General features: G+C 48.6%; 2 protein-coding genes across 14 annotated transcripts; one reads left to right on the top strand and one right to left on the bottom strand.

Annotated features, from left to right (window-relative positions):
• The first annotated feature begins 16,189 nt into the window (after nucleotides 1-16,189).
• On the top strand, nucleotides 16,190-61,233 carry BRD7 (bromodomain containing 7). Of its 4 annotated transcripts, none has more exons than XM_086350602.1 (17): nucleotides 16,190-16,483; nucleotides 16,926-17,134; nucleotides 34,361-34,490; nucleotides 34,805-34,862; nucleotides 38,523-38,667; nucleotides 42,511-42,621; nucleotides 49,229-49,413; nucleotides 50,427-50,550; nucleotides 51,188-51,263; nucleotides 53,999-54,106; nucleotides 54,490-54,625; nucleotides 56,223-56,334; nucleotides 57,660-57,716; nucleotides 59,643-59,754; nucleotides 60,047-60,190; nucleotides 60,549-60,692; nucleotides 61,000-61,233. In XM_086350602.1, exons 1-17 carry the CDS (start codon nucleotides 16,435-16,437, stop codon nucleotides 61,053-61,055), a joined length of 1,956 nt encoding a protein of 651 aa, XP_086206728.1. In that variant the 5' UTR covers nucleotides 16,190-16,434; the 3' UTR covers nucleotides 61,056-61,233. The 4 variants fall into 4 exon arrangements, with proteins under 4 accessions (XP_086206728.1, XP_086206727.1, XP_086206730.1 ...); XM_086350601.1 differs by having other exon boundaries at nucleotides 59,640-59,754; XM_086350604.1 differs by having other exon boundaries at nucleotides 16,427-16,781.
• A 1,270-nt stretch (nucleotides 61,234-62,503) lies between these two features.
• ADCY7 (adenylate cyclase 7) lies at nucleotides 62,504-125,768 on the bottom strand. Of its 10 annotated transcripts, none has more exons than XM_086350590.1 (27): nucleotides 125,540-125,768; nucleotides 105,071-105,145; nucleotides 91,292-91,723; nucleotides 89,039-89,248; nucleotides 87,789-87,941; nucleotides 86,916-87,065; nucleotides 86,502-86,650; nucleotides 85,025-85,136; nucleotides 81,232-81,359; nucleotides 79,701-79,859; nucleotides 79,350-79,482; nucleotides 76,009-76,200; nucleotides 75,615-75,649; nucleotides 75,060-75,143; nucleotides 74,783-74,855; nucleotides 73,303-73,400; nucleotides 72,313-72,397; nucleotides 71,815-71,940; nucleotides 70,889-70,987; nucleotides 69,785-69,978; nucleotides 68,852-68,942; nucleotides 68,357-68,512; nucleotides 67,523-67,669; nucleotides 66,620-66,724; nucleotides 66,118-66,232; nucleotides 65,211-65,335; nucleotides 62,504-65,029 (listed from the first exon to the last, which is right to left on the bottom strand). In XM_086350590.1, the coding sequence occupies exons 3-27, from the start codon at nucleotides 91,517-91,519 to the stop codon at nucleotides 64,883-64,885; spliced, it is 3,294 nt and encodes a 1,097-aa protein (XP_086206716.1). In that variant the 5' UTR covers nucleotides 91,520-91,723; nucleotides 105,071-105,145; nucleotides 125,540-125,768; the 3' UTR covers nucleotides 62,504-64,882. The 10 variants fall into 10 exon arrangements, with proteins under 10 accessions (XP_086206716.1, XP_086206722.1, XP_086206724.1 ...); XM_086350596.1 differs by having other exon boundaries at nucleotides 68,852-68,939; XM_086350598.1 differs by lacking the exon at nucleotides 125,540-125,768 and adding an exon at nucleotides 125,003-125,117 and having other exon boundaries at nucleotides 68,852-68,939.
• Nucleotides 125,769-129,699: the final 3,931 nt, after the last annotated feature.

Here is a 129,699-nt window from a genome sequence, read left to right as displayed (position 1 = left end):
GGCAAACTTCTTTGACTCCTGGCTCTTCTTTTTATCAAATGTGGAGTGCTCCCACCTCTGGTTCCTTCCTGGTCAAAACTGACAGGAAGCCCAACCAGCAGCACATCACCCACCCACATACCCACACTTGAGATATTTCCATTTCCAGAACCCTTATGCCTTAGAATATCTTCAATTAGAAGTGCTTGGTAATGGTTTATTTGATAATTTCCTCACACATATGCCTAAATGGTCTCAGGTTGAAAACCAGGGTTGGCTTCATGAGCAAGTGGTCCCAGGACAGATGGTCATTCTGCAGGATTGCCACCAGAGGGCAGCTCTGCCTGGCGACAATGGTAAACAGGAGGTTAACCTTAGAGGGCTGCACATGTCTCCCATCCCCGTCTGAGAACAACAAATAATACTTACTGCCAACCCTTACTAAGCCCAGTTTTGTCCTAAGCACTTTCCATGCATCAACACACTGAATTATCACCTATGAGGTCGCTACATTTATTACCCCATCCTACAGATGAGAAAACTGAGGTTTTGCAGAAGTTAAGTAATGGGGTCAAGGTCATACAACTAGAAAGTGGTAAGCCATGTATCTGTTCTATGAAACCTCAAGCCTCCTGATGTCAGGGGCTGTGTCTTATTCTTGTCTGAGGCCCCCACAGACTCCAACACAATCACTATTTGCTGAATGAAAATCTGTTGAAGTGAGAGTCTTGGGGCTCAGGGGCTGTCACTGCATTCCCCACCCCACCCCCCCTCACTAGTCCCTGCCCCTGGAGGAGATCTCTAGGCTCAGTTCAGGCAATACCTCATCTAGGTATGCTGCTTCTTCGATGGCGATTCTTAGCGCTTGTCCAGGCTCTGTTGTGCCAGAATCTCAGGGACCACAAATCACCAGCATAAGAGAGAGTTTTAGATTTGTCAGTGGCTTGGCAGCTCTGAAGTCTCATCCCATAGGTTGCAATCTCTGCCACTTGAACGAGTGGCTGGCTATGCAGTTGAGGGGGCAGGGTTGGAGAGCACATGTAATGTGAATTCCTTCAGCAACCATCACTGGGTGTCCACTGTGAACGAATACCAGGTAACTACCTTGAGGGAGATAGAGGCAAGGGTGACACAACCTCCTCACCCCTAATCCCCTCTTGGAAGAAGAAATCAATGACAGCAAGAAGAAAGAACACAGAAGGAAGTCCTGCCCACCTGCAGAAAGAGCCCCAACCCTCCAATCATTGGGGCAACGAAAATGTATTATGCACATGCTAAGTGCCAGCTGCAGGGGACATAGCAGTAAACAAAACCCCTCTTGGCCTCATGAAGCTCTCAGTCTAATGGGGAGACGTAATACATAAATATGTCATTGCAAACGTGATGTATTTAAAGGAAACAGGAAATGCACAGAGTGCTACGAAAGAAACTAAAAGGGACTCGTGTCAGCGGGGTTTAGGGGGTTACCTTTCTGAGAAAGATAAAAAAGAACTGACTGCATGAAAAATGTGGGAACAGCTTTCCAGAATAAGGGAAAAGCAAGTATGAAGGTCATGAATATAGAAGAATGTGACATGTTCAAGACTAAACTTAGGGATATTGGGTGGGAGGTAGGAGGGAGCTTCAAGACGTAGGGGACATATATATATACCTATGGCTGATTCATGTTGATGTATGGCAGAAAGCAGCACAGTATTGCAAAGCAATTATCCTTCAATTACAAATAAATACATTGTTTTAAAAAGAAAAAAACATTAGGGATATTATGTCTGGAGTGTAATGAGTCAAAATGGATTGTGGCAGAAGACTGGGTCAGAGAGGAGGGCCCAGGGAAAACACTTAGGTTTTATTTTTTTTTTTTCCTATTATTTTTGGGCTGCACTGAGCAGCATGTGAAACCTTAGTTCCCTGACCAGGGATCAAACTCATGCCCTCTGCAATAGAAGTGCAGAGTCTTAACCTTGGAGCACAAGGGAGTTCCCCACAAAGCTTAGGTTTTATCTGAGTGTGAGGGAAGGCCACCAAAGGGTTGTGAACAGAGGGGAGGTGCAGCCTAAGCTAATCCGTGCTGATCAGGTCACTCTGGCTGTCATGGGGAGAATGGATGGAGAGTGAGGCAGAGTCAAAGCTGGGAAACATGGCAGCTCTCATAAGTTAATGTCAAGGACATATAGATGAGTGGGCTGTTTCCTCCTAATAGGGGATCTGGGGGAAGGCTTTGAGGAGGGGATTTTATCCCAAGTGAAAGCTTAAGAGGCAAGAACAAAGGAAAAGGCTGCATTCCAAGTTTTTTCCTCCTGAGTAAAGGGAAAACTTGTTTTTCCTTTTTCTGCCTCAGAAACGAAAAAGAGATGGGTATTCATCAATCTGTACTTTCCAAATCACCTACACGGAGGTTTAAACAATTATAACAAACCATCAGCGGTTCCAAGTGAGAATAACATGTCAAATGACAATGTCAAATTTGGCACAAACAGATCTGGCTGAGCCTCACAAATTTTATCCTGGGGCTGACAGTGTCAGCAATTCCGAGTCTGATCCCCAGCTGCCTCTGAAAGACAAGATCACAGGAGAGAAAGGGGCAGAGAAAGCCTCCCTGGTTGCATTTCCCTGAGCAAACAGGCACGTTTGCCTCTGGGGTGAGCAGGGCAGTGTCGACCAAACCAATCAGAACATGATTAGCCAGAAAGAGTCTGTCAGCTCTTCATTGGTGACCAGTCTCATGAGGGCCAAGAGTTCACATTTTGTGAAACCTCTTGGTTTCACTAAACATCTTATGTTTCGGTTCAACTAGGTATTGCCTGCCAGCCGAGTCTGCACAGCAGCGTGCCTCCAGACCGCATCCCTCTCAGGACTGGCACCAGCCCTCCCTGACGTCCATGTCCGCCTCTCACTGGGCCCTCACAACGGCAGTCCCCTCAAGGCAGGTGCAGAAGCTGAGTTTAGAGACTATTTAATTTTTGCTTCTAATGAACGGCTTTGCCTATCCAGCACCCATTCTCTAATCCTGTGATAACAGCATCCTAATTTTTCTTGGGGACCTCAACTTAGGCCACGTGGATTAGGTGGTACAGGCCTCCCATCTAAATCCTAGGGGTGGACTTATGATCTAGATTTGACCACCACCATCAGGGCCACCTCCTGCCCCTTCATAGTGATTGGTTCAGAGTAGGCACGCGATGTAAATCTGTTCAATCAGAAAAACCCATGACTTTTTGCTGGACCCCTGGAGAAAGGAGCACTCTCTTTTCTCTGAATTGGGATCTATGAAGATGTCAGCCTGGAGCTGCTGGATGGAGGTCATTAGAGTCTGTCTGAGAACATGACCAGAGCAGAGGAAACAGCCCAAAGACAGAGAAAGCCTCTTACCTTGTGACATCATTTGAGCTTCTGAATGGAGCCATGCTTAAAGCTTAACCTTATTAGGGGTGGGTTTCTGACACCAATAAAGAGCATTCTGACTCTCAGGTGAAGGTTAAGGAATACAAGGATAAGGACTAGACCCTCTGATTTCTAGCCCAGGGGCTCTCACCCTGTATGATTTTCCAAGTAACTTTATCCAACCACATATCCAAACCTAACTAATCTGTATGGCTTTACAATTTACTAAAGATGGATATTTTTAAAACAAAAACATCTGATCACAGCATTGTTTAATCTAACTGGATCACAGAGCCATGGAAGGGCCCCTGGAGATCATATCATTGAGTGGTTTTCAAAGATTTTTTAGCAACTTCTTATTTCAAATGAAATATTAAGCAGGGCTCCTGTGTACAGGAAATAAAGCAGTATCTTGTTACTGCAAGTGTATTTTATCTTTTAAGTTAAAAGTGTTAACATTTAACATTTACTTTTTAATAATCAGTGACCTAAATTTCAATGTGTTTGTTTCTAAGATATAAAAATTGGTTAAATAGGAAATCAATAGAGAAAAATCAATGAAACAAAAAGCTCATTCTTTGAAAAGATCAGTAAAACCAATAAGCCTCTAGTCAGGCTAGTAAAAAGAGGAAAAACACAAATTACTAATATCAGAAATGAAAGCAGGGCATCATTACAGCTCCTACAGACATTAAAAGGATAATAAAGGGATACTATGAACAACTCTATGCCCACAAACTTGAAAGTCTAGATAAAATGCACCAATTCCTTAAAAGACACAATTTTGCCAAACTCACAAAAGAAGAAATAGATTATCTGAATAGGTCCATATCTATTAAAGACATTGAATCAATCATTAAAACCTTCCAAAAGAGAAAACATCAGGCCCAAATAGGTTCACTGGCCAAATCTACCAGACATTTAAAGGAAGAAATTACACAAATTCTCTGTAACCTCTTTTAGAGGATAGAACAGAGGGACGACCCCCTAACTCATTCTATAAGGCCAGCATTATTCTAATAACTAACACCAGTCAAAGACATTGCAAGAAAAGAAAACTACACACCAATCTCTCTCATGAACATAGATATAAAAATCCCAATAAAATATTAGTAAATATAATCCAATAATAAATAAAAAATTATACTCTACAACCAAGCAGGATTTATCCCAGGGACACAAGACTGATTCAATCTTCAAAAAGCACTTAACATAGGGGACTTCCTGGTGGGCCAATGGTTAAGACTTTGCCTTCCAATGCAAGGGGTGTGGGTTTGATCTCTGGTCAGTGAGCTAAGATCCCACATGCCTCTTAGCCAAAAAAAAAACAAAAACAAAACATAGAACAGAAGCAATACTGTAACAAAGTCAATAAAGACTTCAAAAATGGTCCACATAAAAAAATTTTTTCTTAAATCACTTAACATAATCCATCAAATCAACAGGCTAAAGAAGAAAAATAACATGATCACATCAACAGACAGAAAAAAAAGCATTTGACAAAATCCAACACCCATTCATGATTTTTAAAATCTCAGTAGGGATTCCCCAGTGGTCCAGCGGTTAAGGGGCTTCCCCTGTGGCTCAGTTGGTAAAGAGTCTAACTGCAGTGCTGGCGACCTCGGTTTGATCCGTGGGTTGGGAAGATCCCCTGGAGAAGGAAAAGGCTACCCACTCCAGTATTCTGGCCTGGAGAATTCCATGGACTGTATTGTCCATGGGGTCACAGAGTCGGACATGACTGAGCGACTTTCACTTTCACTTTCCAGTGGTTAAGAATCTACCTGTCAGTGCAGGGGACATGGGTTTGATCCCTGGTTGGAGAAGATCCCACGTGCCACAGAGCAACTAAGCCTGTACACCATAACTACTGAGCTCACAGGCCGCAACTACTCAAGCCTGCTCGCCTAGAGCCCGTGCTCTGCAGCAAGAGAAGCCACCATAATGAGGAGCCTGCGCACTGCAGCTAGAGAGCAGCCCCCACTTGCCACAGCTAGAGAAAGCCCACGCACAGCAATGAAGACTCAGTGCAGCCGAAAAATAATAATAAATCAGTAAATTCAAAAATAAATATGTAAAAATTTTAAACTCTCAGTAAACTAGGAACAAAGGGGAACTTCCTCATCTTGATAAAAACTATCTACCAAAAAATCTACCAAAAAAATCTATGCTAATAGCATACCTAATGGTGAGACACTCGGAGCTTTCCCTCTAAGAACAGGTACAAAGCAAGATGTCTCTTCTCAACACTCCTTTTCAACATTGTATTGGAAGTTATAACCAATGCAATAAGACAAGACAAGAAAATACAGATTTGGAAGAAAGAAACTGTCTTTATTTACAGATTACATGATCATCTGGGTAGAAAATCTGAAAGGACTGAAAAAAAAGCTGGAACTAATAAATGATCATAGCAAGGTTGCAGGAAGCAAGGTCAATATACAAAAGTCAATCCTTTTCCTATACACTAGTAATGAACAAGTAGAATCTGAAATTAAAAACACGAGACCATTTATAGTAGCATTTCCCCCAAATGAACTACTTACACATAAATCTAAAAATATATGTACAATATCTATACAAGGAAAACTAAAAAACTCTGATGAAAGGAATCAAAAAAGAACTAAATAAATGGAAATATATTTCATATTCACAGATAGGAAGATTCACTATTGTCAAGATGTCAGTTGTTCCCAAAATTGATGTATAGATTCAATGCAATTCCAATCAAAATTGCAACAAATTATTTTATGGATATTGACAAGCTGATTCTAGAGCTTATATGAAGAGGCAAAAAACCCAAAGTAGTCAACACAATGCTAAAGAAGAACAAAATTGGAAGACTGAACAACTCAACTTCAAGACTTACCATAAAGCTACAGTAATCAAGACAGTGGGCTTCCCAGTGGCTCAGCAGTAAAGAATCCACCTGCAATGCAGGAGACACAAGATGATCCCCTGGAGGAGGGCATGGCAACCCCCTGCAGCATTCTTGCCAGGAAAATCCCACGGACAGAGAAGACTAGCAGGCTACAGTCCATAGGGTCACAAATAGTCAGACAGGACTGAAGCCACTGAACATGCATGCATGCAGTCAAATCAGTGTGATGTTGATGAAAGTACAGACAAATAGATCAATGGAACTGATAACACAGAAATAGATCCACATAGATATAATCACTGACAGGAGGAAAGGCAGTAAAACGGAGAAAATGGTCCTTGGACTTCCCTGGCGGTCCAGTGGTTAAGATGCTGTGCTTCCTATGCAGGCAGAACCAATCCCTGGTCAGGGAACTAAGATCCCACATGCCACTCAGCACGCCCCCTCCCCCCCAAAAAAGCCCTAGAACAATTGAACAATCACATGTTTGTTCGGTGAAAAAAAAGAATCAGGACACAGACTTTACACCCTTTGCAAAAATTGACTTTGTGTTTTCTATTTGATCAAGGGTTCTGGGTTTGTCATGGCAGAAGTGTTAGTCACTGAGTCGTGGGCCATTCAGTCTCATTGTTTGAAACCCCATGGACTGTAGCTGACCAGGCTCCTCTGTCCATGAATTCTCCAGGCAGGAATACTGGAAAGGGTTGCTGTTCCCTTCTCCAGGGGATCTTCCCAACCCAGGGCTCAAAACCATGTCTCCCACATTGTAGGCGGATTCTTTACCATCTGAGCCATGAGGGAAGCCCTGTCATGGCAGAATCTGAGTCCAAATGACTTTGGGGTTGTCAGCAATGGGCACCATGGCTTGGACTCATGGCACTCGAGCAGCTCTGGAGCCACGAGGACAGAGGCAGCCCAGGCTCTCTGCAGGGACAGATGCCACCTGCCACCTCTCCTTTGTTCACTCAGAGGCGGGTGCCTGGGGCAACTCCCTGTGACCGTGAACAACTCTGGGAGTTGCACTGTCAACAGCCTGCCACAGCGAATCACTTCAGGCCACTGCATCCCCAAAGATCTGCCCACCGACCCCGCCTCGGCCCCCTCTGGGCCTCTCCCAGCAGCATGAACAAGCTGATGCCAGGTAAGCCTGTCCCTGCTGCCAAACAGGAGCATCTGCTGCAGCTCCTGGGGCTCTGGGCTTGGGAAATGCCACCTCCCTCCCCTTCCTACAGGGACAGAGTACAGGGCACGCTCAGAGCATCCAGGAGAGCGGGCCCTTTCCCACCCCTGACACTGTGCAAGAAGCTTTTTCACACCTCACTTACCCTGACCCTCCTGCCCACCACACAGACAGCGCAGGCCTGTTTCTACCCATTCCTCAGAGGAGAAAACTGAGGTTGAGACAAATGAAGAGAAGGGAAGTGTAGCCCAAGGACTACTGGTTGTGGGAGTTCCTTGCCCTACCTCACTGCTGCATGAGGGGGGCTTTGGGAAGCACACTAGGGCAGAGGTGGGGGTCATGGGAGCCCCCGATGTTCAGGGCTTTCAGTGTAACTTGGACCAGGGGGTCGGCTCGCAGGAAGCCCTTTTCATCTGTCAGCTGTAAGGGAATTCCTATAAAGGGTCAGCATTGGCTCTCCCAGAACTGCCCCAACCAGGGGAGGCCACACTACCCCAGGGTGTCAGCTGTCCTACCTCAGGTATCCAGGATGTCAGCTGTGTCCCTCTCCACAGGAGTGCCAAGCCTGGAAGGCCCCGCTGTGGTGGGAGCCTGGCGCACCTCAGGGTGATGAGTCTGCTCAGGGCCTGGCCTGCCCCGGCCTCCCCACCGCAGAGAGGCCACGGCCTGAGAGAGCGGGCAGAGGCCGGTTCCTGGGAATGCCACACCCCCCAGTGGCCAGCCTTCCCCGGTGCTCTCTCCTCCTCCTCCAAGACTCTCCCAGAGGGGGCCACCCGTTACCTCCAGTCCTAAACCAAAGGAGACCCTCAAGGGAGGAGCGGGGAAGAGAATCATCATCAAAAACATTCCTTCATCCCAAACACTATTGCTTCAGGGCCCGCGCTTAGCCCGCCCCGCACTGTGTGAGGTGCGGGGGACAGAGTGCAAGGCAGACAGGCCCAGGCCCTACCCTCAAGGAGCTGGGAGTCCCGTGAGGAGAGCGAGGGAATGTGCACACATGTGGGTAACAGATACGTGACTGCACAGAGAGAAGCCTAGCCAGGTGCGGCCGAGAAGTCAGAGGTGCCACTGTGGGTCTCCTTCCAGAAGCTTCTCTGAGGCAGTCACGCTGGAAACCAGGCCGACATAAGGGCAGGAGCCAGGTCAGGAGCTGAGGGGAGAGTGTGCTAGGCACAGGGAAGGGCAGAGGCTATGGTCCTAGGCAGAAGGAAGCCAGGCATGTCAGAACCAGGGAGGAGGCTGGTGTGGCAGGACCATGGCAATGTTGGGCGGGGAGCGGGGGTTAGGGAATGGAGCTGGAAAGAGAGCAAGGCCAGGTCAGACCCTGAAAGCCAAGGTAAGGGTGTGGCTCTGACTCTGAGGGAGGTGGAGAGACATGAGACAGTTTTGAACAGGGGAGTGACATTATCTGAATCTCATTTTTAAAGGATCATCAATTCAGTTCACTTCAGTTCAATTGCTCAGTCATGTCCAACTCTTGTGACCCCATGGACTGCAGCACACTAGGCTTCCCTGTCCATCACCAATTCCCGGACCTTATTCAAACTTATGTCCATTGAGCCGGTGATATCATCCAACCATCTCATCCTCTGTCGTCCCCTTCTCCTTCTGCCTTGAATCTTTCCCAGCATCAGGGTCTTTTCCAATGAGTCAGTTCTTTGCATTAGGTGGCCAAAGTATTGGTGTTTCAGCTTCAGCATCAGTCCTTCTGATGAACATTCAGGATTGATTTCCTTTAGGATGGACTGGTTTGATCTCCTTGCTGTCCAAGGGACTCTCAAAAGTCTTCTCCAACACCCAGTTCAAAAACATCAGTTCTTTGGCACTCAGCTTTCTTTATGGTCCAACTCTCACATCCATACACGACTACTGGAAAAACCATAGCTTTGACTAGATGGACCTTTGTTGGCAAAGTAATGTCTCTGCTTTTTAATATGCTAAGTTGGTCATAACTTTTCTTTCAAGGAGCAAGCGTCTTTAAATTTCATGGCTGCAGTCACCATCTTCAGCGATTTTGGAGCCCCCCAAAATAAAGTCTGTCACTGTTTTCATTGTTTCCCCATCTATTTGCCATGAAATAATGGGACTGGATGCCATGATCTTAGTTTTCTGGGATATTTTATACTCAGTCATAAAAAGGAACAAAATTGTGACATTTACAGAAACCAAGAGGCTGTCATACAGAGTGAAGTGAGTCAGAAAAACAAATATCACATATAAACATATATATATATATGAAAATGGTATAAAATGGTTTAGATGATCTTATTTGCAACTAAGAAATAAAGACACAGATGTATAGGAAAAAACATATGGACACCAAGATGGGAAAGGGAAGATGGGATGAATTGGGAGATTAGGATTTACATATATGCACCATTGATACTATGTATAAAATAGATAACTATAGCTACTGTATAGCTCAGGAAACTCTACTCAATGCTCTGTGGTGAACTAAACGGGAAGGAAAGCCAAAAGAGAGGGGCCATAAATAAACATATAGCTCATTCACTTTGCTGTACAACAGAAACTAACACAATATTGTAAAGCAGCTGGACTCCAACAAAAATTAATAAATAAATAAAGGATCATAGAACATTTTAAAGTTAATACTAGCAGCTGACATGTATTGAGCACTTACTCTATTCCAGGTCTTATTCTTGGTGTTTTTTCACCCCGACTCCCACCCAATAGCTATGGGACATAGGTGCCTCCTGTCTGGTTCTGATGCTGCTCCTGTAAGACACACACACTATATCCTCGTCTGGGTGTTGCAGGGAAGACACTGAGGAAGGATCTGGATGGGTGATGGGTGCACAGCCCATGCTCAACAAGTGTCACAGCCATTATTCATGCCCAAAGCATCAAGGGCTGTGTGTTCTCAGGATCTGGTGAAGTGTATCAGGCAGATCCACCGTGGAAAGAGAAGCCACCCATCCTGCCTCCATGATGGAGCTGCAGCAAACCAGGCTGCAAGCGAGGTGACAGAGGCCCACAGATGTAGTAAGGTACTGTGTGGGACTAAGCAAGGTACAGAGACAGCCTTGTCCTCTCCCAAGATCGTCCACCTCCTCTGCCACCAAGAAGGATGCACAAGAGAGAAGCTCCCTGTCCTTATAAGGGACAACTGGCGACTGCCAAGAGGCCTCCCCTTAGGTCAGAACCACGATGCTACACAAATCCCGACATTCGGCCAAGAGAGAGCTGGGCCATTAAGCTGAGCAGTCATTTTTTACTGGTCCAGTTCCCCTGGCTCCATAAACAGTAAAACTATTTCCTTTCTTTAACTTGCCTTCTGGGGCTTCCCTGGAGCTCCAGTGGTTAGGAATCCAGCTGTCAGTACAGGGGACACAGGTTCGATCCCTGGTCTGGGAGGATCTCGCATGCTGCTGGACAACCAACTAGAGCTGGAAGTCGAGAGCCTGCAAGCTGCAACTACTGGAGCCCATGAGCCTAGAGCCTGTGCTCTGTAACAAGAGTAGCCCCCCAGTGAGGACCACAGCTCGAGTGCAGCCCCCACTCACGGCAACTAGAGAAAGCCCACACCCAGCAATGAAGACCCAGCATGGCCAAACAATAAATAAATCAATGACTTACTTTCTGACCCTCTTCAAGGCACAAACATCCATTTCTACACGTTTATGTGAGCACATAGATCCTCTTCTGGAATTTGCTTTTATCTAACGCTATTCCAAACAGGAAGGAAGGGACTTCGGAAATTATCTGACCCCCTTTATGAAGAGCACTGTGACCTGATGGTTAGAATGTGGGGTTTGGAGGTAGGCAGACAAAGATTCAGATCCCAGGCAGGCAAGCTGTGTAATCATAGATAAACCACTTGACTTCTCCACGCCTCAGTTTCCTCACCTGTGGGACAGAGATAAGAGTGTTCCTCTTGGGACTTCCCTGACAGTCTAGTGGCTAAGGCTCCATGCTTCTAATGCTGGGGGTGCAGGTTCAATCCCTGGTCAGGGAACTAAGATTCCACACGTCCCATGGCACTGTCAAAAAATAAAAAATCAATATTTAAAAAAAAGACCTGTCTCAATAAAATTAAATAGAGTGCTCCTCTCACCTGGCTAGAAGAGGATAAAAGGGGATAGGCAGCGTAGGGAACATTCCAGCCAAGTCCTATTTCCAGGCAATTGCTCAATTTCTGTCATTTTGTTCCTTTTGATTGAGATATGTAGTAGGCTCAGAAAGTTTCCCTGTTTGGGATGATATTTGTATGAGCTTTTTATTGCTATACACCAAGCTGCCCTAAAATTTGGTGGTTCATGTAAACATACATTAATTACCTCACAGTTTCTGTGGGTCAGGAGTCTAAGCACAGCTTCCCTGGGTCTTCTGCCTTGGAGTCTCTCCAAGGCTGAGTCAGGGAGTGAGCCAGGGCTGAGGTCTCATCTGAATGTTCTGCTGAGGAAGGATTCACTCTGGAGCTCAGCAACTTGTTGGCAGGACCGATGCCTCATGGGCTGCAGGACTGATGGCCCCAGTGCTTGCTGGGTGTTGGCTGGAGGTTTCCCTTCATTCCTTGCATGTAGCCTCTTCAACTGTGCAGCTTGCTTCACCAAAGCATGCAAGCCAAGAAGACAACAGAGTTGGCTAATAAGATAAAAGACCCAATCTTCTGGGACTGAATCACAGAGGTGACATCTTATCACTTTGCCCGCATTCTACAGTCAGAAGTCAGTCTCTGGGCCAGTCCACACTCACTTGGAGCATGTGACGACCAGGAGGCAGTCTTTAGCTCAGACAGACTGTAAAATGGTTTAGTTCAACTAGAATTTTCTGGTGACTTTTCTGTGCCAGGTACTGTCCTTGAGCTGGGAATAAAAAAGTAGATGAGCTGGGGTTTCTGTCTCCCAGGAATCTTTCTCTTCGAGGTATTTTCTGCTTTGAGTTCTTACCCATTTTTCCCTGCTGTGAAGACTTTTGGACCTAGGTAAGATCTCTGTTGAGGGAAGGAAGGAAATTACAAGCTCCCTAATGAAGATGAGGTAACCAGACCTATTTCCTCCATCAAAGGGTGCTCAGAGGGAAGACACATGAAGCAAGGGTGAGCTGGTTCTGAGGGGCATTTGCAGAGTAGTGGTCACTGTGTCGGGTTCTGTGGACAAAGGTGCTGTGCTCCCCTGGGCCAAACCCTGCCTAGTGGAGCACACTGGGTGATGGGGAGAAGGCAGGTAAGCTCACAGGTTCAGCCTGGAGGGATCCCAGATCCACTCCACAGTGAAGGCCAGATCCATAGGTGGAGTTGGCATAGCAGTCCTCCTTAAAACAAAAAGAGTTACAGCTTTGAAAAGGTTGAAAAGCTGCCTCAAAGCTTTGCATCCAGTCCCATCACTTCATGGCAAATAAATGGGGAAACAGTGGAAACAGTGACAGACTTTATTTTCTTGGGCTCCAAAATCACTGCCAGTGGTGACTGCAGTCATGAAATTAAAGATGCTTGCTCCTTGGAAGAAAAGCTATAACAAATCTAGACAACATATTAGAAAGCAGAGACATTACTTTGCCGACAAAGGTCTGTCGAGTCAAAGCTATGGTTTTTCCAGTAGTTGTGTATGGATGTGATCATAAGAATTGATGCTTTTGAACTATGGTGCTGGAGAAGACTCTTGAGAGTCCCTTGGACTGCAAGGAGATCAAATCAGGCAATCCTAAAGGAAATCAGTCTGGAATATTCATTGGAAGGACTGATGCCAAAGCTGAAGCTCCAATACTTTGGCCACCTGATGCAAAGAACTGACTCATTTGAAAAGACCCTGATGCTGGGAAAGATTGAGGGCAGGAAGAGATGGGGACAACAGAGAATGAGATGGTTGGATGGCATCACCAACTCAATAGACATGAGTTCAAGCGGGCTCCAGGGATTGGTGATGGTCAGGGAAGCGTGCTGCAGTCCATAGGGTTGCAAAGAGTCGAATATGACTGAGTGACTGAGCTGAACTGAATTGAAGCTTTACTCTACACCAGGGGGCATTGGTGGCTTGATTTCAGAGCAGCAGAGGTTCCTTTCTTCAACACAACCCCTTTCCTCCACTCTGAACTCTGCCTCAGAGATGCCAGAGTGGATTGTTACAAGGAGGTAAAAGATACAAACCTTTATCCTTTGTAAAAAATCAGTTCCCCTCCTCTAAAGCAACTTCAGCTTCCCTGGCTAACCACTGGACTCTGTTGGGGACAGCCAGTCACAGACTCTAACTCCTCTTGGCCATAGGGATGCACTTGGCATCCAAGCTGGATCCATCTCCCAATCCTTTGCCTATAAAACATGTGAACCAAGCCAAGCCAATCAGAGACCTTCTCTGGAATTTTTTCCTGGATGATGCTGACAGGGAAGAGACCTTTTTCCCAATCGGTCAGGATACAGCTGCTGGAAACTATGTATTCAGTCATGTAAGAAAAGAAAATGGAGCCCAACACAGAAGGATGAGACAAAGAAAGAGAGTATCAAATCCCTGGCTCCTGTCTTTCTTCGGGGAAGCTTTACTCCTCCCTTCCTGGACATGTGACCCACTAATCTTTTTATTCACCTGAAAAAATTCAAACTGGGTTTCTATCATTCTCTGACCACAGGACCCTAAATTACAAGTCTACCACTTAACCGTTGCAGTTCAAGTAAAAGCTACACATCTTCCTGGGAGAAGTGATCCAGAGGTCCAAACTCTTAAGTATAAATGACTGATGTCAGTTCCTTTCTTGTGAGTATAGGTTTATCTGGAGACACACAGTGCACTGTAAGCCTAAACGTAGAGACAGTCAAGACCACTTTCATCATATTCACGAGTAAAAAGAGCTTATGATTCAGATTCAGAAAACCTGGATTTGAAGCCTGGCCCTACCAGTAAGTGGCAACTTACTTCATTTCTCTGGGCATCCATTTCCTCATCTATAAAATGGGAATATATTTCTCCCTTTCTACCTTACAAGGTTATCATGTCAAAAAATATCAACATTATTTTGTCTCTCTTCAGCCATCATCCCTGGGTGTGGTCTCTTAAACACATCTTAACATTCAGGTAAGTGCCAATGAGCAAAACTGTGAATAACTCCTCACCAGTAGGGTTCAGCATCTAAGGATAAAGTCAAGGAGAAGCAGGGCTTAAAGGAGGAAAGAGGAGTGGACCTCCATTAACAGAGCAGTAGTGTTAGTCTGGACCTCTGCTTCGTGGGGATCCAGATTATTTTCATCATTTTTTCAATCTGATTTCTAAATTTTATTTCTTTTCATTTCAAAAAATAATAAATATACAAGTGAGAAATTTTTCAAAAAAATAGAGAAGCATAAAACTAAACCAATCAACTCCACTCTCAGTCCTAGTCTCCTGAGATAACCACTATTAACAGTTCTTGTGTATCTGTCACAGCCTTTTTATCCAGATCAGATCAGATCAGTCGCTTAGTCGTGTCCGACTCTTTGCGACCCCATGAATCACAGCACGCCAGGCCTCCCTGTCTATCACCAACTCCCGGAGTTCACTCAGACTCACGTCCATCGAGTCAGTGATGCCATCCAGCCATCTCATCCTCTGTTGTCCGCTTCTCCTCTTGCCCCCAATCCCTCCCAGCATCAGAGTCTTTTCCAATGAGTCAACTCTTTGCATGAGGTGGCCAAAGTACTGGAGTTTCAGCTTTAGCATCATTCCTTCCAAAGAAATCCCAGGGCTGATTTCCTTCAGAATGGACTGTTTGGATATCCTTACAGTCCATGGGACTCTCAAGAGTCTTCTCCAACACCACAGTTCAAAGGCATCAATTCTTCGGCGCTCAGCTTTCTTCACAGTCCAACTCTCACATCCATACATGACCACTGGAAAAACCATAGCCTTGACTAGACGGATCTTTGTTGGCAAAGTAATGTCTCTGCTTTTGAATATGCTATCTAGGTTGGTCATAACTTTCCTTCCAAGGAGTAAGCATCTTTTAATTTCATGGCTGCAGTCACCATCTACAGTGATTTTGGAGCCCAGAAAAATAAAGTCTAACACTGTTTCCACTGTTTCCCCATCTATTTCCCAGGAAGTGATGGGACCGGATGCCATGATCTTTGTTTTCTGAATGTTGAGCTTTAAGCCAACTTTTTCACTCTCCACTTTCACTTTCATCAAGAGGCTTTTGAGTTCGTCTTCACTTTCTGCCATAAGGGTGGTGTCATCTGCATATCTGAGGTTATTGATATTTCTCCCGGCAATCTTGATTCCAGCTTGTGTTTCTTCCAGTCCAGCGTTTCTCATGATGTACTCTGCATATAAGTTAAATAAGCAGGGTGACAATATACAGCCTTGACGTACCCCTTTTCCTATTTGGAACCAGTCTGTTGTTCCATGTCCAGTTCTAATTGTTGCTTCCTGACCTGCATACAGATTTCTCAAGAGGCAGATCAGGTGGTCTGGTATTCCCGTCTCCTTCAGAATTTTCCACAGTTTATTGTGATCCACACAGTCAAAGGCTCTGGCATAGTCAATAAAGCAGAAATAGATGCTTTTCTGGAATTCTCTTGCTTTTTCCATGATCCAGCGGATGTTGGCAATTTGATCTCTGGTTCTTCTGCCTTTTCTAAAACCAGCTTGAATATCAGGAAGGGAGGCAGACAGAAAAACGGAAATCTCAGAATGTGGACCCCGCCCTTGCCCCACCCACGAGCCGGACTCCGCCCCCCGAGACTCCGCCCCCAGGCCTCAGGCTGCAGTGCCACCTCCAGCCGCGAGGGGCCGCCACTCCCAGCCGACCACTCTCTGCGCGCGCGGCAGGCCCTCTCTCCCGCTTCCGCGCCGGCCGCTCGCCAACCTGCCGCCGCTCTCCGGCTCCGGCTGGGTCTCGCGCGCTCGGGCGCGGCTGGGTGTATTCGTAAGGGGCCTCGCGCCGCTGGGCGCACGCCGTCCCCCTGCCTCGCGGCGCGGGGTCTCGCGGGCCCCGCTCCCGCCCTCCGCTCGCCTGGCCCGGACCGGAAGCGGCGCCGCACGGCCTGGGCCTGGCGCGGGGGGCGGGCACCGGGGCCCGATCGGACATGGGCAAGAAGCACAAGAAGCACAAGTCGGACAAACACCTCTACGAGGGTGAGGAGTGGGCCACGGTGGGGGGCGGCGAGCCCACGGCCGCTCGGTGGAGTTTTCGTGCCTTCGAGACAACTCTCAAGCTTCCGAGGCGGGCCGGGGGTCGCACCTCCCGCGGGCAGGCCTGGACCCGCGAAGGGGGCGCGGCCCGCCTGAGCCGCGCCAGATCACCCAGGCGGCGGCGGCGTTCGAACTCGGGACCTCCGGCCGGGGCGGGTCTCCGGTTGGGAGGTGTGAGGCGGGCCCGAGAGGCCCGGGAGCGTTCCGGGCGTCCACTTGGCGAGTGTCCGTCATTCAACAGGTGCGCCGAGGGGCGCCCACTGCGTGCCATTGGCCACCTCTGCCTGTGCGCCTCAGACTGACTCTCCCTACCCAGTTTTACTCTGCGTTTTGGATACTACCCGGCGAGGCTCTCCTTTAATCGAGACTCTTTCTTTCGTTTAAGAGTATGTAGAGAAGCCCCTGAAGCTGGTCCTCAAAGTGGGAGGGAACGAAGTTACCGAGCTCTCCACGGGCAGCTCTGGGCACGACTCCAGCCTCTTTGAAGACAAAAACGATCATGACAAACACAAAGAGAGAAAGCGGAAAAAGAGAAAGAAAGGAGAGAAGCAGATTCCAGGGGAAGAAAAGGGGAGAAAACGGAGACGTGTAAAGGTAAAAGGTCGTTGCGTTGCTTCAGCTTTTAAGGTGGTACCACTTTTCTGAGCGTTGCCGCCTCCCCCTGCCAACCTCACTTTGTTTTTTCTTTGTATCAAATGAGACGCTGAAACGCCCATAAAATCGGGCTGACTTTGAGGAAGAGCAGGGCAGCATAGAAACATGAGTCATCTATGAGTTTCAACAACTCTTTAATTATGCTCTTAGTTGTACTCACACATCAGGTGAGTGAACAGCTAAGTCCTCATTTTCAGGAGCTGCTTCAAAGAGTCGTTTTTCCATCTAGGAAAGGTGAAAGTCGTGCTCTAGCAAAGCTCAGTGTTCGAGGTTTTGGGAAAACAGTCATTTCAAAAGTAAATGTGTTGTCACAGAGCACCAGATTTGAGCCCCCTGCGTCATACAGCAAATTCCCACTGGCTGTCCAGTTTTACATGTGATGTAAATGTTTCAGTGCTGCTGTCTTAATTCACCCCACCCTCTCCTTCCCCCTATGGGAGCTGGGAGGGAGGTTCAAGAGGGAAGGGATGTATGTATACCTGTGGCTGATTGGTGTTGATAAGGGGCAGAAACCAACAGAATATTGTAAAGCAATTAACCTCCAATTAAAAATAATTTTTTTTAAAAAAGTAAATGGGTCTATTGGGATTCAGATTTTGTTCTGAAATACTGTAATGCCAAATACATAATGAACGACTCTCATCTTTTAAGACAAAATCTGAGTCTTGAAGAGATAATTTGATCAGAAACCTTCAAGGGATATGACAGCAGTAACAAAAATAAGCATTTTCTTAACCATCTGCAGTTCCTAGAAAGGAAAAAAGAAAGCGGCTGCCATCTCTGTTTGTCATCTGGGTAAAATAGTAATAATAAACTTTCCTTCCAAGGATGATCACATATGTACCTGGAATTGTCCTAGACTACCTCTGCACTTCCCAGATTTAAACCTGTCACCAAGTGACTTATTGAATCATTTACTGGAACTTGAAGCTAAATTTCCATAGGCTCATTTTTATAATTTTTTTATATTTATATATACAACAGAAATGTTCTAGACCATGTGATTAAACACATTGGTAAGTCCCTAAATCTTAGTCTCTTTTTGGAGTTTCCTATATGTCTTTCTGCCCCAGTGTTTACTGCCTTTGTCTAGACTGACACTTGGAGAAGGCAATGGCACCCCACTCCAGTACTCTTGCCTGGAAAATCCCATGGACAGAGAAGCCTGGTGGGCTTCCGTCTGTGGGGTCACACAGAGTCGGACACGACTGAAGTGACTTAGCAGCAGCAACAGACTATGACAATACATAGAACTGTCAAATGTTTTTTCCCTAAATTGTAAAAGCCACATACGCATATGATTTTTTTTAATTCAAATAATATAGAAGTGAACAAGAAGGATGAGAGAAAAAGTTTTCCTTACTCAGGTATCTCATTTAGTCTTTCTCTCCAGAAATAACCAGTTTTGTTGTGGGGGGATTGTTTTTTAATTATTTATTATTACAGGATAAAGTAATTTATGAGCATAGTTTTAAAAAGTCAAGAGTACTATTAATACATTTAAACATAAAAGCAGACTCCTGTTCCATCCTTCCCAAACTTTTTAGTTTTTTCTTTGGATATTTATCTCCATTTCTAAATGTTGGTTTATTTTGCTGTTTACTGATTTCATTTGTACATCTTTTATTGACATCATGTTACAGAAGATGAGAATTTAAATTCATGTCCTTATGTAGCTCCATGCCCCCACTTTCCCTTCCTGCATTCTCCCACTGTAGATACATCTCAGTTCTTAGTAAATTCAGTGTTCAGTGTTCATTTCTAATTATTGTTTATTGGAGACAAGTGTAATATACAAATACAGGTCTGCTATTGACCAGTTGGCTAATTGCTTTCATTTGGTTGTTATGTACTAATTCTTCAAACTCTTAACAGATTTGTAAAAGCCACCTAGCTTCTGTTTTTCATGTGGGCAAACACGTCCCCCCCCTTTTTTTTTTTTTGAAACATCCGTCTTGCATCCATCCATCTCTGTCACTACCTGCTCTAATCTGGATTAGTTGATTAGACCTCCTGGGACTCCTTTGCCTGCTTTTGAATCCCATATCTTTCTCTTGATTTACGCCTTCGTTGTGGTGGACTCTTAACTCTACACACCCCCTAAGAAAGCATTCATAGGAGGTAGATTTTTGTTAAGTTCTTACGTGTTTGAAAAATCTTATTGTACTCTCATATACTCTCCTCATAGAGATTAATGGTTTGACTCAGCATGGAACTCCAAATTGGAAGTTATTTTCTGCCAGAATTTTGAAAGCATTGCTTGTTGTTTTCTTGCTTCCAGATTTGCTGCTGAGAAGTCTGTTTCCTTCTGATTCTTAGTCCTTTAAACATGGCTAGTATATGCTCTCTGGAAACGTTTAGAATCTTTCCATTGTCTTCAGTGCTCTGTTACTTTCAGTTCCGAGATGTTTGCTTGAAGTGTTTCTATGATAATTTCCTTTCCTCCATTCTCTCTTTGCTCTTTCCAGAGCCCCTGCTATTAGATGTTGGACCCTCAACTGGTTCTCTAATTTTCTTGTGTTTTTTTTTTTTTTTTCTCCTCTGCTTTTTTGTGTTCTTCTTTCAAAGAAAGTTCCTGAACTTTGTCCTCTGGCTCTGGTCTTGGATTTTATTTCAGATCTCGTATTTTGAGTTTCCGAGAACTTTTTCATATTCTGTAACCATCCTTGTTTTAATAGCATCCTGTTCTTTTTACATGTAGTATCTTTTTTCCTCTGAGATATAAATTGATGGGTTTTTTTTTTTTAATATTTTTCTTTTAAGTTTTCTTTTTCTCCTTGCATTGTCTCTATATTCCCCTCAAGTTTCTTCAGTTTATTTATTCCATCTTTTCTTTTAGCGTCAGAAGCATCATTTAATTATCTGTTAGGCCTTTGTAATAGATTTTTTATTTAAATGTGAAGCACAGAAAGGCGGATTATATGCTTTGTGCCTAGACAAAGTTTGTCAGCTGAGAGACTTCACTGTGGGCATGACTAACGGACCTGATCACTTCCATCAGGAACCACCCAACTTTTACCCTTTCCCAGGTTTCTGGGGTTAGAACTTTTCTCACAGGTGTCTCCTTCCTTGCAGGCAGGAGGTATCTTGTTTTCTCTGCTCTGGAGACTCCTCCACTTGCCTTTCATTTCCCAAATGTGTTGACATCTTTTATCCTCTGTGGTCTTCTCTGCTCTTTCTTCCCACCATCATCTCATTTAACTGGAAGTTGAGGTAACTCCTTTTAACCACTCCTGGTTTTAGTTCTGGCAGTTACTACTGTTACGCCAGCTACTATACTTTTCATTTCTTGTTTTATCAACTATCTCATCTTTGTATTAAATACACTGAATTTGATTATATTGCTGTACCATATTTTATTTTATATAACTTTTAAATGTTACAGGTAATGCTGCAGTGAATCTCACTGTTCACATCTCTTTATATCCTTTTATAAGGATATCTTCAAGATAGGTTCCTGCAAGTCTCTCCCTCTGCCCTTTCTTGACTGTGGCTTTGAGTGTCATCAGCCACCTATGTATTTTTATTTCATTGCAAACTAAGATGCTTTTGCTTCCACCATTCATTTGGACATAATACCCTGCACAGTAGGGCAGTAGGTTAATGATTTCCACTGTGAACGTGAAAGTCTCTCAGTCCTGTCCGACTCTTTGCAACCCCGTGGACTATACAGTCCATGGATTCTCCAGGCCAGAATACTGGAGTGGGCAGCTTTTCCCTTCTCCAGGGGATCTTTCCAACCCAAGGATTGAACCCAGGTCTCCCGCACTGCAGGCGGATTCTTTACCAGCTGAGCCATAAGGGAAGCCCAAGAATATTGGAGTGGTAGCCTATCCCTTCTCCAGGGGATCTTCCTGACCCAGGAATGGAGCCAGGGTCTCTTGCACTGCAGGCGGATGCTTTACCAACTGAGCTGTGAGGGAAGCACTGTGTAAAAGGTAAAGTGAAAACTCAAAGAAGTGAAGTGAATTTGCCCAGGTCCTGCTTTCCCAGGACTCAGGGAGAACCAGGAGACATTTCTGGGGTGTCACTGATTCTGTAGAGGCTTTTTGGGTTATCCCTTTTTTTCAAACTGGACTGGGGAAGGGGACGGGACACTTCAGAAGAACACCTCTCTCCAAGCTGTGCTCTGGATCTCCAGGGAGTTTTAGTAACAACAGCTACCCCTGGTCTTTTCTTGGGGAAGGTCAGCTTTGTGACCCCTGTGGGTCTGCAAGGGGCTAGAGTATATGTGGTTCTGAGGAACTGGTGGCTCTTCTGTCAGTTCCAGTAGCAGGAAGGAGGAAGGGCACAAGAAAAGAATAAAACATGCCCTTTTCTTTTCTTTTCTTTTTGAGGATAATTGTTTTATAATACTGTGTTCGTTTCTGCCATACATCAACAAGAATCAGCCACCTAGGTGCATGCGTGCTCAGTCGTTTCTGACTCTTTGTGAGCCCATGGACTGTAGCCTGCCAGACTCTTCTGTCCATGGGATTTCCCAGGCATGGATACTGGAGTGGGTTGCCATTTCCTTCTCCAGGGGATCTTCCCAACGCAGGGATCAAACCCACAGGTATACATACGTGCCCTCTCTTCTGAACCCCCTTCCGTCTCTCTCGCCATTCCACCCCTCTAGGTTGTCACAGAGCACTGAATTGAGCTTCCTGTGTCACACAGCAAATTTCTACTTGCTCTCTGTTTTACCTGTGGTAATGTAAATGTTTCCTTACTATTCTCCAGTTCGCCCCACCCTCTCCTTCCCTCACTGTCCTCGAGTCTGCTCCGTATGTCTGCCTCTCCATTGCTGTCCTGCAGGTGGGTTTATCAGTGCCATCTTTCTAGATTGCATTTGCGTTCATTAATATATGAAATTTGTCTTTTTCTGACTTCCTTCACTCTGTATAGTAGTCTCTAGGCTCATCCACCTCATTAGGACTGACTCAGATCCTTTTTTTTAATGGTTGAGTGATATTTCATTGTATATATATACACCACAATTTCTGTATTCATTCATCTGTTGATGGACATCTAAGCTGCTTCTATATCCTCGCTTTTGTAAAAAGTGCTGCAGTGAACATTGGGATACATGGGTCTCTTAATTATGATTTTCTCAGGGTGTATGCCCAGTAGTGGGATTGCTGAGTCACATGGTAGTTCCGTTCCTGGTTTTCTAAGGGAGTTTCCACACTGTTCTCCATAGTGGCTGTATCGATTTACATTCTCACCGACAGTGCAAGAAAGTTCCCTTTTCTCCATATCTTCTCTAGAATTTCTTGTTTGTAGATTTTTTAATGATGGCCAGTCTGACCAGTTCGTGGTGATACCTCACTGTAGTTTTTATTTGCATTTCTCTAAATATGCAAATGAGTGATGTTGAGCATCTTTTCATCTGTTCGTTGGCCATTTGTATGTCTTCTTTGGAGAAATGTCTGTTTATATTGTCTTCCCATTTTTTGATTGGATTGTCTGTTTTTCTGATATTGAGCTGCATGAGCTGCTTATATATTTTGGAGGTTAATCCTTTGTCAGTTTCATTTGCTGTTATTTTTCTTCCATTCTGAGGGTTGTCTTTTAATCTTGTTTATTGTTTCCTTTGCTGTGCAAAAGCTTTTAACTTTAATTAAGTCCCACTTGTTTACTTTCGTTTTTATTTCCATTACTCTAGGAGGTAGGTCAAAGAGGATCTTGCTGTGATGTATGTCAAAGAATGTACTGCCCAGGTTTTCCTCTAAGAGCTTTATAGTTTCTGGCCATACATTTAAATCTTTAATCCATTTTGAATTTTTTTTGTGTGTGGTTAAAGTGTTAAAGAGAGGTCAAGTTTTCCCAGCACCACTTATTAAAAAGGCTGTCTTTTCTCTGCTGTATCTCCTTGCCTTCTTCCAAGATAAGTGCCCATAGGTGTGTAGTTTATCTCTGGGCTTTCCATCTTGTTCCATTGGTCTATATTTCTATTTTTGTGCCAGTACCATACGGTTTTAATGTATCTTTGTAGTATAATCTGAAGTCAGGAAAGTTGATTCCTCCAGCTCCATTCTTCTTTTTCAAGATTCCTTTGGCTATTCAGGGTCTTTTTGATTCCCATACAGATTGTGATTTTTTTTTGTTCTAGTTCTGTGAAAAATACCATTGGTAGTTTTATAGGGATTGCGTTGAATCTGTTGTTTACTTTGGGTAGTATAGTCATTTTCACCATATTGATTCTTCTAATCCAGTAACATGGTATATCTCTCCATATGTTTGTGTCTTCTTTGATTCCTTTCATCAGTGTCTTATACTTTTCTGCATACAGGTCTTTTGTTTCTTTAGGTAAATTTATCCCTAGATATTTTATTCTTTTTGTTGCAGTGGTGAATGGGCTTGTTTCCTTAATTTCTCTTTCTGGTTTTTCATTTTTAGTGTATGGGAATGCAAGGGATGTGCCTTTTCCTTTTTAAAGTGTTTTTCTAAAAGGCATTCATAACTTCTGCTTGTATTTCATCATTTAGCCACTCTATCTGGTAAATGAAGGTGCAGGAAGGTTGGGAAATGTGTTTTAGTTAGGGGCATTATATCTTAATAAAAATCAAGACTCTTTTACTTAGAAAAATACGAAGATAAAGTTTTAGGGAAGCACAGATGTTTACAACACAAAACCCTGTAATTTTTCAAAGATGTCTTAAAATTTAGTAATGTCCTTTTGAGTAGGAAGGCACTGATTATAGTAGATAAAATGCCCAACAGATGGGATCAATAGTTTTCTTCCTATAAAGCAATAGTCTTTAATACCACCCACTGCGTTTGATTACTAAGAACTACATATACACTTTACAAATGATAACTGGTACTTTAAAAAGCAACTGTTACATTCTAGATTGTGTGCTTAGTGCTTTATGTATGTTTTCTCACTTTACTCTTCACCATAATCCTATAAGTCTGGTATTATCATCTCTCTCTTTGTTAAAGTTGTGGTAAAATACACACAGTATAAAATTTACCATCTTCTTCATTTTTAAGTGTCTGGTAGTGTTAAGAATACGCACATTGTTGTACCACCAATTTCTGGAACTTTTTCATACCCATGAAACAACTCCCCATTTCCGCCTCCTCCTCGCCCCTGGTAACCACCATTCTGCTTTATATCTCTCTGAATTTCACTGCTCTACACACCTCATATAAGTGGAATACAGTATACAGTAACACAATATTTGTCTTCTTGTGACTGACTTCTTTCACTTAAGGTTTATTCATGTTGTGGCATGTGTTAAGAGTTTCCTTCCTTTTTGAGGCTGAATAGTAACAATGGCACCCCACTCCAGTACTCTTGCCTGGAAAATCCCATGGACTGCAGCCTACCAGGCTCCTCCGTCCATGGGGTCGCTAAGAGTCAGACACGACTGAGTGACTTCACTTTCGCTTTTCACTTTCATTCATTGGAGAAGGAAATGGCCACTCACTCCATTGTTCTTGCCTGGTGAATCCTAGGGATGGGGGAGCCTGGTGGGCTGCAGTCTATGGGGTCGCACAGAGTTGGACACGACTGAAGCAACTTAGCAGCAGCAGCAGCAGTATTGTATTGTGTGGATATATTACATTTTGTTTATCCATTCATCCATCAATGGATATTTGGTTTGTGTCTACCTTTTAGCTATTATATATAATGTTGTTATGAACATGGGTATACATGTATCTCTTTGAGATCCTGCACTCTGTTCTTTTGGATGTATATCCAGAAGGAGAATTGCTGGATCAAATCATTGCCTCTTTTAAATAGATGAGAAAACTGAGGCTCAGAGAAGTTAAGTAACTGCTCAAGGACACAGGGCTAGCACAAGAACTCAAAATGCTGCTCTTAAAAGAGCTCTTTAGTCTAAAAGAGTTGTTGAAATGGACCCCAACCCTCAATCCCTTTATAGTATATGGAAACATAAATCAGTGCCCTGACAGAGGCAGAATTCTAGTTCTGAGAGTCCTAGATTCCTTGGCACTGAGGGGAATCACAGAAGACTGCTCAGAAAGTAGCATTTGAGCTTTTATTTAGAGATCAGAGTGTAGTCATGTTACACTACAGTCGATTTAGGGTCAGCTGTATATTCTGAGCTATTATGTAGTACAGTAGAAATATTCTTTTCATATCATACAATTAAGTATAAGGGATCGTATGTATAAAAAGCCATGAGTATTATACTTCATGGGCTTCTTCAGGTATTTTCAAAGATAATCTGACAACCCAGTTTTCATTTATATGCTGACTTGAGAAGCTGACCCCTGAACAGAATGTTGCATTACTGTGAAGGTAAGGAAGCTTACACACCCAGTAGAGAGTTAAGAACAGAAGCATGATAGTGGGCAAATGTGAGTGTGTCTATAAGGGACATAAGTAGTTCTTTTTTAAAGCACAGAATCCATGAAGAGAAGTATAGGATAAGATCCAAAAGATGGTTGAGATGTCAGAGTATGGAGTTTGAACTTGAATATGTAAGCAGTGGAGAGTCAAAAACTTACTGAGTGAAAGATAAAAAGTTGAGCCTTAGTAATGATAATCTGTTAACAATATCAGCAGATATTGAAGAGAATAGTGAGCGTAAGGAGACTTTTTCATTGAAATAGCTCAGGTGAGAAGTCTGTATTCTTTTATTGGAACTCAAACCTGTTCTTCAGAAAAGCGTAATCTAACCCAAATTCTATCTTGACTGCTTTGCAAGTCAGCGCCAGGTGTATATATTCAAAGAATTTAGGCTAGTCCTGTTATTAAGGATGTTATCAGAATAAAATGACAAGTGTTTTTCTTTAATTTTTTTAAAATTACGAGCATTAGCAAGGAGAGATAAGAAAGCCTTCCTCTGTAAACAATGCAAAGAAATAGAGGAAGACACTAGAATGAAAAAGACTAGAGATCTCTTTGAGGAAACTGTAGATACTAAGGGAACAATTCATGCAAAGATGGGCACAGTAAAGGGTAGGAACAGTATGGACCTAATAGAAACAGAAGATAGATACTAAGAAAAGGTAGCAAGAATACACAGAAGAACTATATAAAAAAGATGTTAATGACGCAGATAACCATGATGATGTGATCATTCACCTAGAGCCAGAAATCTTGGAGTGCAAAGTCAAGTGGGCCTTAGGAAGCATCACTACGAACAAAGCTAGTGGAGGTGATGGAATTCCAGCCGAACTATTTTCAAATCCTAAAAGATGATGCTGTTAAAGTGCTACACTTAATATGCCAACAAATTTGGAAAACTCTGCAGTGGCCACAGGACTGGGAAAGGTCAGTTTTCATTCCAATCCCAAAGAAGGGCAATGCCAAAGAATGTTCAAACTACCACACAGTTGCACTCATTTCACATGCTGGCAAAGTAGTGCTCAAAATTCTCCAAGCTAGTCTTCAACAGTACATGACCAAGAACTTCCAGATGTTCAAGCTGGATTTAGAAAAGGCAGAGGGACCAGAGATCAAATTGCCAACATCTGTTGGATCATAGAAAAAGCAAGATATTCTAGAAGAACATCTGCTTCATTGACTATGCTAAAGTCTTTGACTGTGTGGATCACAACAAACTGTGGAAAATTCTTCAAGAGATGGGAATACCGGATTACCTTACCTTCCTCCTGTGAAACCTGTATACACGTCAAGAAGCAACAATTAGAACCACACATGGAACAATGGACTGGTTCCAAATTGGGAAAGGAGTACATCGAGGTTGTGTATTGTTACCCTGCTTATTTAACTTATATTCGGAGCACATTATGTGAAATGCCAGACTGGATGAAACACAAGTTGGAATCAAGATTGCTGGGAGAAATACCAATAACCTCATATGTGAAGTTGATACCATCCTTATGGCAGAAAGCGAAGAACTAAAGAGCCTCTTGATGAAGGTGAAAGAGGAGAGTGAAAAAGTTGGCTTAAAACTCAACATTCAAAAAACTAAGATCATGGCATCTGTTCCCATCACTTCATGGCAAATAGATGGGGAAATAATGGAAACAGTGAGAGACTTTATTTTCTTGGGCTCCAAAATCACTGCGGATGGTGACTGAAGCCCTGAAATTAAAAGACACTTGCTCCTTGGAAGAAAAGCTGTGACAGCATATTAAAAAGCAGAGATTACTTTGCCGACAAAGGTCCATCTAGTCAAAAGCTATGTTTTTTCCAGTAGTCATGTATGGATGTGAGAATTGGACCGTAAAGAAGGCTGAGTGCAGAAGAATTGATGCTTTTGAACTGTGGTGTTGGAGAAGACTTGAGAGTCCCTTGGACTGCAGGGACATCAAAAAAGATCAAACAAGTCAATCCTAAAGGAAATCAATCCTGAATATTTATTGGAAGGACTGATGCTAAAGCTGAAGCTCCAGTATTTTGGCCACCTGATGTGTAGAGCCAACTCATTAGAAAAGACACTGATGCTGGGAAAGACTGAGGGCAGGAGGAGAAGAGGAGACAGGGGACAAGATGGTTAGATGGTATCACCAAGTCAATGGACATGAGCTTGAGCAAGCTTCAGGAGATGGTGAAGGACAGGGAAGCCTGGTGTGCTGTAGTCCATGGGGTCATGAAGAGTCAGAGCGACTGAACAACAAAAACAACAAGCGTTCATAGGACATTATTCACAAGCTAGAGTTAAGTAAAACTTATTTTTTATTGATGTAACAGTTTATAACACCAGTTTCATGGGTCCAGATACATGTATACCCATGTTCATAGCAACATTATTTATAATAGCCAAAAGGTAGACACAAACCAAATATCCATTGATGGATGAAAGGATAAACAAAATGTGATATATCTGCACAATGCAATGCTGCTGCTATATTTTGTCTTTTGTGTACACTATAGCACCACCAAAATTTACTTCCCATCCATCAGAATAATTGATTCATTTTATCCCTTTCACCCTCCTCCACATTCCCCTCTGGTGACCATTGCTGTATGCTTTGTGTCTGTGTGTTTGGGTTTTTTGGTTTGGTTTGTTCATTTATTTTGTTTTCTTTTTTGTTTTTTATGTTCTACATATGGGTGAAATCATAACAGTATTTGGCTTTCTCCGTCAGACTTATTTCACTTTAGCATAATGCCCTCAAGATGTATGGATATTGATGCATATAACAAGATTTCATCTTTCTTTTATGCCTGAGTAATATTTCATTTCAATGTGGTATTTTCTTTCCATTCATGCATTGATAAGCACTCAGTTTGTTTCCATATTTTGGCTATTATAAATAATGCTGCAGTGAACATAGGCTTATATACATCTTTTTGAATTAATGTAAGTAAAACTTAATGAAAATTTAAACTTATTCCTATACAGTAAATTTCCGTTCTGTTAAAGTCCTGTACTGGGTCCCAGGAGGCATACATATTCGTAAAAACTGACTTTTGAGTGTTTATGCTCAGCATTGTTCTGAGTTCTTTACTATTTAAATACTTCATAGCTTTATGGGGTAGGTACTGTTAGTATCTCATTTTGTTGCTGAATTAACTGTAAAGTAGCTTATTACTCAAGAGGAGAAATGAATGACGGTAATTGTTGAAGAAAGTGGAAATTCTGTCAAAACACAATTCATTGACTTCTTTTGTGTGAATCTGCCACACCCAGGATCTCAAGGCTTTTATAGCTTATTCCAGTCAGCAGAAAATCCTCCCCACTTTACCCCGCTTGGCTGTTCTCTCCTGAGGTGATCCTCTTAGTCACATAGGATCTACCAAGAGAAAAGGAGGACTCTTGACTTAGGACATAAGAGCAGTATTGGCCCTCTGATAGAAGGATTTTTTGTTTGTTTCTTCAGCAAATATCTGCAAAAAACCTGTTATGTATAATACTAGACTCAAATAATAAAGATAAAATACAGTTCCTACTCTATAGGACCTCAGAGTTAGGCTGGGGAATCAGACACAAAAAGATAAACTTCATGGCCTGGTAAATTCTAACAGAGGTGTGATTGAAGTGTTCTGGGAGTACAGAGGATGGTGTTCCTCGTTCTGCCTTGGGGACTAGGGAAAGCATCTAAGGGCTAAACTGTGGGACAGATGCTGTTTTCAGTGTAGGGCCGAAGATGAAGTATAGCTTCAAAGTGATTTTTTTCCGTTGAATTATAAGGTCAACTGTTAAAGCAAAGTTCTGAAATTGTTTTGCAGTTTGCACTGGAAGCAGTATTCGAATACAGGTTTCCCTGGTGGATCAGACAGTAAGGAATCTGTCTTCAATGCAGGAGGCCCAGGTTTGCTCCCTGGGTCAGGAAGATCCCCTGGAGAAGGGAATGGCTGCCTACTCCAGTCTTGCCTGGAGAATTCCATGGACAGAGGAGCCTGGTGGGCTGTAGTCCACGGGGTCAAAAAGAATCGGACACGACTGAGCGATTAACATCAATACCTATGTATGTTGTTGTTGTTGTGAAAGTCACTCAGTCATGTGTGACTCTTTGTGACCCCATGAACTGTTAACTCACCAGGCTCCCCTGTCCATGGAATTCTCCAGGCAGTAATACTGGAGTGGGTTGCCATTCTCTTCTCCAGGGGATCTTCCTGACCCAGGGATTGAACCTGAGTCTCCTGCGTTGCAGGCATATTGTTTATCATCTGAACCACCAAGAAAGCCCAGGTATCTATCTATACATCTTCTGAAAAGTAACCAATCTGAAGGATAATACCTAGAACTTCAGCTGGTGATTCTCATGCTTTCTTGTTCCTTCTTCATGCTATCTCTTAATGATTGATTAATTCTACAAATATTATGTATTCGGCATTATTGAGATTGGGGGTAGAGAGCTGAATAACACTTGAACCCCTCCCTCCTCACCAGGAACTCCAGTGAAACAGGCAAGCGTGTCTATCTGTAACATAGTATAATGAGCTAGTAGTAATAATATGAGCAAAGATTTACTTCATTCAATTAAAAAAAGTTTTACAAATTAATAAAATAATTTACCATTGAGTCATGGGTAAATAGGAATCCAGTTTGATATAAGTGCAGTGTGTTTGTAGTTACAGAAATAGCCGCTATTTCTCTATTCCGCCTCATACACACAGAATATTTACTCTCCCTGGAATTCTGTTTTCATCTCCACCCTGACTCCCACCCCCAACCTGGCTGAATCCTCTCCTTCAGGTCTCAGCTCAAATGCTACTTCCTCATAGAAGTCTTCCCACACTTCTCCAGTTCTAAATTAAACTCATCCAGCAGTTATTCTCTCCTTGAAATCTGTTTGTATTTTTTTTTTACCAAGTTGTTTAAAGTCTGCCTCATTTTACACTGTCAGCTTCCTAAGGGCAGGGCTGTGTTTGTTTATCCACCAGTGTGTGTCTGCAGAGTAAAATGCCATTTATTTATTGAATGCGTGAATAAATATTTACCATGTGCTAGGCACTGTGCTAAAAATTCACATATACTTATTAATCCTCAAAACAAGCTTCTAAGGTACATATTGTATATATTATTGTGTCTATTTTAAGAATGAGGAAATTAGGCCCCTGCTCTACCTTATGTAGTTACTCCATGACCTCATAGCTAATAAGTGTCAAAGCCAGAATTTGAACCCATTTTATAAACTGTAATTATAAACCCTCCTACCTGAAGTTAAATGGCTTTAGTATTTCTGTTAAGTTTTCTCTGTGTAATTAGCAAAATACTCTGTATTAACCAAAACTTCTGGTTTTACATATCTTACTCTCAGTAAGTGACGTTAACAATTGGATTCTGTAGTATTTTGGAATCATGAAAAAGAAAATTGGAAGGTAGGAATCATCAGAGTGTTAGGTGGAAAAAGAACTGTAGGGATCAAAGCCTCTTGTTTTATAGGTGAGACTGAGACTGAAACAGTAGAAGAACTTGTTCAAGTTTACATTCTAGTAAATTAGAAGCTAGATCTCCTAATTTCTAGTCTGGCAATAACATGTTACAATATCTCCTTTCACTTTAGGGTAGTTTCCAAGTGTATGTTATTTATATTCTTTTTCTCTTTTGGACTCTAGCCCAGAAGGCTATATTCTCTTGCCATACCAAATAGTAAAGTGCTTACTGTAGACCAGGCTAACTAGATGAAGTTACCAGATAGGGGCAGTTCAGAAACATAATACCTTCCTTTGGTACTTTTTCAGCTTTTCTGTTTCATGGTCATTTCACCATCTCATAAACTCTATAAGATAAATAAAAATCAACAGTTGAATCTCTATCTTGCAGCTGATAAAGAGGCCTAGTGAAAGTCAATGAGTGCCTAAGAAGGTCAGAGTGTGTTAAAGATGAAGCTAGAGCAAGAACTTGAGCCTCTAGACCATGTGTCAGCAAACTAGAGCCAACACCACTTGATTTTGTACATAAAGTTTTATTAGAGCACAGCCACACCCATTATGTTGTCTGTGGCTGCTTTCTTGCTGTACTGGCAAAGGTTAATATTAATAGTTGTCACTGACATTATGGACCACAGAGCCTAAATTTTATGTTACCTGGCTGTTCACCAAAAAAGTTTGCCAATCCCTACTCTAGACTTTTTGCACTATGGCCTTAGTTCTTTCTACCTAGGAGAGTGCTTAATTGCCTTTCAAGCTGTCCTTTATCCACTGTTTACATTTAACAGGAAGAGATCTTGTCTCTGAGGTCTTTTTCCATTGAACAGATGTTCAAAACCTGCCAATCTACAAAAGATTAATGCCAGTTTTTCTGGAGAAAATATACAAAACTTCCCTGAGTCAAAAATTACTGCCCCAGAATATGTCATAGGGCCATAAAAAAAGACACCAGTCAACTTAATGGAAACTGACCTCAAGTCCCCAGTAAGTACAATTTATAACATTGTTCTCTGGCGCTTCAGCCAGATATTTTCTGTATTAGATGCTTTGGACTATAGAACGTGGAGCTCTGTATCACTGGTGCTCCAAGTGTGATCCCTGCATGGGCAACACCCACATAGCCTAGAAACTTGTTAGTAATGCAGATTCACAGACTCTCCACTAGACCTACTGGATCAGTAATTCTGGGGACAGGACCCAATCACTAGTGTTCTAACAAGACTTTCAAATGATTCTGATGCACGCTGATGCTTGAGAACCTTCATGAGACCTTCAGAATTTGCATTTCTAGTAATTTCCCAGATAATGCTGATGTTGCTAGTCTGGGAACCATACTTTGAGAACCACCACTCTGCATCCTAGAATAAGGAATTAGGACGTAGACCAAGAAAATAAGATCCTATTGAGAATCTTGATTCTCAGGAGTGTAAAATAGATGGTTTGGGGCAATTTTACTCTAAAATTTAATTTTTAAGATGCAAAAAACAGGATTTTTTTTTAAACTATTACCTGGATGCCAACCATTCAGCTTTAGCAAAACATAACATTTTGCTTTTTGCTTGGTTTTATGTTTTTTTAAAGATATCAGAGTACAGACACCAATGAAGCTTTTTGTGTATCCTCCCAGAATCCATTCCTCTTTCTCATTCCCTAGAGAGAACCATGAATTTGGTGTGTATCGTGTAAACTTGTTTTATATTTTTACTACTTCTGTGTATATTTGTAAAGTACACTTTGAATATTTTCAAAACTTACATAGCTGATCTTGTAACAATTCTCAACTTTTTCCTCTAGAAATTGTTTCTAAACATAATACATGCTGATACAGTGTAACTTTAGCCTATTAATTTTACCTGCTGTGTAAATATGCCATAATTTATTAATGTATTTCCTTTTAGTAGCATTTTCCTTTTAGTAAGTTGTTCCTAATTTTTTACTATTTCAGAGTGCTGAAGTAAATATTCTTGTGCATGTCTTCATATACAGTTGTGAAAGGAAGTTTCTCCAGGGTACCTGCCCAGGAGTAGAATAACTGAGAAGTAGGGTAAAAGGTTGTTGTAGGTTTTCCCTGGTGGGTCGTTGGTAAAAAAATCCACCTGCCAGTGCAGGAGACGCAGGTTCAGTCCCAGCTTTGGGAAGATCCCCTGGAGAAGGAAATGGCAACCCACTCCAGTATTACTGCCTAGGAAATCCCCATGGACAGAGGAGCCTGGTGGGCTGCAGGCCATGGGGTTACACAGAGTCGGATACAACTAAAGCGATTTAGCACACACAAATGCACTGCAAGGTATGAGAGCCCTATTTCTCCACATTTTTTTCAAAACTTGAAATTTTCTGACATTTTAATTTTTACCACTCATAGAGATGTGAAGTACCTTCCAGTTTTTAAATTCATAATTCCCAGAGTTCCGGGGGTCTTGAAGCTAGTTTTCATGTTTCTTAACATTTCTAGGTGTTTTTTCTGGGGCTTACCTGTAATTTCCTTTACCCATTTTCTGTTGGGTTATTTGCCTTTTTACATGAATTTGTAGATGCTCTTTATGTAATCTTTGCTAATATTTTGATTTATTTGTGTTTCTCAGTCAGTAGCTAGTCTTTTAGTTTTATAGATAAAATCTTTCCCTATTCTTAAGTCATAAAGATTCTTTTACTTTATGTCAAGTTTTAAAATTAAGTCTTTAATGTATCTACAATTTATTTTTGCATGGGGTATAAGGTAGAGCTCTAATCTCATCGAGATAACCAGTTGTCCCAGCACTGCCCGTTTGTAGTTGATTTATCGCGCCGCTCTGATCTGTCAGGACTTGTCTGTGTGCACAGGTCTGTCTCTGGTCTCTGTTTCATAGATTTGTTTGTCCCTGTGTCAGACCTACATTGTCTTGTCACTTTATACAAACTGATAGCACACGTTTTATTGTGACCTTTTTCAAAACTGTTCTGATAATTCACTCTTCAAGATAAATTATGACTGGCTTGTCAAATTTCATGGAAAATCCTGTCTTACAATTTTGATAGGCTTTGCATTTTATTTATAGATTACTTTGGAGCGAACTGACTATCTTTCAGTTCATGAACATGGTATATCTCCTTTATTCAGGTCTTTCACAATGGCCTTTCAATAATGTTTCGTAATTTTTCCTAAAAGGTAATTGGTCATCTTTTATTAGATTTACTCCTGGTGTGTTATTTTGCTTTTATGAATAGTATTATTTTTCTGATTATTTAATTCTAGCATATAGAAGCACTTTCCCCCATTTATGAACATGGTGTTCTCTTATTTCCCAGTAGATGGCAGTAAAATTTCATTATTAATAATCTTCAGTGGCATCTTATTTTTTTCCACTGAAATTAAATGATTTATTTTAAAGGAATCAATTCTGAAATATTTGTAAATTATCTCCTTTTGTTCCATTTAGGAGGATAAAAGAAAACGAGATCGTGACCATGTGGATATTGAGGCAGAAAAAGACCTACAGTGTCAGGCCCCTGTACGATTAGACTTGCCTCCTGAGAAGCCTCTCGCAAGCTCTTTAGCCAAACAAGAAGGTTGGAATAACTCTGAATTAACTGTCCTGAATGAGGAAGCTGAAATTATTTTAAGGATGTTAGCCAGGGAAAGTTAAAAGTTTAAAAGCTGTTAAATTAAAATTTGTTTACATTTTCTTATATTACTGCTTAAGAACTTTAAGTTAATTTCTGTTTCAAACTTCTTGTTCTCACTTCAGCATATTTGAAAAATAAATGGAATTTCTGTATGAGATAATTTAATGATGGATATGAGATAAGTCATGTATAGAAAATAAGCTAAACAATACTGTCTAGATCTTCTCTCTTAAAACGCTCTTTTTTCTTTGCTTTAGAAGTAGAACAGACACCTCTTCAAGAAGCTTTGAATCAACTGATGCGACAACTGCAGAGGTGAGTTTTTTTTCTAGCATTTTTGTAACCTGGAAATTGAAATGGGAAATAGAGGATCCAAACCACTTCTTTTCATTATTATTTCAAGTCACATCTTGTGGCCTGTATCCAAACGTACTTGATTTTAAAGTGGATGATAAATATTTTGCCTGGCAATAGAAGTACTCCAAGAGGCTGACTTTTAGATGTTCTCATTTGGGTTGTTTTAACTGGCAGCTTGAAGAGTGTTACATAATCCTCTTAATGGCAGATTTTTCCTTAATCTAAAGTAACTTCTGATGTTACAGCTTTAAACCAGGATTAAACAATACAGGTATTTCCATTTGCTAATAGATCAAAACACTTTGTATATGTCTGTGCTGCTTATCACTGCTGTGAGTGTTCAGTAATTACCAAGTTTGGGAGAAGAAACAAAATACCATAAATAAGATTTGTACCCTCTCTTAAATGCAGAAATTTGTTCTAAAAATTATAGTATCTTGATAAAACCAATGTGAAGTTCTTAAAAGAGAAAAAAATAACTTGATCCTTGTTAAAATATTTTGATACCTCAGTTCACTCAGAATTTAAAGTTTTAGCCCAAAGACATCTACATTATTAGCAGAGGATTCATGGATATAGGGCATCCATTCATATCGTGAGATTTCTTCTGACTGTGTTGGACTTATATGTCAACCCCAGAACTTATCATAAATATTTTTTAAAATAAAGCTATCTGTATTCAACACCTATTCAGTGAAAATCAGAAATCAGTGACCTCTCTTCCTTTTTGGTGTTAAAGAACAGTTGAGAAATTTACATCTCAAGTCTTTACACTTGAATAAATCATTCATTGCTTGTCCCAAAGGAGTGAACAGGTTAAGTATTGAGCATTCCAACTCAATTAGAATTTTTGACTATAAAGTGTTCGGCTACCTTTTAATTTTGTTTCTTGCGATATAAGACCAGAATATAAGTTAATGGTGTCTCCGTAAGAGAAATCTACTTATCAGAGTCTCTCTCAGTCTGAGAATGTTCACATTGCTCAGAACATTATGGAAATTAGAACTTTAGAGCCATATTTTTTTTGAATAGCTGTAGTGATTCTTGATCCTTGAGGCTCAGCGCAAATACTGGAAAAGAATGTAATTGACCAGGTTTAGTAATAGCATCTTTGGTCAAACCAAGTCAGACTCTGTATTAAAATGACTAATTTTAGGAAGTCTAGATAATTTTCTCTGAAGAGGTCCACCAGAGATGCTTTGTGGTGTTATTCAAGTAACTTCTATGGACAGTATGCATTTGGATCTGTAAGTTCCAAAGTGGAACTTTTTGCTTATTCTCAATATTTTTTACTCTTACAGCTAGGTGTCCTGCTGGGAAGAACCAAGACAGATACACACACACCTGAGTTCAGATTCTAACTCTGTATTTTATGAGATTTATGACATAAAACAAATAATATGACCTCTGAGCCTCAGTATCCTCATCTCTTAAGTAAGAATACCAGCTCCCTGATGGCCTTTGTGAGCATTGCTACTGCTGCTGCTAAGTCACTTCAGTCGTGTCCGATTATGTGCAAACCCATAGACGGCAGCCCACCAGGCTCCCCCATCCCTGGGATTCTCCAGGCAAGAACACTGGAGTGGGCTGCCATTTCCTTCTCCAGTGCATGAAAGTAAAAAGTGAAAGTGCAGTCGTTCATTCGTGTCCGACTCAGCGACCCCATGGACTGCAGCCCACCAGGCTCCTCCGTCCATGGGATTTTCCAGGCAAGAGTACTGGAGTGGGGTGACATTGCCTTCTCCCTTTGTGAGCATTAGATATAAAAATACATCAATTCCCTACCACTGTGCCTGGCATGTGGTAAATTTATTTTTTAAATTGCTGCCATTATTATGGCTTTTTAAGCATTTTTAATGCTGTGGTTATTTGGAGTAAGAAAGCTTTGATATGCCAAATTTCCAGAGGAAAATAACAGTCTAATGAACTAATCATATAGAGCAGTGGTTTTCAACTCTGTCTGTCCTGTAAGTTTGTAAGTACCAAAATTCAAGCCTAGAAAAATCAGTGCCTGGACCACTCTTCCTCCCCCAAGAGATTCGCGTGTAGTGAGTCTAGGGTTAGCCTCCCACCGCACTGGAATTCTTTTTAAAGCTCCTCTCATGATTCTCATGCACAGCCAGAGTTAAGAACCTATGATAATACTCCATTGTGTATATGTACCACAGCTTTCTTATCCATTCATCTGCTGATGGGCATCTAGGTTGCTTCCATGTCCTGGCTATTATAAACAGTGCTGTGATGAACACTGGGGTACACGTGTCTCTTTCCCTTCTGGTTTCCTCAGTGTGTATGCCCAGCAGTGGGATTGCTGGATCATAAGGCAGTTCTATTTCCAGTTTTTTAAGGAATCTCCACACTGTTCTCCATAGTGGCTGTACTAGTTTGCATTCCCACCAACAGTGTAAGAGAGTTCCCTTTTCTCCACACCCTCTGAATCAGTTCTAATGAGATGGATGAAACTGGAACCTATTATACAGAGTAAAGTAAGCCAGAAAGAAAAACACCAGTACAGTATACTAATGCATATATATGGAATTTAGAGAGATGGTAACAATAACCCTGTGTACGAGACAGCAAAAGAGACACTGCTGTATAGATCAGTCTTATGGACTCTGGGAGAGGGAGAGGGTAGGGAGATTTGGGAGAATGGCATTGAAACATGTGTAGTATCATGTATGAGGCGAGTCGCCAGTCCAGGTTCGATGCACGGTACTGGATGCTTGGGGCTGGTGTACTGGGACGACCCAGAGGGAGGGTGTGGGGAGGGAGGAGGGAGGAGGGTTCAGGATGGGGAACACAGGTATACCTGTGGCGGATTCATTTCAACATTTGGCAAAACTAATACAATATTGTAAAGTTTAAAAAAAAAAAAGAACCTATGATAGAAAGCACTGGGTCTCAAGTTTGGAGGTATTATGATAACCTTTTTAATGTCCGTTTTTTGAGCAGTCCCCTACACACACGATAGAAGTTATACCCATTAATTTAAGAAAATGTATATGGTTGTCCTTTGGTATCCACAGGGGATTGATTCCAGGAGCCCCCGTGGGTACCAGAATCCAAGGATGCTCAAGTCCCTTACATAAAATGGCAGCAGTCCAGTGAACAGTCAGCTCTCATATCCACGTTTGGGAAGCTCACAGATACAGAGGGCCAGCTGTACTCATGAGTATGCAACAGCTCTGTGACCCACCAAGAGTCCAAGCCTAGCTAGAAACCAGTGTGGAAGACTGCAGATGTGTATTTTAGTTACTATTTCTGCTTTTTCTCTATGGTTAATAAAAAATACATAGTATTAATCTCCCAGAGTACAAGACATTTTTTAGTTAGTCTAGATTTCTTATTTTGTTTCATCTTTCCCTGTGTTGGAGATGTTGCAAATTAATTAAGCTGCATATTTTAAAAGATTCTGTCTTAAGGGTACAATTTATATGTAAAGCATCTGAACCTTATTAAATAGTTATTAGTCTTTAAAATCATTACTTCAGTTTTTAGTGAAAAACATATTAGCCTGCTACAAATTCTACATCTGAAGGATTTCCTCTGACTTAATACTCCTTGACCAGTAATTTTGTTTGTAGTAGAAATAAAATTGCTTTTTTCCTGTCTTCACAGAAAAGACCCAAGTGCTTTCTTTTCATTTCCTGTGACTGATTTTATTGCCCCCGGCTACTCCATGATCATTAAACACCCAATGGATTTTAGTACCATGAAAGAAAAGATCAAGAACAATGATTACCAGTCCATAGAAGAACTGAAGGTAACTTGTTATTTATGTTGTATTGGAGAATAGACTGAGCTATGCTACAGTATCTATTCAATTAAGAGCCAAACTTTTGGATCCTGGGTATGCGAAGTCTTTGTAGAAATCTGCATGTCTGGTATTCAGAATCATTCTCAAGTTTATTTTAATATCCAAAAATCTGTATTTTTTTTGTCTTAGAAAACATGTTTGAGCTTGGTGATAGAAAACCAGACAAAATAAGTCATCTGCTGTCTTTATTATTTTGTGGGTTTTGGTAAAATTTTGAAATTCATGTGTTCTATGAAATATTTTCTCATCCTTTAAAATGAAAATGTTTGATTTTAAATTTCAGATGAATACAGGTAAAATTGATAGTTTTTTAATTGAAGTATAGTTGATTTACAATGTTGTATTGGTTTCAGGTGTACCACAAAGTGATTTGGCTATATATTTTTTTCTTGATTATTTTCCATTATAGATTTTTACAAAATATTGAACAAAGTCAGTATTTTAATGGAATTTGATTTAGAGTAGTCTCTTTTTCTGTTTCTGGACATGTAAAATAGAGAATATATTGGCTTGTCGAGAAATACCAAGCAGAAGTTTAATTACATTTTCTAGTTTGATGAAAGTGAGTTGCTCCCTGAATTCACTTTGGCTATATTTTTTTTAGCATATTTTCTTCAACATTCAGCAATAAGAAATTTTAAACTTACAAGTAAAGAACCTACAAGCCATGAAGATGATACACATGCCTAGTGTTATAGTTGACGTTTTTCTGTCTTTAAATGGCAATGCACTCCAGTGTTCTTGCCTGGAGAATCCCAGGGACGGGGGAGCCTGGTGGGCTGCCGTCTATGGGGTCACACAGAGTCGGACACGACTGAAGTGACGCAGCAGCAGCAGCAGCAGATGCTGGTTTCAGAGTTAAGCTTTTCATTTTAATCATCCTAAGAAAAGGAGCCGTGTGTTTTCTGTTTTAATTTGCTCTGTACCAAACCACCAGAAACTAAAGTGTTTAAACAGTGTGTCTACTCTACCTTTGTTTTTTTTTTCTGAATGAATATTGTAGTGTTTTCATCTGACCCACGGACTAGACCCTAATCATTTATAGAAGGAAAATAAGACAGTAAATGTTATCTTTACTTGGTCTCTTTTTTTTTTTCCATGCACGTTGATTAGCTGAATTTTATGAATAATACTAGCATTTAGTTCTGTCTTTACTATCAGTTTGACTGTATATTTCACTCTGAAAAACCTGAATTATATTCTCTTGTACTCAGAGAAACAGAAATTTTTCTCAACTTTTCATCTGGTGAAAATTAAGCTAAAACTGTTTATTTCAGCATGTTTCTGATCTTATTATTGCTTAATGGAAAATTTTTCAGTTTTTTTTCCTTTCTGTGAATAACTTTCCTTTGATCTTTCCCTTACGATGACAAGAGAGAGTAGAAGTATGCCCACTGAGTGTTTTTGAGCAGATGGTCAAGATTTATCATAATTAAAATGAACAAGTATTTTTAACTTTGGAGTTTTCTGTAGAGCTATATTTTTTTCTCAGGAAAATTCAATAGCCCCATGTAAAGTTTAATTAGCTTATCCAGCTCATAAAACTGTTTGAGGTTGGCTGTTTTTTTTTTTTTAAATACTTGGAAGTATACAGAAAGGTCATTCAACTTTATGAAAGAACAATTGCCATTACACAAAAATCCAGTAAAGTCTGCTGAGTCACTTCAGTCGTGTCTGACTCTGTAGACGGCAGCCCAACAGGCTCCTCTGTCCCTGGGATTCTCCAGGCAAGAACACTGGAGTGGGTTGCCATTTCCTTCTCCAATGCATGAAAGAGAAAAGTGAAATCGAAGTCGCTCAGTCGTGTCTGACTCTTAGCGACCCCATGGACTGCAGCCCACCAGGCTCCTCCGTCCATGGATTTTCCAGGCAAGAGTACTGGAGTGGGTGCCATTGCCTTCTCCAACCTAGCACATGACAGTTAAGATTCATGGACTAATAGGGCTTCCTGGAGCTTCAGTGGTAAAGAACCTGCCTGCCAGTGGAAGAGTGAAAGTGAAAGTCACTCAGTCGTGTCTGACTCTCTGCGACTCCATGGACTATACAGTCCATGCAGTTCTGCAGGCCAGACTACTGGAGTGGGTAGCCTTTCCCTTTTCCAGAGGATCTTCCCAACCCAGGGATCAGATAGGAGATGCAGGTTCAATCCCTGACCCAGGAAGATCCCACATGGCATAGAGCATCTGAGCCTGTGCACCATAACTGTTGAGCCTGTGCTCTGTAAGGAGAAGCCACAACACTGGGAGGTCCACGTTTCACAACTAGAGGGTAGCCCATGCTCTCCGCACCTGGAGGAAAGCCCATGCAGCAACAAGGATCCAGCACAGCCAAAAATGGTACTAAAGAAATACGTAATTTTTAAAAGATTCATGAAGTAATGGGTCAGACCTGTAATCTGTAGAATGATCCAGTACTTTTTCCAGGTATAGGACCAGTGGTCATTTAGTGTGGTAGTCATCTAGTTTGTCTCCCCTCATTTGCCTCTCCTTCCCCAAATATATATTTAATAATTTTAATGGAATGGAAGCTTTTCAGAATATCTATACCAAAGGTTCTGAACCTGGGGTCCTTTGGGTAGCCATGGATGAGCCTTTAGAGGGATCAAGAATTTTATAAAATTACATACAGGGAAATTTTGTGTTCACCTTTGTATTACATGTGTGTGCTTGAGGAGTGGATCCATAGCTTTCCTCAGATTCCTAGAGATGAAGACCTAACAAAATCCTAACTGATTAGAGACTTGGCCAAGAACTGAGGATCCACATATACTTCGTCTGCTTTAAATTTAATACCAAATTTATTGTGACACTTGACTCAGTCTTCTCATGTACTTTTAAATAATATTCAGTCTACCTGTTTTCATTACATTAAATGTTCTAAGCTGTCATCACTAGTTATTAAATAGCGGGGCTTAAATGTTTTAAATTCAGAGGAGATTGAGGGTCAGGTTCTTTTTTGTTGAGTTTTTATCATTTTTGTTTAGTAAGGCCTTGGCATAATCACTCTCACATTTATACAATGTAAAAATTACTTAACCATGAAAATATGCAGTGGAATTGAGTTCCCTAGCACATGTGCATACTTTGAAATTTAAACCAAAAGTACAGTTTTGATAGTTTGCCTACTCTGGTTACATATTATAAGTCTTTGAAGTTGTATGGTTTATTTCAGGTTGGCATGACTTTGCAACATTCTGCAAATTATAATAGTATCCAAACACTTAAAAGAATATTAGTGTAAATGTTTTGCCATTTGCTCAGTTATTTTGACTCTGGTAGGAAATATTGTTAAGATAATTTACAATTGTCCCAGTTTTCAGTCAAGATCCAAAATAAAATATTTAATTCATCAATGGATAATTAAGATGTTTGTTTTTAAACTAAGGATTTTTTTAATTAAATGAAATACTCAGTAATTATTAAATGTAAGATAGAAGTATTTTCTAATTTTCTTTGTGTGCAATAATATTATACTGAAGAAACCCATTTTAAAATTTTATCCCCGAATCTAAAGTTTATGCAGTTACTGTAGAATGTTTAAGAATTTGTAAAGGAATGTAGTAGGATGTTTAAATTAATTTAGCAGTATTTGTTTTGTTAGTTTTAAAACTTAATAAATTGCTATTAATGTTGTTTAGTAAACAGAAAGATGGTGTTTTTTTACTGGTTTGTTTTTGTTTGTTTGATGGTTGTTGTTTTGAGTTTTTTGAGGACCTGCATAATTTTAGACCAGGACAGGAGGGTACTTTGTTTTGTCTTAATGCATTCCTCCCTAATATTTTCTCTGCAGGATAACTTCAAACTAATGTGTACTAACGCTATGATTTACAACAAACCAGAGACGATTTATTATAAAGCTGCGAAAAAGCTGTTGCACTCAGGGATGAAAATTCTTAGCCAGGTAAAGGAAATTCTTTGTCATAAATAATAATTATTATAAAATTTATATTCCTTTGATTTTGGTCATAGTGATACAGATCCAATACAGTTCAGGTTTTATTTTATAGACAGGTTATATTAAAGTAGGAAATATTAAATGAAAAAAAACTTTAACATAGAGAAGAAAATTACAGCAGGAAGATTCTCATTTGGAATTGATACAAATAAATATTGGCATTCACTTGTAATTATTTATTTGGAAGCTGTTGAGTTGGTATTCATCAGATAGACTTATATTGACTGTGAAACAGATATCATCTTGAATTCCAGGACAGGATAGATTACATGAGTTATGAAATCTTTTGGAAGGATAGTACCTTATTTCCCTTTGCAGGGGTGGAAGCTAATGTTCTGGTGAAGCACAGGATCTCCTTCAGGTAGAAAGAAAGGAAATAGACAAATGAGGAATCACTCCTCTAATTGTCTGAAAGCCACCTCCCCACAGGAGCAGATTCCCCCCACAGGAGCAGATTCTCCCAAGAACAAGAAGCGATACATAGTAAGGTGTGTGAAGTGGGAGAAATGTATGTAGAGGACACATCATTATCATCATCAAGCTTCATGAGGAAGCTTACACAATAACGTATTCAAAACAAAGATGCCGTAGATAGTGGCAAAGAGTGACAGGAGTCTCATTGCAGAGCCGTGGCTGATGAAATTGAGTGATCACTTGCATCTACTGGAAGAGGAAGAGAACTCACCAGATGAATCACGTCTTGTGAGGTTTTTCTCACAGCTCTGAATAGATGGAAAATTAACTAAGACAAACCGTATCTTGGCAGGAAGTCAGAAGACTGGGTTCCAGTTTTACCTCTTTTCCACTAACTTGTGGACCTTGGGCCTCTGTGTTCTTATCTGTAGAGAAGAAGGTCTCCAAGATAATTGCTAGCATTAATATGCTGATTTTAGATAAGAGCCAGAGTAGGGAGTATACCAAGAAGAACAAGATAGAATGATTTTGCAAAAAAGAAAAAGAAATGGGTATGAGGAAGAGAAAGAAATCAGAATCAAGAGCTCAGGCTGAAATTGAGGGGAGTTGGAGGATAGTAGGAACAAGTCGTGCGCAGGTGCACGTGGTTTTCCAGTTTTTGTGGTGGTCATCTGTGTCACAATTGCAGTCATCTCACACACTAGTAAAGTAATGCTCAAAATTCTCCAAGCCAGGCTTCAGCGATACGTGAACCATGAACTTCCAGATGTTCAAGCTGGTTTTAGAGAAGGCAGAGGAACCAGAGATCAAATTGCCAACATCTGCTGGATCATGGAAAAAGCAAGAGAGTTCCAGAAAAACATCTATTTCTGCTTTATTGACTATGCCAAAGCCTTTGACTGTGTGGATCACAATAAACTGTGGAAAATTGTGAAAGAGATGGGAATACCAGACCACCTGACCTGCCTCTTGAGAAATCTGTATGCAGGTCAGGAAGCAACAATTAGAACTGGACATGGAACAACAGACTGGTTCCAAATAGGAAAAGGAGTACGTCAAGGCTGTATATTGTCATCCTGTTTATTTAACTTATATGCAGAGTACATCATGAGAAACTCTGGACTGGAAGAAACACAAGCTGGAATCAAGATTGCTGGGAGAAATATCAATAACCTCAGATATGCCGATGACACCACCCTTATGGCAGAAAGTGAAGAGGAACTCAAAAGCCTCTTGATGAAAGTGAAAGTGGAGAGTGAAAAAGTTGGCTTAAAGCTCAGCATTCAGAAAACGAAGATCATGGCATCTGGTCCCATCACTTCATGGGAAATAGATGGGGAAACAGTGGCAGACTTCATTTTTCTGGGCTCCAAAATCACTGTAGATGGTGACTGCAGCCATGAAATTAAAAGACACTTACTCCTTGGAAGGAAAGTTATGACCAACCTAGATAGCATATTCAAAAGCAGAGACATTACTTTGCCAACAAAGGTCCGTCTAGTCAAGGCTATGGTTTTTCCTGTGGTCATGTATGGATGTGAGAGTTGGACTGTGAAGAAGGCTGAGCACTGAAGAATTGATGCTTTTGAACTGTGGTGTTGGAGAAGACTCTTGAGAGTCCCATGGACTGCAAGGAGATCCAACCAGTCCATTCTGAAGGAGATGAGCCCTGGGATTTCTTTGGAAGGAATGATGCTAAAGCTGAAACTCCAGTACTTTGGCCACCTCATGAGAAGAGTTGACTCATTGGAAAAGACTCTGATGCTGGGAGGGACTGGGGGCAAGAGAAGGGGACGACAGAGGATGAGATGGCTGGATGGCATCACTGACTCAATGGACTTGAGTCCGAGTGAACTCCGGGAGTTGGTGATGAACAGGGAGGCCTGGCGTGCTGCGATTCGTGGGGTCGCAAAGAGTCGGACACAACTGAGCGACTGATCTGATCTGATCTGATCTGTGTCACAGTTTTACGCTTAAAGAATTGCCTTGAGGTGCAGATGTCTTGGTGTCTGTGTGCTTGGCTCTGAAAGTTTCTTGGATCCACTTAACTGAGGAAAGAAAAACATTTAGATTGATGATCATTCTTGCGCTCCTAATATTTAGACAACATCAATTTCCACTCTTTCCTAAAGACTTGGGAAGCTGTAATGTAAGCCAGTTACCCATCTTTGGCAAAATATGCAGAGGAAAGGGGAATATAAAGTGTTTATCCCATCCTTTGCAGAAATACTCAGAATCCAAGACCAAGCCATATTCAAATTATTTTAACCTGCAGATATTTATTTTTGTATTTGAAGTAAAGGTACACCCCAAAAATGCCGTGTTTTCTCCAGAATCTGCACATTTAATTTTTAGAATAAGGTTTGATTTGCAAACATAATATATCCAGTAAATTTTTCAACTTTGATTTACCACTGTTTTCTCATCTTTAAATAATACAGTTAATACAAGATGCAAATGATTCCAGAAGCTCTTGCATTTTATTGAGGGTGGGGTGTCTGGAAGCACAAAAAAAAACCTCTGTCCACTTTCCCCTTTCTCTCTCTGTTGTCTTCCTTTCCTTCAGATCTCTTCCTGTTGAGGAGCCCTACCCATCCTGTGTTATAGCTTCCTGTTGACTATTCTGTCCACCCTAGATGGGAGAGATTCTTACAACAGTGATTTTTAAATGTTTAAATTTAGACCTTCTGAGTTACTCTTTTTAACAGCACATCTCCCAAGAGAGCCGAGCACACCCTTCCATGAATGGTGTCTTTTGAAAAATAACTGGTTTTTAATTCAGTGTAAAAGTTGTAGAGCAGTCATTCATCATTTTTTTCAGTTATACACAAATTGTGACTGTTAGTAGATGTGTTATTTTTATAAAGAGTGGACATATGAAGAATAACTGTTTTGACCTCCTAAATAAATACTAAATGCTGTATTATATTTATAGTGACCTTGGGTCAGACTAATCAGATTTCAAGTCCTGGCTGTGCTGTTGAGACACTTGTGTGACCTTAGGCAGGCCATGTGACCTTTCTCAACCGTTTTACCATCATATAAAATGGTGTAACAGTAGTACTTACCTCACAGAATTATACCCTATGAGTGACAGCTCAGTAGGTACAGGTTCGATACCTGTACTGATAGGTTATAGGTACACTGTTAGCCCCTTCTCCAGGCGATTTTCCCAACCCAGGAATCAAACGTATAGGTATAACACAGTATAGGTGTAGGTAGAACACGTACAGGTTTAGGCTAACACAATAGGTGTTAGCCATTAATAATACATGGCAAAGAATCAACCCTTTAGTCATTTGTAAAATGGAGAATTGATAAACAGTATGCTGATTTGGAGACTTTTGGGTTACCGAAAAAGAAAGACATTGCTTTTAAAGTTCAGTTCAGTTCAGTCCCTCAGTCATGTCCAACTCTTTGCGACCCCATGAACCACAGCACGCCAGGCCTCCCTGTCCATCACCAACTCCCAGAGTTCACCCAAACCCATGTCCATCGAGTCGGTGATGCCATCCAACCATCTCATCCTCTGTCGTCCCCTTCTTCTCCTGCCCCCAGTCCCTCCCAGCATCAGGGTCTCTTCAAATGAGTCAGCTCTTCGCATCAGGTGGCCAAAGTATTGGAGTTTCAGCTTCAACATTCAGCTTTTAAAGTAAAATTAATTAAACTCAACTTTTTTCCATGACTTGTGTTGAAATTTAGAAAATTCCTTTAATTGAATTATTTTAATTTGATGCATTGTTTTTTCTAAGTTTGAAAATATTCCTAATGTAGGTTCTGCTTTATAAAATTCTAGAATGGAAGTTAAAAGGTTACTGAGAACTTTGTGATCCAAGCCCATTCATTTAACCAACATATATTGAGTACCTTCTATATGCCAGCCTCTGTTTCAGGTACTAGAAGTAGATGAGTAAAAAATGACTTAAGTGACATACACAAGAGGAAACACAAATGGCCACTAAATGCATATAGAAATAATCAAACTAATATTTTTAAGTACATATTAAAATAAGACCTGTTTTTAAAAATCGGTTGTTGTTTTTTTTTTTGATCACACCCCTAAGTTCCAGGGATTGAACCTGAGCCACCTACGGTAGAAGTTCCAGGTCTTAACCACTAGACTGCCAGGAAAAGTCCAGTATTTTTTTTTTTTTAATGGTACTAATCAGTTTGCCAGGGAGTCAGAGAAAATGTCAAACACTGGTGGAATGTTCAAACACTAAAAATTGTTAAAACTTTTCTGGGAAGCAGTTTAACAGTAAACATCAAAAGCCTGAAAAAATATTCATTCCCTTTGACCTAGTATTTTTACTCACGTGTTGGTCACTCAGTCATGGCCAACTCTTTGCGACCCCATGGACTGTAGCCTATCTGGCTTATCTGTCCGTAGGATTCTCCAGGCAAGAATAGTGGAGTGGGTTGCCATTCCCTTCTCCAGGGGATTTTCCCAACCCAGGGATTGAACCCTGGTCTCTTGCCTTGTAGCAGATTGTTTACCACTGAGCCACCAGGAAAGCTGTTTTACTCCTCTGATTTATTCTAAAGAGATAGGGATTCCTAGAGATTTTTATTTTTAATAGCAGAAACTTGAAAATAAGTTAAATGTTCAGTAGGGGGTCATTAATTAAACCATGGGACACACAGGGGATAAAATACTATACAGTTACTTAAAATATTTTAGAGAATATTTAATGAAACAGAGGGGAGATATAGTTTATTAACTGAAAGAAAATTTGCTTATTCAGTATAATTCTGATTTGCTAATATGTGTAATGCTTAGAAAAATACTACAATGTTAAATCTGTTAACACTTTTCCTCTCTAGATAATAAATTAACAAGGTTCTTATTTTCTCCTTTACCCATGTCTTTGTCTACAATAAAATTTATTACTTAAATAGTTTTGACATTATTTTAAAAATTATGGTGGTTTAGTCACTAAGTTGTGACTGACTCTTGCAACCCCATGGACTGTAACCTGACAGGCTCCTCTGTCTATGGGATTCTGCAGGCAAGAATACTGGAGTGGGTTGCCATTTTCTTCTCCAGGGGATCTTCCCCACCCAGAAATCAAACCCAGGTCTCCTGCACTGCAGGCAGCTTCTTTACTGACTGAGCTATGAGGGAAGTGCACTCTCTCTCTGCAGCAGCATTTGTATGTTATATATGTATTTATATATATATCATATATGTTTTAATATAATTAAAAACTATAGTGCAGTAGAATTAGCAGGGTCCATTTCCTGAGGCTGTCACAATCTGCACTGCTAACACAGCAGAGTATGATGAGAAAAGGCCCCATCATGAGATCCAAGAGGCCTGCTCTTAGTCAGTGGTTCTGAGACCTTAGTTGAGTCATTTAGCATTTCTGGGCTACATTGTTCTTATCTGAATGACCTCTGGTCCTTTCCAGTTCTAGTTTCTGTTACTCTGTAGAAGTCTTCCCTACTGTTGCTATGTAGGAGACTACACTCCATATTTTGTCTATTGACAACACAGAATTAAAAGGCAGAGTAGTTGCTAGGAACAAGTCTGCTTCTTTAACATTTGTCCAGAAACCACAGACCGTAAGGGATGCAATGGAAAATTCACATGTTTCACAGAATAGAAACAATACTTCTTTGGTTAGAACATTATGCGTTCTTAAAAAGAAACTCTGCTAGCAGCCTTTTCTCTTTGAGGCGTGTTTTCACACAGAAAAATGCCAGTCCTCAGTGACCATCCCAGGATGCCAAAATGTAAGAGATCTTCCCATATTCACATGCTCGTTTTAAATATCTAATAATTCATAAATCTCAGAAGATGAACTGTTTTATTAAATATGAAATTTTCACACACTATTCTACTAAACTTCATATTTACTACTGCTAAGAAGGTTTAGTCTTTATTCACACATTCTCTCCTGTGAACTTTTTGACGATGCAGTAAAGTTGCAAAGCATTCTCTTATGTTGGAAATTATCTGAATTAAGGAATAGACTTTATTGTCCTGGTTCCTAACTATTCTGCTCGGTAGGATTACATTTAATTGTTTTTCTTCCCTAATTAATGACAGGATAAGTGTAAACTCTTATGGGGGAAAATGCGTTACTTTACAAATGAATGGCAAATATACAATAAGAATACTGCTGAATATTTTTAGGAGAGAATTCAGAGCCTGAAGCAGAGCATAGACTTCATGGCAGACTTGCAGAAAAGTCGGAAGCAGAGAGACAGGACAGACACCTCACAGAGTGGGGAGGACAGCGGTTCCTGGACAAGAGAGAGGGACGATGCTGGAGACGCTGAGGCACAGGGCTTCAAGAGCCCCAATAAGGAAAATAAAAAGTAAAGAATCTTTGGAATATTACGGTTAAGCTGTCTTTTCCACGCCAGTAAGGGGAGAAAATACAATTCAGGGGCCTGCCTTGGGTCCATGGTTGGTTGGGTTTTGTCAAAGTCCATTTTGATGATCTGACACCCCTTTTCTCATACAAAGCACAGTTTGTCATTGTCTAAACACAATTCAGAAAATAGTTCTGAATGTCTATTCTGTAGGGAAGTCGTTTTAAAACCAGTAAATAGTCTCGAGGGACTCATGCTGACAGTGAGTTTATATTAATGGAGCTATTTAAGAAAAAGTTGTATATTCATTACCTCATTCCACAAAGGAGTCGAGCCCGTACTTAAGCCTAAGCACAGTTAAAGCTGCCTTCTAAACAGATGGGCTGTCTCTGAGATGTGTGCATGTTTTCCACCCAGCGTCAGCTGGTAGGAGCAGTGTGAACCACGGTCCTTCCAGCCATCAGCTGATGTGGCCTGACTCAGTTGCGTAATGTGTCCATCCCGCTCAGCTGCTGCCTCCCTGCCCTGACTCCCAGCACCTCGCTGTCAGCTCTGGGAGAGGGGTTTAGTTAGCAGGTTGGGACTTCTGCTGTTACAGCACGACGTGAACTTGTGACAGGTTTTTCTTATATTTCTAAGATTTATACATTGTAATATATGTTTATTTTAAATTTTAAAAGTTGGACTTCAGTGTACCAAATTGTAAAACAAATTGTGCACCCCTCTGCTTTTAAAATATATTTGAGATATGGTTCATTTTTATGAATATACTAAGAAAAATGTGTAGGACAAATAATACTGAACACCGGGAGGGAACTGACCGACTACTTGGCTTGCCTTAGTGTTTGTGTGTCATTGGGGCCCCTTACCAGGTCATTAGGGAACAAAGTTTTAATTGGTGTCAGTAGCACACATTTCTCCACTTTGGTTGTATTCATATTTAGAATTACATTTTAATGTTTTCATCTTCTCCTCTTCTTTTTTTTTTTTTACTTAGTATTAATGTGTGTTTTCAGGAAAGACAAAGATGTGCTGGAAGATAAATTTAAAAGCAATAATTTAGAAAGAGAGCAGGAGCAGATTGACCGCATCGTTAAGGAATCTGGAGGAAAGCTGACCAGGAGGCTTGTTAATAGTCAGGTGATGGAGCTTTTCCTTTCTTTGCATTACCTACTGATTCGGGTTGTCTGAAACTTTTAGTTTTTAAGTTGCTTGTGTACTTTTAATCCATATCTGCCATAGAGCTCTTCAGGATAGCGCTCACAGAAGAAAAAGTAGTAATATACCTGTTTTTAAAGTACATAATTCATATTATCCTCTGTTACTGGCTAGAACGGTTTGGGGTTTTTTTAAGGGACATTAATGTGTTCAAATGTTGGAAAATGAACCACATACTTCTAAGATGAAAAGAAAACATACATGGTCTTTTGAAGTCATGTTGTTTAGCACCTTGGTTCTAAAACCAAATGAATTAATCCATGGGTTTAGGTAAGTCACTTCCCTTTCCTGGTTTTCAGTATACTTTTTTAAAACAGTTTAAACAGAACTTGGTGGCCTTAAGCACCCACGCAGCTCTTTTAAAATTCTGAGATTTTCTAACCTTTATTTCTTTAACCCATCAGCACCTGTATACATATGTGAAAGTTGATATGAGTATGATGATAGCCACGTGTAATATTAGTTTGACTAAACTAAGGTGAGGTTTTCTGGTGAGCAACATACATATGTATCATATATAGAACAGTTCATGCCATTTGAATACTTTGGGTCTTTGCAGTGTGAATTTGAAAGGAGAAAACCAGATGGAACAACAACATTGGGACTTCTCCATCCTGTGGATCCTGTTGTAGGAGGTGGGTTCACAGAATTAGACCGCACATGGACTTGATGCTAATGTGGCAAAGAGCAGTCCCCTGGTGAACATTTTAGAGGAGCAAGTCTGAATGTTGATAAACCCAACTATCATCATCTATAAAGAATTTGTCTGGGTATCCTGTACTTCATACTAACAGCCAGCCTACTTTATTTCATCCCAAACTAAGTACTACAAAATCAAGTTTTCTTTAAAACATAAAGTGCCTAGGACGTCCCTGGCAGTCCAGTGGCTAAGCCTTTGCTTCTAATGCAGGGGGTGCGGGTCCAGTCCCTGGGTGGGGAGCTAAGATCACACATGCCTTGCAGCCAGAAAACCAAAACGTAAAACAGAAGCAGTGTTGTACACATTCAATAAAGACTTTAAAAATGTGGTCCACCTGAAAAAAGACTTAAATATATCTAAATACCTGTACTATCATACCCACCATTAACAAACCCAAAATATTAGGCAGTCATTTCTAGCCCTGAGACACTGGCACTTCTTGAGATACCTCAAAAAGACTCGGGCAATATCTCAAAACCTTCAGACTATGGCATAATAAAATTTAACAGACTTTTTAGGGAATAAAATGAATATATATGCCATGTAGTAGTACCTTAATGGTAGTGAAATAATATATAGTAAATGACATGATATCTTTCACCATGGTTGATAGAAAGATTATAAAGGTTAGGAATCACTGTTTTAGAACATGAGTCATACTTTTATTTTTTCAAATGATATTTTAATGGAAATAGAGGGAATATTTTGAAATTTGAGGTAAGAATGGGAAATATGTATCATTTATCTTGAAGGGAATCATGTTGTGATAAGCATGAGAATGTTTATAAATAACGTCCTACTACCATTAGGAGGGAGATAATTGGGGATACAGAAATGAATAATGACAAGATTCCAGGAAATAGCTTCCAATATTTATTACTTACAATGAGGAAGGCACTGTCTTAGGAGCTGGAGGTGGAGCTAGGTGTAAAAGGGAACGAAACAGGAACAGACAAGTCCTTTCCCTTACATTCTGTGCAGTGGGGAAAGAATAACAAAAAGAATCAAGAGGTAGCCTGTCCACCATGAATCAGTGCATCAGGGGAACAGAGCAGTAGAGTAGTAACAGTGTCTGGAGGTCAAAGACTGCTTCCTTAAGAGATGTTTAGGTTGATCCCAAAGTGGTGAGTAAGGGACTGGGGAATAACAAGTAAAAAAAAACCTTGAAGCAGAGAAGAGCTTGATGCCAGCCTGTTGATGTTTCCTTTTAGCACTGCAGCGCACTCTTGAAATGCTGAAGCAGGAGAACATTAATAGGCTCCTTGACTTAGAAGGAAAGGAACTGGTGCTGTGATTTCAAAACAAAACTCTTTTACTTTTTTATTTATTTATTTATTTTGGAAAAAAAAAAAAAAATCCTGTGAGGCCCTGCAGCCATTCCAGGTTGATGCAGAGGTACAGTCCATAGACCGGGCCTTGCTGCTCAGGCCGGAGGAGCCGCCCCCGCCGTGGCTGTGGCCCTGCGACACCGCTGCCCACACCCAACTGCTGCTGCCACCGCTACCTACAACTTGCTCTTTTCGCTCTGGCCCCATTTTTTACTTTTATGTGAACTTCTCATAGTAGAATTTTTTAGGGTCTTGGGTCGTAGAAAATGCCACAGGATTGAGAACATTGCTCTTTCTGATTTATCAGTGATGAAAATTTGGTGATAAGAGATGCAGCTAAGTTGATTTAGGTGAAACCTTTCTAAAAGGCACAAAGGTCTGCCCCTTTCTTTGTACCTGGGGTTCTAGTCTCTGCTCTTGGTCTGGTTTTCGGGGTTTCCAGCTCCTGTAGACATTTTCAGATGCGGCCAACACTGACTTGATCCTCACACTCAACAGCTGCCTCCCCAGGAGGCCAGTTTACTGGTTTAAGGTGGAAGATACCACTGTTCACGTCTCAGCTTCATCCTCCTGGTTGGAGGTACTAGTACCAATTAAGACACCAGATGCTTACCAAGGAAGGAAGATTTTGTTCAGAGGTTTGGAGTTTCTCACAAGTGCTTCTACTTTGTCACATTGATCACATGTGGAAGTAGACTCTATTCCAGGGTGGTCTTGTTACAGAAACCAGAGCTCTTCAGAAGAAAACAGTCTTTTCTGTTGGATTTTGTTAGAGACCACATTCTCTCCTGACACCATCCTTCTCTGTTCTTATGCTTATATCACAGATTTCCAACATCATTACAGGGGTTCATGCCTGGTTTACAGGCTTTTCGTCTTTAAAGGCTGTTCGTCTCTGCAGTACAAGTCTGCCTCTTGTAGAGATTAATTTATCCTGAATGTATTATGAATTCTTGTCTTTAATCAGGGATTTCCCCTTCTTTTACTTGACCTTTTCTCCTGATTTACTTCCGTCATCTTAACACTGAAAGGTCCGACATTTAAATGTTTTTTAAAGTGAAGTGCAACATGATTATAAAGAATACGAGGATACTGCAGAGTATGATGAAAAGGACCAGATTTGGATCCTGGCTACATTCCTGCCTTTCTCAGCTCAGATTTTTTTTGTTAAAAATGGGTAAAAAAAAAAAAAAATATATATATATATATATATATGGATATAGTAAGGGCTGCCCGGAGTCAGGTGGATGTCGTGAAGCAGTGTGTCCACAGGCACTCTGCAGAGCACCATGGGGTCACTGCCACATGAGCCATCTCCACCATGCTCACTCTTACGTTTTAGAACCAGGTTATTGTCCTGTGAGACTGGGGATGACAACTGGAAGACTTCAGTCTGGAGTGAATACTTTGCAGGGGTTCAAAGAAGATAAAAGGAACAAAGTAACTCCGGGTAAGGCTCCCATGTGGTAGTAAAGTTTTTTCTCTTCTCATTTTCAAGGAGTTGAGGAAAAGAAGCATAATTACCATTACTTTAACTCTATTTGTGGTATTTTTGCAACATTAATTAGATATTTTAAAGAAGAAACTGAAAAATCAGTATTAATATTCAGAATGAGTTTTCTTTCTTGTTTTTCCCCTCCCCATTGTGAGAAAAGATTCACTAGAGTTGTGACTTATAAGTATGTATTTTTGAGAAAATAATTTACCTTGGATTTGTTTGCCAGTCAGTGAAGTAGCAAAGTTAGAAGGGAATAATCTTTAATAATTAGAAAAATAGATTGACATACAAGTTAAAGAATAGTATTGTGGTTCTGCCTGTGTTTTCATCAACAGTGTTATACTTGAGTTACGGACCCTACAGTTCTTATGCACCACATTATGACTCCACGTTTGCAAATATCAGCAAGGACGATTCTGATTTAATCTATTCAACCTATGGGGAAGACCCTGATCTCCCCAGTGATTTCAGGTGAGTCATCAATTCATTGGTACTCTGAGAGCTGCATTGTCCTAAAACACTGATGCACAAAAGGGATCTGTTGCTAGACCTACAGAGTTATTCAAATGGTAAGAAATGTGTTCAGTAATTTTTTAATTGACAATTAACAGACCCTCAGTTATCATCATTCTTTAATGGAAAGTAAATATTTTAAAGAAAGGATGTGTCTTCCTAATATTTTCTGGTGTTGGCATCTGCAGTATTTTTCAAAAATATGTTTTTGAAGCTGTTTGGTACTTCCGCTTACTAAAATTCAGGAGCTTGTCGCTTCAGAATGTTGGGGTGCCACCTGCTTCATTGTAACATGTGTGTGCATCAGTGAGCTGTTCCAGATTCGATCGCTGTGGGGGATCAAATCAGAGTCAGAGCCAGCGCACATTTTCCCCAAGATAGGAGGTAGGACCTGGTTTGATCCAAGGCCGACCCCCATCCAAGCCTGTTTGACCCATCAGGCCCCAGTAGACTGGCAGTTCCACTCCACCAGCCCTCATCACATGTTTCTGTGAGAAGCTAACTGTGTGCTCTTGTTTAGGATGCTGGGTACTTTGCATGGCATCAGCATAATGAGATACCGTCCTGATTTACTGGCATTCTGGCTTGGGTTGGGCTTAGCTTGGGTTATTCCTTCTTGGCAGTGGAATTTTGTAAACTTTCATTATGTGTAAGACTGTAACCCAGTAGATTAAGCAGTTTCCTGGTTCTCTGAAAAGAGGGAATTGTTCACGTTTGTATACATATGGTGGTAGTGGTGGCAGTGTTTTTACAAGTCAGTGACTGTGGTTTCAGATCAAGCCGTTTGTATCCTTTAGACCTCTTCTCACCAGCTTGAATAAATCCTTTCTCGACTATTCATTCATCCATGCATTCCACATAAAGGTATTGCTGGTGCCGTATTTTCCAGGCATCAGCCTAAGTAGGATTTCTTGACTCACTAAAATGGGGTGTGAGAGAACTAAGTCATGGAGAATTCCAGGGTTTTAGATGAAGCATAGAAGATGACATTGCTGTTACTAAGAGGGAAGATTTTAGATGGACTACTTCAGGAGGAAGATCCAGCAATTCAATTTTGGACATTATGAGGCTATTTGACCTCCAAATGGAGCTGCCAAAGAGTGTAGCCCAACCCGGAGGTGTAACTTTGAGAGTGTTTTAGTACATACAAGAGCCCTGAGGCAAATACGATCAGGACAGGGGAGCCTGGTAGGCTGCCGTCTCACACAGAGTCGGACACGACTGAAGCAACTTAGCTTAGGGAAGGAGTGAAGAGAGAGAAGCAAAGAATTCCACTGACTGAGCCCTCATCCCCACCATCACCGAGATCTTATTTTTCTTTGAACTTTCCCCCAGGAGCATTTCCTTTTCATGGTGTTCTTGATATTGCTTAATTCTCTCATGATGATAAATCCATCACTGGTAAATATGTAAGTATAATTGTGTTCTGTCTTGATGGAAAGTTTCACATCGTGGGTGTAAGTTAAAGGCATCTAATTAAACAGTTGGCTGTAATAGGAAGAACACCAGTGGAGATCATTTATATGAAAGTGACTTTCCCAACACTCTTTTCCAGCATCCATGAGTTTTTGGCCACATGCCAAGATTATCCATATGTTATGGCAGATAGTTTACTGGATGTTTTAACAAAAGGAGGACATTCTAGAACCCTGCAGGAGTCAGAGACGGTAAGAATGCTGCTAAAGAACAGGGTGATTTATCATTGGTTCTCCAGTGTTAGTCATCAGTGTTATGAAACCATGGGATTAACCAGTGTGGCAGCTGAACTCCATTCCACTGAAAAGACAGCCCAGCCCGGGTGGAGTCCATGGGTGGAGGACAATGAACGGAAACAAGTAACTCGGCTACCAGGATCTGTGAGGGCCAGATGATTGTCTTTATCTCCTCATCTTGGAAATGTAGAAATCAAAACTTGGGGTTATAACCCAGAAGTCAGCTTGTGTTATGTACCCGAACAAAAAAAGGAAGTCTGGGCTCACCGGCTTGACACTGAGTTGACTAAAATGATAGGGAATGTCCTTTTCCTTATGTAGTAATAATACAGTGGTGGAGCCTCAAGTAAAAAAGTAAAAAGCTTCCTCATTGCTGTCTTTTGTTAACACTTGTAAATTAGCTCCAGTTCAGTTGGACATAGTTCATAATCCAGGGTAATTCAGAGACGTGACTCAAAGATGAAAACCAGAAAATGTTCGTTCAGTGGAGAAGAGAGCTGATCTCCAGAATGTCCGTGTCACCATGGTTAGAGGATCCCTGCATCTTCTGGGGGTTATGACTCTTCCTGGTGGCTCGGCCTGCAGCCGCTGTGCGCTCTGCCTTCACTGTACCTGTGCCTGCTGGTCCTTGGGCGGCCTGTCAGCACAGCTGAGTCAGTGCCTGAAGTTCAGTGAGAACTGCTGTACGGTCTTGTATCTTAGCACAAAACTGCTTTCTTTACATCACCTAAAAAACATTCAGCTTTACATCAGTTCAGAAATATTTTTACTGTATACTTCCCATCAATTAATCTGAATTAATTAAAGGTCTTGAACTAAAATTGCTTATCTTTTTTTTTTTAATTGCTTATCTTTCATTTGGTTGATACAGCAGTATATTTCAAATTTAAAATGTCTCTGCCCTTTGATCCAGCAGTTCCTCTTCTCAGAATTTATACTAGAAAATAAGACAGAAGTTATATGTAAGGAATACAGTTTTTATAATTTTTTAAAACTAGAAATCAGTTAAATAAATCACAGTATAACCTTTCAAGATAACAGATCATCATTGATTTTTGCACATGATATATGTGTTTATATACGCATTATCTCTGAAGACTAGGGTTATGGGAAGTTTTCACCTTCTCTGTAGCATTTGAATATTTTATACACATCTGCTGCTGTTTGAGAATATTGCCTCTTCATGTAGAATACACTAGGAGTTCTCCTGTCTTCTGTTTGTCAGAGATTTTAGCCACCTGATGTTTTCTTTAATAAAGTGTTTTTCTTTATCCTTATAGTCATCTCCTGAAGATGAAGGCCAGACTAGGATACTTGACACAGCAAAAGAAATGGAGGTGATTATATTTCGTTTCTTTACAAGAAATATTTAAATGGCAAATAAGATAAAAAGCCTAAATGATAAAGCTTTTATTTTAAAAGCAAAATATTTATTATCTCCTGAAATCAAAGAACTGTTTTTGCCCGTGGAGAAGGTCGCAGCAGTGAGTGGGGTAGACAAGCATGTGAACGAGGGAGCTGCAGCCGGTTACTGAACAGTGTACGTGTCCATGTTGTGGGAACACAGGCTGGAGGAGCCAGCTGCTTTGGACGGTTGGTGAGGCCCTCACAGAGAGGCTTCCAGATGAACTGGAAAGTCTGGAAAGATGAACAAGGTTCTCCCAGCACAGGGCCAGGAGTATGAAGAGGGTAGAACTCCATGTGTTCTGAGCAGGCAGGGCTAAAGAGCACCCAGCAAGTGAGTGACCACAGGGTGCCAGGAGAGAGGAGCAGCAGATGACAAGTTGTATATGCAGTGCTAAGAAGTTGAGATTTTTCTCCTCAGAGACTGCTATGATTAGATGTGGAAGAGAAGGGGGTGCTGGAGGGAGCGGACCAGTGAAAAGCTATGGGACTTAAGCTAGTTGTTTTTTGCTTAGATAACAATGTAATGGAAGAGAATGAAGATGTACAATAAAGAAAAATACAGTAGAAGTAAAATTGATAGGGCCTGATGCACAAGGTAGATACTAGCATTGTTAGCTCACCTCAGATGTACAGGGAAAGGAGCAGCCTTCATCAGGGAAAGAAAGATCTGGTTTCAGGGCTGGTGAGTGTGGTTTGGGACATCACTGGAGGTGTGTTGATCTAGAGGTCATTAGTGTCACGGTAGAATTATTGTTAGGTATTAAGTGAATGGGATTGTCCAGGCAGAACACAGAACACATAAGGAAAAGGCCAAAAACCCTCGGAAAGACCAATGGTTGAGGTAGGAGAAGCATGGCAGAGTCATGCAGGAAAGAGTCCCGCAGTGTCAGGTGCTGCATGAAGCCCTCTAGGACGTGTCATTTGTAACCTTAATCAGAGTAATTTCAGTAAAATGGTGGCGACAAGATAAAGACGCCATGAGTTACATGACTTAGATCACAGAGTTATAAGCCTTTTACAGGAAAGAAAACTTGAAGATGGGAGATCAAGTAAAGATAGATGCAAATGTGGATGGTACTTAAAAAGTCATGTCATTTTCCAAGAAAGATGAGCCAGGCAAGGTCATGTACATGGTGAACAGGTAAGAATGAAGGAAAGCTGGAGAATGGGAAGGAAAGCTGGGTGAGAAGTGTTTTGAGTCAAGTTGTAAGGGCCCAGCTGAGGTGGCAGACCCGAGTATGTACTGATAGGGTTTTCTCCACCACACTTAGCCCACGTGTCTGAGCTCAGAGTGCAATACCAGAGTGTAAATGGAACCATTAACTTTGGGTTACTCATTGTCACCGTTGATCATTTCCTAAAAACCAGTGTTGGGGTTATGGAAATTCTGAGTCTTGATATTCCGGAAATAAAACTACCCATTTTAGGATTTTGTTTCTCCCATGCAGTAGTAACAGCTTGACTTTGAGGCCCGGAGGAGAACCCAGGAAGTATCTCACATTCAAGTTCTACCATGAGGGAGTGCCAGTGTATGGACTAAAACATTGCCTGTGAACCTCAGAAACTGCAGCACCATCACAGTCACCAAAAGGGCAGTGACAAGGCTTTCATCATTAGAGTGGCGATGAAGCAAATAACAGAGTGTGTAAAACACACCATTCCATTACCAAGAAGTGTGAGCTTAGGGACACTTGCGCCAGGATTTAGGAGTGGCATTTTAAAGGTTTTTATGGCATCAGAATTATAACTCTAAATAAGTGAAATAACTTGGCTTATAAACACAAGCTGTCTTACTAACTTCTCATTCTAGCACTGTCAGGGCTTAGCAAGCTCAGATAATTTTTTTTTTTAAGCAGGTTACAGAAGTTGAACTAACAGGACGTTTGGACTCCAATAATCAAGACAAGCTTACAGCACTGAAAGCAGTAACAAACTTCGGAGCTCCGGTTGAAGTTTTTGACTCTGAAGGTGAGTGTCTCCAGAGGATTTGAAGGAAACACTTCCTGACACAGGCAGGCAAGATGTAATGTCAAAGTAGCACAGGTTAGCATAGCCATTCATTGCAGGAACATGGTGACTGGCCAAGCTCAGTGAACAGTAAAGCCTGTCTGTGGTGTTGATTTCATTTAGGGGGGATTACTCCTTTGAGGAGAGAGGACTAAGCAATAATGGCAAAACCCCAGAGCACAGTATTCAGTTTATTGCACAGGATCAGATACAAGAGGTCCATGATGTCCTTAATAAGTTATTTTTCTCACAGAAGCTGAAGTGTTCCAGAGGAAACTTGATGAGACCACCAAACTGCTCAGAGAGCTCCAGGAAGCCCAGAATGAGCGTCTGAGCACCAGACCCCCTCCCAACATGATCTGTCTCTTGGGTCCGTCATACAGAGAAATGCATCTTGGTATGTGGTACCTCTTAGAATCTGAGCCACCAGGGCAGCCCAGGAATACTGCAGTGGGTAGTCTATCCCTTCTCCAGAGGATCTTCCGAACCCAGGAATGGAAGCGGGCTCTCCTGCATTGCAGGCAGGTTCTTTACCGTCTAAGCTACCAGGGAAGCCCCTGGTTGGAGAAGCAAGCTGCTTAAAGGGAGCATTTCTTGAGTAGTGATACCACTCTAAAGTAACACTGAAGGGAACACCATGGACAGTTCATTTTCTGTATTCATGTTTATTGGGCTTTTTTTTTTTTTTTCAGTTATCTAAAGGAAGCACATTTCAGTACCTTGAACTCTCTTTCTGTTGTTTTTTTTTCCCCTAGCTGAACAAGTGACCAATAACCTTAAGGAACTTGCACAGCAAGTAACTCCAGGTGATGTTGTAAGCACATACGGAGTCCGAAAAGCGATGGGGATTTCCGTCCCCTCCCCGGTCATTGCAAACAACCTTGTGGATTTAACGGCAGGTGCGTGCCTGTGTCTCTGGGAGAGTGGAGGGCTAGGGGACACCAGTCCTCTGCCTCCAGCAACATCTGAAAGCTGTTGTCTCTGATGCTAACGTGTGAACTAGTCGAGTTTTCTTTCCATCTTGTCTAAGGAATAAAGACCTCACACATTTGCGGGGAAAAAAAACTATAGTGATACACCTGCCTAGTCTTTAACCTTGAACATAGTGAAGAAGGGCTGTCAACAGTTACTCTGTTTTACTGTCACATCCCCTTTTTAATTAAAAGGAAAAAAGGTGCTAAATAAAGCCTTTTTTTTTTCTTTCAGATTTTGAAGAACCTAGAAAGACTGATGTTACTGAGTGTGAACCTGATGGGATTTGAATCTATCTGGTATTTGATTATATATTATGTATATATTTTTTTCATTACTTGGAAATGCTTTTCAGAAGATATTAAATATTTGTAAATTGTGTTTTTAATTAAAAACTTTGGAACAGTTAATTTTAATGTTCCAGAGATTGAACTTCTATTAGGTAATAAAGCTGAACCTGGACCATGAGCTGTATTGTACATATCAGCTGAGTTACCCCTTCACCCTTCCCTGGGGCTGAATCTGAGGAGGAAGTGATAGAGAAAAGCTTGGAGAATAAAACAGCCTTTTTCCTGACCATCCATTAAAAAGTTGCCCAAATCATTGAAATCCCTCATTTTCCCATATTTGCCTTTCTTCTCCTTAAGGAAATTATAACCAAATGGTTCCTGACTTCCAGATTTCACTTCGAGGATTTATTCAAAAAGTGGCCTTATGAGGAAGGAATGATTTGGACCTATTGGAACGCCGAGCAGAGAGTGGATGGGTGGGCCTGGGCAGAGTTCCTGCGGAGGAGGGATAGTGCTCCTGCAGAGGAGGGATAGTGCTGCTTCCTTAGGTTTCACGGGCAGGACCACGACTGAGAGCTCTTCTTTAAAATTACCATCCAGTGAGATTCCCATTGTTACACCATGAAAACAAATTCAACTTTAGAATTTACTAGCGTGTCCCCCACATACGTGTTGAGGACGATGTCCTTATGTGGGAGGACCAGGGCTTCCCACCACAAAAGCAAAACAAAAACCATGTCAGGAGTTTCATAGCACTAACTTGTCTGGTGTTCCTTTTTGGTTTATTTTTGCCATTTGTAGAGGGGTTTTCCCAGTATAATAAAAGGACAAGCCAAATAGGATACAAACTCAATTGTCCATGAATATGTAAGGAAATCACCAAGCTTAAGGAAAGTTGATGTTGCTATTTACTGTTTTTCAACAGGTCACCTATGACTCTGCCATGCCCCCTTAACTGAGACTTACCTACTTTTATCTGAAAGGCAACGGTTAAGTTCCTGAGCAGTTTAACTATTTAAGTAGGAAATGATACGTGGTCCTTTTCTATGACCAGGCACTAGAGGTAACCTAGTTCAGGGAACAAATCAAGTTTCAGACCCTACTCAGACTGTACGGAGCCCTTGTGTAAAACACCCAGGCTGGCAGCTGTTTTATTATTTTCTTGACTTTGAAAACTAACATTTAACAAGTAGGGTGAAGGAAAATTGAATCTCTCAAGAGAGTTAAGATGACCTAATCTTTCAAAAACATACTTGAAAACATATGCCAGAAGAATTAAAGAATCCATTCAAATATGTATTTATCAATATTTATCAAGTCTTTTTAGAGTTTGTCTCTCAAATATAATTCAGGCAGCAACCAACTCTTAAAACTTTCAATCTATTTAGCTAAATAGTTCCCAAAGACCAAGAAAAGATTCAAATTCAAAACACTCCAGGACAGTCAGGTTTTCCAGATTGCTGATTTAATCTATGAAAAGCTAAACAAAAGAGAAACACTGGTACTTTATAAAAATGAAATATAACATTTTGAAACAAATGTTACAGATCTATAAATATTCAGTATATAGAATAACCCCTAGTCGTTTCATGTACTGTCTCAAAGCATACCTCTATACATGTACACAATGTATACAGTGGTTAATGATCTTTTCTGTTAGGAGATTTTCTTAAGGAAACCAGAAAACTTCACTAGCATCAGTGAGGCCACCTTCGTAGAGATATGAAGCCTGTCCCTGACCCATAGAGAAGGTCAGTGTTAGGAAAAATACTTGTCTTGTCATAAAGCAAAATGACACCTGTGAACAAATGACTTGGTAATTGGAAAATGAATTTATAAAAAGTAAGTGATTTTTATGGTCAGTTATAATACACTATGATCTGAATGTCAGAAATTCAAAACTTAATATTATTCTTATCTGAGCACAGTGAAAGAAAAATACATAAATGGTAACCAATTATTTTTTAAACTCCCAATTGGGATTTCTCTGCTGGAGGCAAACAGTAATTTGTATGTTGCAAGAGTAGAAGCACGTCCACCTCAGAGAGGCCCAGCACACTGATGTGTCTACACTGGACCAGTGACAACCTTCGTGATCTCCGGGGAAAGCCCAGTCACTCCTGATTTCAAGGGTGTAGATTCCAGTGTAGTACTTAGATGAAGAATTGGTGTGTGAGAAAGGCAATTTAAGTAAGGTTTATCTCCCTTAGCAGCGTTTTCACCATGAAATCCCTTTAGGACAGCAAGCTCTCCTGATTCATTCCTCTTGTTCCAATCTCACGGGGTGCCTCAGAGCTGCCACCAGCCCACCCAACCCCCAGCACCCAGCACCGGCCAGCAGCAGGTGCTGCTCCCGTCCCCTCCCTGCCTTGGCTGGGGTGCCGGCTCACTCCACCGCCCCCGTCCCAGGCAAACTCGGCTGCTCAGTCACCTGTCTGCAAGGCCGTGTCATCTTTTGAAGCCTCATGAATGCAAGACTTTCCGTATAATTTCAGGGGAGTTCATGGATGACTTCTGGCTAGAATGCCTGCTATACAGTGAAGTTCAGCTGTATTAGAAACCCTGGAGATACTCTGGTTATAATGCAGTGAAGGCAGTTCAGAAAAGGGAATGGGCAATTTGGTCTTTCCTCATGTTAAAACACAGATTGACTTCTTTGGATTCTTTTGGAGCTGAGGTGCTATAAGACACCACACCTCACAAACCTGGCTTTTTCACTTGCCTGGATTCAGTCAGCTCAGAACATCCAAGCGCTTGTTTGTGAGAGGCCTGGCTTCCCAGATCCGGGAACCTCTGCACATGCCGATGCTGAGTAGGTCCTCCTCAGAGCTAGCTGTGATGACTGAAGGGGAGAACTGCAGCCCATCAGGTTCTCTCAGACGCCACTCCTCTCCAGTATAAAGCTAAGACAGACTGCAGGGTTGCAGGGGGCGCTCGGGAATGCATGAGGAGTCAAGGAAGGGCTGAGAGCTTACACCTTATTTTCTAAGGCTTTTCACTTATTAAACTTAATTCTGGCTTAAAAGTTGTCTGATTTAAGCCAAGGCTCTGCCACTCACTGCCTTGCTGTGGCGAGCCACGCTCCTTGGAGCTCCATCCCACGGCTGGGCTGACCCCGTGAGCTCACGTGGGGCAGTGGTCCCACTTGCGTGTCCGTGGTCACCAAGGAAGAGGCTACACCGGAGGGAAGAGAATTTATCTAGCGTCTCAGAAGCCATTTAGAGGGTGACACCTCAATAATGTATCCATGTTTAAACAGACACATGCCAAAGAGGAAAAGAAGTAAGTGTCCACTGTGGGGCTTTCTCCCTATTGTTTGAACCCATGTGTAGATGTAAAACAATCTTTCAACTCCATTTACCAGAATACCTATATGAGAAGTGTGCGCTCTTATAGCTGGTGTGCTGGGGGGAAAGGAATCCCACCCATCCTGGACGAGAAAAGACACGCTCCGCACGTGCAGCTCACAGGCCGTGGGCGGCGGGGCGGGGGGTCTCCAGGTCACGCCCCAAGGCCTCCTCCACAGCACCTGGGGGATGAGTGCACGGCCCACAGATGAGCTGTTCCCTGCTGGGCTGGAGGCTGCCCTGCAGACTCGGACAGCACAGAGGTTCTGGCTGCCTGTGTGGAAGGCCGGGTGATCGCCCCAAGCTGACAGGTCCCCTAGTGCAAGTCCAAGGAGGCCACGCACGCACAGCCACCTGCTCAGGTGGGGATGACCAATCCCTTGGACTGCCTTTGTGCCTGGTGTGGGGCTGGGCCTTCCGCCTGGCTTGCTTCAGAGAAGGAAATGGGTCTCCAGCATGTCTGGCACCTACCGAAAGCCCTCAGTTCAGCCCCAGGCCTTGGAACTTGGCGGTGTCCGTACAGACAAAGTAAGTCCTCAGTTCACCTTTGCCTTTGACATCAATCAGCCCGCGGCACTCACAGGAATACCCTAGTCCCTGGAGGATGGTACATGTCTCTTCAGTAACCTGAAAAGGAAAGAAGCCTAAGTCCTCAGAGGAGGAAGACCTGCTGTGGGAGGGACAAAGAGAAATTGGCCGACAGGGTCTGGTTTCCCTCCAGAATTTGGTGGCTAGAATCCCCTGGCAGACCGAAAGCCCAGGCTCCCTCACCTCCACTGGGCACAGGTTTCCCCAGGTGAGCTTTTACCTGGATTTTTCCAAGTTCTCCAGTGCTCTCCATTCGACTGGCAACATTGACCGTGTTTCCCCAGATGTCGTACTGAGGTTTTCGTGCCCCAATCACTCCAGCAATCACAGGCCCATGGTTTATGCCTAAAGATATTTGCAGTTGGCAGATCATAGAGACAGAGCCTCCAGCTATAGGGCTACAGAATCCACCCAGCTACCACAGAAAGCATTGGCAAAACCACTAAAATGAAGGTAGGGACGGTGCTTCCTGCATCTGGGACAGGAGATGGCACTTGAGATGCGAGGGGAGGGCTCCCCGGCAGTTCCTTTTCAGACTTGACGATGTGGAGCCTGAGTCCAGTGTTAACACTTCCTGTATCTGCTGTGTGTGTGTTACTCACTCAATTGCATCTGACTGTGACCCCATGGACTGTAGCCCGCCAGGCTCCTCTGTCCATGGGATTCTCCAGGCAAGAACACTAGAGTGGGTTGCCATTTCCTTCTCTAAGGGATCTTCCCTACCCAGGGATCAAACCCAGGTCTCCTGCATTGCAGGCGGATGCTTTACTGTATCTGTATCTGCTAATCACCTCTTAAACAGTAAATGGGCTTTAGCACTGACTGTATTAGCTATCAGGGACCACTTAGGTTAATAATTTTGCTTTGTTTTCAGGATATTTAAGGTCACCTGTTTACAACTGTGGATTCCCCGTGGCAATATATATTCCTGGTTACTTAAAGCCTTCAAAGAAAAGTAGTACACAAGGAAAGAATAATTGCCCAGTCATTGGGTTGTAAAATCAGAGAGGGATTTCTAAAGTTTTTCTAAACAGATGGCAACATACACCCAACTGAGTGGGGTTGCCAGGAGGCAGGGCTGCACAGTCCCACCCTGAGCCCCGGCGCAGTCCCTCCCAGGGCCTCACCGACTCGGAGGCGAAAGGAGTTGAAGGAGTGCCGATTGATGCCGTCCAGCTTGCTCATCAGGGCGGTGCTGAACTCCACCATGATGCCGATGTGGGCGTGCTGCCGCTCCAGGTCCTGCGGGACAGAGCGCTGTACGCGGGGCCGTGGGCAGCGTTGCCCTGTCTTCCTGCCTCCAGAGCACCCTGACCCGAGGAGCACTGTGTGCCAGCCTGGGCGTGAAAGCCACGGGGGGCCGCTGCCAGGCAGAGCGGTACCAACCGAGCCTCCTCCACAGGGCGTCCAGGACCCGAGCACCCACTTAGACTCCCCTCCTGGCAAGGGGCCCCCTGTCCCGACCCCTCCACCAGATCCTCTGTCAGGCTGAGCCATGAGCTCCTCTGCCCCTCCCTCAAAGGAGGGAGTGTGGAGAGGCGCCCCTTCAAGCACAGTGTCGGGCTGGGACTGTGCTCACTTCCCCGTCCTCTGGGGCTGCGGCGTGAGACCAGAAGAGTGGCTGAGTACCTGGTTCTCAGGCCCCGAGGGGACGCTGAGCCCCGCGGCGGCCATGTAGGTGCTGCCGATGGTCTTGATCTTCTCCACACCACTGAACTTAGGCTTTAACAGCAGCTGCAGGACAAAGGGAAGCAGGGCCGTACAAGAGGGCTGCAGCCTGGGCTGGTCCCCGGTCCTGAGAAGGGGTAGGGTCCTCTCCCACCACCACTTCTAAACGCAAACATTTCTACCGCTGGGCCTTTGCCCTCTGAGTTCACACCTCCGTACAGGTGGGGACAGCCTCTGGGTTCTCTCCCTGCTCCTTTGTTCCCTGACATTCCTGATCTTTTTCATTCTCATCTGGTCTCATTCCTGTGTGCTTAGTTGCTCAGTCGTGTCCGACTCCCTGCAACCCCACAGACTGTAGCCCGCCAGGCTCCTCTGTCCCTGGGGATTCTCCAGGCAAGAATAATGGAGTGGGCTGCCATGCCCGCCAGGGGATCTTCCCAACACAGGGATCAAACCCAGGTCTCCAGCACTGCAGGCAGATTCTTTACTGTCTGAGCCACCAGGGAAGCCCAGTCTAATTCTTACTAAGATGCAAACACCCCACTACTCAACAGAGTCTACACAGGCATGCGGATTATTTGCAGCTAAGACTTAAGCCCAAACTGAGTGACTAACTCTGCAACAGACTGCCAGCACAGGCTAAGCAAGAAATCCAACAACTCTACAACCTAGATCTAAGCAAGCTGCCAATCACAGAGAAGATAACACATTACATGCTGAAGAGACAGAAAAGGCAAATGTGTGTGTACCTTTCATAATTTGTGTGATGTGTGTTCCCCCCAAGGGAGCCGCAGTGCACGTGTTAGCTGGGCCCGGGGCGCCCCGGGCCCGCCCCACCCTCTCCAGGCTGCGTGGAGACCCTACCTCGTCAAAGTCGGCGATGATCTCGTTGAGCAGGCGCAGGCACTCCAGCCCTTCCTTGTTGACGTCGCACTCTGTGTAGAAGACTTTAAAGTCCGGCACCGACGCAAACATGACACACACGCAGTCGTAGGACTGATGGTACCAGTCCTGGATTGGGGGAGGGGGAGACACAGGACCCATGGCCGCCTGGCCTCCTGGGAGCAGGGTGGCGGGCAGCCTGCGGCGCCGATCCCTCATGCTCCAGGAGCAGCTGTTGGCGGGGGCGGGAGGGGCTGAGCAGGTTCTCCACCTGACTGCCATGAGACTCAACTGGGGACCATTACAAAACAGGAGGCTCTAAATCAGTTTGTTGAGGAGGGTGGGACTCGGGTTGGTTTGGGGCTCCTTTAGGTCCCCTGTGTCTGCACAGCTGGGCTTGAGAACCCCCGGGTATAAATGCTAACAGTCAGGAGGCCTGGGTTCTCTGCTCGCTGGGCCTGAGTTTCCATAGACAGGAAACTCTGCTGCACAGAACTGGTAGAAATGCAAGTTTTCATCAGCAGATGGTCCGGATTACAAATACCTGGACGTGTGCTCCTTGCAACGATTCTGCCAGCCAAGTACTATCAGCCCCACTTAATATATGTGAAAACCAAGGCTCAGGGCAGTGAGACCTGAACGCAGGTCTCTTGACTCCGAAGCTTGTTTTCTTACAGCTAATGCCACACAGTCTCCTGGGAGCATCGGTGAGGCCAGTGCCACAGGAACCAAGTACAGAAAGCACCCTCCCTCCAGGAACCACACCCGTGCCTCGGGGCTCCCTGCCCAGAGTGACTAGTCCCTTCTTGTCCCCACCTCATTTAACTTGTCACCGATGAAGTGGGCAGCCACGTGCGCGGGCAGGACATTCTCTAGAAGAAGGCGGTTCACATTCTCCATTGTTTCAAACTCCTCGTGTTCCTTCTTGAACTTCTTCTTCCACAGACAGTCCAGGCGGCAATAATAGTCAATCTGTGGACAGGGGGATATCTGAGTCCTGGCCGCAGTGAGCGAGGGCAGAGCACACTCGTAACCCCAGGGGCCACGGAGCCTCCCTGTGCCTCTGGCTGACATTGCCAACTCAAGAGCCGCCATGCGGTAGCCTTGAAACCCCCATCAGCCGAGACTTGCAATCCTCAAGTGACCCACACGATTAAATGTCACTCAAGTCCTGATGACTTAGGACCCCTGACCCCGGGAGCAGAACGTTCTGAAAGGACTGTGTCTTGTGTGCGGCTCCAAGTCCAAGGCCGCCCCCACCCCACCCACCCCGCAGCCTCTCTCCAAGCAGAGGGGCCTCCCGGGCTGCACCTGTCTGGAGAGCATGATGAGGGTGGTGTAGAACAAGACCAGGTAGAAATTGGTCATCGTCTTCAGATGCCATGAACAGGATGAGGAGCTGCTGGACACGAGGAGGAAAGGCAGATGTCACCCCCACTTCCCCTGGAAGCACCCCCAAATGTGGGCCCAGACCCAGTGCTCGCCCCTGGGAAAGTGAGCCAGATGGAGGGGTGCTGCCCTCAGAGCTCGTGTGCGCATGGCTGGCAAACAAGACGCTTCAGGCTGTAAAGCAAAGACGGAGGTACAGTGGAGGCTGACAGGAGGTGACATCGGAGCTGACACCTGGTCACAGGGAAGGGCCGTGGCAAAGTCAAGGAAAGCACTGCAGGCTGGTAGGGGGGCACCCAAAGGCAGCCCACGCTCCTCAAGGTGAGCGGGGCTTGCAGAAGGGGTCACAGGTGCAAGCCAGGCCCATGGGAACAGCAAGGCAGCCAGGTCTCTCTCCTTGGCCCACTTGAGCCCCCAGCCCCAGAATCAGGCACACACCAGCCCCTCCATGTGTCTGGGAACAGACCAGAGACGACCGCTCTCTGCAGAACTCTGAGACCCAGGACACGGCTCAGAGCCAGGCGCTGGGCTGAGGGCTGCAGCCTCCACCTCCCACCCCAGACTGGCCTAGAGACAGGAAGACCAGGTGGCCTCTGGGGACCGGGGACACACCCCCTGCCGATGAGTCACATTCAGTCCTGAGCGCTGCAGACCCAGGGCCACGGCTTCCCCTTCTGTAAAGTGGAAACCACGCCACCTGCCAGTCCAGCCCACAAGCTGTCCGGTCCACAGGGGACCGTGGATGCAAAAGCAGCCGAGTTTGAAATGGCACTGAGACCAAGCAAAGGGCGCTGCAGTGGGCCACAGTCAGGACGGGCAGCGGGCGGGGGGCCAGCAGTGAGGGATGGGGCTCACCTGAGGGTGCCATTGGTCCCGGTGAGGTTGCCCAGGCTGTGGCCACAGCAGTCCCACTGCCAGCTCGGGTAGACGTTGAAGAGGACCAGGTAGGCCACCAAGGCCACGGTCAGCAGCACGACCTTCAGCTCCAGGCTCATCCGCAGGAAGACAGAGCAAGCGATGAAGGCCAGGATGCAGCTGCAGGTGTAGTACTGGGGAGGCAGGGATGCCGGTCAGCCCACCACCTCCCGTCACCAAGAGGCACCTCCCGGACCAGAGGTCGCCAAAAGGAGGGACACCTTTAGCCACAGGGGACTCCATGAAGAACCAGCGTGTCTTCAGCATCTCTCTCCTGCCTCCCTTAACAAGGAGCAGGCAATGGAACCTAAAACGTTCTATAATATGTTGTTTTTAGCATAAGTTTACTTCCACTTACAGCCAATGAACTCACTTAAAAGGAAAAAAAAATGTAGTGAATGAAAATGCCCCTGCCATGTGGCCGTGACAAGTCTTGAGTTCTGCCAGGAGCTGGTCCCTCCCTAAGTGCATCTCCGCCCTTGTCAGTCTCCTCCTCAAGATCCTGCTGTGGCTCCCTAGCGCCCCCAGCATAAAGATCGACCTCCTCACCCTGGCCCTTGTGCTCTGCCCAGAGCTGGATCTAACCTACCTCTGGCTTCATCTCCCAACCGCCCCCCACCTCCTCCCTGTGACACAACCACCTGAAACCTCTGTGCCCACCACCTACCTCCCTGCCGACCCATGACCTTTCTGCCCTTCAGAGACCAGCTCAAATACCCCACAACCCGCCTCAAGTCCCTCCTTCTGTCCAGGCAGGCACTCCAGGCACGGCTTCTGGTGTCAGCCCACCTGGGCCCAGCCCTGGCTCTGCTGCCTCTGAGGCAAACCCGTCCCCCTCCCCACGCCACACCCCCATCCATGAAGGGAGATCATGACGGGTGGGCGTGGAGGGGGACAACCTTCTCGCCCTGGATGCAGGTGCCAGCACCCGCCCTGCACTCTCGCCTCTCCTGGGAGAGCCCACGGGCTCCGGAGCTCAGCACACTCTGAGTGTGCAGGGGAAATCCGAGTGTGGGCACGGGGCACGCGGAGGGACACACTCACCGGGAGGAGGTAGCACGGGCTCATCTCCCAGCCGCTCACAGCCCTCAGGCCTGTCTCGTTCCCAGCAGTCAGCCCCCGGTCCCGGAAGGGCATCAGGGGCTATGGACAAGACAAGGGCCCTGTGAGAGGTGGTCTGGGGGCGACCCAGGGTCTGCTCAGGCCAAGCAGGGCTGGGGGCAGAGGGCAGGGCCCGGGGCTCCACAGCACAGTGAGCATCTCCTGCCGGGCGCGGCTCTAAGCCCAGCCCAGGGGCACGGCACCCCGACCTCTTCCCACCGCAGCCACAGCTCCACTGCAGCAGAAGGCATGTGGATCCTGCCCCAGGGCCCCCAGGGCTGACTCGGAGAGAAGCTAGGAGCAGCGTTTTCAGGGAGTCCGCTTCTCCCCAGGGTGTGCTGAGGGAGGCGGTCACAGAGTCCCGAGTGCAGGGGACAGGGAGGTTGGGAGGAGATGCTGACTCTAGATGTGGGAGCAGGCAGGACCAGCCAGGACAAGCGCCATCTGAGCACGAAGCATGTGAGCCCAGCCCACCAAGTGGGACCCACATGCCCCCCAGCGCGTGCCCAGGGCAGCTCAACCCCAGTGAGGAGACAGGTCTCAGAGAGGCTGAGACAGGACCTCCTCAGGGGCTGGAGAAAGACCGGGACGTCAAGGACACTGTGGTGGCCGGGTGAGCGCTCTGGGGGCCCCGAGTCCTCGTGTGACCAATGCAGGCTGAGGAGCTCGGAGCCGCCACGGGGGCTGCCACAGGCCCGGCCCACCAGGCTGTGGATTATGGCCATATCAGATGCTGCTTTTAGGCAACAGGATTATGGGATTCTAGAACCTAGAAGTTCCCAGGGTCGAAGACTGGCTCCCTCCTCCTGGAAGTATGCTCAGCCCGAGGGGTCCTGGCCAGGCCCACCAGCCCCAGCCCCGGCACCCACCAGGTTGACGACAGCAATGACGAGCAGGCTGCCGATGGTCAGGATGGCCAGGGACACCCGCAGCAGGGGCTGCGTCTCCACGCTCTCGGCAATGGCTCGGAGCTTCCCCAGGGCCGGGCAGCACCTCTGTGGAATCACAGTGTCGTCACCGAGCACCCACAGCACTCAGGGGGCCCACAGCCCAAAGGCACAGCAGAGTGAGAGCTTCTGAGAGCTCTGAGCGGGGATCGGGGTGCTGTGCCTGTGTCCAGCCCAGAGCTCAGGACACATGTGAGCAGACAGAAGGGACATCCCCACCCTTGCAGCTGGGACAGCCATGGCCACTTGGGGACCACTAGCACCTACGAAAGAGGATCCTGGGAGGAGCCTCCAGGGCACTCAGCACTGTCCTCCAGGCTGGGGGTGCAGAGCTCGTGGGGAGGGGCTGGGGCTCGGGTCACGACCATCCTGACACCTGCTGGGGCCCGGCCAGCGCTCAGTCAGGGGCTTCCTGCTCACCAAGAACACATCGGCGAAGCACAAGCCTAGTACCAGCCCGAGCACACAGGCCACCAGCCCAAAGGACACACCCAGAGTCTTCATACTGGAGAAGAAGGAAAAACGTAAGTTTGAGGGGACCTTCTTCTCAGGGCATGTTCCCTACCCCCAGCACCTCAGCCAAAGGGGAACTCTGCATATTGTGGTCTGGCTGCCCCACAAAACAACACACAAGCCCAGGATCAACATCACGCCCCCTCCCCATTTCTGGGCCCAGTACACAAGAAATAAGTGGTTACACAGCCTTCAGCAAGCACATAAGCACATCTAAACGTGCTCCTTATTTCGTCTTTCTTAAGCATATCCTGAACCACAGTCCTAGCGGAGCCTTTGGCCTAAGCACCCTTCAGGAGGCCACCAAGGAGCTGACTTTACTCTCTCCCATGACCTCAGCCCCTTGTCCCTCTCCACCCCCTCCTCTGCCCCCCCTCATCAATAGAGCCCCCACCTCCACCCCAGAGCCTCAATTTCCCACACCTAAGAGGGAGACGGTGGCAGTTACGATTTTAGGAGTTGACCCTTCTACAACTCCAAACACCCAGGGCAACTGAAATGCCTCCAGGGCCACACAGATAACCGGTGACTGTAGCGGTGGGAGGCATGTGGGAGCAGGGAGGCCTGTGATGTGAGACAGCACTCACCTTCAATTAAAACGAAAAACTGCCATGGCTGATTCATGTCAGTGTATGGCAAAAACCACCATCATGTTGTAAAATAATTAGCCTCCAATTAAAATAAATAAATAATTTTTTTTTTTTTAATTAAAAACTGAACATTGGCAACTCCAGGTATGGGGACCACCGCACCCAGGCTGGTTTCTGCAGCTCGGAGGTCTAAAGTGACTACAGTTACTCACGGCCAGCCCCTTCTCCCAGGCTGGGATCTGTGGGTCCCCAGCCCTCCTCACCTGACCCTGGTGGGCCTGACCATCCGGCCCGGCCCCCGACTGACCTGTACAACAGCAAGACGTGGATGAGCAGGATGCAGATGAAGACAAGGCTGGCACAAGCGAAGTAGTAGCGGACCCGGGGGATGGGCGCCAGGCGGTACTGGGGGCAACAGAGACTGTGAGGGGTGGTCGGGCAGCCGAGGCCCCACCCACAGAGCCACTTGCCCTGACCCCTTCCCAGCTCCACCCTGGCTCTGGTTAATCATCTTTTTTAAAAAACACCCTTTCACCGCCTCCTTGACTTCACCGTGATGCTGTTACATCATCCTGAACAAACCTTCTCATTTGTTTCCGTTTTGCAGACTGTCTTTTATACTCAGAGGAAACCCCTTCCCCTCCCCTACCCAGCTCGGGTCTCCATCTTTATTTCCCTGAAAATCCCGTAGCCCAAGTGAGCTCCGGGGTTACAGTGACGGGGGCTACCAGTGGGTCTGATGTCACCCCAAACTGAGCAGTACAGCCAGGCCCGAGCCCCGAGCCCATGGGTGGGGGGCCCTGTGCTGCCCGCCCCTCCACACCAGGCAGATCTCTGCCCGCGGGGCTCCCGCCACCCGTGAGCAAACCGAGGCTCAGGGAGCAGGCAGCCCGTCTGGGTCTCCCAGCAGCAGGAGGCCACCATACGGCTCTCCTGGTGACCGCGCCTGCCTTCGCGCCCCAAGCTCCCCATGCAGGGAGACCCCAACTCAGGGAGCCCCTGGAGGATGAAATGGGCACTACGGGCTGGGCCACCCTCTCAGGCCACACCCGACGCCAAGACGCTCCAAACCTCAGTCTGCGAAAAGGGTACTAGCACCCATCTCGGCCAGCAGGTGAGGGTGAAATGACCACGCGTGGGCCTTGGACGCTGCCAGAACCCACAGGCCCTCAATAAATAAGTGAATGGCGACTTCCCTTGTGGTCCAGTGGCTAAGACTCTGTCCTCCCAACGCAGGGGACGGGGTTCAATCCTTGGTCAGGGAACTAGATCCCACGTGCCACAACTAAAGATCTTGCATGCCTCAACAAAAAACTGAAGATGCTTCATTTCACAACTAAGAACGGCACAGCCAAATTTGAAAAAAAAAAAAAAACGGTCACTAGCGGGACACAGCGTGGTTTTACGGCAGCCAGATGGGGGGACCAGTTGGGCCCCATCAAACCAATACTAAGTTTGGGGCTTTTTCCTAAAAAGGTCAACACTGTCTGCCACTGTGTGCCCTGGCACCATCAGCTGAGGCCTGGCATACAGGGAGCAAAGCCTCCCAAACCCCAGCAGGCGAACCACTCCCGGGACACGGCAGGCAGAGCGGCGAGGCCAGCAGAGACCCCAACGGGCCTGGTGGACTCCCGACCCCACCAGCTGGAATGACTCAGCTGGAATGGCAGCTGGAATGACTCCCCAGCATCCTCCCCGAGCAGACCTTCCGGGGGTGTTGGCTGCCCCTGTCCCCTGCTCCCAGACCTTGGAGCTCCCCCTTCCTGGGGCTGCTCAGAGGTCCTCACCTCTCGCTCGAAGCCCTTCTCCAGGAAGATGGACCCAAAGGTAGAGAAGTCATCAGACTTGGAGCAGCAGGGTCTGTGGGGCGGAGACACAGCAGGCAGAGGTGAAGCCTGGGGGAGTTGGGGCGGGGTGACAGGGGCCACCCTCAGAGGAGAGGGGGGGTGTGGGCGGAGCACAGGGCCCACCCTCAGGTGGCCGCCCTGTGGACACAGCCCGTGGACACGAGGCACAAGGAAGATGGTCCCTGCTTGAGGGAGGCGGGGGTCTCAAGAGCCTTACCTGGTAGAGCTGAGCCCCTCGATGGCTGACAGCATCTCATCATCGTATGAGTCGTCCTCTGACCGCCCCTTGGGGGATACGCTTCTGGAATCAGACACCCACAGCGGCATCAGCCTGGGGATCTACAACCACTCACCCACAGGCAGGGGTGTGGATGAGATGACTCACCCAAAGTGGGGTTCCCAGGTGCCCACAGGAGGTCCCAGAGCCTCATGCAGGATGGAGGAGGGTCAGGCTGGACCCACTATGGCCCAGAGAGGGCAAGTGAAAGCCCAGCATCACACAGCATTACCCAGCAGCAGCCCAGCAAGAAGCAGAGGGCCGATCCTGGCCCAAAGTCTGTTTCACTAAATCCCGGGTATCCCTCACACCAACCCCAACAACCCCACCACAGGGTGAGTATACAGCAGGCATTCAAACACTGTCAAAGTTCTGGTTCCTAGAAACACTCTGACCCAAACCAAGGCGAAATCCACAGTCAAGGCTGAGCCTTGTGGAGCTGCCATTCAGGACAGAGGCCAGTCAGGCCAGGAAAGCAGGGGCCAGGGCACAAACCTGTCAGGGGTCCGATGGCGCCTCAGGGGAACAGCCTGGAAGGGAAAGGAAGAGAAGCTTATTCTCGAGGACATGAGCCTGGTGCAGGTCTTGGGACTGGGTCTATCATCTGGGGTACCCTCGGATGCATGGACCGTCCAGGCTGCAGGCACCTGGGACTGAAGCTGAACTTGGTCTGGGGAATCAGGAGGCCAGGGACATCCCCAGCCCCCTGGAGCATTCTCCAAATGCCCTCACTTCCCCAAGGGCCCCAGGAGGGAAGGAGGGAGGGCAGAGCCCAGAACCATCCTGCACATGCAGAGAGTGAGGCTCAAGACGGAAAGACCCCTTAGCATCTGCCCCCCTGCCCTTTCCCAGGGCCCCGGCTCCCAGCTCCCTGGGAGGAGGGTCCTACCTTGGGCCTCCGCCCATGGGACACAAGGGTCTCACTGCTGCTCACGCTCTCGCGTTGGTTGAGGTGCGCGAAGGGGCGAGCCGCCCCCCAGGACTCCAGGTAGCGCGTCATGCGCACGGACGCCCGCATCTTCAGGGTCGCGTCCCCCTTGTTCTTGGAGTTGTGCTGGCTGGGCTGGGGCGGCTGCTGGCTCTGAGGGCAGACACAGACACAGCCTTGTCCCATCCCTCCCTCCCTTCTCAGCCCAGGAAGGGGCCCCCACCCACACCCTGCTCCCTGAGAAAGGGGATGCTGCCCAGAGCACTGGTCCATCTGGAGAAAAGGGAAAATGACAAAGCAAACTGCTGGGGCTACAGCCCCTCGGGGACTGGTGGAAGCCCAGTGCACTCACCAGCTGGGCTCCAAGGAGGCCCCAGCTCGGGGACCTCTCCCTGCCCCATCCACAACCATGCACAGCCCCTCAGACCCAGCTCCACCTCCCCAGGGCAAGAAGTGGGTTAAGGTCCCAAGACCAAAGGCCCCGCTTGGCCCGTGAAAGTCCATTGGCCCCTCCCAGTGGAGGTACCCCGGGCAGATGGCGCCCAGGGAAGCCACAGGCATCCTGCCTTGCCCACCCTCATGTGGCCGGCACATGTCGTCCCCTGGCAGCAGCAGGAGGAAGGGGAGTGCTGGCCGGCAGCCTGGAGCGACAGCCAACCCAGGGCTGAACCCACACCCCCATGGGGCAGCACTCCAGGGAGTTCCACTCGTACAGCCCTCAGACCACAGCATGGGTCCACCATCCGCCACATGCCCTCTGTGCCCGTGCCAGGGATGTGGTAGCTCAGCCAGGCCCCAAGCGAGGGGCCCACCTTCCCCCCACCTGGAACAACCACCCACCTGGGACCATCCAAAAGGCCACCAGGGACAAGCTTGAGCCATCTTGAGTCCTCCCCCCGACCGACGCTCCTGCCCTCCAGGAGTCCCGGTCTGCAGGGGTTCCCACAAACACCCACATGGACCGGCACCTACAGCCACAAACGCTTGTCAAGCCACAAGCAGCAACTTTCCTGGAAGCTTCTTGCCTCCTTCTGGGATAGAAACATTCTTAACCCCTGAGCCACATCTGTCTGCCGGCCAGAGGAAATAGCACGGGATTCTGTCCTTGTGAGGAAAGTCCCAGGGTCCGGAAAGCGAGCGTTGCCCGGCAGTGAGAGACCTGCCCTGGAAGTCAGGTGGCTGGGGGGTGGTCACATTTCTCTGCCTCCCCCTTCACTGTCAGCAGCCCTGCCGACAGGGCACTCAGCTCTTCAAGTTCAAGGTCACTGGCACGTTCTCACTTTCTCTCTTAGGACAGGGAAGCCAGATACTGTCCCTAAAAGTTCAGTGTGTACTGAAGATCCATCAGTTCTGAGTAAAAATGCACCTGTTCACAAGCAGGGCCCAGGGAGAGCTCACAGGCCCCCCTTCCAGCCACCCCTGGACACTCATCCACGGGGGGACCTCACACACCTAAGCCCACAGAAGCCAGAGCTGGGAACTGGCCTCCCGTCCATGACGGGTGATGAGCCCGAGCATCCGTGTGGTGTGCGCTGCAGTCACGAAAAGAGACGCGGGTGGTCTCTGAGCACAGAAGAGGTCTCCAAGCTACACTGCAAGGTTCGCACTGGTGGTGGGGAGGCGGGAGGAGGGGGCGCTACTCGGAGGGCAGAGTTCTTCCGTCTACTTACCCACATAGACAACTCTGGGGGGAACACACTCACCACACTGGCCCCCTCTAGAGGGGACATGCCAGCTCTAGACAGGGATGCGTGGAAAACTGTCTACAACACGCCCCTCAGGCTTTCTGAATTTTTGACTATATGAATGAGTAAAATTAAACAAAGAAGGGGAAGTTAGGGTTGCCAGGTAAATTACAGGAAGCCCAGTTAACCCTGCATGAGACACTCGTACTAAAACCTCCCTCATTCATCTGGAACGCGACTCAGACTGGGCGTCCGTGGTTGTACCTGCTGAGGGGTGGGTTTTGGGGCCATGCCTACCACCGCCTTGGGCTCAAGGGCTCTGCTTCATTCATTCACCTGCTGTCTGGGCCCCAGCTCCATACCAGGTGCTGTTCGAGGACTGGGGGCTGCAGCACAGAGCAGAGGGACCCCCGCCCAAGCCTGCCCACATGGAGCTCACACTGACAATAAACAATAAAAAGGATAAACAGGAGCACCTGGGACAGAGGGAAGAGGGCTCTGGGCAGAGGGAGCAGCAGTGACCTGGGTCCTGCCATGGAAAGAGCCTGGCATGGAGGGACGGGAGGCTGGCACAGGGCGGGGGAGGAAGTGCTGCGGTCCGAGTGGGCGGGGCCCGGCGAGTGGGCGGGGCCCGGCGGTGGGCGGGGCCCTGGAAGTGGGGGGGCGTGGGAGTGGGGGTCGTGGGAGTGGGCGGGGCCCAGAGCGGCAGGGTGAGGGGCTGGGTGAGGGGTCGGGTGAGGGGTCGGGTGAGGGGCCGGGAGCAGCCCCAGGATACCCAGGCGGGGTTCCCCCACCGAGGGTGCCCTGGGAACGCTGGCAGGATGAAGCCGAGGGGGTGAGAAGAAGTTCAGAGACTGGCCCTCAGCCCCCCTGGAGACTGGCAGCCAGGTCAGCCCTGAGGACAGCCAAGGCCAGAGTGAGAGGGAGCCGAGAGAGCCGGCCCGGCCGACATTCTTGAGCGAGCACCAAGGATGACTCACCGAGGGCGGCCAGACGAGCGGGCCTCCCGCGGGCGGGAAAGAATGGCCCTTGCAGGCGCGGGTGGGCTGGGGGCAGGACCCGGGCCGGGCGCAGGACCCGGGCCGGGCGCCTGGAAGGAGCCCCACAGCCCCACACCCTGCCCCGCCACGGGGTCCAGAGAGAAAGAGGGGCCCACAGAGAACAGAGGCACCGGCGGGGCGGGCGGACACGGCGGGGCAGACACACGGAGACTCCTGCCTAGCGGCCCGTTGGCCGACCCCTGCTTCCCCTGACTCCCATCCAAGGCGTGTTTTTAAAATGTGCCTTGAAAATCTGGAAGATTAGTGACAACCTCGTGGAAAACAAACTAATAAATGTCACTAGAGTTCGTTCGAGAACGTTGACCATGCACCCAGCTCATGGTGAAAGCTTCGGTCTGACTGGCTTTTTCTCCTCCTGAGGTAGGCACTGCTGCCATTTCCATTTCACAGAAAAGAACACTGAGGCCCAGAGAAGATGTCACCTGGGGCCTAAAACATACCTGGTGATGGGACGCTCACTCTTCCCGCCTCTCTCTCTGAGGGCACCATTCCCCAGGTGCGGACCCTGGCTCCTGCGTGGTACCCACCCCCATGCTGCCGCAGCGGAGCCTCGTACCCGGGGGTCGATGACCAGGTAGGTGCGGATGTTCATCTCTTTGAGGTAAGGGTCCCGCTGCTGCCCGTGCCCGTCCTCCACCTCGTACGCCTTGTCCAGGTGCTTCAGCGTCGCCTCTGTGATGTGCACCCGGCTGGGGGAGACCAGAGTCACACAGCAGCAGTGCCCCCAGAGAGGGTGGGAGGACCCGCCCGGGGGTGCACAGCAGGGCCGAGCAGACCGGAGCCCAGGCGAGCGCCCCCCACTTCAGGGCCACAGACTCCCTGTCTGAGCCCATGCTGAGCCCCCACCACGGCAGCCCACAGTCAGCCCCGTGACCTCTGACCCGTCCGCCGGCCAGCAGAGCCTCACCCAGGGACTCCGGCCGCCTCCATCCTGTTGGCCAGGGACACATCGTGGGACCACACGTCGTACTGCCACTTGCGCAGCCCGATGACGCCGCACAGCACATTTCCCGAGTGGATGCCCACGCGCATGCTGATGTCCACGCCTGTGGCCTCCCGCACCTGCCTGGGGCAGAGGCCAGCCACCCCACCTCAGCCAGGGCTCCCGAGGGGCCCTAAGCCCTAGGACAGGCTCAAGGTCCTTGTACAGGGTATGAGGAGCATGTGGGGACAGGGCAGGCCCAGCTCACAGGAGACAAGTTTCTCAGCCTGAAGGGCTGCCTCCTCCCATCCCCAGGAGTGTGCAAATGGATGTGGTCACCCTCAAGTTCAAGGCTACTAAAAAGAGGAAGAATTCCAATTGTCCCCGGTCACCATGGTTTGTGGGGAAGGCCTTAAGAGTCTATCACTGGGTGTTCCCCTGCCCGGCAGCCCCAGCTGGGGTCTGCAGAAGGATCCAGGCACCTCCCAAACCCAGCAGAAACAAAGAACATGGGGACAGCCTTGGGGGGCCTTACACACCCCCACCTCTAGGAAATGGGAGCACTGAGGATTGAAGGAGTACTCAGTACAAGGTGCCCCAACTTAGGCTTCCCTGGGGCACAAGGCACCCCCAACATGAAAGGGCCCTCTGGGGTCCCTCTGACAAGTAGGAGAGGGTCCAGGGAGCAGCCAGTGCCATGTGCCCCCTAAAGGGCTGGAGAGACGGACCAAGCCTGCTGGGGTCAGAGCCAGAGGGAGCAGAGGCCCCCGCACAACATCCACATTCTCCAGGGAGGGAAGTGACCCCCGAGAGCGCAGCGCCAGCCTGAGATAACTCAGGCGGTGACGCAGAGCCAGACTGTGACCTGGACCCCTGACTCCCGGGCGGTGATTTGTCTGGTAAGATTTCAGGAGGAAGACAAGCTGGAGCTGGGTTTGCACAGGAGCTGTGCACTTGCCAGGCAGTGCAGCCACGCCCTGCTCTGTCCTGAACACTGGCTGGGGTGGCCAGGCCCGCCTGGCCCTCCACCACCCGCCTGACCACAGACCACAGCTGCCCTGGGCTCCAGGGAACCTCATGGGGAGCTAAATGTTGGTGGAAAGGAGCCGTGAGATGCTGGGGGTCTCCCTGCAGCTAAGGGCTAGTTCCCCAACTCCCAGGGTCTTCACAGGGGGAGCAGGAAGCAGATGGAGGCCTGGAGTCAGACCCTATGTTAACCAGCTCCTCTGCCACTGCAAAGGCTCAGTCTCCAAAGAAACAGAGTCCCCTGCCCGTCCTCAGGATGACCCTGAGCTCTGAGCTCCGGAGGCTCTCTGCTACTCGGAGTCCCAGTGGGGCCCAGAGGGAGGGATGTAAACACACTGCTGAGTGGTCCAGGTAAGCCTTCTGCACCCTTGCAGCCTCAGTTTCTCATCTGGAAAGTGGGGACAATGTGTTCCCCACCATGCCTTGGGGAGCAGGAAGGATCCGTCGTGGGGACAAGCCCCCGGGCCCTGGACCTGCCTGTGTTACCTACTTGATGGCCTCACACATGTCCAGCCCCATCTTCACACAGTTACGGGCGTGGTTGGGCAGGGACACAGGCAAGCCGGACACGCAGTAGTAGCAGTCGCCCAGGATCTTAATCCGCATGCACTCATTGGCCTGCAAGTCAAGGGAGAGGCCTGGTCCACAGATGGCCCAAGGGCCAGGGAGCAGGCCTGTCAGCCACCTCCCCACACCCTCCAGAGTCAGCCAGGCTCTTTTCCGGCCAGAGGCTTTTTCCCCTGGGGCACCAAACACCAGCAGCTGCTTCTGGGCCTGGCAAAAGGACTGGGGACACAGGAGCTCTGTAGGAGGAACCCTAAGCAGGTGTCAAGGATGAAACCAAGTGTTATGAAGGACGGCCACCTGAGTGCCTCTAGGGAGCCACTACCTTTGGTTTCATTCACCCATGCACTGTTTGAGCTTCTACTGAGACCCCTGCCCTGCCCCAGACACTGGGACCCAGCAGTGAGCAAAACAGAAAACAACCCTGCAGCCAGAGGCAGGGCTGGACACTAAACTAGATAAATAAAATCGATAGACACCCATGATAATAAGTACTATGGAGAAAAACGAGGGGGGAAAAATGAGGAATGAGAAGGAAGAGGAAGCTTCCATGAGGCCAGAGAAGGCCTCCCAGTGAAAGTAATTTAGAGAAAAGTCCTAAAGGAGCCAAGGGAGCAAGCCCTGTAGGGAGCTGGAAGAAGAGCATCCCCGGCAGAGGGAAGCAGACTGTGCAAAGGCCCTGAGGCCATGAAGCTGTTGGAGACACAGCACAGCAGTCTGTGCAGATGAAGTGGGGGAGTGAGAACAGAGAGGCAACAGGAGCCATAAGCTTCAGGGTCAGTCAGTCAGGTCAGTTCAGTTGCTCAGTTGTGTTCGACTCTTTGCAACCCCATGAATTGCAGCATGCCAGGCCTCCCTGTCCATCACCAACTCCTGGAGTTCACTCAAACTCACGTCCATCGAGTCGGTGATGCCGTCTAGCCATCTCATCCTTTGTCGTCCCCTTCTCCTCCTGCCCCTAATCCCTCCCAGCATCAGAGTCTTTTCCAACGAGTCAACTCTTCGCATGAGGTGGCCAAAGTACTGGAGTTTCAGCTTTAGCATCATTCCCTCCAATGAACACCCAGGGCTGATCTCCTTCAGAATGGACTGGTTGGATCTCCTTGCAGTCCAAGGGACTCTCAAGAGTCTTCTCCAACACCACAGTTCAGAAGCATCAATTCTTCCGCACTCAGCTTTCTTCATAGGTGTCAAAGGTAACCAAGGAGACAGCTACGCTGCCAGGGACACAGGGTTTGGGGAGTGGGCAGAGAGCAGAGAGCAAAGATGGCCGTGGGGAGAGAAGGTGGAGTCATGGAGGAGAATGTTCTTGGAGGGGAAGGGGAGGCCAGGCAGGCTGTCTGAGGTCCCATCCGAGGTGACGCTACAGCCACTTGACCCCCATAAGCCCTGGGTAAAGGGGGCCACACACACCAAGGCCTGGGGGTGGGGGCTGGGAGAACAGGAAGGAGCTGCCCCCTGGGCTGCATGCTCCACGCTGCACCCCCACTGCATGCTTTATTTACAGAGACCCCACCAGGAAGCCCTGCCCTGGCTCCCTCCTGCAGGGTCCCAAAGAGCTGGTTCCCAGAACAGGATACCCTCTGTCTCCAGACCCAGTGCCCACTCCCTGGCACGCCCCCAAGGGGTACCCTAGGGGTACCCTCCCCTGGGGTACCCTACCTGCCATGCCTTTATGAGCAGTCCCAAGCCCGCCCTCCAAGGACCCTTCTGCGTGTGCCCGCTGCTTCCCACTGGGCCGCCCAGTCTGGCACACGCTGAGCTCTGCACAGCCTAAGCAGCCAGGTGAGGACACTGCTTTCCTAGAAAGCAGAAGCTTGTCGAGGGCTGGGACACCCGGGCACCGGCTCAGGGCGCCGCCACCCTTATCTCCTCCAAGGCCAGGCGCAGGATCCCAGTCTGGATCCAACTCTACTGTCAGGAGGCCACACTCCCCCGGCTGCTCCTCCCACTGCTTCTGACATTTAGCACTGGAGGAGCTGGGTTAGTGCGCTGGGGGCGGAAGTGGCTGAGCCCAGAGGCAACGCAGAAACCCCTGGGAGCAGGCCCTGTCTCTCGCCAGGAGGTTACCGTTCTGGGATCTGGTGGCTTGGGGACAAGAGGCTGGAGCCAGCCCTGCCTGCTGCATTTGCCCAGGGACTGGACGCTCTGGCCTGAAGACTGGCCCCTGCCACGGCCTCCCTCTCCTCATCTGTACAGTGGGGCTCCCTCATGGGCCTGCCACGGAGGGCAGGCTGTGCCCAAGAAGCCAAGGGCAAGGCCTTGGCTTTCTGGCAGAGAAAGAGCCAGCTGTGGCCTCCAACCTCTGGGAAACCCCACCTGCTGGTTCAGGGAAAATCATGAAAGAAAGAAGTTCCTGAAGAAAGGCTTCCAGCTAGACAGGACCTCAGAGTCATTCATTCAACAGGACCCAGGGAAACAGTTCTCCAGAGCACCCCTGGCCAGTGGTGTCCAACTGTAGCTTGAGTACCTCCTGTGATGGGAAGCTCATCCTCCGAGATGGAACCCGCTGCCCACTCCTGGTGAGGCAGTCTCTCCCAAGAATGAGCAGCTCTTCCTAGTGTGGGGCCAGAACTTGCCTCCCATCAAACTCTAAACCACTGATTCTCTGCCCATGGAGTCACCCAGGAGGCTCTTAAAAACTCCCAAGGGTGTGGGCATGGGTATTGCGTGTTTCATTTAAACTTTCCAGGTGATTCAAACAAGTGGCCAGAATGGAGAGCCACTGCCCTAAATCTTACACTTGAGTCTCTACTCAGTGGCCACCACTTCCAGGAAGCCTTCCTGACCACCTGAGGCTGGGCTAGGCACTCCCCAGTCCCACCCTCTGTGCCCCTCTTCCAACCAGGCAACATGCAGACTGGGAGCTACTTGAGGGCAGCCTGAGGCCCCATGTGAGCCCAGGGCTGACCCTCAGCTGATCTTAGACCATGTGCTAAATTAATGAAGAACTGAGGCTCCTTCACAACCCCTCTTGCCCAGACACACACACCGGGAGCTGTGTGTGTGAAGACAAAACAGTGAGGTCCCCGCTCAGCCCTTTCAGTCTCCAGACCCCTCCTGCCTTGTCTATATCCTGGAGACTCCCCTTGCCCAACACTCTCCAGGTTTGGCACCTGCTAAGGGTCCTCAGGGGTCCTCCAGTCAAGGCCCACTCCTCACCTCAGTTGTCAAGTCCCTGCATGTCTGACCCTGTGACCATGCGCCCCCATGAACACACTCTGTCCCACTGACACGGAGCCGCTTTCCACATGTGGGCACACAGAGCTCTCTTTCTACTCTAGGCTTTTGCACATTTGGTTCCCTCTGCACATAACACTGTTCCCCTTCCTCTTAGACTTTAATGTGCAGGCTCTTCACCCGGGATACTGTCAAAAGGCAGATTCTGGGTAAGGCCTGGCATTCCCCAGTGAGGCTCCCAAGTGTGGCAGAGGCTACCACCCTCGTGTAGTGAGAACAGAGCCACCTGCCCCCCAGGCAGCCTTCCTCTGAGCTCAGGAAGCCCAGTGCCTTCCCCAGCATGCACTGACACACTCTGGACAGGGTCCTGGCTCAGCCTCCACTCCAACCGTGGGGAAGCATTTGCTGACTGGATGCTGAAATTCAACCCAGGCCTCCCTGTGTCCGTCTCCAAACAGCACTGGACACAGGACACCCCGTAGGTGCAGCAGGAGGCGTTCCTGACTTTGCTACTGGAAGAACGGAAGCAGCACGCTCACCTTGGCGATCTGGTCAAACTTGCCGAAGAGCTCATTCAGCACCACCACCAGCTCTTTGGGGGAGCAGTCACTGGCCAGTCGCGTGAAGCCCACGATGTCAGCGTAGAGGATGCTGGGGGTGGGGTGGGAGAAGGGTCAGGACCAAAACCCCCGAATATCTGCCAGCCCTGCACTCAGTCACCCCTGCAAGCCCTCCACCTCCACAGGGATGGGAGAGAAGCTCCTGCTCATAAAGACAAATTAAAGTTTCAGAAGCTTTACACCAGAGCCAAATGGAGCAAGCCCCAGTCTGCAAGGCCCTCTGGAACCCCTGGCCCCTTTAGAGCCCTTACCATAGATGACTCAACTATACTCTCATGGGTGGATTCTTGGGCCCCTGGGAACTTCTCAACCTCCCCACACCTGATTTCACCAGATGTCGGAACTAAAGCCTTGGTAAGATGCAACAACTCTTGAGAGTCCCTTGGAGAGCAAGGAGATTAAACTAGTCAATCCTAAAGGAAATCGACACTAAATAGTCATTGGAAGGACTGATGCTGAAGCTGAAGCTTCAGTACTTTGGTCACCTGATGCAAAGAGCTGACTCATTGGAAAAGACCCTGATGCTGGGAAAGACTGAGGGCAGGAGGAGAAGGGGATGACAGAGGATGAGATGGTTGGACGGCATTGCTGACTCAATGGACGTGAGTTTGAGCAAGCTCCGGAAGATAGTGAAGGACAGGTAAGCCTGGAGTACTGCAGTCCATGGAGTCTCAAAGAGTCAGGCACGACTGAGCGACTGAACAACAACAAAGAAGTGGCTGGATGCTCCCTCCAGGCGAGCTCCACACCCAGTGCCCTCACACCTCTCATCTTCACACTGCCCCTGTAGAACCCCCATTCTGCGGATGAGCAAACTGAGGCCCAGGGAGGTGCAGATGCGCTGGGAAGCCAGAGCTGCATTTGGCACCAGATCTCCCGGCTCCCGAGCCTGTGGTTCTGGACCATCTGCAGCCCAGACAGCAGCCATGGGCAGCCTCAGGGGCAAGGCTGAGCTACAGGCAGAGGGCCGGAGTGGAGCTCACGGCACCCGCATCTACACTTCACTCAGGGCAGCGCCATCGAGTAAGATTCTGCAGGCCCTTCAAGTCTGTCAAAATCAGTGTCACGACTGGGGGGCCACTAAGTCACCTGGGGCGGGGGGGGGAACTTCACCTCCTTTTGGGGGGATCCTGTGCCCTGTGGAGAATCACCTGCAAATGACCCTTTCCTTCCCTGCAGTCACGACCGTGCACAGTTTGACCATTTTAGCAGGAAGAGGATTTCCTCCAGTACTCATGTAATCCAACCTCACTCTCTGGGGGAGCAAGCAGGGAGACTGAGGTCTGGGGCCTGGATTTACCTCTCCCCAGTCTGGGGGAGTCTCCTGGGCCCCCAGGTAGGAGGGTAGGGGGCTTCCCAGGAGACACTGGGGCACACGGGCCCGCCTGCCACCCACCTGACATTCTGGTGCCTCTTGACGTAGAGGTTGTGGAAGTTGTTGTCGGGCAGGTAACGGCGGTCCCCGCGCTCCTTGAGCCGCTCGATGATGGCCAGCTTCATGCCCATGGAGATGTGGGCAGGCAGCACAGACAGCAGCAGGTTCTCCTGGCATGTGGGCATGGGCGGGGCGGCGTCAGGCCCCCGTCCTCTCCGCACCCTGTGCTCCCCCCCAGCAGCTGGTGCACATCCTGCACCAACCCGCAGGCACACACCTCCCGTGGCCCAGCAGCCCCCCAGGGGATGCCGGCACAGGTGTCCGGTCAGGCGCCCTGTGTACACACTTATCATCAGAGAAAGGACACAGGGCATGGGGCCTGGGAGATGGCAGGGGGACGAGGGGCGGCGGCTCCAGGGGGCGGCGGGTCCCCACCTGCTGGCGCTTCTCGATGCGCAGCTTACGCCGAATCTGGATGCACTTCACTGTGTAGGTGAAGAGGTCGTGGGAGGCGTCCTGCATGTGGTGCTTGTGGAAGGCGCCTGTGAGGTTCCCGCACACGAAGACCACCGCAGTGGCCAGCAGCTGCAGGTGGGCCACAGCAGGCTCAGCATCAGGCCTGGCCCATGCCCCCAGGACACCGGTCCCCTTGGCGGGCTGGTGCTGGTACCCTCTCCCCAGTCCCTGGCCTCCAAGGGGGTGCAGGCAGGGAAACTGAGGAAGTGAGTCGCTGTGACTGCAGGATGGGACTCAAGCCTGTGTCTGCATCCTCCAGGCACCCCCTAGCATGGAGGGCTCAGGACCCAGAGCCGCTAAAACCGAGGCAGGAGCATGTCTCCTCACAGAGCCCAGTGGGGCACCAAGGACAGCCATGGAAGGCACGGAGCCTGGTTGGCTGCCCAGAGCTCTGGCCCTCGCCTCCCAGACCAAACACACAACTGACCATCCACACTGACCGTTCATAATCCCTCAACATGAAGGCAGGACAGGGTGTTGAACCTGTCCAGTGGGGCTCCAACACGAGCAGGGGAAAACTCTGAACAGGGTCTCACCCAGCAGAGTGCACTGGACCCAGGAAGGACCCTGAAGGTCAGGGCTGGAGGGAGAGGCTGAACCCTGGGGTACCCCAGGCCGGCAAAGCAAAGACTGCAGGGCGGGGCACCTGCCAACTGGGATAAAGCCTGGCCTGGAGGCCACCTGTCAGCCAACCTCTGTCTCCAAGGCCTCCAACTCGCCCACACCAGCCTCAGCTGCCCTCAGCCCGAAGCACAGCTCCCCCCGAGGCTTAGCCGGCCCCGCGCCCCTCACCTTCAGCCCCACAGGGCTGGTGAAGTCTTCCTGGTGCATTGCGAGCACCAGGAGGTGGGAGATGCTGGAGACGAGTCCGGCCGTGACGGCGCCCCACGTGCTGAAGGGCAGCAGCGTGTACACCACGAAGACCACGAACAGGAAGAAGGGCACCTGCACACAGCATGTCATGACGTGGCTGCCCCGCTACCCCTGCCCAGCTGCGCCCAGCTAGTGGGGCCCCAGAAGCCTGAACGCTGAGTCATCAGCGGCCCATCCAGGACCCTGGTGCCCTCTGCTCTCAGGCTGGCCCCTTCCCCCACCTTGTGTGGTGAGAAGCAGCAGCAGACACATGCGAGAACAGGAAAAAGTCAAAAACCTACCCAGCCAGCATCATGTCCTACAAGCTGATTCAGGGTCTGGGGCCAAGGCTGAACCTACCCAGCCTGAGGCTCCACTGCGCTCGGGGGCCAGGGAGCCCTTGCCTGGTGCCGGCTGCCCCCAGCTCTTCCCCTGAAAAAATGGTAACCACTGGAAGGCTGGGCAGGGTCCGTTCACCTGCCCCATCCAGCGGTGCGGGCCCACCCACCCCATCCACTCTCAGAGCTGGCCTGCCTGCTTGCGCCCTTCGGGGAGCAGTGCCCATCCCCACGCTTCCATGCATGGCTTCCATGACCCCAGCCCCGATGGTCAGATTGGGGCCAGCCCCTGATGACAATGACCATCCAAGCTAGGCGCATGACCCAGGCCAGCCAGTGTGACTCAAGCTGGCTGAGAAAGGGCTCCTTCTTTCAGCCGGCCGGGGCAGGCTGGTGGACAGCAGCCTGGAGGCGCTGCAGCCATCTGTGCGGTGAGCTGGGGATGGCCTGACAGGAAAGCAGAGCTGGAAGGAAACAGGATCTGGCCAGCCTGCTGAAACCCCAGACTGACCCCGGGCCTTTCCTGCCACCTGAGCCAGTTCGGGCCTCTTTGCCTCTTTGGGGATGTATCATTTCCAGAAATGCCATGGCTAGACATTCAGGTGGACCCTCCTCCCATCTCACCCCCACTTCATCAGTGCAAAGCGGAGAGAACAAGACCAGCCCAGGGCCCATTCTCAGTCACAGAACCACAGCCCAGAAAGAGGGGAGGGCCTCCCAGAAAGAGGGGAGGGCCTGTGGCCGGTACACACAATACTGATCAGCCTCCAAGACGGACCTGAGGCCCAGGGAGTGCAGGAGCTGCCGAGCGCACCCAACCCCCATGGGCACCAGGGTCCCGCGCCCTCTCACCTGCCCCAAGACACAGGTGTCCTTCCTCGGCGAGTCGAAATCAAACACCAAAACGTAGCCCAGCGTCACAAGGCAGGCCCAGATGAGCAGCGCGGAAATCCTGAGCCCCCGCCGGTCGAGGCATTCAACGTACACCAGAGCGTAGAGGAGCACAAACACGGCGAGCGTGAAGAACGCCGTCCCCAGGATGGCCCGGTGTCTGGAGGGGTCCTGGGTGGGGCAGACACGCACAGAAATGCCACGGCTATCCAGCAGGGTGTCACTTCCTCCAGGAAAGGTCACCAGCGGCTCCCTCCTCGTGGGCGATGCCCTTCCTCCCTCTACACATCAGGCTCTGTGTCCCCTCAGGCTTGGCGCCCTTGCCTCGGCTGGGGCTGCCTGTACCACCACCTTTCCCCAGTTGCCCTAAGCACCCTCCCCGGCCCGGCCCTGGGATGGTCTCACTCCCCACTCCCTTCCCCACAGCGACCCTCCCAGGGGCCCCAGGGCCTCTGTGCACACCTGCAGGTCACAGGTATAAGCACACAGAAGCAAAGCTGAGGACAGCCTCGGGGGGAGGGGCCACTGCTCCTAACTCTTAAAAGAGGAAAGGCTCTTTAGGGGGAAATGGTGACTAGGGGCATCCGAGACAGGGGAGGTGTGAAGGAGAGGCGCAGACGTGCACCCTGCGGGGAGGAGGGTAACAGGGCAGACCATGCACAGCGGGCCGGCACCTGGTTCCCCCAGGGGCCCCTAAGCAAGACGAGCACAGAGACTGATCTGGGGGCAGGCCCACAGCAGTACTCCGTAACCAGCTGCCAAGTGACCAAACGTCCCTGAGTTTACAGGCACAGAGACACAGACAGCACTGATGGAGCACCTACTGGGCGCTGGCCACCTTACCTTATTCAGACTGCTCTGTTAATACCCTGTAGTCTTTGATGTTTTCTCCTAGAACCTTACTGTCCTATACAGCAACCACTAGTCATTTGTGGCTATTCAAAATTAAATTTCCACTAATTTAAAAGTAAATTTTAAAAAAAAGTAAATTTAAGGGACCTCCCTGGTTGTCCAGTGTCTAAGACTCTGCACTTCCACTGCAGGGAGTGCAGGTTCAATCCCTGGTTGGGGCACTAAGATCCCACATGCCGCAACCAAAGCACAAAAATAAATAAAAATGAAACAAAATAGAAAATTCAGTTATTTAGACATATTAGCCCTATTTCAAGTGCTCAACAGCCACACACAGGTCATGGCTGTGGTGTCTGCCTGGACAGTTGTGCTGAGAAGGACTCTGAGACCATGGCCAGGCTCCCTGAGCACAAGTGCTGGGATTGATTCATGAGGTCTGCCTTGGTACCAGAAGTGGGAGCAGGGACACACCGGCCCTCCCTGACCTAGACCTTCAATAGAATCAAAGTCCACTGTGGAGAAAAGTGATGGCCATCTATTTGCTCAAATTAATGTACCATCTAAAACCACCCCAGACCTAAAAATTTTGAAAAATGTGTCTTCCTCCAGCCTAAATCACTGCATATGATGATTGCAGCCATGAAATTAAAAGATACTTACTCCTTGGAAGGAAAGTTATGACCAGCCTAGACAGCATATTAAAAAGCAGAGACATTACTTTGTCTAGTCATCTAGTCAAAGCTATGGTTTTTCCAGTAGTCATGTATGGATCTGAGAGTTGGACTATAAAGAAATCTGAGTGCCAAAGAATTGATGCTTTTGAACTGTGGTGTTGCAGAAGACTCTTGAGAGCCCCTTGGACTGCAAGGAGATACAATCAGTCCATCCTAAAGGAGATCAGTCCTGGGTGTTCATTGGAAGGACTGACGTTGAAGCTGAAACTCCAGTCCGTTGGCCACCTGATATGGCTGACTCATTTGACTCATTTAATTTGGCTGACTCATTTGAAAAGACCCTGATACTGGGAAAGATTGAGAGCGGGAGGAGAAGGGGACAACAGAGGATGAGATGGTTGGATGGCATCACCGACTCAATGGACATGGGTTTGGGTAAACTCCAGAAGCTGGTGATGGACAGGGAGGCCTGGTGGGCTGCGGTTCGTGGGGTCACAAAGAGTTGGACATGACTGAGTGACTGAACTGAACTGAACCCAGCCTAAATATGCTCCATAACACTTTACAGATGCAGAAACTCAGGCTTAAAGAAGATAATGACATGCCCAAGGCCTCACAAGTACAGAGCATCAGAGCTGAGACCTGGACCCCAGGGAAGCCCCAGCAGCCACAGGCTGCCCCCACTCACCCCGTAGCTGAAGGTGATGATGATGAGCGTGGTGCAGGCAGCGATGGCCACCAACAGGAGCATGAGCAGGAGTGGCCCGTGCTGGCTGGTGAGGCGGTACTTCTCATAGAGCGCATCCTGGTCGGGGCCCTCCTCGCCCTCGTTGAGGAAGTAGCGCCCCTTGGCTGGCATCCTCCACCTTGGCACACCCAGTGGTCCACGCAGGAAACCCCACGGCCTGGGGAGCATTTGTCTGCCAACACCCACGGCTGCGCACCTAGGCCTCTGGCCTCTCCCAGCCTGGCAGGTGGGGCTGGGAAGGTACCCCCTCGGCTGGAAGCTCCATGGGTACACAGGGCCCGCACTGCTCCCGCTGCCAAGCCTAGCTACTGCACGGCCAGCATCCGCCTCTGCATTCAGGTCCAAGTGAATGGCCACTCGGGGTCCTCAGCTCTGCAGAGACACAAGACGACCGAGATTTGCCCTGGACTGGGAAGGCTGGGCATCGGGGGAGAGCGAGGTCAGGACTCACACCCAGGTGTGATTACCAACCTGAGCCCAAACCTAACTTTCAGGTCTTGTTTAAAGCCTGGCCCACCCCAAGGTCATAAAGCTAGTTTCCTGTATTTCTTAAAACTGCGCTGTCCAACACAGTAGCCACTAGCCACACATCACTGTCAAAAATTAAATTTAAGTCGATTAAAAGTGAAATTAGGACTTCCGTGGTGGTCCACTAGTAAAGAATCCACCTGCCAATGCAGGGGACTCAGGTTCAGTCCTTGGTCTGGGAAGTTTCCATGCGCCATGGAGCAGCCAAGCCCATGAACCACAACCACTGAGCCTGTGCTCTGTGGCCCTGGAGTCACAGCTGCTGAGCCCAGGCGCCGCAGCCACTGAGCCTGTGCTCTAGAGCCCGGGAGACACAATTGCTGAGCCTTCACTGAGCCTGTGCTCTGGAGCCCTGGAGTCACAACTGCTGACCCCAGGCGCCGCAGCCACTGAGCTTGTGCTCTACAGCCCTGGAGACACAACTGCTGAGCCCGCACTGAGCCTGTGCTCTAGAGCCCGAGAGACACAACTGCTGAGCCCAGGCACCGCAGCTACTGACATGGCACATCTAGAGCCTGTGCTCTGCAACGAGAAGCCCACATACTGCAACGAAGAGTAATCCCCTCGCCCCAACTAGAGAAATCCCACGCGCAGCAACGAAGCCCCGGTGCAGTCAAAATAAAATAAATTAAAAATTTTTTTAATGAAATGAAAAATTCAGTCCCATATAGAGGCCAACTGGAGAAGGTAAATGGCAACAGGAGGTCACAATCAGCCAAATCTATGAAGCGGGGTAGTCACAACAGCAGTGGTACCCAGGTGACATCCCGGAGGACGTGCTAAAACACACATCGCAGGCTGCAGTCCCAGTGCTGTTTCAGCAGGACTAGATGGGGTCTGAGAAGAAATGGGCATTTCTTACATGTTCCCAGGAGATGTTGAAGCTGCTGGTGCATACTTTGAAAACTACTGATCTACAGGACAAATAGCCCACTATTAACCAGTCAGTGACATGAGAGAAAGTGGGGATGTTACACGATAAAATAAATTTTAAAATCTTACAAAAAACAAAAAAAGGTGTTACTTGCTCAGTCATGTCTGACACTTTGTGACCCCGTGGACCTGCCAGGCTCTTCTGTCCATGGAATTCTCCAGGCAAGAATACTGGAGTGGGTTGCCATTCCCTTTTCCAGGGAATCTTCCCGACCCAGGGATTGAACCTGCTTACCCTGAAGGCAGATTCTTTACTGATTAAGCCACCAAAGAAACCCAAAAGTCTTACAAACCCAATATAGTGGACATTATCTAGACCTTGATTTTAAAAACACTCCAACTACAGGGACTCCCCTGGTGGTCCAGGGGCCAAGACTGCACACTCCCAGTGCAGGGCGTCCAGGTTTGCTCCCTGGTCAGGGAACAAGATCCCACGTGCTGCAGCTAAGACCTGACACAGCCAAATGAATAAAATTTTAAAAAAATGCGCAACTACAAAAAGTTGTTTTGAAACAAGTGGTGAAATCTGAATGGGAACTGGGGCTTCCCTAGTGGTCCAGTGGTTAAGAATCCCCCGCCAAGGCAGGGGACACGGGTTCGATGCCTAGTCTGGGAATATCCCACATGCCACAGAGCCACTAAGCCCAAGCACCACAACTACTGAGCCTGAGAGCCCTAGAGCCCCTGCTCCACAGCAAGAGGAGCCACTGCGATGAGAAGCCTGCGCACTGCAACTGGAGAGTAGCTTCTGCTCGTCGCAGCTAGAGAGCCCATGCAGCAAGGAAGACGCAGCGCCCAAATAAATACATGTGAACTGAAGGTGGGACTAGGCTAGTAAATTACACTTAATTTTTTGAGCATAATAATAGCATGAGAGGAGGGGATGGCAACCCACTCCAATATTCTTGCCTGGAGAATCCCCGTGGACAGAGGAGCCTGGTGGGCTATAGTCCACGGGTCACAAAGAGTCAAACACAACTGAACGACTAAGAACAACAACACAATTGCATGATGATTACATAAACATTTTTAAAGTTAAACAAAAGTCAGTCCCTCAGTCATACCACTGGTTATCACGTAGGCCAGTGCAGATCTGGAGCCCCTCTATCATCCAGAAACTCCTCCTGGAAAGCACTGCTCTCGCAGTTTGACTACATGTAGGCCTCTGTTCCATCTCACGGAATTTTGGGGTACAGTATGATGGGGGGGGGCCAAGCTCCTTTTTCTGAATGGGCATCTGATTACTCCACTGGCCTTAAGTGAAGCCACATTCTTCCCTCAAAAGTGTCAGTGGAGCCACGTTTGTCCTGGGTCAGGTGGCCACACGCGTGAAGTCTGTCTGCAGGATTTCTTCTGCTCCAGCAGTTCTTGTGTGAAGACCTCACTCACTCGGTTACTGGAGCTTTTCAGTGAGTCTTAGACCCGAACACCAGCTTCACTCAGAGCATCCCCCTTGCATTAATATTAAGTTTCCACCTAAGATTGAATTTTTCTAAAAGGACCCAATGACAAGCTAGCAAGTTCCACTTCATAGAAAAGAAAACTGAACCTCAGAGAAGAACACAGTGGACCCTTAGTGACACTGAGAGCAGACCCCAGGCTTGCAATGCTCAGCCCAGAGGGCCTCCCTCTTTCTCCAGCACCATTCATGTATTTACTCATTAGTTTACTCCCAAAAGGCTTGCTAATCATGCCTATGGCACACCAGGCCCACTGTATCTCCCGTGTGCCAGGCTGGCTTTCTCTCCCCTAGGGCTCCCAGTCTCCAGGGAGAGAAAGTTACCCAAAAATGTGCAATCCCTAGATGCAGCCATTGGAGCCTGGGGTGGCTGCCACGCTCTCAACAGGAATCTTGGGTCAAGGGAGCAGACCGGGAGGAGTCCAGGCCCCCAACACCGTCCTGGCCTGCCTCAGGGACAGGAGCCAGGACAAGGCGGGTGGCAGAGGGCAGGGAGGCAGTCAGACGCGGGAAGGCTCAGGGCAGTCACAAGGGCTGCAGATGGCCACTGGTGGAAGCCGCAAAGGAACGTCAGTCCAGGGACTCCAAAGACAGAACAGCAGGGCACCCAGAATCTCAGCGTCTAAGTGAAGACCCCCAGTGAGCGTCAGCTGCCTTGAGTAACCCAGGGCAACCTTGAATCAGGACCCACCTGAGGCATCATTCCATCTGGGAGCTCCTGTTCCTCAAATCCTGGGTACAAAACAGAAAAACCACATACTTGGAGGCAGAGGAAGGGGCTCTTCACCAGAGGCCCAGGCCCCTGTGTTCCTCCTAGGCCCAGGCAGGTGTCCACAAGCCTTGGCAACCACCTCTTTAACCCAGGCAACCCTGAGGGAGTTGAGCCAGGGCTGCCAAAGTGTTCAAAGTGCCTGAACAAGCTACAAATCTGATTTCTACAAGAAATACCGGTCTTCAAATGTTGATAGCTAATTTTTAAAATTTGAGTGGTATCAATAGCCAAAAGTGACTAAACAACAAAACAACCAAAGCATGGAAACAACCTACATATGTATCAACAGATGAATAAAGAAGACGCTGTACACACACGATGGATACTACTCAGCCACGGAAAAGAATGGAATAACGTCATCTGCAGCAACACAGACGCAACTGGAGATAGAGATGATTACACTGAGTGAAGTCAGACGGAGGAAGACAAATGCCATATGATGTCACTCACATGTGGAATCTAAAATATGACACAAACGAACCTACCTACCAAACAGACTCAGAACACGGAGAACACGCCTGTGGTTGCCCAGGAGGCGGGCGGGGCGGGGGACTGGGAGTTTGGGGTTACTAGATGCAAACTATCGTATTTAGAATGAATAAACAAGGTCCTACTGGATAGCGCAGGGAGCTGTATCTCCTGGGATAACCATAATAGAAAAGAATATTTTAAAAAAGAATGTCTATATGTGTATAACTGAGTCACTCTGCTGTACAACAGAGGTTGGCACAATACTGCAAATCAACTATAGTTCAGTAAAAAAAAAAAAATTCTAAAATTCACGTAGCACAGCCCACTCATTTGCCACCTCTAAATCGACACTCACTAGTCTTTGTTCCAGCAGAGGCGTGTTTGAGTACTAACCAGCCCCGTGCCGAAGGAGTCACAAAGCAAGACGAGGGGCCTGCCCTGAGAAGCCCCCTCTCCAGGGCACCTGAAACAGCTTAACACCGCCTGCACACACATTCCCACTCTCACCCTCATAACCTGGCAGGCGAAACCGAACCCAGGGAGGTTGAGCGGCTTGCCTAAAATCACACAGCTGGAGCTGGTGGGCAGAAGGGCTGGGACTCAAGCCCGGGTCTGCCAGCTCCCAAACCAGGACCCCTTGGCCCAGCCTCATGGTTTCAGTCAACAGGGAAAGGCTTCCCTACAGAGCTCCTTCCAGAAGCAGCAGCTCCCAAGGACTGAACCAGTTGCCAAAACTATTCACAACACTGTCTGTCTCTGTGGCCGGGTGCCAACCCCAGGGCACCAGGACTGCCAGGCTAAGAAACCCAAACTCCAAGGGGCCAAGGCAACTCTCCACCGCTGCTCCATCCCCCTGGCGCAGCCCCAGAACAGACTGTGGGTGGCCACGATGTACACAAGTGCACCCCCACCCACATGTGTGTGTACTCATACATACACACACACACACACCCCATGGGGCCTTTCACCCCCAATGCCAACCTGCCCTTCCAGGCACACAAAGCCTGGCTGAGCCAGGCAGGGAGAGAGAGGGATTAGCTGAAAGAGTCCTCGGAAACTCAGGCCTGGTAAACACTTCTCTTGGGGATCTATTTAGGCCACCTCCTGGGCAACGGCAGGCGGGCGAGAAGGCGGACAATGGGCAGCATGGGCATGGGGACTCGATCCACCCAGGGACGCCATCCAGCTTCTGGAACAAACAGAGCAGTGCAAGGCCAGGCTGGGAGGAAGGGCTACGGTACTACCTCCCACAGACAAGCCAGCACCAATGGGTATCTCCATAGGCCACGCATGCATGCTAAGTCGCTTAAGTTGTGTCCGACTCTTTGTGACCCCATGGACTGTAGCCTGCCAGGCTCTTCTGTCCATGGGATTCTCCAGGCAAGAATACTGGAGTGGGTTGCCATGCCCTCCTCCAGGGGCTCCACAGGCCAGCTTCTCCCCAAAATGAGACCCAGAGGCCTCTCAGTCGGGGCAGGTTTCAAGGCCCTTCTTCTGCCAGTGCCAGCTCAGTTGGCAACTCGGGGGCCCCTCTGAGCCCCTGGATGAACTCCTGCCATTCTGCAACCTCAGCTCACAGGCCTTGTGACGGGAAGTTCATCCCCTCTCAGGGCGGTTTCTCCAGCACCGGGCGCTGCTCTGGCTGTAAGTCTGACCTTAGGTCAAGCCAGGCCCAGCCCACCTGCCTCCGCACTCCCTCACCCCCATCCCTCAGGTCCTGTGTGAATTCCACGGACATCCAGTGCAGAGACCTTGAGGCCCCGTTACCTGGAGGGGCTGGAGTCCCAGGCTTCCCTCGATGTCCCTCCCACCTCACAGCAACGCTGTTGGGGGAGCGGCCCCTTCTCACAAAGGAGGGGGACTCCCCAAGGGTCCAGTGGGAAGGCTTTTCCCGCTTCCGCTAGGTACGGTCCTCTCCCGCTCCCCCAGCCCCTAGTTTGGGGGGCACGTGACCCAGGTCTGGCTTATCAGCACAGTCTCTCCCAAGCCCCAGCGACTGGTTTAAGGATGGTGTGTGCATGCGTACTAAGTCATTTCAGTCATGTCTGACTCTGTGTGACCCCATGGACTGCTCCAGGCTGCTCTGTCCATGGGATTCTCCAGGCATGAATACTGGAGTGGGTTGCCATGCCCCCCTCCAAGGGATCTCCCCAACCCAGGGACCAAACCTGCGTCTCTTACGTCTCCTGCATTGGCAGGCGGGTTCTTTACCACTAGTGCCACCTGGGATGGACGTGGGACCAGACCCAGTGAGAGTCCTCGTTGGGACTTCTGCTGGCCCATGAGGGAAAGATGCTCTCTTTGCCAGTGGCCTGGAGCCGGCAGCCAAGGGAGCCACACAGTGACAGATGTGACAAGGAAGCCCACATGGAAAGCTGGAGAGAGAGCCCTGAATATAGCCCCAGGGCCCCCAGATCCAGGTCTGTCAGAGGCTCAAGCAACCCCAAGATGTTGACTCACAAGGGACAATCAATGCCCCCCCACGGCTGAGGCCAGAGTGAGCTTCCGGCACTTGCAACCAAGAGTCCCAAGGTCCGTGCTAGGCCTCCTGCCCCAGTGTGCTGTGTCTGGAAAGCCCTCATGACCCCTTGAGGATCCAAGTCAAGAAAAGTTGGTTCAGAGGTGGGAGTAGGCCCCTGAGACACAACCAGTCCTGGCTGAGACCTCCTCTGGGGAACTCTCCTCACCCCAACCTAGGTCTTATACCTTGGCCACCAGGTCCCTGACTGACCGGAGCAGCAGGAGGCCCAAGGCTGCAAGAGGCAGGGTGCTCCCTGCATCTTCTCCAGTGCCCTCCAGAGACTCCTGTGCAAGAGGAGTTAGGGAGCCCAGGGATGTGCTTAGGCAGAAACTGACAGCCGGGGAATCAAGCTTCCTCCCCCAAGCGGCCCCGGTGGGCTCCGCGCTCCCTGTGTCCCCAGGGCCTGTGACTGAGCGGGACAGACCATCAGAGAATCCACTGGGCGTTCACTGTGTGCTCAGCGCTGTCTGAATCCGCATGCCTGCCCTGTAGGTGAGACTCCCGTGTCTCTTTTATGGATGTGGGAACTGAGCACAGAGACCTTCAGTTACTTGCCTGAGGTCACACAGCTAGTAAAAGAGAGCCGGGATTTGAATACAGGCCACCCAGGGTCCTGCCCATTTCCCTCACAGTACTAACATCCGCAGAGCCCAGAACATCTCCACATGCCAACCTCTTCCAGCCCTCCCTGTTTGCAAGGCTCCAGAGAGAGGGTTGGGGGCAAAGTGGACTCAGTCAAAGTACCTCTCTCTGCCTTCCAGGGGCAAGATCAGGCAGCCATGCCAGGGACCGTCCTCATAGCCAGCAAGACCAGGAGGGCCTCCTCCTCCAGGAAGCCCTCTGAGCTACCCTCACACACCGTCTTCTCCCTTCCCTGCAACCAAAACAGGACTGGGGTCTTCCTGTCAAATACTGATGGGCAGGGGTCCACATTCCTCAGCTAGAAGAGCCTGGAAGGAGGGTGCTAGGACCTCAAATTATGACTGCAGGAACTGGCCCTCTGGGTGCTCAGGAAACCCTTTGCCAGCAGAACTGCCTGATCTGGCAGCCCCCTCCCAGCCCTACCACACCCCTAGGGGAGTGCTAGCCCACCCCAGCTTTCACAGACACAGACAGGATACCCACTTCCTCACCCAAGCAGCACTGGCAGGAACCCAGCCCAGCTTCCTCTGGCCCTGCCCTAGCAGGCCCCGTTGCTGCACAGGGCCTGGTGGCCCCAGAAAGGGGAAGTGGGGCCTTGGGGTGTGAAGCGGGGCAGGCAGGCAAGCCTAAGGAGAGGAGAGGCCCCACTTGGGCCTCTTGGGCCAGTCCCTGCGCCCACGCTCTGCCCACGTGACCATACTGCAGCAGGCAGGAGCCCCCCAGCCCAGTGCCCCCCAGCCTAGCGCCGGGTGACTGGCAGACTTTCTGATCACGTTAATGTCACCTCCCTCAGGAGACCCAGAGCTCTGAGAGGGGAAGCCAGTAGCTGCTCTGCCGGCCCAGCACAAAGAGGCACCTGGGAACCTTCTCTAAGCCATAGCTTGTGCGGGAGCCCAGCCTCACTCTGCCTACCCTTTTCTCCCGGCACTTGTCCCTGTCGAGTTCTTCCAAGATGCCTCTCAAACATCCCCACTCTGCCTCACCAAACTGATGTGGGATTTAAGTCCATGTCCTGCAGCTGGGCCCTGGCGGGTGCTTGAGAGACAGACAAACGGATGAGCCAAACTGAGCCCGGCAGAAAGCTGGAGAAAGCAGGCAGGGCGGCTTCGTAGGGGTTGGCACTAAGGCATAACATGGTGAGAGCAGGCAAAAAGGCCTCCCGCAGAACAGGCAGCACCTGCCACGCCACACCTTCCCCAGGTGATCTGTGCCCGGCGGGGAGGAGGCCTGGGTTCGAGTCCCAGCTCTGTGCCTTTGGCCATGTGAGTGGCAGAGGCTCTCAGGCTCCACGCCTGTGTTCTCACCAGTAAGCTGATGGCCAAGGTAGGGGGAGAGTGAGGCACGGGTCCTCGTGGCCAACAGGCCAAGTTTGCGAGGACAATACAGCACATGTGCCCAGAAGCAAGCTCAGTTCCTAGAGCTGAGAAAGCCCAGCCATTAATCCCCACAAGAGAGACCGAGGTGCACAGGGGGCAGAGTCCCTAACAACCCTCTCCCTGACCTCCCCACCTCCGAGGGACAGCCTGCAGTGCCACCAGGCAGCGGCAGAAGCCAAAATCCCCCAACAGCATAAGTCCCCAGCCAGCCCTGCTCCCCAAGACCCCCAGGCTGACTCCAACCCAGCCTCCAGGGAGCGCAGGTGGCCACTCAGTCCTGGGGTCCAGACACCTGTGTCCCAGCCCCCTGGCTCTGCCAACATGCTCTGCAACCCTTACCCAATCTGGGCCATGGTTCTCCCTCTTGCAAAGGAAGTACTTTAAGTCAGATCTCAGAGGCCCAACAAGAAGAAGTGCTGTCACTAGGCCCCAGAGGGCTAATCCTAGGGGTGGGGTAGGGAATTGTTCTTTGTTCCTGAAATCTGCCCTTCTGCTTCTCCTCCGGATTAGACATGACCTAGTCAATCCCTGAAACACAAACACCCCCAAGGTTCCAGCCGCCTGGGATAATAAATCTGCTCTGCCATCTCCTGCGCCAATTCTAACAAGGGTTAGGGACCGCCTGTAAAGAGTCCATCTATTCATTTACTCATCTTGACAGAGATCTGCACTCAGGGCTTCAGCAGATGTGCACCAACACCTTCTGTGTGCCAGCACCCAGGCCAGAGGCCAGGAGCAGACTCGGCTCCAGGCCCAAGTTTTCAGAAGGCAGAGACTTCAGTACCCGCTCCCCCTAGGTGTGCAAAGGGCCCTGTGCACAGCGGGTGTTCAGGCAGCAGTGTTGATTGACTGACTGCTCAACCAGGCTCTCATATCAGAAAGAACAGCTACATTTTCCCCGCACTCTTGCCTGAAATTCCACCATTAGTGATTCACTCCTTTAAGCCCTACCTTTACTAGGCTCCCCCTTTAGACTAAAACACGTTCACGCCCATGTTTCATTCCTGTTCCCTTTCCCCTTGACAAGGAAGAACAGAAAGGGGAAGTCTAGCTGGCCTTCAGAGACCTCCTGTGGTGCTAGTCCTGCCCAAGAAGTCTGAACAGTGGGCTTCCCATGACCCACCCAGTGGGTCCACTGGTAATGGTGGGTTTAACCCAGAGCAGCCACTGTCCTGCAGACGGCAAGAAAGATTTAGATTTAAGTCTTAACTCCCGCACTGCTAGTTGCCTGTTTAAAAAGTTAGCAAAACCCAGAGGAGGGAGAGAAAGCTTGAATCATAATTTATACTAGGATGATTTCCAAAGGACAAGAAACCATGAAAGAATTCTCAAATAAGGCTGCAGTGACTAAGTCCTTTCTAACCCAACATGAAACCTAAAAGCATAATGAAAAGACTGATAAATTCATTACAATTAAAAAATTTTTTCTACATAGTAAAAGCAATCAAAAGCAAAATCAAAAGATGAACAGAAGATTATGGAGACATTTGTGACTTTTATTCCAAGGAGCTAATCTCCCTCATATGTAAAGAGTTCCTACAAATCAAAAAGAACAATAACTTAACAGAAAAATGGGAGGAGAGTATGAACAGAAAGTTCACAGAAGGACAATCCAAATCTCTCAAACATTTGGAAAGAAACTGGCTTCACCCATAATAGCAGAAATGAAAATTAAAAATACTGTGGAAAACCATTTTTATATATCTACTTGGCAAAGACCAAAGCATTTCACAAATCTGTGTTGGCCAGACTGGGGGGAAACAGACACTCACCCTGGCAGGCTTTAGATTCAGCACAGCCTCTGGGGTGGGCATTCTGGTCATACCTCACTGAGTCACTAACGTACACACACACCTTTTGACCTGGCAAACCTACAGCAAGTAATTTATCCTACAAACACTTTCACATGTGTGCAATTTGACTTACACACAAGATTACTCATTGCAGCATTATTTGTAAGTACGAAAGACTGAAAACAATGTGTGTATCAGTCTGGAGAAGGTATTGTCTGGTTGCTGCTGCTGCTGCTAAGTCACCTCAGTCGTGTCCGACTCTGTGCAACCCCATAGATGGCAGCCTACCAGGCTCCCCTGTCCCTGGGATTCTCCAGGCAAGAACACTGGAGTGGGTTGCCATTTCCTTCTCCAATGCGTGAAAGTGAAAAGTGAAAGTCAAGTCTCTCAGTCGTGTCCGACTCTTCGCGACCCCATGGACTGCAGCCTACCAGGCTCCTCCGTCCATGGGATTTTCCAGGCAAGAGTACTGGAGTGGGGTGCCATTGCCTTCTCTGAGTAGAATCCTATGCAGCTGTCAAAAAGACACAGCAGCTTGAGCCATACTATGGCTGGGTATCCTGTGAAAAATGCACATGGGGAAGGTCACGCCTGGAATGGATTAGGACGGAACCAGGACACAGAAACACCAAAATTGCTACTTTAACAGAGTGAACAAATTTTCTCATTTTCAGTTTCTATTTCTATGGTTATAATATAGTTTGTGTAATTTTTAAAGTTTTCAATAGAAAAAAACAAGATCTATCATATACATAGTGCCTATCATTAACAATACTGCACTGAATACTTAATTTTCAACATGGTAGATTTTGTGTGTTCTTAGCATAATAATAATAATGATAAATTAAAAGCAGGGAGGAAACTTTGGGCTGTGAGGGACAGGTGTACAACAAAGATTGTAGTGATGGTTTCATGGGTGTATACATATCTCCAAACTTATCAAGTAGTACACAATTAAAATGCACAGCTTTTTGTATGTCACTCATACCTCAATAAAGAGGTTTTTCATAAATACATAAAGTAAAAAATCAAGAAGAAACTCAAAGGGCACTATAAAGCGATTGATAACTGAAGTGACACTCTAAATATATTAACATAGACGTGTTCCTGGCATGTCAGAGTGGGTGTATACGTGTGTGCACACAGATATATAAATACGTATGTGAATACCCCAAACATAAATATGTGTGTTAATCGCTCAGTCGTGTCCGACTCTTTGCGACCCCATGGGGTGTTGCCTACCAGGCTCCTCTGTCCATGTGATTTTCCAAACATAAATAGAGTGTATAAATCAAAGAGCTTCCCAGGTGGCTCAGTGGTAAAGAATCTACCTGCCAAAGCAGAAGACAGAGAGATGCAGGTTCAATCCCTGGGTCAGGAAGATCCCCTGGAATAGGAAATGGCCACCCCCACCAGTATTCTTCCTTGGGAAATCCCATGGACAGAGGAGCCTGGCTGGTACATTTCATGAAGTTTCAAAGAAGTGGATACAACTGAGCGACTGAGAATACACACACACAAACAAAATAAGAAAAACAGAAAAGTGAACCCCAGGTTCATCACATCTAAGTTGCATGACCCTGAAAAAGTTACCTATCCTTTTTGAGCTGCAGTTTCCTCATTTGAAAAAAAAAAAATGGGGGAATAATGTTCTAACACCCAGCACTTTGAGGGGATTCAGTGGAGGCGATGCAGGCAGAGTGTGGGGGCTGCACCTGGCACAGCATGCCCAAGTCAAGAGGACAGCTCTATTAGGGCGACAGAAAGGGCCTCGAGGGCTAGAGGCAGCCCAGATGCGGTCACAGGCCACAGCACTGAAGAGGTCAGCATTGAAGAGGTCAGAGAGCTCTCTCCGGAAGTGGCGTGGCCTCTGGAGTGGACAGAGCAGCACCAGCCCCTCTGGGCTGCTTTCTGAGGCTTGAGCAGGGTCATCCTCGCAGAGGCTGACTCTCTAAGCAGTGCCTTGCTGGGCTCAAGAGAGCATCTGTCCACTGGGTCAAGGAAGGTGGGCCTGAGCCAGAGAGAGCCTCCAGGCAGCATTGGGTCCTCACCCCCAAGGCCTCTAGGGCTGCGGAGAGGAGAGAAAGCACAATACCCCTCCCTCAAGGCATGCTCTGCACACCCTGAACCCGACGGGGAGACAGAGGGCAAGCAACCAGCCCGCAGGCGTCCTTGACCCATCAGCCTCTGAGCACCTGCTGCAAACAGGTGAAGTCCTTGCCTCCTGACCCCCACGGTGGGTTGCGGGTGCTCGCACTCTACTTTCAGCCAGGGGAACTAACTCTGCGATCTCAAGCTACTTGTCCAAAGCCTCCTAGCTGGGATGCGAAATCAGAACTGCCCACTCCAAGGCCCAGGCTCCGTCCGAACCCCACAGCGGCATCTCCTGATGTGTGCTCTGTCCAACCGCAAGGCCATGAAAAGCATACACACACAGCCGTGCACACGGAGCCGCACATGCGGGGCCACATACACCCCAGTCTCTAGTCACAGGCAGCACAGGCCTTACCATTCTCTTCCTCTTTCTCTCAAGATATCCAAGACTTAGTTGCTCAGTCATGTCTGACTCTTGCGATCCCATGGACTGTAGCCCAACAGGCTCCTCTGCCCATGGGATTTCCCAGGCAGGAATACTGGAGTGGGTTGCCATGCCCTTCTCCAGGGCATCTTCCCGACCCAGGGATCAAACTTGGGTCTCCCACATTGCAGGCAGACTCTTTGCCAACTGAGCCACCAGGGAAGATCCAAAATCTGCTTGCAATGTGGGAGACCCAGTTTCGATCCCAGTATGCTTGCCTGGAGAATTCCATGAACAGAGGAGCTCGGTGGGCTACAGTCGATGGGGTCCCAAAGAGTCTGACATGACTGAGCAACCACCACTTTCACTTTCAAAGATAGGCTGTACACATTAGCGAATTAAAGATTCTGAGAAGTCCTGTAAGAAAGCAAAGCTGCTGAATTAATAAACACGAGTAAACACTTGTCAGTCTTCTTGGTTCATGAGGCTCTTTTCTCATTAGATCTCTAATGAATCCTCTTTGGGAAATGCTGACTCCAGCATCTCAACTCAGGGACCTTCCCCCAAGAAGCACCATGAACAGCATGTCTGCCCCTTTCCTGACAGCCTGGGAGCTCCCTGAAGCTGGGGCCCAACTCCTCCACCACCACCTGACCCTGGGCTGGGTTGGATGGGCGGGCACACGGGGACCAGCCCTGAGTCTCACCTTCAGGGTAGGGTGCGGGGAAGACGGGAGGAGACCCTGCGCTCAGGCAGTCTTCAGCTGGAGAAACAATCCGCCCTGGGGAAGAGAAAGTGGAAGGGAACACTAAGCAACCAGGAGAGACCCTCCTGTCCTACTTCCTGCCTCTCCCATGCCTTGCTTCGAAGTGCTCCCTGCCTCAGTCTCCCTACCTGCTGCAAGCAAAGCAGTGCAGGGGACAGAGACCTAAAGAGCTCTGCCTCTAAGCCCTCTCTGGGCCTGATTCCTCCCAGGGCAGGAAAGGCCCCCAGGGCCTACGAGGTCCCTCCTTGCTCAGGCGACTAGAGAAGTTCGCTGCAGAGAGGTGAGCGGGACAGGCAGATGGAGAGGCATCCCCACACAGAACTCAGCAGGCCCTACAGGGCTCACGGCCTCCCCTTGCACCCATGGAGCCCAGCGAGGTATTGTTGCTGAGTCCGGCTCCCGAAGCCACTGCCCAGAGACCCCCACCACAGAACCCAGCCCTCATCCAAGGGGCCGAGACCCCCCTTCCTCAAGGCTTCCTGAGAACGGTGTGAGGTCAAGGGGGCACATCAGTGGGGAGAAGGGAGAGGGCTGCCTGGTGAAGGCCTAGCCCGGAGCCCGGAAGAGCCCTTCTGCAAGGGAAGCAGCCCCAGCCGACCTCCCTCACACCCCCTGAAACCACAGCCTGGCTTCCGGAGCCGCAAACACAGGGGCTCAGGCACCCCTCCCCATGGCTCTCCCCCGAGCCCAAGTGCCCCCATTCCTAGCCCACCCCTTCCCTTCACAGACTGGTCTTCCAGAGCCAGCCTCCCCTGGGCACAGGCAGTCGCCGTGATGGAGCCTAGGTCCACGGCAGCCACATGTTCCCCCAAACCCAAGCCTCCCCTGGGATCTTCCCCAAGGCCTCCCCTCACCTGTCTGCCACCCCACGGTCAATGAGCTCCGTCCTACTCACCCCTGCCCAACACACTCCTCCAGTGCTTCCTGAGGCCCTCTTTGTGGCTGTGAGATTTGACTTTTTTCAGTTCCCCAAACAAGCCCCACCCTTCTGTCTCCAGGCTCAGGCAGCCTAAGAGCGCTGCCTACCTCTCCAGCCCCAGCTCCCTCCGCCTGGCAAACTCCTACACGTCCTGCAGAGCCAGGCTGAGTGGCCACCTCCTCCAGAAGGGCTGCCCAACCTGGACTCAGAGACTGCGCGTCCCACCACAGCACAGGAATCCTGGCCTGCCACCGCCTCTCCCAAGGCCAGTGTCTGGCCACACACTGCCCCGCTCTCAGGACCCAACACCGCCTGGCACACCGGGGACCCTCACCCCCCAAACTCACGAACTGAGTCAAAAACAGCCTGCCCTGGACTGCGGAGCCTGGGCCCCGAGCCTGGTGTCGCTAGTCCTGTCTGCATGAGCTTTGGCGGGTCACCTGCCTCTCAGGTCTCCCGATTCTCACCTGAGCGGTGGGAACAAACACATTCCCTGGCTCCCCGGGCTGTTCTGGCAGTGAAATGACCTAATGGCTACGAAAACTCCTTATAATATCCAGAAACTTCTCACGGGGAAGGGGGCTGACCTTGCGGTGCTGTTTCTACCCCAGCCCAAGGCCCCTGAGCTGCCATCCAACGGGTGCTCACCAGGCTCCTGCCCACAGCAGGTACCAGGTGAGGTGCTGGGGCTACAACAAACAAGATGGGTGCAGGGTCCCTGCGAGCCCCTGCTGCGGGGAGGGGAGAGACTAGACGCGGGCCACGTAAGCCCCTCGAGGCAAAGAAATGCCAGGGTGGGCGAGGGCCCAGCTTCAGGCCAAGCAATTGTAAACCCAGGAAAGCCTAGTGGTTGAGAGGCACAAGCTCTGAGACCAAACGAGCAAGAACCCCCAGCTCCACATCAGAGAGGCTGGGTGACCTGAGGCACATTAATTGACCTCTCTGGGCCTCGGTTTCCTCATTTGCAGGATGGACGTGTGATGGTACCTAAGGCTCAGGGGCCTGACCCAGAGGCTGGCACCCAGGGAGTGCCGTTATGTGGGGCCACCCCAGCCGGCTCCACACAGGAGGGGTGGGCCGGAGAAACTGATATCACTCCCACTCCATCATCTCCAGCCCAGAAGAGAGAGAGAGGTGGGCTTTGCGGGGCAGGAACATAGCTGAGGACCAGGGTGCCTGAGACAAAGCCCTCACAGCAAAACCTAACTTGCCATCAGCCCCCAAAAGGCAGTTTTTCTCTTCTCTCACTCCCCTGCCAGAAAGCAGACTGGCAGAGAGATCCCAGGGTGCCAGCCCCTGTCCCAGGCCTGAGTGGGAGGCGCCGAGGCATCCCGTCCCCAGGGAACCTGGGCAGCGGCTCCAGGGAGTCTGGGTGTTTCAAAACAAGACGCTTCCCCATTAGGCCAGGGCCCCATTAAAGTAATGCCTCCAGCCAACTTCAAAGGGCTCCTCCTCCCAGAGCCAGATGGGGGCTTGAAGGAGATGCCTGAGGAGTAGGGCTCGGGGAGCAGGGATGGGCAGACCTGGGGGTTCCCTGGCCCGCACAGCAGGGAGGTGGATGGGAGGCAGAGTCAATCTGACTACTGCAGAGATGGGGAGACTGAGGCAGAAAGAGGGGCTGGCCACCCCAAACCCACAGCTCCCTGCTGAGTGCACCCAGGGGAAACATGCCTCCGGCACAGCTCTGACCGGGAAAGCACACCAGCGTCTGGGCCTGTTTCCCCACCTGTGTAGGGAGGGGGCCGCACCCCAGGATCCTGGCCCTCTCCCCGCTCGGCCAACCAGTGACAGCAGGAGCCCCGGACCCAAGTCGGCTGCACCTGAGGTGGTGAACTAAGCCACTTTCAAGGGCAAGGAGGCTCGGATCCTGAAGACAGAGGCCTTCACCCAGTACTCTGGGTCCCGAAGATGGGGGGTGGCACCACTGCCTGCATCTCCCCTGGGGGCCTCCTGATGCCTGAAAGCCAGGCCCGCTATGCTGCTCGCCACCCACAAGTGGCACGCATTCCCCCACATCACAGGCACCCCCACCATCACCCCCCCAGCCCAGCTCAGCAGACAGATCTAGAGGTGGGGCAAGGATGGGGGGTGGGGACGGGCGAAAGCCAGGAGAAAGGGTTTGAACGCAAACGGGACAGGAGGAATTGATCCATCTGTGTGTTAGGGGAATGCAGGAACCCCACAGGCCTCGTTTCCAGGCTCAAGGTCAGCTGTCCCAGCCGCTCTTCACCCAGGGTGGGCTCAGTCTAGCCCCCAGCACAGCACTCTGTTCAGAAAACACCGATGAAGCAAGACCATCAAAGAGATCAGCACACGGAGGTGGCCCCGGCCCTCGCGGGGAGAAGGGTCGCCAGAGAGGAGGCTTTCAGCCGTCTTTCGGTGAAAAGGTGACTTTTCACAAAGCGGGCTCACTCAGCCCGCCCCGCCCCATCCTGAGGCCCTGTCGTGCTAGAGGTGCAGTGGGTGGGGATGTGGGCAAAGGGGCGCCTGGGGAGCAGAGATGCTGCAGCCCCGCAGGCCCACGCCAGGCATTGAGCAAGGCCCCGGCCGTGACAGAGCCCCTTGCGAAATCCGTGGGCCATGGCAGGTTGAGCCGGATGTCGAAGGCTATCAGGTGGGCACCGGGCCACCGTCTTTGGAAGGTGATGGCAGGAGGAGCCACAGGTGGGCGAGTGAAGACTCCACAAGTGAGCCTGGGCTGGGAGGGCAGGGGCAGAGCTGCTGGGCCCCTCGGGCAAAGGAAGGGGGCTCGCCACTGCCAGAAACACGGGAGGCCTCAGTTTGCTGGTCTCAGATGCCTGGGAAGCATTTTTCAGGCCTTAAGTTTACCAGCAACCTGCCTGGGTGCTGCCATTTTACAGAGGAGAAAACTGAGAAACCCAGAGACTGTGACTACCCCAAGGGCTACAGGGAGGCCCCTCAGCAATACCCTTCAGCCGGCCCTGCCCAGCCTCCCCTCCCCTCCCAGGTTCCCTTCTCCAAGGATGCCCACCCTCCCACCCAAGGCAGGACGGGGGAGAGAGCCCCAAACACAGCTGCACGACAGTAACGACAAACACTTCCGCGGGGGCGGCGGCTTCTCCGTGCTGGCCGTGCCATGCACACTCCTTCCTTTATTCTAGAACTACCCAGCACGCTGGGTACCATGCATGACCCATTTCACAGATGCAAGAAACTAGCTCAATCCCCTGCTCATCTTGCACACTGCCAGGAGACGGCGGAGGGGGCACTGAACCCAGGCCTTAATCCAGCTCTGCCTGGAGGCAGGGGGCTGGACCTGATGGCCTCCAGAAGACCTTGCTTCTCTGGTTGCTGTTCCCATACCAAGGCCTGACTCACTGAGCCAAACTACCTCCCAGCTCTTGGCTACTGCGGTCTTTTAAAGGAAAAGAAATGCCGTTGGCACTTCCCACTCATCCCTAAGACCCGACCCCACCAAAGGCTGGACGTGGCCACACTGACTCAGAGACCCTGCCTGGGGTGACCCCTCTGCTGGCTTCCTGAGAGACCCTGAACTTTCCCGGCTGACTTAAGCACTGACCTCAGCCTAGGCAATAAGACGTGGATAGCTGCCTTTAGCTCAGTGTAAACGTGCCCACGGCAGGAGGAGAGAGGTGAGGGACAGGCCACGGGCCACCACTTGATGACCCAGCAGTGCTGGGATGGCAAGTCATAGAAAATGCCCAGGGCTGGGTCATGCACCTCCCCACGGAGGCAGGACGCCAGCGCGTGTCCAAGAACGCAGGCCCCACTGGGGCGAGAGCCCTGACTCAGCCCTGGCTACCCCGAGGTGGGGGCAGACAAGACCCTCCACCAGGAAAGCTCGGCCCCAGGGCCCTCCAAAGCCACCCAAAGCCCGTTCGGCCGCACTCCCCCAACCAGCCCCTCCAAAGACGAGGCGCAGCATCCTGACCCCACGCCAGGCCTCAAACATGGCGGCTCGCCCTGAGAGGCAGCGCACGCCAATGGATGCCCCAAGGACTGGCTGGCTCCCTGTGCGGCCCAGGACAAGACCTCGGGCTTCCCCTCCACAAACGGGGGGCAGACAACACTACCACACCAGGAGGTGGGGGTTGGAAGGGGTGGGTAGGCAGGGAACGGGCTAAAGCAGTAATTACAAACTGTAAAGGGACGCACATCCCCAAAGTAACATCAAGTCGGGCCTCTGTCTCCTCTGAAAAAAGCACCTTTGGCTTTTTGGAAGCCCCATTTTTGCCCCTCACCCCCACTGTACCAGCCCCCATCCCCAAAGGGCCCACAGGAAGCCTGCCTGTCCCCAGACCTACTCCTGGCAAAGAGGCCCCACGACTGCCCTTCACCCCCTACCTCACCCCTGGGGAAATGGTCGCCAGCAAACAGACTCTTGTTTTCAATGAATTACCCCTGGAGACTCCCCCATGAAGTTCACGCCTTCCCTGGGAGGGCAGAGGCTGCACAACCTGAGAGTCCTCCTCCCCCACACCCGGAGCCACAGGAAAACTCCAGGAAGCCAGGGCCCATCTGGAGGGGGGAGGCCCGCAGCCGGGCCAGAAACCAGGCGCTCAGATGAGCCTTCCAGACTCCGCACCCGCTGGACGCCCACACTTCCTGCGGAGCCAACCCCACTACACTTCCTCTTAAGTCTCCCCGTTTCATTTCTGTGTCTTCTTTAGCCCTGTCCAAGCCAAAAATACATGCATGAAGTCACAGGTCCTATTTACAGATTTTTTTTTTTTCCTTTTCTGAAACACATTAAAACGAATACCTACATTTTAAGCACATTCATCCACATGGCTAAAACCAGCTGAGAAGCAGGGCCCACTACCCTGAGAAACGGTGGTCTAGTCACCCCTCACATCATCCACTCCCGTGTCTGTGGTGGAGAGCGCCGGTGACAGGCCACGGTCACACAGCCATTGCAGGCAAAGCCAGTCTGGGCTGCGGCCATCCATCTAGGCCTTGGGGCCAGGGGGGTCTGTCTCTTGGAGGTCCAGCCCTGGCCTCAGCTTTCTCTCCCCCTCCCTATCCCCTCCCTTAGGGGCCGGCCAGGGCCCGCTGTCCTAACCCTCATGTGATGACATGGACAAGAGCCGCTTGCTTTGCCCTGTGTCTGTGTTTGGATGAACAGGCAGAAAGATCCAGAAGGACCCACTCCCCATGGTCCATATTGCTAGTCCCAGAGCTTTGGGCTGAGAGGACTTGGAGGTAAAGAGAGACTGTTCCATCCATTTTCTTCAGGCATCTTGTTCTTTGTCTCTTAGGCATGCATCACTTTCAGAGTGTGGTTTTGGTGTATTTCTTTTTAATCTAACAAAATAAATTTAATTGCTCTTCCCCCGCTCACTTTTACTTTCACTGAGAAAAGTAAAGTGTACTTGTAAATGTGCAGCTACAACCTTGAAGAGAAATGTGGACACTTGACAGTCTGTGGGTCATGGCAGTCTAGGTGGACCGAGCCAAATGACCACCACCACAGTCGTAACAGCAGCTTCTTGTCAGGCTGAGACAAGTCAGTGACCTTGTCCAGGAGGCCCCACACCTGGCCATCCAAAGCCTCCCCTACTGCCAGTCCAGATCATGTCCACCCTCGCCCTGGCCAGGCCTGCCTGGTGGGGAGGGGTGCTGCCCAGGGGCCCCAGGCTTCTAGGACAGATGGCGCCCCATCCCCTCTGCCCTCTTTACCTGGCTTTCCTCCAGGGCCCCCCAACAGCTGGGCCAGGGTCAGGGCCCGCTCAGAGGTGACCGTCGCCTGCCCCTCCTTGGCCAGCGTCCAGACTCACACACGTGAAGGCTCCTTCCACCGGCTACCTAATGAGAATGACTCACATCTGGACCCACAACTTCCTGCTCTGGCGGCGGGAGCAGCAGAAAGGCTAACGTTGAGCCCTCAGCTCAGCGCCTCTCGGGGCATGCAGGCGGGGGCCCCTCTCCCAGCTACAGCAAGAGCCCTCGACAGGAGTGGGGGGAGCCGTCAGGCCAGGCTCCCGGCTCCAATGACCTCATGGAAATTGGAAGCTTCAAACTGGAACAATTTTCATAAAGTAAAAATAAAACAAGAACCCAAAGCCTGCATTAGAAGCCCGGTGACGCTGGCTGGAGGCAGGGGGTGAGCAGCGCCTTAACGAGCAATTAAGAGGCAACAGAAGCCTTCCAGGGAGCCTCTTCCTGGCTCCACCTTTCACACAGGGCCCTGAGCCTCAGTTTCTCCACCCACACAGCGAGGGGGCCTCATCCGTCTCTGAGAGGTCAAAGTCTCCAGCCTGGCTTGCCGCCTCTCCATCTCACAGCTGCCCCCTGCCCCATGCTGGGGCCAGACCAGGGGCCGAGGTTAAGGCCCCGGGTTGAAATCCCTATTCCAAAGAGCCCCCAGAGAACCCCAGCACCCCTGCGTCCCTGGAAGCCACTCATTGAGCTCCAGTTTCCCTTTCCAATGTCAGGCCTCAGCTTCCCTTCTGGAATGGTGGGGTGCTCAGCGGTGAGGCATGAGATAGGAAGGGAGCAGGGCGCAGAGACGCAGCTCCTGGTCCACAGGGCATCCCCTGAACATGTGACACGGGGACCTGGGGTCATTTTCTACCTTGTATCCTGACAGTAAGCCCTATTGTTCAGTAACAAAGAAGGGTGAGCTAAATCGCGTTAGCCATATCTGACTCTTTGCAACCCCATGGACGGCAGCCCGCCAGGTTCCCCTGTCCAAGGGATTCTCCAGGCAAGAATACTGGAGTGGGCTGCCATTTCCTCCTCCAGACAAGAGAACGGAGCCCAGTTTCCCCAGCCTCGCCCTCCCCAGGTCTCCCCTCCAGCTCCTTCCTCAGAGGAGGCACTCTTCCCTGCCGGCCTGCTGAACCCTGAGCCCCAGTCACTGGGCACTTGGCACCCCACCCCTCACACCAACTGTGAGGTCCCAGCAGGCAGGACCTGGGGTCAGCATTTAAACACTGACTGTGTGCTGGGCACCATGCCCAGCCTCAGGAGGAGGTCCTGCTATCATGCCCATTCTGTAGAGAGAAAACTGAGACTCAGAGAGGTTACTCACTCGTGCAAGCACACACAGCTAAAACAAAAAAAGAAACAACGGGAAGAGCCAGAACTGAAACTCAGGTCTGTCTGACTCTATAGCTGGTGCTTTCAATCACTCACATCATGACCCTCCCCAGGTGCAAAGAATGGCTTCCCTGGAGTCAGGCTGCTCCTGCTGGAGAAACTCCCCCCAGGGAGGGGCAGCTGTGGGCTTCCTCAGCCTCAGGCCGGGAAGGCTGGCTTTCCTTCACTCAAGGTGCCAGGCGCACAGCACAACCAGCCCCTCCCCTCTCACTCCGCAACACCCCCTCTCCTCCCTGTGGGCAAGACCCGTCTCGGGTGCTGGGAACACAAGCATGACTTGGACACACCCCCTGCCAGGCAAGCTCCAGGCTAAGATGTGCCCACCGATGACATGGCACAAAGATCTGGGAGGGGCATCCTTGGAGGCAAGATACATGGTCCAGAGCTCAAGGGAGAGAGACCTCACCCACCTAGAGGAGGAAGAGGCCCACGAGAGGGTATCTCAGGCCAGGGAGATGGCCTAGTCAGTGCCTGGCTGCTGCGTGGGAGCCACCAGTCCCCACACAAGAGAGTGGCAAGGCCGTGAAATGGTGGGCAAGATGGAATAAAACTGCAACGAAAACAAGGCAGGCATGGTTGGCAGTCGGCCAAGAGACAAATAACACTGAACACTGAGCAAATAGTTTGGCCCCAGTTGACAAACCCAGATGTCAAGCCCTTCCCCCTAGGGAAGAAACCCCACAGCACCCCAGGCAGATGTCTGGGAGGGAGTGCAGACACGGAAACCATCCATACGAGAGTTGCCACACCCCAGAGGAGCCCTGAGAAGGGTCCAAGCAATCAGGCTGGTGATTCACTCTCATGACAGTCCTTTGTCCCATGAATATGGGATGAAGAGGACGAGAGCTCTGCAGTCAGAGGCCCCATCGAGGGACCTTGGCCCATTATAAAGTCAGGGTGATGTCATCCAACCCCTTGGGAGGCTGTGAGGGTTAAGTGAGAAATGTGTGTAGGGTACACGGTAAGTGCTCAATTATAGCCGAAGACAAGGAAGGCCAGACAGAGGGTGTTCTCTAGATCCTGGCTCTATTGCATGCCTGCCCTGGTCAGAGACCTTCCATGGCTTCTTGGTGTCTCCTGAGTCAAATCCTGGCTCCTCCGCTTGACCCACCACCATGCCTGGCCCAAGTCATCTCTGCAGCCTGATCTCCCGTGACCCCACGATCCAGCTGCCTCACCTCGCTGTGCCCTGGCTCAGGCCTTCCTGCCACTTGGGATGGTTAAAATGCTACTCATCCTGCCAAGACAAGGACAAATGCCACCTTTCCGGAAGCAATGTCCCATCGTCACCTCCTCTGGACCACAGGGCTCTCCTTAGAGGATACACACTGCCCTACTCCTTCCGCAGCTTCCACGTCCAGTAACAGCTCCCTGTTCCTACGGGTAGTCAGCCCTTCAGGGGTGGGCTTCTGGTCAGTGTCCACTGGGGAATGGGCAGGAATGCTGGCTGTGAGCAAGAGGCCTCAGTTCTCACTACAGGACTGCTCGAGTGTCCTCATGACATGCTGGCTGGCTTCCCCTAGAGTGACTCAAAGAGTGACCCCTAAAGTGGCAGGTGACTTAAAATGCTCAATTCTGGGACTTTTGTAGGAACTCAATGAAAAAAAAAAAGATGCTCTCATTTCACTAGGCTGGGAGAATAAGAGCTGGAAGCTGCTGGGGCCACGGCGGTAGGCAGCCCCAGTGACCCTTGCCTCCTGGTATCCACGCCCTTGTATGGTGCCCTCCCACATTACCTGGGTGACCAACAAAATACCATAGACATCACATGCTTGTCTTCTGAAGTTATGAAAGATACTGCAGCTTCCACCTTGCTCCCCCTTGGATTACTCACGCTAGGGGAAGCCAGCCAGCTGCCCATGAGGGCACTCAAGCAGTCCTGTGGTAAGAACTGAGGCCTCCTGCCCACAGCCAGCATCGACCCGCCACCCACACGTCTGAGCCACCTCGGAAGCGCATCCTCCAGTCCTGTCAAGACTGGACTGATGCACTGGCACTGCAGCATCCCTACCTGATCAGGAGTGACGGGGGGAGGGGTGACCTCTTCTCTTCCAGCAGCATCCCCCCACCACCACCACCAAGCACCAGGCACTCAAGAGGGCTTTGTACATTTCTGCCAAACTGATCTGCCCCCAGAGTCTTCTAACAAGAATGCAGAGCAGAAAAACAGAACCCACTCTCTGTGCAGACAGCAGCACTCACTCGGCCTGGGAGGACAGAGCAGTCTGGCCCAGTACTGGCATCACGTCTCCTGGCTGCCCCTCCTTCAGGCCCTCAGCTCTTCCACGCGCTGGGCCAGGGGGACCAAAGTGAGATCCTCAAGGAGACAGCCTCGCTGAGGCAGGCACAAGCTTGTGGTCCCGTCACTCACCCTCCTCCCAGATGGACTTTTCACACTGCTGGGTTGGGGCCCAAGGGGGTTGCATTCCAGTGCAGCGACTCACCTCCCGCGCCTCTGCCTTCATCTCTTCTCAGTTGACTGCAGACTCAGAGATGTGCTAAGATCCCTTCCCTGCTCAGGCGGGAAACATATGGAGATGCTCTGGCTCACTCCTTCACTTATATCCTCCAAGTTACAAGATGGAACAAGGGCCTTCACTCCTAATCAGTGGTGGTCCTAAGGGGTGACTTGGGGTGAGCTACCAAACCACTCCAAAAAAAACACATGTGCTAAGAAGTAAACAGCATCTTTGCTCCCAAAGTCGGCTCCCTTAGCCACTGTCCCGCCTGTGTAGAGATCTAAACAGCTGCTCCTTGTCCCAGTTCCGATGCCAGACAAGGAAAGATGAACAACCCTGCATCCTGTTGGTGGCACAGCCTACCAGGAGGCAGGGGGCTGGCTCCCATGACCACCCCCTGGCCCCAGCCTCTGCCAGGCCTCCGGGACAGGACTTTGGACAAGGAAAGGGGTAAGCCCGGTCACAGTGTGTTGAGCAACTGCAGAGAATCCTAAAAGAACAGATGTGAAAGCAACTGCCCTGCCAACCAAAAGTCCTTACTTCCTTTGAAAAACTTGGCAGCTGGGCTACACCCGCAGCCTGTCCTTCCCCACACTCCGCCCGGTGTGAACCACTGAGGGACAGGGAGAAAGACCACGTCCCTCCCTACAGATCCTGGGGAGGAAGTTATGGAGATGCCACAAGGTGAAAACACACCCGTGTGCAGAGTTCCACCTTTCATTTAACAGTATCACAGATGCACATACACGGGTGTGTGTGTGTATATATATATTCCACACAAGAAAGTCTGAAAGGATATACTCCAAATCTTAGGAGTTATCATCAGGTGATAAAATTCAGCATAGTTTTAATTTCACACTTTTCTTGTTTATGCCTGTTTTCCAATTTTTTCTAATAAAAGTACACTACCCGAGTAATTAAAAGATTAATGGGGAAAAGCAACTACTATGGAAAAAAAGCAGGAATGAGGAAAAACAGTGGCCTGAGACTGGAAGTTCTCCACTCACTCAGCACCACTTGTAACCAGGTGAAAATGAAAGGTTTTTATAATAATGAAAAATACTACTATCTCAAAGCCACTTAAGATTACAAGAAGAGATTGTCCCAGACAATGCAAGCCTCCCAACAGAAGTTTGCAACCCCCTCTCCAAAGTGCTCTTGCGGTGGCCGCAGGGCGGGGTGGGCGTGTGCTGTGCATCAGTCCTTTCGGACTCTTTGCGACCCCATGGACTGTAGCCCGCCAGGTTCCTCCATCCATGGGATTCTCCAGGCAAGAACACTGGAGTGGGTTGCCATTTCCTTCTCCAGGGGTGGGGGTAGTCGAAGCTAAAGTAGATCAAGGCTAGAGACACAACTACCAATTTATAGGAGGTTTGGTGGATAAAGAATGTGTTGATCATTATAGAGAGCTCAAAAAAGCAGAACATCTGGCACAAGAGAGACAATGAATGAATATCAAAACTACGGCTTAAAGAAGACTGGAGAAAGATATCAACCCATTAAAGATATCCCATTATGTAGACGTCATTTGAATTCTGACTTTAAAAACTAAAATATTTTTTAAATTTTATTTTTGACCTGTATGTAACAATTGGAAATCTGAACATAATACATTGGCTGGATAGCTATAATTTTAAAGAATATTGCTAAGTTTTAGATGTGGAGATAATACTTTTTTTTTCTTTCTTTTTTTTAATTCCTTCTCTTTTAGGAATATAAACAAGAATACTTCCTCAGTATTGCAGGTTCAGTTCCAGATCACTGCAATAAACAAATATGTCAACAAGGTGAGTCACACAAATTTTTTGGTTTCCCAGTGCATATAAATGTCATGTTTACACTAGACTGTAGTCTGTTAAGTGTGGAACAGCATTATATCTAAAAAACGTACATACCTTAATTTTAAAATACGTTATTGCTAAAAAATGCAAACCATCATCTGACAAGGTGGCCACAAGCCTTCAATTTGTTTTTTTAAAAAAAAAGAAAGAAACACACACACACAGAATTTACCTACAAAGCACAATAAAAAGAGGCATGGCTGTACTACCATTCCCACAGATGAAGTGACGTGAGGTCTGGAAGGGGGAAGTGCGTGGGAGCAGAGGTGGCTCTAGGGTGGCCCGGGCTGGAAGCCGTGACATCTGGGGGCTAAGTGTGTGTGGGCAGGCATGCTGCTCTGTCTTCCTTCATGGGCATCTAGTTGCTCCATAACGCAATGCTGAAACAGTCACTGGCAGGGCTCTGGCATCGGCTCTCCCATCTGAGTCGCTCAATGCTGGTATCATTTCCAGCCCCTCCCTACAGATGAAAAATGTCCCCCCACCCCCAGGGAGTCTCAAAGCTGGAAGCACAGAAGCAGTCTCAGCCTGGCTCCCTGGAAGGGGTCGGGGAGAGCTTGCTACCCTGTCCCCCAAATCACAAGGACGCGCTCCTAGCCTGACCCCCGAGCATGGGCACAGACGACCCCAGGCCCCTCTGCAGAAGCAGAACAGGCTGTGGGGTTGCAGGCGCCACCACCTTGGACCAGCCCGGAGCGCAGGCCACCTTCTCCTTCGCCTCCACCCGCCTCCCCCACAGGAGCTTAAAGGCTTCCAGTACCAGCCTGGACGGCAGCACCTTAACCCCTCTCCTGGCAAAGCCCTCCAGTGGGCACCCCTCCCTGTCTCATCCTCTGACCACAAAGCAGTTTATGGAGGAGGGAGTTGCTCTCGGCGCCCAAGACCTCCACGCCCCCAGACACAGCCCTACCACAAACCTGCATCCAGCCTTCAAGGTGAGAAGTGGACCTGTCTTAATTCACCCTACAGAAAAGAATCCCAAGTGTGTACAAAGACAGCTATGGGCTCCTTAGCGCAGAGATCTAACTGCAGAACTACTGGAGAAAATCTAAGTGTCCAGCAAGAGCAGGGCTGAGAAAATCAGTCAGGGTTCCTGGTGTACAAAATGCTGGGATGAGCCCAATACGTGTCTGGGAAACCTAACACCTCTACTCCCAAAGCCTGGGAGTAAGCGGGACAGAATAAGAAATGTGATATTCATTTTTTTTCTTCTTGTCACACGTTAGAAAAAAAAAAAAAAACAAGAAATCATCTGGAAAGATTACACCAAGGCAGTAATTGGTTACATTAATGAGCACAGATTCTGGTTTATCTCCCCCACTTAACTGCTTAGGTTTTCTGCTTTTTAATAATAAATGAGAATTATTTCTGTAATTAACATAAAATCCAAGCCATCTGAAAATAAGAAATGAGCTGATCCTCTCCTCCTCCCCAGGAACGCAGCTCAGGGTCTTGGCCCAGGAGGCAGAAGCTGCCTGGCTGTGTGGGACTCCCCACGGTCACCCTGCCTCTCTGAGCCTCAGTTTTCCCGTCTGTCAGACACCAAACCCACCAGGCAAGCCCCTCCCGCCTGGCCATGGGGCCTGTCCCCTCCTCTGTGAGACTGGGGACAATAAGGCACACCCACAAGGCCACAGGAACAACACCTGCCCAGCCTCCCTGCCCCACTCCCTGTGGGCCAGTGCCCTCACTCCCAGCCTTTGCTCATTCCTCTGCCTCTTGGGGACCAGGGGCATCAGAGGCCAAACGTGGAGTGAAACAGTGAGAGAAAAAGAAAGTGAAGTGGCTCAGTCCTGTCCAACTCTTTGCGACCCCATGGACTGTAGCCCGCCAGGCTCCTCTGTCCATGGGATTCTCTTAAGCAAGAGTACTAGAGGGGGTTGCCATTTCCTTCTCCAGATGATCTTCCTGACTCAGGGATTGAACCCGGGTCTCCTGCATTGTAGGCAGATGCTTTACCATCTGAGCTGCCAGGGAAGTCCTACGACCATATCCCCAGACCCTCACCTGATGTGCCAGCCTCCAATCCTTCATGGAGGCAGTACAGCCCCATTTTACAGAGGAAGACCCAGAGACTCAGAGAAGAGAAATAATCACCCACCTACATACACCAAGCCAAGACGAAGACTGCATCCTGGGGGCCCTTCTGAGAGTTCTTCATGGGGTATCAGCAAACCACCCTGTACCACTTCTGCAGAGCCAGGAGCACTGCTGAGGCTGCAGGCAGCATGGAGGGGAGATAGGAACTTGGCAGGACAGAGCAGGCGGGAGCTACACACCTTCGGGCTCCTGCTCCGCCTGCCTGCAGCCCCCGGCCTCTCCCCACACACCTGGCAGGTGCTCAAGTGCAGGCTGGGCCAAGGAGGTGCACCCACTTCAAGGGGGAGCGGGTGGGGGTGGGGAGAGCCCCAGCCTCCGGACCTGGCGCCCTGGGATCAGATGTACACTGACACTCCCCTCAGACAGCAAACTCAGATCCCCCAGAGGCCAGAGCAGACATCAACCAGTGAGGCAGGCTGGCTGTCTGGGCACCAGGGCAAACTGGAAGCTCTGTGTGAGGATGCTCTGCTGCCAAGCTTCACCCAGCAGCTGTCACAAAGGAGTGTGGCCAATGCTGCAAGCCTTCTGAGTTATCAAAGGAAATCAGAAATCTGGTTTTTACAGAAACAGATTCACAGACCTGGAAAACAAATTTACAATTCCCAAAGAGAAGAGGGGGTGGGTAAATTAGGGGTATCAGATTAACGGGGGCCTTCCCTAGTGTTCCAGTCGGTAAAAGAATCTGCCTGCAATGCAGGAGATCACCTGCAGTTCAGGAGACTTGGGTTCAATCCCTGGGTCAGGAAGATCCTCTGGAGAAGGAAATGGCAACCCATTCCAGTAGTCTTGCCTGGAGAATCCCTTGGACTGAGAGGCCTGGCGGGCTGCAGTCCTTGGGGTTGCAAAGAGTTAGACATGAATTAGCAACTTCATTTTTTTGTTTGTTTTAGGATTAACAGATACACACTGCTATATATAAAATAGATAAGGATTTTCTGCATAGCATGGGGAACTATATTCAATACCTAGTAATTATAATGGAAAAGAATCTGAAAAATAAATACATATTAAAATTTATATATGTAACTACAAATATGTTACATATATAACTGAAAAAAAAAAAAAAAGAAATCTGGGTTTTTACATAAAATCTCATGGTTTCAGATGCTGGCAATTAATCCAAAATAAATTTCAAGCAGTTCTCTTATAGGTTCTCTGGACTCAATGCTGTGTGGCCCTGACGACTTAATCTCTCTGGGATTCAACTGTCATCTGTAAAGTGGAAAAATAGCCCAAGGTATTGTAACAAGGAAATAAGATACACTTTGTGCATGTTAATGATAATAAAAAGCAACAGTAACAACAGCAGCTAAATTCAATGAGTGCCAGGCACTAAGTAACATGAGTTAACCATAGGCATTCTTTTAACTTTGTATTTTGAAATAGTTTCAAACTTTCAGAAAAGTTATATGAAAACTACAAAGAACTCTCCTATACTTTAATTCAGATTTGCCTATTTGTATCATTTATTTATCACTTTTATTATCTGTCTATACATATGTTTCTCTTTAATATTTGAGAGTGGGCTGCTTATACAGTGAGCTTCTAAATACTTCAGTGCATATCTCCTAAGAACAAGGCCCTATATTTGGTCCTTAATATTAATTTGTTCACTTAATATTAATATACTTTAATCTATAAGTGTGAGTCGCTCAGTCATGTGTCTTTGCAACCCCGTGGACTGTAGCCCACCAGGCTCCTCTGTCCATGGAATTCTCTAGGCAAAATTACTGGAATGAGTTGCCATTTCCTTCTCCAGGGGATCTTCCTGACCCAGGAATCGAACTCAGGTCTCCTGCACTGTAGGCAGCTTCTTTACAGTCTGAGTCTAATCTACAGTCCATATCTAATTTCATCAGCTGTCCTAATAACATTCTTTATGTAATTTGTTTCAGCACAGATTCATATATTGCATTTGGTTGTCATGTCACTTTGGTCTCTTTTAATCAGGAGCTATTCCTGACTTTTGAGATAAGTATTCTTATTCCATCTCCTTTTTATTGATAAGAAACAAGCTCAGAGAGGTTGAAGCACCTGCCCAAAGTCACACAGCTAGGAAATGTTAAGCTTGGACTCAAGTCCGAGAGATGCCCTCCAGAGTCTGTGTTCTTGTCCTCCAGGCATAAAAGCTTGCAAATACTAGCCTTTGTTGTTAATCACTGAAAACAGTGCCTCTCTCTGCAAACAGGTAGATGGCTGCTCATAGCCACCTCACTCAGCAGGTGGTCATTAACTGAAGGGGTGGCCTCCTGTGCACACACTGGCTGGACCTCCCACTGCCAGCTCCCCACACTTGGCAATGGCCCTGGCCAAATGCCCACCCTAACGTGAGAGGCCCCATTTAGCTCCCTCTATACAAGCTGGGCAGTGGAGAGCTGGGAGGACCACGGCTCCTGCCTTTCTATTTCCCCTCTTAAAGTGACAGTCAAGGTTCAAATGCCCATGTCCAAAAATCTAAGGAAAACAAACACGCAAGGGGGCAGAGCCTGAAATCAAAAGGGCCCCCAAGCCATGCCCCTGGCTCACACCATCCCTGGGGTCACTTGTCCAAGAGGGGATTGAGCATGTCCTAACATACATGAGAGAGTTGACTGGAGAGAAGTGTTTATAGGAAGAAGGAGGGGCAAGGGCTGGAGGTGGGAGTGGAGTTTTCACTGCAAGGAGCAGAGAGGACTCAGGACTCCAGGGCATCATGCAGCCTGTGTTACATGCAGAGAGGAGCAGGAGGCTGTGGGCTGATCACGCTCAGGAAATGAAACTCAGCTTCCTCAGTGAGGACCCCCAGAGATGTGGACTCATCCATTCTTCTCTGGCCAAAGCCCCTGCCCCCAATTCCAACCCAGACCAGGCGGCATCAGCTTAGGAAACCACTCTCTTTGATTCCCAGATGGGTGTGGCTCAGGGCTGAAAACTGCCACCAACCTTGCCTCCATCACCTCTGGCTCCCGTCCACCCGCCAGCCAGGCCCCATCAGACAGCTCTTCAACAGTCAGTTGTGAGCCACAAATACCAGCAGACTCGCAGCAGGAGAGGTGATGCTGCCAACAAGAGGCTTTGCAATAGATCCAAGTGTCGTCTACTGCCTGAGTTCTAGGCCACTCGAGAGGTTAATTTGTGCTGAAATATCTCAAAATCCTGGCACCTTCCTTTTGCACATCCTATTAAATTTGGAAGTTTACAGACCTCACCTGCAAGCCCAATTCAAAGTTTCAGAAGCTAGAATAGCTCTTGAAACACTTCCAGAACAAACAAGAGAGTTTTGCTTTTCTTCTTCATTGTAGACAATGTTGAAAATACAGAAAGCATGAATAAATAAGAAAAGGATCTATTAACAGAGCCCCCCACCCCCGAAAAGATATCGCAATGAAGACGCCTCCATCTACCCTAGACAGATGGCCGGCCTACTCTGTGAGCCTCTCTCTACAGAGGTGTTTGGGACTCAACCGTAAGCACTGTCACCCCTCTTAGCCAGCAGGCTTCCGACTGCAGGGACCACGTCTAACTCGCTGTTCTGCCTCCTGCCCAGGCAGGCCATTCAAGGCTCCCTTGTTGGAGTTGCCATGGAGGCTATGTAAGTCTTTACCCCCCCATTTGCAGTTCCTTTGAGCCCAGTTACAAAAGAAGGGGTTCCAAAAGGTAGGGTCAGTAGCAAAACCCCAGAGCATCCCCCAGTGAGGATGAAGGAACAGGAAGAAGGAAGAGTTGGGCAGGTAGGTGGACAGGCAATATGTTTCACTCTTGAGGGGGATTTAACGGGCCCGCTTGAGACTGCCTGGGGGGTGGGATCAGGCTCCTAATGGGCACCGAGACTCCACCAGAACCAGGCCAAAACTGGACAGGAAGACCAGAAGGCCAGGCCCTAGTCCCCACTCCAGGCCTAACTTGCTACAAGCCCTTTGAAGACTTCAGCTTTCCCACTCGTAAACGGTGTTGATCATTCCTGTCCTAACTCACAGGATCAAATGGTACAAGGAACATGCCACAGCTCTGTAAGCCATCTGGCCTCAGAAATTAGAACTCTCTCGCCTCTTCTTGCCTTCCTCCATAAAAGGCCCAAGAACAACCATGCTTATAAGCCCGAGGGCATCAAGGGCTGAGGAAGATCTAGCCACTGAGGACCCCAAACATTCAGCACAGTGGGAGGCAGATCCAAAAGGCCCCCTGTAGACCCAGCTTGCCACTCCAATGAGGCCTCCTCACTCCACCAGGGATCTGCCCTGAGAGTTCCAGGTCCACAGTGGGACACGCTCCCCTCTCCTAGGAGGGCACCTGGCCACGTGGAAAAGCAGTGACTGAATGCCAGAGGCCCTCCTCTCAGGGCCCAGAGCCCCAGCTTGTCAAGTCCCCTCAGCTTCACAGCTGATCATTCATTCATGCATGTTTCTGTTGAACATCATCCTGGACCAGGTGTGAGGCTTCAGCAAGCCATGAGGGCCCTGAACCTAAGGCCAGTCCAGATCTGGGCATTCCAGACACAGCCCAACCTCTAAGGGCACCTGTGGCTCTCACCTTAAAGGCTCTACTTGTAATGAAACGGCCCCAACTCTCATTTTCCAGCTTTGGCTCTTGGCTGCAGAAAGAACAAGTGTTCTTGGCCTTTGGGAAAGGGGATCAAAGATATAAACCAGGAGAGAGAACAACTAGAGCCCACACTGAGAAAGCCTCCAGCATTTCACTCCCAACCAGGGATGGTTAGCTTCCCTTTCACGTGAAAGATTAGGTTTCTGTCTTGCCGGCTCTCCATCTACACACCGCCCTGGCCCCCCACAGGCAAGGGGGTCCTGCTCACTGCTGGCTGTAGCTGGACGGCTTCTAGCCAGCCCTTAGTCTTGTCCTTACCTGAGTTTTCTCTCTGAGTTATTTCTTACTTTAAACAGAGTACATTGGTCTTCCAGGGGCCCCTGCCTTTTCAGAGCCTAGGAAACCCGACAAACCAGCCCCTCTTTACCATCATAACCCAATGGGCATCTCAACAGAGCGGTCGGAGGGTGCCGGACCCGGGGAGCACAGAGCCACGCCCCTCAGTGAGGTCTCAGTCTGTCATCCGGAGAGTGGAGTTGGGCCCAGTTCCTGCCCCGGGGTCCTGTCTGGGCCAGGGTCTTCCCCGAAGTACCTGACGGAGGGGGACATCTGAGAAGACCCTACCCAAGCTCGGGCTGGAGAAAGAGCAAGACCTGGGTGGGGGCGGCTCCGAGGGCAAGTTGCTGGCCGGGGTGTGGGGGTCGCGCCTCTCCCGGCTCCTGAGACGGGGAAAAGGCAGGCCGAGCGCGGGGCCGGGCTGCAGCCGCCCCGGCCCACACCCACCCCTCCGTCTGGGTGCGGCCCCGGCGGGCGGGAGGCGAGGAAGCCGCAGACGCGCCCCCCACGCCCACGCCCCGCCGCGCTGGGGTCCGAGGACCCGACTGGCGGCCGCGCGCCCCCTCGGCCCGGCCGGCCGCGCCTCTCCCCGCCGGCGCCGGCGCGCGCTCACCTGCCGGCCCGCTCCGCTCCGCTCCGCGCGGCTCCCGCTCCGGCCGCTCCGCCGCCCGAGTGGCCGCGCCGCCGCGGGCCGGATCGCGCGATGCGGGCGGGGGCGGCGGAGCGGCCGCAGGCGCCCCCCGCTGGCCGCCCGGCCCAGCCCCGAGCCCGCGACCTCGCGGCCGGGAGGGAGCGCCGCGTGCCGCCGCCCTGCTCGGTTTCCCCCAGAAAGGCTGAAAACGCGGACACCCCACGGCCGGCGCCCGCCTGCCCACGCGGGTGTGGGAGCCAGCGGCCAGGCGCCCTGGGAACGTGGGCAGGAAATAAAACCTTCTCCAAACTCATTTCTTCCTCAAAGTCACGCACGTGTCTGGACGCGCCAGGTGCAGCCTCACCCGCCCGGAGGGAAACACTTTCTAGCAAACTCTTTCAGCTGTTTCTGCTCCGATTTCCCACCACACCCCCACTAGCAACGCCCGTTTCTAGAAGGATCCATAGACTGTGGTCTGGTACCCTCCTGCCAAGATGAGGGAAATGAGTCGCAACCTACTGTTTCATTCGGGCCTTCAACTCCTAGGGGGTCTGGAGGTCCGAGCCGCCCCAACCGCGAGTCTGGCCTTGATTGACTTTCTTCTCTGGCACCAGGAAGACCAAGCCTGCCTCAGAAAGTAGTTGTCTTCAGAAAGTAGGTGTCGTAACCCTGTCATGACCCCACTCACTGCTGCCGACAACCCAGGGTGGGGCCCCAGAACTGGCAGCAAAAAAAAAAAAAAAAAAAACACCGCTGTCCTGTTTCCGAAGCACCAAGGCTGGAAGAGCAAGAAAACCCTCCTCTTGAGTCACGGCTGGGAGGGACAGAAACTGACTGAAGGGGTAATCAAGATGAGGAGGGCATTTAGCTCATAGACCTGCATGAGTTTCTCTCTTCCCACTTGTCCGAAGCGCCCTTATGCCCACCGTGTTAACTGGGGGCTCCCGTTTTGCTGAGAGGAATCAAGTGAGCCCCTGTTATACCCATATCTCAGGTCCAACCTCAGAGGCCAGAGCCCCACAGGAAAGATGCCTGCTGCTGCTAAGTCGCTTTAGTCGTGTCCGACTCTGTGCGACCCCATAGGTGGCAGCCCACCTGGCTCCCCGTCCCCGGGATTCTCCAGGCAAGAATACTGGAGTGGGTTGCCATTTCTTTCTCCAACGCATGAAAGTGAAAAGTGAAAGTGAAGTCGCTCAGTCGTATCCAACTCCTAGTGACCCCATGGACTGCAGCCTACCAGGCTCCTCCATCCATGGGATTTTCCAGGCAAGAGTACTGGAGTGGGGTGCCATTGCCTTCTCTGAGGAAAGATGCCTAGGAGTCTGCAACTGAACGAACCCCCAGGTGATCCTGTGAAAAGCCGGTTGATGAACTGTGGTCTACTTGGGACCGTGTGATGGAATCCTGGAGTCAGGTACCCGGAGGTAACCCCCCGGGGATGAAACCCTGAGCGTGTGTGTCACAGCCTTGACCCCACAGTGGACTTAGAACCCAGCCCAGAGGCCACCTACTTTGGACCTTGAGGAATCAGATGATGGGACACTGGAAGGTGATGTCCATTTCAGGTGGCAGGTGGGAAGATCCCAGCGGAGCCTTCTGTCTGTCAGCAGCAAGCCTTGCCTCGTTCCCCAGAGACAGGCCGGGCACCGCCTCAGGCTCCCACAGCCTCTAGGGTGTCCAGAAGGTGGCCCCTGGCCTTCTGGGCTGGAGCCCTGACAGGTCACTGCTGCTTCCCCAGGGCTCACAGGGGAAGGTCTTCCTAGTGGCTGGGACTTCCTCCACAGGAAATGGGAAGCCAGGGCAGGCAGACCTAATCCTCAGCAGAACTCAGCAGAACCAGCTCAGGCTCCGTGCCCGCCACCTCCTGCAGCCCCTCCCCCCCGCCACCACTCAGGAAGTGAGAGGACCCACCTGTGTGCTCCAAGGCCTCAAGAACAGTGAGTGCCTCTGCCCTGGGGCAGTGTGTTCCCTAGAGAGGGAGGCGGGGCCCTAGGCATCCGATGACCCAGCTGGGGCTTATGTTCAGCAATCTCTCTGCAGGCCTTCAGCTGGAAGCCTTCAGCCCCTCATGGTGTGTGTGGCGGGGCGGGGGGAGGGGGGGGGGCGGTCAGGGCAGGGAGCGATTCTACGACCTCCCACCTTTGCATGTGTGCATGTGTGTGTCATCTTTATGCAACTCTATGACCAATTCTCTTGACAGCAAACAGGAAAGCAGAGCTGGAGAAAGTGAGTTAACCATGACGCCTGCCTCAGTGCTCACCAAGAACTGCCAGGATAGTTCCACCACCCCATCAGTGCTGTGGTCACCTCAGTGGCTGCCTTCTTGCATCCTAAGTCCTCGGTCAGTGATTCTCAAACTGTGGCCAGCATGAGAATCACCCAGAAGCCTGGTGAAAACGCACACTGCCGGGCCCAACTTTGAATTTCAGATGCAGCAGTTCTGGTGTGGCCACCAAGAGTTTTACCTTCTACCCAGCTCCTGGGTGGGGCTTCTCTGGAGGCTCAGCAGTGAAGAATCCCCTCAGAAAGAAGGAGATGAGGGTTCCATCCCCGGCTCAGGAAGGTCTCCTGGAGAAGGAAATGGCAACCCACTCTAGTATTCTTGCCAGAAAAATCCCATGGACAGAGGAGCCTGGCGGGCTGTGGTTCCTGGGGCCCCAGAGCCAGACTCGACTGAGCCAGCCTGTGTAGAAGGCTCTAAGGCACTGGTCTCCAACTATGGGTGGATCCTATTCCCAGAGATTCTGGTCCTGGGGTGGGTCTGTGAACATGCATTAGTAAAAACCCCCACATGAGTTTAGTTCGTGTCAAGGATGGCACTTGAAATCAGAAAGGGAAGGAATGGCTTCATCAATATACATGACTGAGCGACTTCACTTTCACTTTTCACTTTCATGCATTGGAGAAGGAAATGGCAACCCACTCCAGTGTTCTTGCCTGGAGAATCCCAGGGATGGGGGAGCCTGGTGGGCTGCCGTCTTTGGGGTCTCACAGAGTCAGTAGCAGAGGCAGAATTATTATTGATACATAGCACCTCTTGTTATTATTGTTTAGTTGCTAAGTTGTGTCCAACTCTGAGACCCCATGGACTGTTGCTCACCAGGCTCCTCTGTACATGGGGATTCTCCAGGCAAGAATACTGGAATGGGTTGCCATTTCCATCTCCAGGGGATCTTTCCAGCCCAGGGGTCGAACCTGCATCTCCTACGTGGTAGGTACAGTGGATTCTTTACCACTGAGCCACCTGGGAAGCCAAAAAGGCAATATAGTATATTCTAAATTGTAAGGATAAATGGAACTCACACCATACTAAAAGACCAGTAACAACAACAGTCAACCAATAGACTCAAGATCTTTGTTCATGAAAACAAAACTTACAAAAGAAGGTACTTTAGTAATTTTGGATTGGAGAAGCCTGCATAGGAAGTCAAATCCACACTGAAGGGTTGTAGTTAAAAGTTGCACGTGTCTGTCCAGGTAAGTGGGTCTCCAAATGCCCACATCAAGCATGTTTGTGATTTTAATTATCCACAGTGTTGAAAACACATTTGTCTGAAGAGTCCCTCTAACTGCCCCAGGGGCAGTGTACCCCACCCCCCTCCACAGGGCCAGTGTCTGCTGCTAGAAAACCATCAACGTTTGTTGCCTGAATGAATTCCTATGGTAGACAACAGTTCAGGGGCCTTGTTTCACTTGTGTAGGGAGAAGAAGATTCAAAAACCTAAAATAAATCACGACAGAAGAAGTTATGATTTGCCTATCTCAGCAAACTCAACCCGTCTCCTTATCAGGCTGGGCAGGACAGCACACAAGTTTCCCGAGGTTGGTGCTTGTCATTTCAGACCTGGTCCAACTTCTTCACTCATTACTATGTGGAGCAGCGTCCACCTTCCCAGCCAGATGGTCCTTGTTACTTACCCCTAAGGAAGAAGGAGCTTTATTCTTGTCCTCACTCCCTTTAGCAGTCTTGCCATGGACAGATGCCCTGTGAGAACCTGTGTATGGGCTGTGTGGATATCAATTTTAAATTAGAAAGGGGAAATGTACTTCACAGTAGAAAAATGAAACAATCCAAGGATAAGAAGGATGAAATGCCACTCCCTGAGATAACTCATTCTCAAGGTTTGGGATATAGTCTCCTACACCCTTCTCCTTGGCAACCCAATTTTATATTAGAAAACTCGCCAGGTCAAATCATTATGCTGCACCCTTTAGACTTCCACAGTGCTGTATGTCAGTTGTATCTCAATAAAATTGAAGGCAAAAAACTGGTCAGAAAAGATGGTAGACTGAACCCGTTGTTTACTGCTGCCTCCTTAAACCTACTAAAACAGCAATAAAAGCATTTTTTAAGTCCCATAAGAATGAAGAAAATGAAGAAAAAACAGATTTGGAAGGTGAAAAGCAGGCTTTTCAGTGGTGCTGACTTGGCAGACATGAGAAACTGAATCTTCCCCTGGCAGTTGGGGAAACGAAGACTCAATCCCAATTATACTGGGATAAGCTCCAAAGTCTTGAAAAGTGGAAGTGCCAAGTATCTCAGGAAGCATCATAGGGCTCAAGTAAAGAAGGTAGTTTGAAAACCTCAGGAGCAGTGAAGACTGCCAGCCTCTCCCCCACCCTGACCACCAACGTCCCCGCCCACCCCCAGCTGAGTACCCCTCCTCATTCACACAGAA

This window comes from Bos grunniens, chromosome 18 (genome assembly GCF_055505025.1).
Source record: "Bos grunniens cultivar Pamir isolate PY7600 chromosome 18, Bosgru_T2T1.0, whole genome shotgun sequence".
NCBI lineage: Eukaryota > Metazoa > Chordata > Mammalia > Artiodactyla > Bovidae > Bos > Bos grunniens.
The sequence above is the reverse complement of the archived record's forward strand: the minus strand, read 5'-3'. Positions and strand labels throughout refer to the sequence as shown.

Excerpts from the sequence above, each read along its gene's own strand:
- BRD7 (XM_086350601.1), top strand. The coding sequence starts at position 16,435 with ATGGGCAAGAAGCACAAGAAGCACAAGTCGGACAAACACCTCTACGAG. Across the intron at positions 42,622-49,228 it reads GGATGAAAATTCTTAGCCAG|GAGAGAATTCAGAGCCTGAA; the intron begins GTAAAGGAAATT and ends GAATATTTTTAG. Across the intron at positions 57,717-59,639 it reads ACACAGCAAAAGAAATGGAG|CAGGTTACAGAAGTTGAACT; the intron begins GTGATTATATTT and ends TTTTTTTTTAAG.
- ADCY7 (XM_086350590.1), bottom strand. The coding sequence starts at position 91,519 with ATGCTCCCCAGGCCGTGGGGTTTCCTGCGTGGACCACTGGGTGTGCCA. Across the intron at positions 68,943-69,784 it reads GGGACCAATGGCACCCTCAG|CAGCTCCTCATCCTGTTCAT; the intron begins GTGAGCCCCATC and ends CCTCGTGTCCAG. Across the intron at positions 65,030-65,210 it reads GAGAACTTGGAAAAATCCAG|GTTACTGAAGAGACATGTAC; the intron begins GTAAAAGCTCAC and ends TTTCCTTTTCAG.